The 144,179-nt window shown below is 37.2% G+C and overlaps 3 protein-coding genes across 9 annotated transcripts; 1 reads left to right on the plus strand and 2 right to left on the minus strand.

Moving 5' to 3' along the window:
- Positions 1–20,837: 20,837 nt before the first annotated feature.
- LOC113112977 (pituitary homeobox 3-like) lies at positions 20,838–33,213 on the minus strand. The gene is made up of 4 exons (XM_026279001.1): positions 32,978–33,213; positions 26,944–27,070; positions 24,370–24,575; positions 20,838–22,190 (listed from the first exon to the last, which is right to left on the minus strand). Exons 2-4 carry the CDS (start codon positions 27,050–27,052, stop codon positions 21,624–21,626), a joined length of 882 nt encoding a protein of 293 aa, XP_026134786.1. The 5' UTR covers positions 27,053–27,070; positions 32,978–33,213; the 3' UTR covers positions 20,838–21,623.
- Positions 33,214–34,547: 1,334 nt separating this feature from the next.
- LOC113112978 (Golgi-specific brefeldin A-resistance guanine nucleotide exchange factor 1-like) lies at positions 34,548–110,976 on the plus strand. Of its 6 annotated transcripts, none has more exons than XM_026279006.1 (41): positions 34,548–34,735; positions 36,760–36,862; positions 37,278–37,344; positions 73,467–73,598; positions 79,282–79,400; positions 81,373–81,481; positions 82,371–82,431; positions 85,317–85,371; positions 86,693–86,728; positions 88,069–88,213; positions 89,060–89,277; positions 89,354–89,522; positions 89,611–89,822; positions 89,911–90,009; positions 90,093–90,287; positions 90,723–90,915; positions 91,034–91,174; positions 91,271–91,359; positions 91,460–91,662; positions 92,715–92,838; positions 93,558–93,683; positions 96,531–96,613; positions 97,560–97,796; positions 97,927–98,020; positions 98,114–98,290; positions 98,405–98,469; positions 99,325–99,442; positions 99,575–99,646; positions 99,773–99,867; positions 99,982–100,135; positions 100,313–100,538; positions 100,662–100,810; positions 100,957–101,206; positions 104,585–104,787; positions 106,394–106,544; positions 106,663–106,793; positions 106,894–106,995; positions 107,076–107,189; positions 107,819–107,996; positions 108,808–108,972; positions 109,824–110,976. In XM_026279006.1, the coding sequence occupies exons 2-41, from the start codon at positions 36,767–36,769 to the stop codon at positions 110,057–110,059; spliced, it is 5,589 nt and encodes a 1,862-aa protein (XP_026134791.1). In that variant the 5' UTR covers positions 34,548–34,735; positions 36,760–36,766; the 3' UTR covers positions 110,060–110,976. The 6 variants fall into 6 exon arrangements, with proteins under 6 accessions (XP_026134791.1, XP_026134788.1, XP_026134789.1 ...); XM_026279003.1 differs by lacking the exon at positions 34,548–34,735 and adding an exon at positions 36,254–36,640 and having other exon boundaries at positions 91,274–91,359; XM_026279004.1 differs by lacking the exon at positions 34,548–34,735 and adding an exon at positions 36,261–36,640 and having other exon boundaries at positions 104,585–104,775.
- A 3,809-nt stretch (positions 110,977–114,785) lies between these two features.
- LOC113112979 (core histone macro-H2A.2-like) lies at positions 114,786–121,909 on the minus strand. 2 transcript variants are annotated; one of them, XM_026279008.1, is made up of 10 exons: positions 121,720–121,909; positions 119,888–119,922; positions 119,596–119,777; positions 119,382–119,488; positions 118,342–118,530; positions 118,155–118,262; positions 116,428–116,527; positions 116,201–116,290; positions 115,643–115,817; positions 114,786–115,494 (listed from the first exon to the last, which is right to left on the minus strand). In XM_026279008.1, exons 3-10 carry the CDS (start codon positions 119,765–119,767, stop codon positions 115,329–115,331), a joined length of 1,107 nt encoding a protein of 368 aa, XP_026134793.1. In that variant the 5' UTR covers positions 119,768–119,777; positions 119,888–119,922; positions 121,720–121,909; the 3' UTR covers positions 114,786–115,328. The 2 variants fall into 2 exon arrangements, with proteins under 2 accessions (XP_026134793.1, XP_026134794.1); XM_026279009.1 differs by lacking the exon at positions 121,720–121,909 and adding an exon at positions 121,462–121,584.
- Between the last annotated feature and the right edge of the window lie 22,270 nt (positions 121,910–144,179).

Below are 144,179 nucleotides of genomic sequence, written 5' to 3' on the forward strand. Positions count from 1 at the left end.
GTATCTTATCTGATTCCATTTTAATATAACCTTGAATTTAGGTCTCTAATTATTATTATCCTGAGATTTGATTATTCTATTTATTTTCTCCTATTATTGTACTCGTTCATTCGGGTTCTCATGTCGCTCAAAGATATCGCTTTGGCCTTACCGTATCTTAAGGTCACATTCTCATCTCAACATGTGGGGGCATGTTAGAACAAGCTGTTTTAGGGGTTTGTGGTTTATAAAGAATATCTCTGGATTTTACTTCTTTATGCACCAAGAGTTTGTAACACTCCAAAGAGAAAGGAAAATGTGTAATTGCATTATATGATCCCTTAAATACTAAATACATCCAACTATCACACTGTAAACTACAAAGCACAGTAAACTATTTCTATAAAAAATGATTGCATTACTGATTACTTTGCATAGAATGCATTGTTTAACAATACTTTGCACAGTCATCCAGCTGTATTTATAACCACAGTTCTTACACTTGTATATATAATCCTACATTGCATTCCTATTTATTTTCTTTACTGTACATACTATGCTTAATACTGTATATCAACTCCACTGTACATTCTGCACATCCCCAGTGAAAAATAATACTTAAATGCATGTAAGATTAAGCATAGCTTCACTTACTCTGCACTTATAAAACACTATATTCTTGCACTTCTGGTGAGATGCTAACTGCATTTCATTAGCTCTGTACTTGTACTCTTCATAATGACTATAAAGTTGAAGCTAATCTAATCTAATCAAGAACTGATTGGATTGTGAAAGGCGAGTGTTAAACTGTATAATGATGACAAGTTTTTGGATGGGAAGGGTTGAAAAAATTTGAGTGATTTGAGCATCTTCAAGCAGTAGAGCTGCTGTTTCTGTATGAAACTGATACAGTTACTGCATTTCTATGACGCAGCATGTTTTTGCTGAATCTGCAACTCCTGTTGGATGAGCACTGATGGGCTGCATGCACCATTCCATCCCACAACAGAACATTTGTTGAGCTACTTTGAGACCAGTAGTGCATTGCACTATAGATAACAGTCCTTTACCTGTTATGGTGGTAATCCAAAAGTCTGTGTATGTGTTTTTAGTTGAGAATCATATGTGACCCTGTGCCACAAAACCAATCTGAAGCTGAATAAATACGATTTCCACTGATTATAGAATTGGACAATATTTGGCCGAGATACAACTATTTGAAAATGTAAATACTGAGAAAATCCCCTATAAAATTGTAAAGGGGGGAGTGGGGGGGTTACAATGGTGTTTCGTGTATTAAGAGTTGTTCAAGGTGTTAAAGAGATGGATTCTCATGCTAAACATGGCCAAAGTTATAAAAAATAATTTAGCAAAATGACAAAGAATTACTGTGCCGAAAATCGTACTTCCGGGTTGGTACAATTTCCGGCTGTTTTTTTTTTTTTTTCGATCGTGGATCTAATGACGTAGACCAGAACGGAACATAGAGCAGAACTCCTTATATGAGCATTTCTGTCGGAAAAGCACAACCCGCACACACATTGGCCAGAGGAGAGCGAGACCGCACACATCAACACGCTTCAACATCGTAGGCAGCGATAAGGGCGTTTTTGGATGTGAGGGAAAGTTTACCGTGTTCAGCTTCCCCAAGAACCCAGAGTTACATGAACAGTGGATGCAGTTTTTTTTTCCAGGGCAGTAACGGAGTGTAAGTACCTTTGTCATTTGAGTGACGAATGTTTTATAAATAAGGCCCAAGTCGACGCTGGATTTGCTCATCGTTTTCTATTAAAACAAGAAGCCGTCCCTGTGATAAAAGACCCCATTCATTTAAGTACAATGGCATCAGATTTCTGTATTTTGTTGGAAATCAGCACATAAGTGTATTTATGTTAATGGAAACAATACGAAACATCAGTATTATTGTTCCGCTCATGGCACGCATCCAGGATCTCTGCTTTTTCCGGAAAGATTCGGAAAGCATTTTTTGGTATGGAAGCCCAGGTTTCTTTATTAGCTCCTCTGCATTTTTCAATCTGCATTTTTCGATCTCTTGTTTCTCATCTTTCTCTTGACAATACAGTCTGGTGAGTTTGCTGGCCAGTCAATAGATAAAAGTCTTATGAATATTTATTTTCTTGCAAGAAAAGTTCAACGGTCATACAGTCATCCAGGAGTGCGACAAAGAGGAAAACACCTTGACCCACATATTCATACCTGAATCAAATCAGTATGCATATCATAATGCGTACTCAAGAAATGTGTCCATGTAATAGGGCTGTGCAAAAAGTCTAATGCGATTTTCATGCGCATCTCGTCAGTAAAGACGCTCCTGTGATTAGCAGTATATCTCCAGCACGTGTGTTCAGGTCAGGGTTGGCAGGTTTTCAAAACAAATCCTGCCAAGTTGCTTCTCAAAACTAGTCCAAAACAGTATTGGGGTCACTTCAACCCGCGGACATGAAAAACACCCGCAGACTTGGCAACAATGGTTCAGGTGGAGCAGCATTTACTACACCGAGCCATAGTCCAACGACAAGCTCCCCAAAATCGCTTTCAATATTGACAAAGAATCCCTGCGATTTTGAAATCGACTTTGTGTGGATTTTCAATGAAGTACGGCTATGTGTAGTAAAGGCCAACCAGTGTTGCCAAGTCTGCAGTTATTTTTCATGTCCACGGGTCGAAGCGACAGTACCAATAATGTGATGTGTAGCCCCTAAAATGCGAATTTTACAAAAGCAACCATGCCAAAAACCCTGGGGTGCCATTTTTATCAGGGAACCTCCTGGAAACGCGATTGGGATAGTTTTGGACTAGTTTTGAGAAGCACCTGGGCAGGATTTGTTTTGAAAACTTGGCAACCCTGATCTGAACGCACGTGCTGGAGATGTACCTCTAATCACAAGAGCGCTTTACTGACGAGATGCGCATTGAAAATCGCAATCGATTTTTTGCACAGTCCTACCATGTAAGATATCCAACTCCCCTAGATGTGTTTCTAAACATTTAATACAAATCAATTTCTAAGAATCTAGGTATAAAAAAAAAAAAAATTCTCGTCTCACACTTGTCTTGCACATACACACACACATTGAATGATGTTATCTCTCAGCTCATCAATAACTCAAGCCTATTGAAGCAAACTGAAGCACTCAGAGAGTCTAAAGAACATTTTTTAGTATGGTGAATCACATAATATTAATATTCATATTTTAGATAAAAATAACATCATTCCTCCACATACGTGTCAGTTCACTCATCTAATTAAGTCCTCATGTGACTTCAGCATGGTAATATAATAATTCTTCACCTAAATTCCATCATAAATATGCATGGGTAGAAAAAAAAAGTTATTAATCACTGACAGAAATGCCCTTATGACCCTTACTGTCCTGTGACTGCACTGACAGAGTTTAAAGATTAAGAAAAAAAAATATGTATGAATCAATCCACTGTCAACTCTTTATCCATGAACTTCGAGGACATGGTTGGCATGCTTGGAATACTTGGTTTGTTTTGTAAATTAGAGCCAGAGAGAGGGCAACTTTTAAATCACAAACAATTTAATCTTGGTAATGAGTTTTCTTTGGGTAATTCCAAATGAACATTAGAATATAGTGATGTTTTTGTGTAAGACAAAATATGAGCACAATAAGGCCATTCATTAAATTCTCCCAGACATACCATGGGAAATGTTGAATTTTTTTAAATGGCTTGCAGTGTGCCAAAGGACTGAAGATGATTACAAAGGAAAACATTAGTGTAGAAAAAGCATGAGAAATGTAAGGCTAACGATTGATACAGTGTTGTTAATTAACTGATCATAATTCATTTTAGAACTAATTGAATTGCTGAGGGAAGGCAGATGCATGATCGCCTGGGGAAACCCAGGATGCTCTAGGTTATGCAATGTTTTATTCACTGTAACATTAACCACAAGAGGAGCCCATGTTTTCTGGAGAGAGGTCAGAATCATATCTAACTTCTTTAAGTCATGTGATCTAGCTTATTTTACTTTTTCACAGGGGTTTTATATTAAAAAAGGTATATAAAAATGTATATTTGCACAGAAGAATTTTCTTAACAACTATTGTAGATAAACAGCGGAGTCTGCCACATTATGGTTGAGAATGACCTGCATTTGAACATTGACTTCCTTTACTTTCACTCTACAATTCAAAGACTTGCTTTGCTTTAAAGGAATAGTTCACCCAAAAATGAAGATTTGCTAAACATTTGCTCACTCTAAGGCCATCCCAGAGTTTGTTTTTTATTAGAACAGATATAAGAATGTATCATTACATCACTTCACCAATGGATCCTCTGCAGTGAACGATGCCGTCAGAATGAGAGTGTCACGGTGCAGGGTGCCTTCTCAGTTCCCCTGCGGTCTGTGTTGTCCTGTCTGCTCTGTAGCTTGTGGTCTGGGCAATCAGCGCTGATTGTGGCAGGGGTGCGCAGATCACAAGCTGATTCTTTCCTACCTGTCGCTCGTTCCCCCACTCCCTTATATGTCTCTGCCTTTCTGTTTGTCGTCGTGAGTAGATTGTTTTGTCTTTGCCTGTGTTTTGTGTGTGTCCAAGCTCCACTCTCACCTTCTGTCTTCCTGTCAAAGGATCCACAGTTCGGAGATCTGGCAGCGCGAGTGGTCCGCAGTGTGCCGGCCAGCTCGGAGACCTCTGTGTGCGCCAGAGCATTTCGTTATAGTTTTTTGTTACTTTGTGTTTTGTGGCGAGAATAAAACTTCTCCTTTGCCCTACTCTGCATCTGAGTCCTCTGTCTAGATCGCACCCTGACAGGGAGTCCAAAGAAGTGATAAAAACATCACAATAATCTATAAGTAATTTACATGAAACCAGTAAATCAATTAATGTCTTGTGAAATGAAAGGCTGCATGTTGAAATCCATCCATCTGTTCTGACAATCTCATCTACTCTACATCTACATCTGAGGGTGAGTTCATTTTCAGGCAATTTTCATTGTTGGGTGAACTATTCCTTTAAAATAAAAACAAAGCCAGAGGAAACACTTTGGACTATTTGACTCTGCTTACTCATTCAAACATAAGATTTATTTGATGAGCAGCGACGAATGCTTTTATATCTGTCTCCCTTTACAGTGAAATAATTCAACTGTCTGTCTGCTTATGTCATTAATTTATTTTTGACTGAGCAGAGACGAGACATTATGCTATTCCCTGATATTTTTAATGTTTTTTGAACTCATAACTGCGGTAATCCCACCACACCAATATGCACAAAAAAGAGCTCTCTTGCATCTTATTTTTTTTCATTTCATGCATTTTTAATCTTAGATTTTTCATATCACATCAGTGCAATTTTGTATATCAAGTTATGAACTAACAAAAAATTGGGGAATTTGAGTGGATACTTATTAGGAATTAAACATGCTGTTGCCTCTCTTTAATAAATAAGTCTTATATTCAACAATGATTCTTCATACAGTATAGCTTAGTGCGGATATACTGATTATTGCTCTATAAATTGCATGTCGTAACTCTCATATATATATATATATATATATATATATATATATATATATATATATGCACACACACACACACACACACACACACATATATATATATATATATATATATATATATATATATATATATATATATAATTGCATGGCAGAGATAATCCTTAACAATAAAGACAAATGATGACAAGCATGAACAAACATCATTAACAAGCATGAACAATGCTTGCTGACATTCACATAGGAGGAGAGCTAACCTAAAACAACCTCTGAACTGTGTCACACGGTGCCTGTGTGAACCAGACTCAACTCAAACTGTGGCTTGTGAGCTTCTCAAAGCTGGAATTTATGGCAGTTTTGCCATTTAAAGACCACTTGGCCAACAAGCAAAGATGTGTAACCTGATATAAAGAAGACAATACCTTAATTTCAGGACAGTGTATCAAGGGATTTCCAGCTCTGGAAGCTTTCTTTCTGATTAACTGTGTTCAAAATGTTGTGCATATCACAGTGCAGTGTACTTGTCTTGATCTTTTCAGTCTGATGATTGAACTGCAAATTAATATTCTTTATTTTAATTAACTGCCAAAATATATTTTACACTAAATTGAATTTAAAATGCAAAAACAGCCCATTTTAGCTCCAAAATGTTAACAATGTAATGTTTCATGATTTAAACTGATTACATTTCCATTTTGGTGCTGTTATAAGATTAGAAAATGCACACTGCAACTTTACAAAAATGATTAGACAGGTTTAATGGGTTCTTTAAAATGATTTAGGCTAATTTTCATTTCAGGGGCATTTACTTTTCATTTGGGGAGGGGGGGGGGGTAAGTATTTTTATTTCGATAATTCTGAAAAACAATATCTATCTATTCAGTGACTAAGCATCTTGTTTTATTGACCAGGCTAGATGGATTAGATTTTTATTGTATCATTGCCCTCTAGTGGAGAAACACAAGCAGCTCCTCAAACATCACCTGGTCAATGCAGAAAGATAAACTACCAACAGAGTAGCATGGATTTATTTCTTTAAACAAATTGTTCATTTTGACATAATTATTTTATTTAGTTTTAGTCATAGTCTTTGGACTAAAATGTAATCTAGAGTCATCTGAATTGTTTTATTTTAGATCTACAGTAGATTTAGTTAACTAAAATCTACTGGATTTCGTCACAGTGTAATGCATACTATACTGAATATTCCTGGAGATAACATCTATATCAGTAGACTACTTGTCAGTTCAAAAGTGTACATCTGAAGACCCAACCACCCAAGAGATTACTTCTGACTGGATCTCTTCTCAAATAGCTACTGGCTAAAAATATACCCAAGCGACTTAAGACTGGTTTTGTGGTCCAGGGTCACATTATGTTGTTTTGCATTGAATGCTTTTTTAATGCATGCTAAACAGTCAGGTTCATGTAACAGATGTAGAAGAGAAATCTTTATTTGCCAATTTCATTTCTGCTTCTTGTAATAGAGAAAATTGCTGAAAGAATGAACAACCAAAGCCTATGCCAATGTTTTCGTGACTTTTCTCATCAGACATGCACAAAGAGGCAGTTAAATGATTTGCTGACTGTCAAAAAGGATTCATTTCACAAAACTTTAACATCAAGCCTAGTTTTAAAATCAATGCTGAGGAGATGTACTGCACAACAGGCCTCATACCTGCATGTGATTTTATAACATGGGATTGTAAAGACCGTTTTGGGTCCTTTAGTGATTTTACTGAAAGCACAACCAGCCAAAACAATTAAAACAGTATCTTAACTCAAGCTAGGGTCAGAGGCTGGTGACCCAGCTGGATGATGGATATTGATGCACAAGCTGAGACAAAATCATCGCCCTCTGGTTAGAGGAGGGCATCCACAACAGCAGGGATATTCCATTGGTAATCGATTACTAGATGTTAGTTGCATTAATTAAACACTGACAGACTATAATCTGCTATATTTAAAATTAATTATTGTTTGCATAAAAGTGGATCAAAAGTAATGTTTTTTTGTAAACCACAGCATTAATTGTTTTTTTGAATCAAGATACAGACTCTGGACTTCTCTCTGGAGGAGCGTCTGTGTCTGGCTCTGGACAGTGAGTTGCTGGTCAGTGGGAATGGCATCCATCAGGCCTGTTTGACCAAATGTATGAGCATAAGATACTTATTCAAAGACATTAAAAACTATATATAAATTATTATTACAGATAATATTTTTTGTGTATGTACCTGTATGTGTGTGTACAACATTTTAGATACTCATTTTGTTGCATAATGAGAATAAGGATTTTGCATTTCAGTAAAAAGAATTATGGGAATAAAATAAGCTTGAGTTGTGCTGAAAACTATTTCCTAATGCACAAATGTTAAAAATAATTTCTCTCTCCCACTCTTTTGATATTTTTGGGATACAATGCCTCTTCACCTGAAGTAGCAATTATTAAGTAGCAATATTATGTTAGGTCTTGGCACTTTAAATACACTACTGTTTAAAAGTTTGGGTTATCATATGTTGTTCTAGAACTTGGATATACCTTTCAGCATTGATTGAACTGAGAGCCGATAACAACTTGGGAGTCCGGATGACATGGCGTCCCAGTTTTCCAAAAAGAACTTCAAATTTTGATTCGTCTGACCACAGAACAGTTTTCCACTTTGCCTCAGTTCATTTTAAATGAGCCTTGGCCCAGAGAAAACACCTGCACTTCTGGATCATGTTTAGATATGGCTTCTTTTCTGACCTATAGAGTTTTAGCCGGCAACGGCGAATGGCACGGTGGATTGTGTTCACCAACAATGTTTTCTGGAAGTATTCCTGAGCCCATGTTGTGATTTCCATTACAGTATTATTCCTGTATGTGATGCAGTGCCGTCTAAGGGCTGAAGATCACAGGCATCCAGTATGGTTTTCTAGCCTTGACCCTTACACACAGCGATTGTTCCAGATTCTCTGAATCTTTGGATGATATTATGCACTGTAGATGATGATAACTTCAAACTCTTTGCAATTTTTCTCTGAGAAACTCCTTTCTGATATTGCTCCACTATTTTTCGTCACAGCATTGGGGGAATTGGTGATCCTCTGCCCTTCTTCACTTCTGAGAGACACTGGTTGTTCCTTCTACATTTAACTTTTCCGGCCTCTTATTGCTACCTGTCCCAACTTTTTTGGAATGTGTAGCTCTCATGAAATCCAAAATGAGCCAATATTTGGCATGACATTTCAAAATGTCTCACATTCAACATTTGATATGTTATCTATGTTCTATTGTGAATAAAATATAAGTTTATGAGATTTGTAAATTATCCCATTCCTTTTTTACTCACAATTTGTACAGTGTCCCAACTTTTTTGTAATCACATTTGTATATATATACTGAACAAAATTATAAATGCAACACTTTTGTTTTTGCCCCCATTTTTCATGAGCTGAACTCAAAGATCGAAGACTTTTCTATGTACACAAAAGGCCTATTTCTCTCAAATATTGTTCACAAATCTGTGTTAGTGAGCACTTCTCCTTTGCCAAGATAATACATCCACCTCACAGGTGTGGCATATGAAGATGCTGATTAGACAGCAGGATTAAGTCAAGGTCAGGAGGGAGTTCAGCTTCAGACTGCTGGTCCTGGCCTGGAGACTCCACAGTCTCCTCCATGATAGCAGCAGACTGAAGAAGCTGTGTGACAGTTGTGTTAGGCTTTATGGGTGAGACGGGTTTCATAAAAGAGACACCACCCATTTACACGGCCGAGGGGATGGACGGCCAAAGTAATGCCAAAAAATCCCAAAGTAGCACAATATCAAAACTTAAAGGGACAATAAGTAACTTTTTAGGTATTTTATTATCTAAAATAAATATTTTAATTCATAAATATGCCCTCAATGGTGTACAAATACCTATGCCAATGTTTAAACTAATCCTCGTAAATGAAGAATTTATTATCTTTATATACATGGGACGGGTAGGTCGACGGAGGCTTCCATGTAGTTCCGCCATCTTGCAAAAAAAGTACTAAGCCAACGCGTTTCCACAACGCGTTTTCGGTCAGAGCCAGAAACGCAGGTGCAGATCAGTGAGAGGCGCTTGAAACTGCACCGGCAAGTTTAAAAGTCTGGATTGCATTCTTATTATGGACCATACATATGCCGCGCCACAGGAGAAGAAAACATCGTCGCCAAAACAGTCAAAAATAGAACGTAAAAGGAAACGTGACCGTAGATTACAGAAAACAAGAGTTAATGTCGGGGAAGCTTTTTCTAGGTGGAAAGAGCTAATGCTGGATAAAGATTTCAAAAGAGACGCTGAAGTGGCCTGTTTTCTTCTCGACAGGTAAGTCAGTGTTACAATCTATATTACAATATTTTTTTTATATCTACAATGCACATTATTCAGAAAATATAACGAATAAAGAAGACATAACTACTAATTACAATATTTCATGTTTTCCACAGTCAGTAATTCATACTGTAACATTCGTTTGTTTATGGTCATGTTGCAGTTTGTTTGAAATAACACACCTGTTCACCTGAAGGAAAACTCCACGAAGTGCTATTAGAATACATCCCGTCAAAGCTTTTTGGTACATATCGCCTACCGTAGATGCAACGCGCATTTGAAAAAGCGAGGCGCTGGAGAGCAAAATTAGTTTGAATGCAAAATACAATTTCACCACTAGATGGGAGTAATTCCTACTTAGTGTCCCTTTAAAATAGTACATTTCCATACCTAATATACATATTTACAGTCACTGTTTAGCGTATTTATCATAAACACCTTTAAAAATTAGACTCTGCCAACAAATAATCAGATATAATGAATGAGTGTCAATGTGTTTTCGTTTTATTCGTGGTAAAACCATAGTTAATTTTCACAAGGGAGTAATCAAGTACACGCTGCCATCTAGTGGTGGAAAGTTTCACATACAAACAAACATTCATCATTCACGTTTATCCATCTGAACATTTCAGATTTGGTGGCAACAAACCTTGGCAGTACAGGGTTAATTACACTTAGTAGGTCCCCAATATGAAATAACAACCTTATTCAGTCAGTAATGATACTAACTGAAGTTGTACAAACCTTAACGTTGAAAAATAAAAAAGAAGAAAAATAATGAAAAAATCATAATTGCCATGTTGTTGCAAACCAGTGTGGCTGTCTGTCGACATAAAATAAGATCATTTAGGTACTATCCAGTTGTGTAAATCAATCGCAACATATTGTGACTTAAAGCACCCAGTGTTAGCATCATCCAAGTAATCATCTTCCAAGAGCTTAGATCATTTTGAACAAATGAATACATAAATCAATATATGCATACATACATACATACATACATAAATACATACTCAATATTTAAGCAAATGTACTGTAAAATCATGGCAGTCATCAGTTCTCCTGTGCACCATCCACTCCAGTCCACTGGGTGGCAAAGTTCACACAGGTGGATGTTCATTAAATTATATTATTGTGAGTTAGAAAACAAGTCATAGTGATTTGAAATGACAGGAGGGTGAGTCAAAGATGATGGAATATTTATTTTTAAATAAACTCACCTCACACATAAAACAAAATGAACTATGGTTGGTTGCTTTCTGTCTAATTTGGCAGTTATTGACCAAAAAAGCCACAAAGTGTTCCAGACCTAATGGCCCAAGTCAAGCGTCTGGCTCTGGGAAACTACTTTAATCAATGACAACAAAAACAGACAGTGTTGGCATTTGGGGGAAGTCTTTGAATGTCAATGAATGGCCCGGACTCCTGTGAAAAGCTGCTTTCCAGTCAGCCTGACAGAGCCTGAGTGGATTATTAAGACTAAATGAGAACTATTTAAACCAATTACAAAGGGTTTTTTATTCACCTATCTCTAATATGACTACTTTATTTCTCATGTATGAAAGCCTTTTTCAACCACATAAAAAAATAATAATAATAATCCTGCTGTGGTAAATAATAATTATGACAAAGTCAACACAGTGAGAAACTAATTAATAATTATGAAAACTCAATTATGACAAAATGCTGAAATTATTATGGTAAAATTATCAAATAGAAAGTTTAATTATTATGATTAAAATTACAAGTACCACTGTCATAAGTATTAGGTAAAAAGTCTAAATTATAAAAATAAAAACAATTACGATATAAAAAGTCAACATTATGAGATACTAAGTCACAATTGAATGCATAATTGAATTATTAAAAATCAGAATAATGATATGAAATGTCAAAAAAAACAGTTAACTGAAAAAACGAAATTATGACAAAGGTCGAAATTGTGAGACACACAGTGAGATACTAATTCACAAAAGAGAGTTTAAAAAATGAAATTATGAAACACAATTTTGGCAGTCAGCAAACTGATACTAATTATTATTTTTCATTGTGATATACTGAGTCATGAGATCAAGTCAAAAGTGTGGTAAAAATTATGGGATGAAAGCAGAAATTATAAATGATAAAATGTTGAAATGTTTATTTTTTATTTCATAATTATGAAATTTTATGAAAAATGAAAGCATGATTTGTTTTCTTATGTGTGTGTTCAAAGGAGAGGGTGGTGATTTACCATGCTTTACAGTGTGGGAACAGCAGAGTTTATAGGTGTGATCTAGATAAAGCAATCACACCCAAAGGCGTTTACGAGGAGTGTCAAATGGGAGATATCATTCCCTGTGGACGTGGAGTCAATGAAGTCATGCTCTGTGTCTTCTCCACAGTTTGATTGGGACGCCTCCCAAACCCAGGATAGCAGTAGAATTAACAGGGACAGCTGCAGATACGGTCCCTCTGTCAGCGGCCACAGCAGAAACCGTCCACTAGGCCTGGGCCCAAATCAACTTCTAAAACCATAGAAACTGTTCACAGCCATATCAGTGTCTTGTGCTACAACAGGTGGCCCCTGTATTCCCCAATTCAACCCCCCCCCACCTTTGTCTCAAGTGTGCTGCCTTCCACTCACATGAGACCTGCGGACACTTGAGCTTTTTATTGAAGAACTCACGAAGTTCCTCTGCTTGGTTTGCATTTTTCGGGCTAAGATAAAATCCCACTTACAGACCCTAACTTGTCTGTGTCAGAGCAGCAGTATCACATAAACCTTTAAAGCTTTGGAAGCTGTCTCTGCAGTGCTTATGGGCTCTTAGATGGATGTCTCGGGTACCTGGAAAAGGAGAGGAGTAAAAATACCAGGGTGATGGAGATAAACCGAATGAAGGGGTGAATGGAAAAGAGGAAGAAGGATCAGAGAATGGGTCAGAGGGATTTGTCTTGTTTTCTCACACCATGAGTTGACCAGCATGCGTCTAAAGAGTTCCAGCTATGTAGCTTTGGCTCCTTCAGTCTTTCTCATCGACTGGATCAAACAGAACAGATTCAGCTGTGGCCTCCGATCCCATCCCGCTGGAATTGCACAAATGTTGCCACTCGAGCCGCGGTGTCACTCCCACCCCCATCCGCTAACCCACTCCAGCTGATTTCAAAAGAAACCTGCCGTCTGTTTGAAATGGTGTTAAACAGTGGTTCTGCGCCACAGGACTCTCTGATGCCCTGCTGTCTTGCTAAAAATAACTCCGCCAGTTGCATGCACATATGCATGACCGTGCATGATGCTTCGTTTTTATTGCATAGTGTGATTTATAATGGTAAGGTAAGTGTACAGGGCACGCCATACTATTCAGTGGTCTTTAAAAGTACAGGAGATTGTTAATGCTATTATAAAATGTCACAGTGTTGTTAGGAATGTTATAGATCCTGTTCTTCTCACTGTTAAATAATATTTCACAAATGATTTTTGTAATTAATATTTTCCTCAGTTTAGGTTGAATTCTTCTGTATAAGCTAGTCTTTAAAATATAATACATCTATTATACATCCCAAAACTCATTCATTTCCTATATCTTTGGCAAGACAATAATCAAGCTAAGTGTTATAATATATTAAAATAATTTTGAAAGATAGAAATTTTTAATTCAGCAAGAACGCATTAAATTGATCAATAGTGATAGTAAAGACTTTTATCTTGTAACATTACAAAATATTTATATTTCCAATATTTAAAAAACAAATTACATTGATAATAAGAAATGTTCTGAAGGATCATGTGAGACTGAAGCTCTGACATTACATGAATTAATTACACTTTACAATAATAGTTATTTTACATTGTATTAATATTTCACAGTATTGCTGTTTTTATTTCATGTTTGATCAAATCAATGCAGCCTCAGTGAGCATAAGAGACTTTAAATATATTTTAGAATTACTATGAAGCATTCATGCAAACTCATTTGAGCTACAATATTCTTTTTAAAAGTTTCTCATGATGCACTTCATGAAGTTGGCTGAGAGAATGAACAGAGCTGAAATATAAACAAATTTGATTAATTTGATTTGTTTACCACATATGTACATATGTACTCTTGTCTTATTTATAGTTTGATACTTTTATTAATATTTTACATTATTTATTATTTACTAAATGCTTTTATTAATGTTTTAAACGTGAAAAAAAAATATATGAGTGGGTTTAGGAATAGAATAGAATAGAATAGAATAGAATAGAATAGAATAGAATAGAATTGAATAGAATAGAACGTGGCTTTATTTAATGAGCTTTAAGCTGTCTGTGAAGCCACTGGATGTTAGCTGTGACCTTGTGTGATGTGCTGTTTACTGTCGGTGTGAATTTTCTCTCTGATGACAGATGTTTTGATGTGAATGGTGTCTGTTGTGGAAGGCTGTTTACTCTTAATAAATACTTCACAAGACTATATTATTATCTAAAAACAGCCGAAACATTATATGAGATATGATTGAATCAATCAGCTTGCAGCTATACATTCTGCTTGGGTGATTGTGAGGATGTCTTGATTCAGGTTGTTTTATATATTGAGATCCTGTGAGTTTGGAGCGTGCTCATGTTTTTGGCTCTCTGATTGTTGAGTCTCCACCCACTGTTTTCCAGTCCACACATTCTGTGTGTGGTATACGTCTTTAGCTGTCAACATGAGCTAGATGCCAGACGAGTGCATTTAAATTAAAGGATTTGAAGACATTTCACCCTGTCCAGCACCAACTCTCAGTTCTCTCCATAGATTAGAAAGACACTACTGCATTGTTTGTGTTACTTTTATTTTTGAGTGGCCTATTTCGTCTATTCTTCCTATTCTATCAATGACATATATTGCAAAATAATTGTAATTACATAGTTAGAAGTAGTCGGTAGTATGAAACACTGGGCTGTGACATGCTTTACTCTTTATGGAGGTCTGGAGGAATGACAATCTCCATATACTGAGCTTCATAAGTTCTGTTTTCTGACATTTAGACCTCATTACCGATAGATGGCAGCAGAGTGCATTACGCTTATATGCTCTCTTTCTGTCTCTGGACTTCTTGTTTTATTTTTATTATTATTTTAAATAAGCAACAGAAATCCCTATAATTAATAACAAATTATGGTTAATTACTCATAGTTTATAGAAAATTGTAATTCTTCCACATGGGACTCATTAGACGCCAGCAGGCTTAGATCATATAGGCCAAGTGGATGAAAATGGATAGCTTAGTTATGTCTTTGTTATTGTAAGAATGTTATAATGAAGGTGTACACGCAAATAAAACTAATTATTAGCAAACTGACAATATTAAACAAAAGTAAAACAATTGAGGCGTAGGCAGTAATTTCTGCTAGATGAGATGCCGAAACGGCTCCAGTAATTGGTTCTCAAGCCCAACATAATCCTATTCGAAAATACCCTCAAGGTATTTTTTGCTTTTGTGAGATGCCTGTGCAAGTACTGATCTATGATGAGGTGTCTGGTGCATTGTGGACCAAATGGGTGAGGCCAACAGCTCTGACAGGACTGCGGTGGTTTGCCAGATGGAGCCACAATAGGTTTTGATGCTGGCATATTTTAATGGTTAGGGAGGCGTGTCAATAGCGCCGTCACCCATCATTATTTTATACTATGCAACTCACTTACAATATTGCTTGAGAACAAAAAATGGATAATTAAAGAAAGAAAGAAAAAGATGTGCAAGATGAAGCAGGCCCTTGTGAAAAAGAAGTACTCTTTAGCATACCTTTAACCCTTTAACTGCCACCCGTCCCGTATACAGGACACCTACATTTACAATTATAAACAATTGAATCTATATTACAATTGAATCTAATCTAATCTTGACAAACTATATATCGTTGGAAAGGTCTAAGGCTCCCAAATATATATTTTACCAATGTTCTCTGTTAAAAAATTATGTAGGAAAAGTAATAGATTAATTCATGACAAGAGTGCACCCTCAAAAATCTACATTTTAACAGGAGTTCTGACCTTTGTTTTTTTTTTTTAAAAGACTTCTTCATTGCCTTTTTCTTTCTCACATTTTAGAAATCATCAGAAATTATATATCAACTGAAAACTTAAAATCAAAAAATTCATCTGCTGAATGTACTGACAGGCATTTAGGGTAAACTAAAATATACTTTCTATATTGAAGCTTGTGAGTCAAGTTAATATATTTGTAATTTCATATTTTTAATGATATAGTAGCAATGTAGTACATTTAAAATGCATTAACAATAATGTAATATTGATAAACTCAGTTCATTTACAATTATAATCTGTGCATGCACACAAGTGTTCTTTAAGGTATAGCAAAATATTATTAAAAGGATGATTTTAAATGTACTTTAAGTAAAGGTTTTAATTTGACACTATTACAAAGTGAAGGTTTTAAGTGTACTTAAAGGGGTAGTTCACTCAAAAACGAAAATTCTGTATTAGTTACTCTTCCTCAAGTTGTTCCAAACCTTTCTTTCAGTTGTTAAATGCAAAGGTACATATTTTAAGGAACGTTGGTAACCAAAAAGTTATCTGCTGTAGCTACTGACTTCTATAGGGTGGGGGAAAATTTTTTTTTGGTGAACTATCCCCTTAAGTGTGCTAAGAAACATAGTCACAAAAGTATACATGCAAGATAAATAGCCTAAATACATTTAAGTGGCCTTATATTTCACTAAGATTATATTACCTGCAAGTGAAGTTTTTTTAAATGTTCTTTTACAGTTTGTTGTACACTAAAGGTGCACATTCAGTACAATTAAGCACACTTCTTTTTCATTCCACAGGGAAGAGTGCAAGATAGCCGGCAGCTTCTTCAGGATTTACCTGTGGAATTTTAATCCTGCTAATGTATTACAGTCAGGGGTTTGGACTGAAGCACAGACACTCTTCAGGGCAGAAAGGCTTTCTGACGTAGAGGGGGAGTGATTGGAAGAGTAATTCAGACCGTCATGATGATGGTATAATCCACAAAGGTGTTTGTGCGATCCACACAAGATGAAACGTTGAACCAAGACATCTTTTAGTTCTTTTGTTGCATGCTTGAGTTTTGAAAAATGTTTGGTGTTTTTTTGTTGTTGTTGTTGTTATTGTTTTGTCGTCATGGAAACTTCAGTAATGATCCCTATTCAGATGAGACAGGAGGGAGAGTGAAACTGCTGGTAATTGGGAGGGAACAGCTCTGAGCTCGTATCCTCCCAGGGGTGTGAGACGTTGTGTGGTCTGTGAATTTACACCTGCCTCAGGCAGCGCTGCTTGGGGCTGCTCAAACCATTTCTATTGTATCCATTTTCTAAGCTCTGTCTGATAGGCCACAAAGAGCAATTGTGGCTAATCATGTAATGGCAGATTAGCACCTGCTAAAACAGTCGTTTTTTTGGAATAAAATGTTTTGGAACCGCTTTAGATGAAAATAATTTAGGCTGTAGGCAAACTCAGGCTCCAGGTGTGATTTATAAGGTCTGCTGTACACAGTTTGAGCCTCAGCATCCATTTACAATACATTATCCTGTGCTAATTGTGTCATTTGCATATTTGAGAGAATAGTGTAAGGGTTCAATTGAATTCTGTCATCATTTACACACCCGATAATGAAAAAAATATACTTTAAAACAATGTGTGTTAGTGCAAACTGAAGGGAAATGTTTCAGGACACTTTACTGCATGTCAGTTGGAATGAAATGAATTTAAATTTACAAGAAATGCAATTAGTGGAACTTAAGAATGCATTTTTACCTACTTAAGTAGGACTTAAGGACATCTTTATATTTATAATTTCATAATTCCCACTGTCTTTGAACTATGGTTAGATATATATTTCAGAATGCACTGATAAGCATTTATGCATTTAAATATACTTATTTCTGGTTAAACTTTTATATTATGTTTTTTATAAAATATATCTGTAATGATGAAATTTACTATTTAAAATATACTTACTTCAAATGTGCCATATAGATAGATAGATAGATAGATAGATAGATAGATAGATAGATAGATAGATAGATAGATAGATAGATAGATAGATAGATAGATAGATAGATAGATAGATAGATAGATAGAGGTCACAAAAAATTAGCTTACTTCTTTAAAAGCCTTTTATTTCATTAATATTATATTATTGCAAGTACTCTTAAGATTTGAAGTACACTGGTGCTCATTCAGTACAATTAAACACACTTACTTTAAAGGTATGCATTTAAATGTAAATACATAATCATTTCAGTTCCATATGATATTATTTTTCATTTTACTTCACAAAAGAAAGGTGATTAGTATATTCCAGATCATTTTAGAAAGACCCCATTGAGTAGAACTAGTGTTTTTCTCATTTTAAAGTCAAATTTTATTTATGAACTTTCGCAATAACAGGCATATTTCAAGCGTTCATTAAATACGTAATTTGACAAGAAACAAGTATTATTGAGCCAAGAGAGGCTCCATCTGTCTTTGATCAATTTGTCTTTTTAATAAGTCTAGAGAGTGAGCCAGGCAGACTTTAATTTCTTTAATCCTCACTGGGAACATAGTATAAAAAGAGATTTCATCTGTCTGTTTTTATTTTCAATACTAATTATTATAACAAAGGCAACCTGTTCAGGCTTCAATTACATTTATCCAATTTTCACTTAGTGCCCATGACTCATGAATTCACTATACCATGGACTGAAAATAAAGATCAAAACCTAATTAAATCAGTGACCTCCAATGATATATGCAATTATCCAATTGGGGAGCTGTTATAAAATGGCATACTATTCTGATTGTCTTATGTAAGTGTTAATAATAAGATTTCATTAATTCAAAAGTAGTCAGCTTTAGTATTACATGTTTTGTAATATTCTGTTCCTTATGTTGCCTAGTTCTTTAATTGATACTCAGATTATTTATTGATTTATATTTGTATTTTTTATTGGATGTAAATGAACATGTTTGTAAATCTCAACGCTGTTTTCATAAGCTACTTCTGAGTAAACTGTAATGTCAGAAAATGTTTCAAATTAATTCAAACCAAAATGAAATTCAAATGGAAGCATCAAACTGTATGATGCATACTAATTTCATTTTGTGATTTATATCTGTCAGTAAGTCTTAAGAGACTCACAGATTATCACAACAGCTTTGAGTAACCAAATGTTTTTTCTTTGTCTTTGAAAGCTTTACATTCACTTCAAGGTAACTGAGGCGTCCCGGCTCTTTTGCATGGTGTCGTGCTTTAACACTCTTTGATTCATTGTTTGGGTGCATGCTTGTTTTTAAATCCGTCTGTACCAAGAGGTTTTCCTGCTGGTGCTATAAAAATGTCTTACTTGATTTCTATTAAGCCAAATGTTCATACACTTTATTCACGCTGGTCTAAAATCCCAAATTCCATAAGTAAAACTAGTTCTTAATATAACGCTACCTGTGTTTGAAGGTGCCTTGGATTCTTAGGTTTTAGGATTTTTGCAGGTCGTGTATATTGTAAATGTGTTTTCTATTCGGTTCATATGTGAGGTAAACATAAGGGAGCAGTTGATGTTTACCCTGGAGTGGGATATTGATTTGTAGTGCTCCGTGGATCATGAGTGCACAGACTCCACTGCTTTAACAGTGTGACGATTTATTTTTAAAGGATGCCTCTCCCAAATCCTGTTTGAAATGCTGATCCGTCATGCCAGAAAGCTGTAATCATATGTCATTGTCACAGTGCAATTTAATTTCATTGCATGATGTCCTTTTGAAAACTAAACATCATATTTTCATCTGTACAAGCTGGGTTTACTTGCACTGTGTATTATACATGAAAAAAAAAAACTATCTGTCAAAGAAAAAACTCTTTCTGTATTTCTTATACTGCTTGCTAAATCAAGTGAATATTTTATTTTATGAAAGTGAATGTATTTATTTAAGTCACTCTAAAAAAAGAACATGTTTTATTGTAAAACTTTTTTTTAGATATGCAATTTATTAGTTTTCTCATAGAAATGCTCTTTCATTTTGTGCAATATCTACTTTTTCCCCAGGTTTCATATGCTGCAGGTGAAGGAAAATATGACAGAAAAAGAGAATATATTAATTGTTGATGTAATTATTAGTAGTAGTACTACTACTAGTAGTAGTAGTATTAGTATGTATTATTTACATTTATAGTAATCTATTTAGATATAAAAAAACGTAGTAACAATAGTGATAATAATAAATATGTTGTTCTCAAAGTGCTTGTCTGTGCGTGTGTTTGCATGTGCGTGTGTGTGTGCGTGTGCGTGTGTTTTAAAACATACACACACAAATTTATATTTTCCTTTAGGAAGGAGAATGCATTTTTTTGTTGTTATGTATTTTCACTCCAAATATTGTTAATATAATATTGTAAGAACAAGATAATATATATGGAACAAGTATTTAAATGGACAACAGATTTCACTTATTTTATATATATATATATATATATATATATATATATATATATATATATATATATATATATATATATATATATATATATATATATATATATATATATATATAATTATTTGTATTCAAGAGGCACAAACTTTTTTATTGCTGTTGATTAATTTGGTCATGATAGAAATTATATCACATTTTCTTGAATGCTGAATAACAGCATTTGTCTGTTGTCTCGGCTGAGGTGCAGTGGGAACTATAAGGCTACTATAGCTGTAAACCTGAGCATGCTCCCACGTTGCGTCTCTCTGGGGGGATGCCTCTCTTATACACTTACATAATCTTGGCGGCATTCCCTCGGAAGTACGAGGCACCACACCAAGAATCCCCCCATTACAGGATAGTGAGCGCCACTTGATGTAGGTCAAACAGATCAGTGACAGGCCAATGAGAACATCTATATCTCTCTGCCTCCCGCACCGTCACTTCTGTTGTTTAATGTTGCTATGGATCAGAGGTTGCGTTGCTATGTCACAAGGACATTGTGTTTTTGACCAGACCAGTGTCGTGAGGGGTATTTTCTTTCAAAGCATGGGTTATTCATTAAAACAAATAATCATTTATTTTAGGTTTAATGAGACAAAGCGGGCAACACCAGAAAAAGCTTGTTTTATAACAACTGCACTCTTACATACATTATATTACAGTCAGAGACTCCCTTTTTTTAGAACACCACACAAATCTATTTACTCAATGGCTTTTTAGTAAAATCTTTTTTTTTTTTTTTTTACATTTTCAGAGCTTTTCTTCTTCTGTACTTATTTTCCTTTTCATCTGAAACTACTCACTGCTAGGTTTCGTCCTGTCATCTTACAACAACCTTTGACCCTTGACCTCTGACCTTAAGTGAATGGAATTCACAACAAAGATTAAAATTCCTCAAGGAGGTACATCCGCTTGTGAGGAACATGCTCCTCTCATCATTAAAATACTACATGTCCGAGATATTTTATATCACATACAATACAGAGTCCATTATGTACACCCTCTTTTCTGTACTGATGATGAAAACAGGTAGTCGTTAGGCTTGGCAAGGTCTTCCCCTGAGTGTAGTGGAAGTCTTTAGGTCCTCTTTTGTACTTCACTCTAATCATGCAGTGGACAAAAGCTTGATAATAAGCAGTTGGTCGGTTCAGCGACAAAGTCACGACATGTTATCGCATGAGTCCTGGTCCATTGTGAGGCTCCTTTCCTCATGGAGCTTATTCCTATTTTGTCCTTTCAGAAACCATAACAAGTTCATTGCAGGGTGATGATGCCTCGGAGTCAGATGTGGGGTTGGCTTGATAAGAGCTTGAAATTCGGGTTGGTATTTTTGGAGTGCTAGACGTTAGGACTTCATACTGGCCGGTCCACAGCATACTGGCAGGGGCTTAAGTTGGACACAGGGTTCTGCACGGCCGGGTAAGCAAAGTTGGCGTGCTGTTTGGCCTTGAGCCGGAGGCTGGCCAGACTGGAGTTACAGGTGTCTTTGTACATGTACGAACTAGCCGTGGTGGCATAAGGGCAGGCAGCTGCCGACACCGCCACAGAGTTGAGGGTGGGGCTGTTCAGGTTGTTCAGGTTTCCCAAGTTATTGAGGCCTGAGCCCGGCACCCCTGCCATCGCAGAGGGCACCATGGAGGAGGCCATGTTCATGGAAGGGATGGAGCTGGGCGAGGAGAACATTGGCTGGGAGGACAGTGGGCTTACATTCATGGAGTTGAAGAAAGGAAAGCTTTTGGCTGACAGCGGGCTGCTAGCAAAACTCTTAGTGGCCCAGTTGTTGTAGGAGTAGCCCGAGTACATGTCGTCGTACGGCTGCATGAGTCCGTTGAACTGGGCGCCGAAGCCATTCTTGCACAGCTCGGTTTGCTGGTTCCTTTCTCGCTTTCTCCATTTGGCGCGGCGGTTTTTAAACCACACCTGTTTGAAAGACGACGAGGAAAGAGATTAAAACAGGGCTTATGATGGAAGTACATTTACTACAGTCAGATCAACTGGAGATTTACATCAGTGCAATTCAGGGCAAAACCGTACATTTGAACACCATTTTATTTATCACTCTAACATGTGCTCTTAATATTAAATATAAGAGACAGAACTTTCATATTTTGATTTTTTTTTTAATCATGAGATTTGAACAAGTAAAGTTGCAGCAGGCATAACTGAAGTGCTTCATTTATTAAACTTATTTATTCACTTATTATGAGTTTGCCCAGTGAGAAATGTCATTAAAGTGCTTCTCTCACATTTAGTCAATTTACTATCTTAAGTTTAGGGGATACCGGGTGGAGTTTTAATGTGAAAATTGAAATGAATATATTTAATTTAGCTCTCTTTTAGAAATTATAAAGCTGTTTTCTTGTCGATCTTTCCTTCTGAAAGGGTTTGCAGACTGCACTTATTAAAGAAAAACAAGCTGGAAAGGAAAATAAGAAATTAAGAGCTTTTTTTAATTATTAGGTTTTAGCAGTATAAAAACCGTCCTTTTATATCCAGTATCTGAATGAATTCCTTTAAAAGTAACATTCATAATATGACAGCAGCAACAAAAAAATGCCTTCATCATAACTCTACAACTCATTACATTATTTTTAATGTTGGTAACATCTAAAGAAATACGATAAAGACATAATCGTGGGTATTATGACTCAAAGTTACTTCTGAAAAGGATCACTGTCTCCACATATTTCACAAATAATCTACACTTGTGATTCAGTTTTATGGGAATATATAATGACATCTTTATCCAGCATACTGTAAATGATACCAGTTTATATTAGGAGAGAGGGAATATACCCTCCATGTCCCACTGACATTTCGACAATGGTGTTTAAAGCCTTCCAAAATAACTCAATATCAAATATAGTTCAAAGGTCGATGTGCTCATTCTGCATATTTTGGCATATGGGAATTTCATGATATATGAAATGGCTTGAATGTAGACTCATTAAAATAAAGGTTCTTAACTGGCATCTGTGGTTCCATGAAGAACCTTTAACATCCATGGAAACTTTCAAATACATAAAGTTGTTTTGTTTTTTTAAGGGCAAAAGGGTTCTTTAGATTATTAAAATTTTCACACTAAAACAAAATAGTTAAGATCTTTTCAATGAAAGATTATACTGGGAAACCAAAATGGTTCTTCTATAGCATAACTCTGGATCTCACCGCCATCTTCAAATTTCAGATAACTTTCCAATCCAAGCTTTTGTTTTCCCAAAGAAAAATCACAAGGAAAATGGTTAAGCACATGGCACATGCTTTCTCTCAATATTGATGTAATAAATGTAAAATCCAGCATCAAATTGAGAAGAAGCCTGCACAGGCATGTGTGGTCCACTGTGCTGGCATCAGGTCAGGGCCATGATTTAGGGTTTGTGTGTTTTTTAGAAGCAAATACTCTATCAATTGCATAAATCAATATGACAGCAGAAGCATGCGGAATATGTGGCATAAGGCTAAACTGGGATTACTGAAATACATGCACGGTTCAGGAGGCCACTGATAGACATTAGGAAAGAGGTATCTCTACCTCTGTTGTTCTTTCAAAATAACAACCAAGACTGTGTGCAATGTGACCTTTTCTCTGGCCAACATGAATTCGATCCATTAGATGCACGCCATCTAAGGAGCTAATGACTGTATCGTCATCCATCAGAACGGGAGCCCACCTGCTCTCTTTGGGAGATTCACCCATCAAACTTCTGCTTTTTGTTGGAACAGAAGGTCACAAAACGTTTCAAGGTACAGTATTTCTAAGCAAACTATTGGTCATGTTACTTCACAAATCTCACCAATCCTACAGAAGCTTTCTGGAAACAGAAAACAAAGCCACAGCCAATACCAAAACTGATCTCTTGTGTTTAAGTGTTCCTGAAAATCCTGGAATAGCCCGGGCTGATAATTTATGTCCCGTGGTTCAAAAGAACGTCCTTTCATTTCATTACAGTATCCAAATGCAACATATTGATAGCATAGTTTACATCTTATCTTTTTAAATTATATTCGACTCAGTGGTTTTGGTTATAACGTCTGCAGATTTTGCTGAAACACAATGTGCCGTAGCTATGCAGTGGTTTAGTTTGGCAGGGAGACGCACCCGTACTCTTGCTTCTGTGAGGTTGGTCCACACAGCGATCTCCTCTCGCGTGCTCATGTCAGGATAGCGGTTTCTCTGAAAGGTGGCTTCAAGTTCCTGGAGCTGCTGGCTGGTAAAGTGTGTCCTTTGCCGGCGCTGTTTTTTCTTTAAAGAGCCATCCTCCGGGTTTGACTCATCTGTGTGGTTCTGATGGGACTTCTCCGTGTCTGTATGGGTCACAGGAAAATGCATTACTTGATAGATACACTCTTAAAAATATCTATGGTTTTACATCTACTTTGAACATCCATGAAACCTTTCATTGTACAAAAGGTTCTATAGTGGTAAAACTTTCTTTAGATTATAAAATGCTCTTCACACTGAAATGTTCTTTAGAGACGGGGACCCAAAAATATTTTTTCTATGACATTGTTGACCAAAAAAATGTAAACTTTTTTAAGTGTGTACAGATACAGTTACAAAAAGAAAAAAAAAAGCTTTGAAAAAAAATTGGCTTGAAAACAGAATAAGAAAAACTGCAGGGCCCAGTGTGATGAAAATCGTCCCACTGTGGTGTATAGCTCTGCAAATTCAATACCCCACAGAAAGCGCTAAATTAGCTGGCAACATAATCCTGGGATCAGCCATTAGTGACAGGGCAGGTTTGGGGCTGTTTGGCAAGAGCTTAACTCTCTAGGAGCAGTTCGAACTAATCAGCAAGCTTTCCAGGACTCCACGGGGCTTCTGGGAAAACCAACAAAACATCATGCTGCCATCTCTCAGTGGACAGAGACCCTTTAACTCTATTAATCAGAAGGTGCAATAATAATAATACAAATAGTAAAATATTCAAAGTCACAAGGTCATAACATTTCAAGTTAAATTGAATTAGAGTTTAATTAAATGAAAAGGAGAAACTGCTGAGAAATCAACAACATTGTGGGTTTGCATCAGTGGTCGGTCGTATAAACTAATGGGAGGAACACAGGACTTTCAACACTGCTGTATTTCTTCAGTCTCTTTGATGTATCAGGCCTACGTACAACGCTATGAATTAATTGATATATTGTTCCTCTGTAGTTCGTTTTATTTTTAATCTGAAAATATGGTAGCGAAATATTTTTGTACAGAAAGAGAGTAGATTTCGATCTCTAGACGCCGTTGACTGAAAATAAACGTGTTTACTATTCGTTCAAAATGTCGACCAAAATTAAATTTCGTATCATATTAAAACATAGACTAGCCCTAGTTATAGCATATTTATTTTATCTCTGGTGTTCAGAGTGACGGGAGATTCTTGATTGTGGACATATTTTAAAACAAACACGTTTAATTATAAAAAATTATGATGATGATACCATTTCATGCTATTAAAAGTAGTGTAAAGATACCCTATAATGAAGATTTAACATCTCTTTTACTACATATAGGTATATAGTTTTATAGGTAGGCTATATACTTTTTTAAAATATTCCTTAATATACCCGCAACGTAGTCTATATATCAATTAAGGGTGGATCTAATGTATGATCATAATTTAGCATCTTAATATAATAATTTTAACTGAGTTGATCTATAGTGGGAGAATTTTTTTATTTTTTTATTAGCGCACCCGCTCTTTGTGACAGGCTACGTTTCAAAAAATATATAATCGTCACAAAGCAACCAGTTCTATACTTATTTAGGTCAGGGACTCAGGGCAATATCAACTTATGATAGGCTGAATGCGATCAAACATAAAATGCGGTCCGACAAGACACATGCTGGTATTTTTCAGTGGCCTATTATAGACCTCCTTTACAATATAGCCTAAGGTCCAACGTTATTAAAAAAAGACACTAAAATCGCTTTGCATATTATTATAATGTATTTTAACAATCAACCTTATTTTTGCATCGACCTGCTCGGTGAAACGCTGTCAATTTGCAACGCGTTAGGTTATGCAGTTTACCATAGCTAAATAAGCAGTGATTTAAGTCGATAAATAGACTCTTTGTCTTAGTTTGTGTAGGATTACATAATCCTCTGTCTTGCAGTTTCTCGTGCGGATCTTCTTTAGATCATTGCTCTTTTCACAGGTGTTTAGGTTTACTCAGGCCTACTGAAGGAGTCATTTGGATACCAAATTTGAGGCACAGAAATGAATAATTTATGCACCGTCCCGTCGGCACGTGACTGGTAGTCGGGATCTTCTTCAAATCACGACTGTCATCACTGTGTACATAGAAAAGACTGTCCAACATCTGTAAAAACTAGGCCTGGATTCAAATCAGCCAAGATTATTCAAAACGATGCAACCAAAGTGGTGCTGTTATTACAAGCCCACTTGAACTTGAAAACGAATTAGAACTGGAGAAGAACACAATGTGCCATAAAATACCCAACAGGATGTGCTCACAATAGCATTCAGTCATGCAGTTGACTCGAATGACTGGATGTGCACTAGATACAAAACAAAAAAATATGAGGTTTTGCTATTTTACAAAATAGTAAATTCTGATATAGACACAGAAGCGGCTCTGTATAGACTCTCGAATACGTGAATGCGTTTTTGTGTGTTAAATTAATTAGACATAAACATGAACATGAACTGACCACTGTTGTCTTGGCCTTTGCATCCCGGCTCGTGCTGAGGAGTCCCGGAGTCAGACAGAGACAGCGCCGGGCTACGGGCCTCACTGTCCGCGAGGAGATTAAACTCCATCACCTCGACCGCCAGGCTCTGCGAACAACAAATAGCCATAGGCTGTTTACGTGAAAGATGATATGCATACACAAGCTCAGTCTAGAGATAAAGCGAAGAGCCTCATGAGACTGCACTGTTTGCTGAGGCGCAATGACGCAACTCAATAAAAGACAAACACTTTTGATCTAAACATTTATGTATTTAAAATATATATATATATATATATATATATATATATATATATATATATATATATATATATATATATATATATATATATATATATATATATATATATATATATCTGTAATCAGATTTCAGATTTAATTTTACCAGATATAGGCTACAGGCTATAATATTTCACGACTGGTCAATGTGGATTGGGAATATCAAAGAGGACGACACTCTAAACACAAAAAGTAGACTACTTGCTATTTTGCTAATGTTTGAGTCAATTGATAAGTGCATTACAGTGTTTCCACAACCTTGGATTTAATTTAAGATGAGAAAAAAATAATTGGAAACTCAGTTGAACCCATTTAATAGAATAGAGCAGGTTGAATGGATACAGCTAAACAAAGATGTTACAGGCTAAGGTTGTATACAAAAGTGATAAAAATATTTTCACATTCTGGATGTCCTTCTATTTGTCAATAGACTTTCGATAATTACTATCATTATTATTATATTATTATTATTATTATTATTATTATTATTATTATTATTATTATTATTATTATTATTATTAATGATTTAAATACTGGTAATTTAGATTTTCCTGCGCAAAAATGGTACAAGCGAGATATATTATGAAAACAGAGTTAAACCTAAAAACACGAACCTAAGACAAATGAAACCTTAATAAACCGACGACTAGAATAAATCAGAACAGCTAGAGAGAGGCAAAGATAAACCGATTAGGCAATACGAATTATTTGCATGTTTCATCAAATCAAATGAGATGTATTAGCCTAATTAAGGCGTTTGTGTTGCAAATCTCCAAAATGTCAGTCAGGTAGGGTTCATCCATTTACAACTGTCTGAAGACGTTTTGGACTTTAGACACCGAGCAATCAAGGGTCAGAATTACGCGAACCGAACAGCCTCGTAACAGAGCCTAAAACAACAGCTCGTTTATTTATGTTACACCCTAGAGATTTAGAAACACAATCACTCTCTCGCTGCGTCTTGTGATATGTGATGTGACTGGATGAAGAGCGAAAGCTGATCGGAGTTCAGAAAACGCCACTGAAGCTCGCGCGCCGAGGAGAGGGAACCGAACACGTGTGATTTCCACTTTTTATTCGCTTTCTTTTGAAGGATTGGTAAATTGTTAAAGGCGTAAATAATTGACTGGTATTTTATAAAATAGCCTTTAATTCACTTAAATTATTATTATTATTATTTTTTACAAAAATTATTTATCATTACACGCATGCACAAAATAGCCTACACTCTTAATACAATTTTCCAACTACTATAATCACCTGAAACGTAAGTCCATCTCATGGAGACATGCATTTTCTTATCCTGTCTATCAGTTAAAGGTTACACAAACATATTTACGATGCCTTTTAGTTTAGCCAGTTAATCAAAAAGCATCAAAAGCATCGTTATTTCAACAGGACTAGGCCCAAAACGATCGTAAATAAGCGAGCGCATTGGACAAGTGCATTTGCTTTGACAGAGATTAAAGGTCAATAAAAAAATTCAATTAGAATTTATTATAAACGAGAAAATAAAAGTAGCCTAGCCTATTGGTTAAAAATGATTTACAAACCACAAAGCGCGTGGGCCTTTCATTTGATGAGCACAATAATATTAGAATAATAAATGTTTAATCACTTCCAGATAAAATAACGTGTAATTTATTTGTTTGCGCTATGTAATGTTTAGCGACATTTCCGGATTGATTCTGCTAGATAGGCCTAGTTATGGGTTGTGTATAATGAGGAAAGTTTTGACCAGTTCTGCCCCTTTAGGCTTGACAGACATTATCGAAATCAGACATTACTCCATCTTTATGACTGCTTTCCACAACATTATTTGATCATACTGTATTCAACAGCAGTGTCTCAATACAAACACCTGGCCATATATCCACATCCTAATTTCATTAGTTAGTTGAATATTATTGAAAATAGTGAAAATATTAATTAAAATCTAAATTCATCATTATGAAAGCCTAAATAGAATTCCAGAGTCCTTCATTGCTTCTTTCTTTCTTTCTTAAAAAGTTTAAAGTGCCTGTAAAATCAATAAAAGATACTAATGGAGTCCTGCATCCATTAGAAGAAAGCAGATTTCAATAACAAACAAGTGCCATAGTGATCACAGAAGTGACAGGCCCATGTAGAGATGATCAGTGGTGATAAATAGACTGTTATATCACTGATTTAGAACACTTTCTACACTGTTTACTAGTCTTTTTCAGAGCACCCAAATCCCATTTTAACTTTTGTTACCAGATAATAAACATTGAAATTATATTGCATATGGTGAAAAATATGATGGAATATGTTTAGTAGGTATGTTGTCGAATAAAATATTTAAAAAAAAATGCATAAATAATTACAATCATTTAAATAGAAGAGAAAGTGTGTTCATCATACTTCAGACATGTTGAGTGATGTGCTGAAAACACTTAGGCCTGCTCAGTATAATGAATGATTAAAATAAAACATTTGGATAACAAATATGTGCTTTACCAAAGCAGGGTGTCCTGTTAAATTACAATTTGTTTCAGTATGCACAAGAGGGCATGCCATTTGACTTCACAGACTTTAAAGATTTATATGATGTCTGGTGTAATTAGGCCTAATAAATGCCATTAGTTAATATACACATGCAGTTTATATATACAACAGTTTATATACACGACAATCAATATCACAAAAATATGAATTTTTATACATTCTAAATCCTACAAGAGTAGTTGTAGCACAAGACCTTATTATCAATCAAAATGTCATTTTAAAGATGAAATGCAATCACTTTTCTTTTTAATCTAATAAACAATTGAGGTAACTTGCCTTTTAAGTACAGCTGGCCTGTGGGGAGGCTACCATGAGAATACAGAATTACAATCAGGACTGTGGCCTATATACTTCAACACGTACCCAAAGTGACTTTGATTAATGGTGATCTGTCAGGCAGGCTGCTCAGATACTGTGTCTTTTGGCCAGAGTTATAAGTGACCTAAGCTGGTTATTTCATCCTAAGCAAGTTGTGAATGCACCCCCCGCCCCTGCCAAGACTTGTGACATTATTACATTTCAAACTCTATCAAGGGTCCTCTAAGGATTGTGAGCCAACAAGGCCAGTGATCAAAGACTCAGTGCAAATGCCACAGATGCACTAATAGATTTCTTATATGTAAAACATGGAGAGACCAATAAGGAAAGTGACCAGGTTTTTCAGACCTTGGTTTATCTCTATGAATTATAACCAATTGCCCATGAATATCCAAAGGGTTTATTTTCAAATAGGTAAAAGGTTAAAATAATACTACTATACTTATAGCAATAACATTAATAATCATTTATGATTTATAATGTTATTGATCATTTTAAGCTGTTTTTATTTTTATTTTAATTGTTGATTTTTTTTCTTCTTCTAAATTTTCTGTGAAAGGAAGTTTGGCTCAAACTTAAAGTCTGTCCTCGGTGGCACACATCATGTGTTAATGCCATCTGGAGAAAGGAGATTTAAGCTGCTTTTGATATATTCTTATGGCTCAGGGAATGCATGTCGGTGAGGAAAAGTTTATGTACACGACATCGATCTCATTAAAATATATATAGCCAATATAAGAGAAGAGATAGCCTAATAGAGGTAAAATCCTCTCGTTTTTCAGAAGATTGCTGGATCCATCTGTTGGTTCGACCGAGGCAGACAGCATACATTTCCAAGGGCTGCTGCATTATCTCAGGAATTATTCATAAACGCGTTTAGAATTAATTCCTTGGATTAAGAGTTGATTAAGATGTGTGTCACTTTGCTGTCTGAGAATTTATTAAGGGCCCACTCGAGCCGGCGGCAGATGGAATTTCTACCCAGTGTTTGTAGATGTTAATTTCTCCCCTCCTAACACCCATTTGCATTTGCGTATGTCAAAGCGAGGCTTTTCCTGCACGCACAGCTCCGAATATTCGTGGACATGGAGATGCTCATCTATTAAGATCGGTCATGCTTATTCCATTACACAGTATACGCGCGAGCACTAGTCACGTTCGACTGAGATACAAAACAAACTAGATGTTTTGAAATGTGGAAACATCACACCAACAAATGCTAAATCTTGAGATATAACCTATTTATTTATTTTTTTTTTTTTTACATATTTTTGAATAATTTTAGATATGACCATATGACTGCAGGCTGAAGCATAAGCTACTGTGTTTATTAAAGGGAACATTAGAAGACTTGACCAAACACAAGAGCGTCACGCACTGTTCTCTGTTTTAAGCACACATAAATGAATGAAATGAATGAAAATGAATGAAAAAAAAGAAAAAAAAAAGAGATATTTTATTTTTATGGCTGACATTTGAGCATTTTATTTTAACGATAGCTATTTACCGTTTGTAATAAAAATAAATAGCTAGGCTAAATAAATATAAAAAAATAAATAATATGTTGACAAAAAATCATTCATCATACACAAAATAGCTACAATTTAAACACTGAAATAAAAAAACAGCTAGGACATGAAAAAAAAAAAACAAGAAAAAAGAAAAAAACAAGAATGGCCGCATGTAAATTTAAATAAACAGGTTCGTTTTCCGGAGTAGGCTATTTTATTTTATTTTTTAACAATTTTGACGAACAGAAATGCCACCAAACATTAGATGAATAGGCTACTGTATAGCCTAAATCGCTGCGTGCCATTTTTCCTTTATTCTAATTTTATTAAGCGAATTAAGCGAAAAAAAAAATTCGTTTACAAAATAACTGTTTTCAGTCTGGTTCTCTCTCTGGTGTCTCATGGCTTCGGAGCACCTGCCACCTATCCATTTAGACTATATATACCTATTGCATTAATATTTTCCCTTTTGCCGAAACAGTCAGTCCCGAAATACCGTGATGGTCTATGCAGCGATACAGAAAGAGAAATTCAGAGATATTTAGACATACGTTTTATTTTACTATTGTTGTTTTTGTAATCCAGTATGAGACAGTTGTGTTTATGTTAAAACGACGCGTAACAAAAGTTTAAACCGCCGACTATTCAACAAATTTAGCTGAAGACACAAACTGGCTAAAACTTAACTTTAACAAAATCAATGTAGCCTAAGCTTTTAGTTTAACATAGGCCTACAGCTAATTTTAAAAAAAACATTATTAAAGCCTTCACAAGGCAGCGTTTGACTTAATAGCGTTTAAATTTAGATACCCAGGTTAAAAAGATTAAAACATGGTTTAAGTCAAAATGATCCTGAAATAATGCAGACATAATTTGGAAACATCCTTTCTCCGATTTTCTTAATGTATCAGTGTTATCAAGTTGAACAATTGCTTCTGATCACCTAATCCATATAGGCCTATTTTAAACAGGCTACTCTAATAGGCTGAATAGATTAAATAGCCTATATATTTAATCCTAAATTTAATGCATTTAATAGCTGATTTTCATAACCTTAAGTTCAAGATAGCCTATTGCATTTTTTTAAGTTGAAGCAGGCTAACCTGTAACCCTATAGGCTACATGCAGCCGGTCATCATCAGCACATAAACTGATAAAGGTTACTCCGCAGTCAGGACACCGGTCAAAAGCGATCTTCACGAGCGATAGTCTGCGTGCGCCGCGATCAGACACATCTGGATTCAGGTGTAGCCTGTTGTTGTGAGACTGAGGAAGACAACATCCCCACAGCTTCTTCATTGCATGAGAGCACACATCATCAACACCACAGTGATTTCCATCATGCATAGGCTACTCACATGAATCCCGGTCTAGTGGAGGTAATCCTCGAAAAATGCACAACTTTTCGTACAGCGCGTGTTAGCTGTGAAACGATGCAGTAGTCATGTAGAAAGTTCCTTAGGATGATCCAACGAAAAGAGACAGTTTCTTTACCCTTTCTCTCTCTCTCTTACTGGTGCCTGTCATAAGTTTGAGAGTGATCCCCGTGCAGAGGGGGACTGACTTCATGCTAAACATCTCGTGCGACAGGTCCGAGGCAGAGAGGAATGCCCACCCCTTCTCTCTCTCTCTCTCTCTCTCTCTCTCTCTCTCTCTCTCTCTCTCTCTCTCTCTCTCGGTCTTTCTCACACATGCGCTGAAAAACATACAGTAAATCAATGTTTCGGTCAATCACATGAGATCTATTGCACTGCTTCTCCAAAAAACAAAAAACAACAACAACAACAACAACACTTATTTAAACCATGAACATTTATATATTTATCGTGGTACGTGGTATATGACTATTCCTCTCTGCTTAGCAAATTTTATGTTTTGTATGCTGAACACTTAAAGTAGGCTAAAGGTTCTTTATTTGCATCCATGAATATGGAAACTTTCAGAGTTCTTTATAATGGAAAAAGCTTCTTCAGTTTATCACAATGTTCTTTGCATAAGAAAAATATTTATTTTATTAAGATATATTCACTGAAATTTTGTTCTGTGCGGGCATCGCTGAGAAACCCCCTTTTTGCGACCTTTATTTAAGAGAGAATCGTTAATAGCAATATGCAGTATTTGTGCACTTTAAATAACCTATGCAAATAAATAGCCTAAATAAATACATAAATAGCCTAATAATTATAATAAACACCTAAGCCAAATGTAGGCTAGTTTGAAGCAATTGTGGAGTTTGAGAGGGTTTTACATTCTAGAATGAATCGACACATACTGTAATTGCCTCACGAGTTACTTTTCATTTTCATTTATCAAATGTAGCCAACTTAATTAAAATTATTAATTTAAAAAGAAGACAAAATGGGATGACTAACTTCTAAGACTAGTCTAAGTAGTTTATGCATGGCCACTGTTGTCTCTCTGATGCACAACACGACTGTATAGCCATATATTATGGATGGATGTCTTGCACCACTTGAAGGCAAACAATACTGTCCTTCAAATATCGTTTAAATTGGTTTGCAGTATTGACAGAAATGTCGTTACTTGTGTTTTGTTCATTTCTGTCAGACTCTTCTATGAACTGCAACATCATTCGGTAGATCTTTTGAAAACTGTCTTATTAATGAACCCGCATTAGTGGAGTTACTGTTCTTTGACAGACAGGAAAAACATGAGCGCGCGCGCGTTTGAATTCTGAACGCCTCAGTCTGTGAAATTCAACCAACCCTGTTTGGATGTGACGTCAACGAAGTCCCGCCCTACTTTGACCGCTAACAGGAGAATATAAATGTTACGTCATTTGTAAACATTCTAATTGGCTTTACAGTATGTAAAACTGACCATTAAAAAAAGTATGCCAATTATGTGCCATTGTTTAAAAATAACGGGAAGTAAGGTTTTAAAAACACGGGAAGTAAGATTTCAGACTTAAAAGATAATTGGCTGAAAACAGCTGTCAGTTGACAGGAAATATCATGGTAGTGTGCGCCTGCACCATTTCCACGTCAGTAAAGTTTGCCTGTGGAAGAGATTTCCTACCGGTGACAGAATATCTTTCTAGTGCTATTACAGAGAATCAGCAGGGCATGACAACACTACGCGGAACTGTCTAAAATGTAAGCCTTTATTCAACCAAGTTATCTGTACGAACGCTTCTGAACTAGTTAGACAAATGAGTGGAAATGAATCTGATCGCCATTTTGGATCCGCCGCCTTCGAGTCAACAGAAGTGTTTTCATGTTTTTTTTCTTCTGTTTTGACAGACGAAAACACACAGAGGAAGGAACGAGCTCTTATAATCACACATTTAACACGTTTATTTGAGCTGGTTAACAGCTGTAGTCAGTATGACAAACCGCTTGCTAGATTGTTGACAGTTTGGTTAACGTTAGCTGCTTCATCAGCTTGTTGTTTACTCACAAGTCGTTTAGTTTCCACATTCTCAGTCGCATCTCAAAGTTGAAGATACGTGGGAGACAGTTCACATTGTGATTTGCAGGTCGCTTTACATGTTATTTGATCTTTGACAAGCATTGCGAACAGTTTCGCTAAGCTTATTGGCCTACTGATCAGTTAAGCCATAATCAAAACACACTAACGTTAATCAACCTGCGTACATCATACATTGAGAAAGACTTTGTTGTTTGTGATGATAGGATGCTGCTGGAGATGAAGGATCTGTAGCAGGGTGTCTGAGTTTGTCATGAAGAAGTGATCTGTAGCATCATGATGCTGGTTGTTAGTACGTGGCCATCATCACTGCAATATCTGCTCGCAGTAGAGCAAACAGTGCTTCATTAGATGTTTATGCACAGATGTTTGACTATAGAGTGTACTTTTCAGCCAAACTAGCAGGGGATGCTGTATGTAGGCACTGAAATACACTTAAAGGGTCAGTTCACCCAAAAATGAAAATTATGTCATTAATGGCTCTAAATAATAATATTTTAGATTTAGTCCGAGAGCTTTCTGTCCCTCCATTGAAAATGAATGTACGGTATACTGTCCATGTCCATAAAGGTAATAAAAACATCATCAAATTACGCTGCTGACGTGTTGTCTTTGTTATTGGGCGCACCAGAAAACACATCAGCAGCGTCGTGAACGCACTCACAACAGACCCAGAAGAGAAGACATAAAATGCTGAATAAAGTCGTAATTTTTGTTTTTGTTATAACTGACCCTCTGATGTCACATGGACTACTTTGATGTTTTTCTTAACTTTCTGGACATGGACAGTATACCGTACACACAGCTTCAATGGAGGGACAGAAAGCTCTCGGACTAAATCTAAAATATCTGTTCTCTGAAGATGAATGAAGGTCTTACTGGTTTGGAATGACATGAGGGTGAGTTATTAATGACATCATTTTTATTTTTGGATGAACTAACCCTTTAACCCTGTAAAGCCTTCAAAGACCTATGGTTCTTTCTAAATGTACATTAGTTATTTAAGGTGAATGCTTTCATTTGGTAGTTCTGTAGCTTAACAGCATACATCAGGATCTAGCTTTCTTGAATGCTGATGTAAAATAGCCATTGTCATAGTGGATGCAGTATGTAAAGTTGTAGACCTTTGACAATCACAGAGAATGTATTGGTAGTTTATGACTTTTTGAAATGCAGGTTTGTTCACATATTATATTTAACACTGTGACTGTTATATCTAGTTGTCATTGTGGATCTCATAATACCATTGGATCGGGTTGGAGTTCCACTTTTCCAGAACATGAGCCAAATCTATGTCTGTATTCAAAAACAAATAGATTTTATGTGTCGAGTTTACTTTCTGAAGTTGCTATGTGTATACATACATTTTCTTGTCATACAGGGCCTCGCAGTTTTATGCATCATCTGTATTTCTAACATTATCCTTGCATCAACACGTCTTTAAAAAACAACTTGCCCCCACAAGGCACTATCTTGAATAATGAAGTCTGAGCTCCTGATTATCTGATGCTCTGCACAGAGATCATCTCCAGCTTTAAGCTCTTCTCTATAACCTGTGGTCTAACTGAGAGGTCTGACTAGGATCATTCTACATAATGTTCATGTGTATCTCTTGCTATCAGAAAATCTATATATGTTTGATGTTTAGTTTGTACTTGTGTGTAATTGCATATTTCTAATTAAATCTTAGATTCACTATGGTGGACAAGAATATATACATCGTTCAAGGGGAGATTTCCGTTGTTGTTGCTGCTATCAAGAGGAATTCTAGATGGAGTACCCATACTCCTTTGGTAAGTTTAGTTTTATTATTAATATATATTAGTTGTCTCAAATGTAGGTTCATGTTATGACTATACTCCATGACTATACTGGCCACTTTATGACCGTATGTTTCTCATAGTTCTTTAATATTTAAATTGGGAATGCATTGATATTAATATGATTCTAACTAAAATTGATAAGCCGATAAATGTTTTCATGTTATGGCTTATATTTAAACTCTATACCATTTTGTATAAAATAAGTAAAAATAAAACATAAAAAATGTCATTTTTTAAATGCTACAAGTGAATTTAGGCATCACAACATTGTAAAAAAATCACTTTAAGTGATTGTTAGATGATGGCAAAGGTAATCTATGATCTAATTCTACATAAATCATTACATGCCATTGAATGATAAAATGATTTTCTCGTTCTTTAACAGGATGAAGAACAGGACCCCCTTCTCAACAGCTTCAGCCAGTTGAAAGAGACCCTCAATAACATAAAAGGTTAGACATGATCAAATTCAGGATTGTGGTAGATGAATTACTAAGTTATTGAACAAGGTGTTTGGACAGTTTTCTGTCATTTTGTAGTCCATTTATATAGCCACAAAATATCTAATAGTAGCTATTGGAAATATCCTTTTACCCATCAGTCTAGATAATACAGATTTGGTTGATAAAATCAACACATTTAGGTTTTGTTTTCATTTTGCGCAAGCACTATTTATTATTTTTCTTTATTCGGGACTACAATGAAGCAGATCGGGGGGATCAAACTAAACCGACAAAAGTGTTTCTTTCCTGCTACAGAACGAAAGCATATTTAATCAGGTGTATGCTAAATTTCCTCTGAGGAAAGGGATGGCCTTTTCAAATCGGTCAATATTATCTTTCTCAGTGTATTACTTCTGGGCTCTTATGGTACCTCATGATGTTTGGGGTCCCTTTGAAACTATGTCTGTTTGTTCATCTAGTCATACAAATGCCTCTTAATGAACAGCTGCGGTAAATGTTATGTTGTGTTTTTATGCAATTGTTCCTTTGCTCAGAAATAAATGAAAATTGTTTCTAGCTGTGTTGCTTTTTAATGTAAAGGGGTTTTATTATAATTTTCTAACTGATCTTGAATGAAAATCCGGTAGGAGGCAGAGATAATGCGCAAACGACAGTCTCATTGACTGGCGCTCAATTATCATCGCTGTTTTGATTTCAACAAATAAAGATTTAACGATGCTGTCGAGCCAATGCAGATTACCAGATTGTTGCATTCTTTTCTGTTCAAAATAACGATGGACAGTGGTTTATGAATGTTGATGCTTAGCCTAAATAATTTGATTAGGAGAATCCCCTCCACCATGTATGTATGCCCATATGTATTCAGAGTTATTGAGCAACCGACTTTCATAATAAACTACGTAAACACGTTATAAAATAATTGCCGGCATTAATCAATTAATGCGTTAATGCGATAATAACGTGTATAATAAATAATGTGTCCGTAGAGTGTTGAATGAGTGTGATGGCTGATTAAAACAATCCCTCTTTTGGGTAAGAGGGGCACAAACAATCTCGACTAACATGACTTCCCTTTGGTAGCTGAACGTCTTGCTAAGCATGCCAGCCTGATTCATCATAGTGAGTTTCATTGTGTATTAATGGAGGGGTGTGAGCTGATGAGATGTGCAGCAGCTCTCTACTCTGTCTGCATGTCGTCATGCCTCTGTAATGGAAGCCCTGGACAGGGAGTCCTCTCTCCGGAGAATAGTGCTGCTCACAGATGGACAGGAGCGGCTGTGTTTGGACACAGGGAGAAATCTGCCAAACTCCCCCTCTGACCCGCAGCAAAGGCCTTGTTAGTTCTGTTGAGAAAGTGTTGACTTTCATTCACCTACTTCATATTCTTGCATAGATGATGATTGTTTTCCAAGCCACTATAATTTCAAAGTTTGAGGTCAGTAAGATTTCTTTCTTCTTACAGAGGCTGCATTTTCTTTGTATAAAAAAAACAGGAACATTTTCAAATATTAATACAATTTAAATAATTTTACCCCATTTTAATTGATCTTAAATTGTAATTTATTCCTGTGATGCACTGTTGAATTTTTAGGATCATCACTCAGTTTTCATTGTCACATGATCCTTCAGAAATCATACTAAGATGATAATTTCCTGCTCAAGAAACTTTTATTATTATTATTTTTAATGTTGAAAACAGTTTGTGAATAGGAAGTTCAACAGCATGTATTTGAAATTAATATCTTTTGTAACGTCATAAATATATTTACAGTAACTTTTGGTAAGTTTGCTGAATACAAGTTATATTTTTTTGCAATAAAAAAAAAAAAAAAAAAAAAAAAAAATATATATATATATATATATATATATATATATATATATATATATATAAAATTTTGCCTCCAAACTTTTGAATGATAGTGTAGGATGCAAAATAATGACTAAATTTATTTCTGAAAGTATCAAATACATTTATTTGATTTACAGACTTTACAGGACATGACAACAAGGACTGACCGGTGGCCCGGGGCCAGCGTTAAAGACGCTTGGGACAGTTGTCAGATTTGTCACATGCCTGATTGGGCCACTGCTGCCTCGTCATAAAAAAGTTTATCATTTCTGTTTTTAAGCTTTGCTAATTAAAAGAACAAACAATTCTAAAAGCATTCTTGCAAGATGCAAAAAAGAAACTCCATTCAGTACTTGCCTGCTGTGTTTTGTAAAAGCAGCGCACACACCGACATCTGTGTCTCTGATGCTCGAGCTCCCAGTTTTGAGATTTATTCGGCATCTTTCTTGCGTTTGAACGGACAAATACATACAAAAATACAATTAAAAATTCCCATCTTGGTGAGTAACTTTGTAGCTTTAACAATGATTAATTTAGATACATTTTTTCAAAATGTAATTTGTGTGGAAATATTAAGTTATTATATTTATTATGTAAACGGCCATTAACAGGCGGGCGACTGTAGTAGGCTGAGCAGCTCTGTTCATGATGTGTGAAATCTAGGAATATTGAATTTTATATGGATGTGTTTCTGAGGGGAACTGAAGTTTACATGGTGTTTTCTTTTCATCTTGGCTCGGTATAATGCATTTAAAGTAGTGCTAATATGCACAGCGCTGCTTTGTTTACATCAGTAACCAGTAAATGCTGCTGTTCAGTAAGTGCCCCCTGCTGGCAGAGAGTGAATCTGCATCTCATTAAGCCCGTCTGCTGTTTTAGTTTCATGTCGATAATTTCACAAAGCTAAAGTCAGACCATTCTGTTTTTGCTTCAGATTTTGAAATTATACAGTCTTATTTAAATTAAACATTGCACATGCTACCAATGTGTATACATTTTTATTATTTATCGATTCATGATTAAAATGCAGTGGTTAGGTTACCACTGATTTCAAATGGCTATGAAAATCAAGGTGCAACACAGTGAAGAATATGTACATTTTATTTTAAATGTGATTTTTCAGCTTCTGTAGCTAAACACATATAAAACATAAAAAAACTAAAGCGTAATTTCATATGTATCTTTGTTCTGAATGTTCAGTTGTACTATTGCTTGTAATTTTTTCTCATTTACTGACTGTTCTCTTGTCTTTAATAATGATTGAACTTTATATTTGTCAGGTTAGTAGTTTTTGCTGTTGTAGCAAAATTTAAATCGAGAATTGTAAAATTGAATTTGTTTTAATTAGAATACAAGATAACATGCATCAAATTTTCCAGTGGCCAGTGAATATTTTGTCAGGGTAAGTAATAATTTGAACCTGACCGAGCCAGTAGAAAAAAATCCTTAGCGTTGAGCCCTGCTTTACCATACTGATTGCCTTGTTTTACTACTTGCTTCTTAATAATGGATCTAAAAATGTAAGAGCTTAGTAAGTAAAACACAAATACTGCTTAATGCCTTTTCAAGAATGATGAAATAAGTTGAATTGGGTTCATATCGTATTGCCAGTGTTTTGGCTCACGGTACTGTGTATTAAATGTATATGTGTATTTCTTAAATGGTGTTGAGTGGACTTTTGTAGCCCAGCTGTCTTCTTTATGAAAGCCTGGTAATTCCATTGACGTTGTGGCCATTTTATCTTAACTAACAACAAAAGATTCCGCTGAAGGAAATGTGGATTAGCTCCAAAGGTTTACTAGCCACTTTCACTGGGTTGATAAAGGTTTCATTCTCCTTCCACTGCACCATTCATTTGATTGGCAGGCACATGTGCCGTATGGCAGCAAAGTGCAGCTGGAAGTATATCATCTGCAGTTTAGATTGGGTAAATATAGCAGGGAGGCTTGTCAACCCAAGAGATAGATTGTTCTGGGAAAGGAAGTGTTCTCTCCCATTCCACAAAAGAAGTGTTCTTTTCTCAAATAAGAACATTTTTGTATTTATGAAACAAAGAGTTTCCTGAATGTAGTACGTCAGAAACATGTTGGCACTCATGCTACCTCACCTACATGTGCACTAAACCTGATTCAAGCAGCGAGTGGGCTTTTGCTAAAATGTGCTAAAAATGAATTCCCCCCCACATATTTGGATGCAGATTTCCATATTGTAAAGTTTTTCCCCTAACAAATTGGAATTGCATGTTGGCAAAATTCTTTACTTATTGGTTGAAGTAGCAGATAATATGAAATTTCAACAGGATCATAGGTTACATTTTGAGATATATATATTTTATTATTATTTTTTTTCTATTTGTCTCTTGTCTTGGAATCTCAATAGAAATGCAAACGATTAATTGATTATCGGTTAATTGTCGATACAAGATAGATCGATTAAGGCGATGGTCGGTTAACTGATTTAATGGGCTGCGTGCGGCTCGTGTGTAAAACACGTCTGAGCGGCTGTGAGTGACGGTGACTATATATGATTGCATCATCATTAATTCAGTAATTAAGCTTTTAATTAGGGCTGCACGATTATGACAAAAATCATAATTGTCGATTATTCCCTTGAAATTGTAATTGCGATTATATATTACGATTAGCACAATTTAGATTGAATAATTTTTTTAATAGCTTTATGCCATTGTTTGAAGCCACTGCATGCCATATTGTTATATCAAAATAAACCAGCGGAAAACACTCTTCCTTCCACTCTTTTTTTAAGCCTCAAATATCATATTATATATATATATATATATATATATATATATATATATATATATATATATATATATATATATATATATATATATATATAATTATTATTATTATTATTTTATTTTTATTTTTTTCTGAGAAACCAAACCAAAGTAAATATATGCATGGTATTATGTTATATTAAAACAAAGAAATTCAAACAATTGGGAAAAAAACCCTTAAGATAATCTGTAGAGAGAACAACAACATATCTTATGCACACAGAATGATGTAAGTGAACTTTTTTTTTGTGTAATTGTGCCTTTAAACGATTACATAATTGTGTCATCTGTAATTGTAATTGCGATTACAAATTCGATTAATTGTGCAGCCCTACTTTTAATACTCATTAAGTGTACTAATTAAGCTTTTAATGTGATTTAAACTTTAAAAGTACATTAAAATGGCAACAACACAAGTTATTCAACATTAAAAGCAAGAGAAATGTAGTAACTAAGTCATTTCATCAGATAACTGCGCTCTGCAGGGCTGCGGAACACAGGACAGATAGACTATTCATTCCTACGACTTATTAATTTTTTGGCAATTGTCCATGTTTCATAAATTTTGTTCCCTAAATAACGCATGATTTATCTGAAATAAGGGAACAAATTAATAAATGAAACAAATTATTAATTCATGAAATCTTTCCTTTCCCTTCCCATGTTTACCACACACAGTAAGGGATGCGATTTAAACGTGAAAGATAATTAAATAAACCTGCGAAATTAGAGTGTTAGACTGTGAAGATTTAGGAAAAGAAACGGGCAAAACAAGAACAAAGCCACATAAATGAAGGCTATATCTTGAACGGCATCCAGAGGCATGGTCACGATCTAACATTTTCCTAATCCTGCGAAAAATTTTTTTTTTGTTTTTTTTAGCTTTTCCGATCATGCCGGAGCCTGGAGCACACGTATATTCTAGCGATTTCAAACTTACATTGCAGTCTGTTCATTATCAAAATAAAATACGTTCAACTAAACATTTAAAAGGTTACACTGGTCAGTTTAAATAGACCAGTATACCGGTCCTCTCTGCTGTTCCAAGGACGTTTTTGCTTATATGAAGAGGATAATCTTTTCTGTCTATGTGCGAATGTGTAAGTAGTTTACATTATAAATAATAGTTTAACATTCAAATACATTGCGAATGCCAGAAAACAGTCAACAAAGTAAACTGATCTCAAACATATCGCACGCTCTCTTCATTTTATCAAATGATCATAATCACATCTATTCATTTTATTAATCCTGCTACTAGCATTTTATTTAGACTAAAACCCCATTAATTCAAGTGAGAAAGCGTTTTGTGTGTGTATGTAGCTTTTGCACATTTTGTCATGCCAGTGACTGCTGCCTGCAATAGATGCATTTTGCAGCATTATGGGTAACGATTAATCAATGAATTGATTGTTAATTTAAACGACAATCGATTATGGAATTAATCGATAATTTACATCCCTAAATCTCAAGCATGAAGGTGGTGAGAGCAGTGATCTGTTTTATCAGTTTTTATTTGCACAAGACTCATGGAGTGAGCTATGCAGACCAAGGCTGAATCTGCAGACTTCTGCATTTTCTGCCTTAATTTTTGGTGAAAGTTATACAGATTGATTTTAGAGGGACAGGTTGCTTAAAAAAAATAAAAGTTAATTGTATGACCTGTATGACTTTCCACTATCCGGTGGAAAATAAGGTTTTTAAAAATTATCTCAGGTTTATGGCCAATGTTGAAAAAGTCGTACAGAAAATATTTTGTCTGACAGCATTTGCAAATAAGCCTAAATGTTTATATTTTTAATTTAATGTTTATATGTTGTAATAGAAAATAATACAAATTATGGTAGCTGCCGCCTCTTTTTTTATTTTTTTTAAGATTCTCTCCATTTTTGAAATCCACAAACACATTGGTGTTGGAGATATGAGCTTTAGATCTTAGATCTAGCTTGTTGAACAACTGCTCGATGTGATCCATTGGTTTTGTAAGGGAGATATTCTAGCTAAGAAACATGGTCTGTTTAACATCAAATTGAGAACTAGGATTCAGTCTGGAGTCAAGTAATTCTCTGGGGATATTTTTGATATTGGCTGTACATTGAATATCTACCATTGAGGCAAAAAGGGAGCGGTGGGTGTGTGGAGGAAACGTCCCATTGAATGAAGATGTCTCACATGCTCATGGTATTCACTTTTTATACACTAGTCAGCCCAAGCCTTAGTCCTTTAAATCTTTGAATCCTCCTCCAGCCCTCCCCCTCCCTTCATGTCAAAGGTCAGGTTTTTGACAAGTCTGCAGAGGAAGCCGACAGACTAAATCCTCTCATTTTTATTCCTACATCATACAAATACAGGTTTAAAGATGCCACCCGGTAGATCCAATACCAGAGCTTTGTTTGATTGACAACTCTCTCACTTACCCTGTATTCCTCTCGTTTGGCTTTCAGGTGCTAAGGAAATTCCTCCTGTAATAGGTCAGACCACACCGTCCGATGATTGGATGGTGACTGGGTTTTGTAGCAAACATCTCCGTGATACTTTGATCGCTGGTTCTTTTCAAGCGCTTTTCATAATCTCTTCATCTCCTGAACAAAGGGCTGTGAAGGAATCCTTTGAATGTGTCTTAAGAAATCTGACTTGCCATTGACAGGTCTTGAGTACAGTTTTTGCAAATTCTTGTCTCCCATTTGTATGTATATTTGAAACTATACTTGACATCTACCTACATATTTGAAGTCATTTCTGCTTGAGGGACCCTCCAGAATTAGTTTGACCAACAGGTGGTAATACGTCTTAATTTTTAGATTCAAAGGAGTCCAGCCTACCGTCCAGTAACCATCTTTAAAAGATAAATAGATGACTAACTTTTTAAGAACGTTTAAATGCAACCAACCATTGGTGTCTTCGGTTTCAGTCTTAGCACATGTACGTAAAGTGAACTATATCTCAAGGTCAAGTGTGATCTGTCTCTGGATCACAGCTGCGCCTGTGTGCTGGAGTCTTTCTCCCAGGGCACGTGGGAATATGCTGCTCCATTGAGGCCCTATGGACTCTTCTGCCATTTGATATGTGGATGTATATCATAGCTAGATGATCTTTAAGAATGTGCATAGAAAAAGAGTGGAGTCATAAGTCAGAGCAGACAGACACAAATGCAAATATGTTTACTTACCATGGCACATGGGGCAAATAAATTCTCCTTCCCCTTCAAGTGAAAGGAGTGGAAAGAAAACATGAGGGTCTGCTACTCATGTCCTTGGTAATGTCATCTGAGATTGCAAACAAAAAGAAAGCAGAGTGTTCTCAATATCAGTGTGATTTAATGCTTCTACAGGGAAGTCACTTAGGTTTGAAGTTACAACCTCACTGAATTCAGCATCAGGGATGGTTCACAATGGTAGGCTAGCTGACTAGTCATACCAACAGTAATAGGTCACTAGAGCAGAATTGATATTTGCCTCATGCTGACATTGCACTATTTTGCGATGCATATCCAAATTATTATCATTAACCTCTAATGCTAAGGTTTAAAGGCAGGGTTATTGTCTTGGTGTCAATGTCATAGAGATGAGATGAACTAACCTAGTGAATAGCGAGAGGTCCACTGGAAGGGATTTACAACTGCTTTCCCCTGAGGAGAGAGCTTCCTGCCATTAAGCCCAAACACACATCCTGGGTTTCTATCACAAAACAATTCTCAACTGGCCTTGTATCCTCTTCACCACATTGATGCCAGAGGAAACATGCTTCTGTGGAAGAGGAAAGGCGATTTGCAAATAATCATAAGAATATAAAGTGTGAGACTTACTCCTGGAGGTGCAGCTGGGTACTGATCATCTTTAAATGGTATTTTTTTTTTTTTTTTTTAGCAAAACCTGTCTTGAATTGTTCATCATTCAAAAAGCGGTCAGGAGTAAAATGATTTGCGCAGACACTAATGATTTTAGGTGCATTCGCTGGCGCATTACCATCAAAAATAAAAAATAAATCACTGCGTCCTCAGTGGCTCTGATGTCGGGAGAAAATGAAGACTCTCATGGTCTACTTTTACATCCCACTACAAATCCCCTGCATTACATAAGAGATGTCACTACAGCTGTTTGGAGCGCGGAGAAAATATCAACCTGGCTGAGGGCGGAGATATGCTAATAAGGAACAGTCGATCAGTTGCCTTGAGCAGGGCCTGAGTAATATGATGTCGTTCTGCTCAGAAAATCTGAGGTTTTTGGACATTTAAAAAAAAAATATTGAATGGATTTTTATCATTGTAGGGTGGTTGTGTCTACACATTGCTAAGACATTTAAGTTCAAACACCATGTAAAAGTACATTTTTAATCCAATGTTCCCTTTAAGACAGACACTTCTCGTGCTCAGAATAATAATAATTGATTATGCGGCTATTTTCAATTAGTTTTATTTATCAATGACATTTATTTTCACAACTAATTGATTTTGTTACATACTAATATAGTTAATAGTTTTACCAAAATAAAGCAGTGTCATCTGTTTGCCGAAAAACAAAACAAAAACACATTTGGATGTTTTAGGCACTTTATTTATGGTTGGGAATGGGTATAAATAGTTTTCATAACAACTTAGATTTAGAACATTTAAAATGTACGCTCATAAATGCAAAAATCTACATCAGATTAGCTTTGCACATGATTTTCTAAAAAAAAAATCATGAAGGTGGCCCAGTGTGAGATGGGAGAGTAATGTACTACTGTTGGTGTAACCTGTTTGAAAACAGACATTCATTTTGCAGCTTTGTTTGGTGACCCTACATCTGATTGTTATCAAAATCACTTAATTCTCAGCTAAAGTCCCAAAACAAAAACTACAGCGATATTCTTTGAATGTAACCTTACTGTTTTTTTATTGCATGCTTCTTGTTGTAAATGTAGATTCCATAGCAAAGGCTTTAGTGTAGCTGCAGCATGAAGTGCATTACTTGAAGTCGCGCAGATGCTTTTTACGAAGGTGTGTTGAAGTGTTACTTTAGCTCTGTAAATCCACAGTACATGCTTCATATGTAAGTCATCTGTCCCTGTGGTAAGTTTAACACCCACAGCTTTGTACTGGTGTCACTCAGGGTGACCACATGCTCATCATTGCCTCTGTCCCGCTGTTATAAAACAGTCCATAAGTCATGATGATGGATGCTTATCTTTTCTTTGCCAATCAGCAACCCAGTTCTGGTTAGTAGCTGTAAATCTGGCCAGTTAACAGTGCTCTAAACAGGGACTGACAGTGGGGGCTTAGGCCCAGTGTTGGGTGGGGATGCAACTGTTGTCCTGTTTCAGAGCCTCGCAACAATGTGCTGAGTGCACGGAGGGGCCTAGTGCACAACTATTAATCATAGTCTGTGCTATGAAATGCTCACGGCATGGGGGATACATGTGTATGGAGGAGGTGGCGTTGGTGCAGTGGTTATGTTGACAGGAACAGAGGACAAGACGGAGCACAGCAAGACCTAAACGACTAACCTCGCTAACCCAGTGCTTTAAAGAGGAAACGTTAAAAGGTGTGTGAGCTGCAAGGTTAAAACCATTATAGGGGCCAGAGAAGTGAAATTATATACTGCTCTGTTTGAGAAAGTTTTCTTACAGTGTGTTAGATGTTCAAATCTAGTATTGGGAGGTAGGGTTGAAACGATTAGTCGACTTTATCGACAATGTAATATTTTTGTTATATTAAATGTATGTATTTTGTAATGTTGTTGTCGAGTAGTCATTTTATTCAATTTGACCTAATTTAGAGCCTGCAATAATTCGGTTTGACCAGTGTGGTGCTGTGACGCAAGTCTGTAATTCAGCCCTCCTCGATGCAATTCAAGAGAAGAAAAGATACAGCGCTAGCTCAGCTTTCAGACTTGCGAACAGCTGACCGACGCCTGCTTTGAATTGTTAATTCAAACGACGTAAAAACGCAGACGAAAGCGAAGAAAAACGAAAAACATCACCGATGTTTAGATTGGGCTCTTTAAATTTACGCGCTGTAGTAGTACGTCCGAATTCCATTCATACTACCCACATTCATACTATATAGAACGTACTTTTCTAACAGTCGAGTAGTACGTTCAAATTCAAATGTAGTACCCAGTACGCAGTAATCGATTTCGGACGCAGCTTTGGTTATTATCGCCCATAACTTCAAAAGTGATCACCTTATCAATAACAAATATACAATGCCATTCCGTACTTTGGGGTCAGTAAGTTTTTTTTTTATGTTAAGGTATAGTTAATTTTTTATTAAATTGCTAATAAGATAATATTTCACAACGTTTTAGCTTTTTAAAAATGTAAAAAATATAAAAAAAAATTACCAACCCCGAAATTTTGAATGGTACTTTATTTGAAGCACACTTACCTGTTGTAATTGATAAGAAAATCAGCAATGACACTTGTCACATAATCAAATTATCATAATGGGCTTTTTTTTTATTTGCAGAGTCACTGTTCACCCTGGAGGACTGTAGTGATTTTTACTTTTTTTTAATGTATTTTTTTAACAACAAAAACATTTTTTTCCCCATTTGTCTAACTTCCTGCTTCAGTGATAAATCCTGCATCTCCTAAAGGTACTGTAGTAGCTCAACACGGCACCGAAGAAAAATAGATTTGTACTCGAGACTCTCAAAATAGTCAAGCTCCTTCTGTAGAGAGTGCAAATTGACTCCAGTTACACTGGCAGCTTTTGTTGTGAGGTCTGCAGTAATCCTTCATCAGCGCAGCAGCCGATGATTAGCAAACAAGACTGCTTAATTACTTTCTGCCTTCTGAATTAATATTACTCTCATGTAAACAGACGCTCTGCTGATATGAAACCACTGTTTGTGTGCAGCTTGAAATGTCCTTCAAACTGGCTCTGAGACAACCTATTATGCTTAGAGAAAATGATGCTGCTTATACGACAATTAAGATTTTTGTCATTTTTGCCGCAATCATGTACACATTTTATTTTTGTAGACTTTATTATTTTCACTGGGGATTCTCATTAGGCTCACTTCTGTGATGCAGAGGGTTATTACAGGTTGCAGTTCAGTCTGTTGTACCTTTCTAATGTGAGATGTCAGTCGTAATTGTCAGAATTATTGAGTGTTTTGTGTGGCTGTGTTGGATTGCTCTTTAATGTTCTGTTAAGTATATTCTTATGCGGTGGTAACTAGTCCAGACTTTTGCTAGATACCTGCTCGCTTTGTTACGGCAAAAGGAGAGGCCACTGGCCCATAATGACTCCAAACTGAGAGCCGAGGACATTCATAAACTGATGGGTGTTAAGGTGGGTTTTGGGGTGTTTCATCACCTCTGCCTTCGTCCCGCAGCCGTTTGTGTGGCGACATGTTGACAGGACATTTGGCATTTCTTAGACTGACAAAATGACTGTGTATCTGCAGTTTCTGCAAGTGCCATGTGCTGGTTTTCTATGTTCAAATCACACTGTTGCTATGTTTAACCTACAGGAGGCTGGAATAAATTTAGCAAAGTCCGAGTGGCTCCGTTGTCTTTTTGATGGGTTGTTTTTATGAGCTGTACTGTTGGTGTCTCCTGCCAGCGAGGTTTCACATCTGATCAATCATACTGAAGAAAGCCAATTTGTATTCCTGTTATAATAGATGTGTTCCAGACATGCTCTTGAGTCCCAGTAAACCAGTAAGGTGCCAAGTTAAGTCTAACAGAATTAAACCATTTGTTTGTAGTTGTCTTTTTTTTTTTTTTGTATGTGAAATCTAAATTTAGATGGCTGCACCAAACAATTAAAGATGTTATAATTCATTTAGAAATCATTGTTGGTCTCTGGCCTAGCAGTTAATTGTTCCTGCTTCTATTTGAGCCGCTTTTCAGTGAGCTTTCTCATATGAAAGCCTGAGACTAAAGATGCAAGCTACATGCACGAGGCATAACTTTAGTTATTGGTCACACTAAATCTGGCTTACATCATGTAGCCCTGGCTAAATTAAAATCAAAACCTCTCTGATTCTGATAGTTGTGAAAAGTTGTAGTCTGATTTCTTACATCAGGTCAGCGTAAAGCTAACCAACATGGACCGTAATGCTAAAAGAGGAAATGTGTGTGTGATTTAACCAGTGTCTGATTTCATTGAGGAGTGTAATGTTAGAGCAAGAGTAGAGGTTGCTCCGATTTTATTGACAATGGAGAGCCATATGATGTTGAGAGGCTTCTCTTTTTGCAAAGCTGTCAGGCTGGAGAAATCAAAACACACCGTAGACCAGCAGTAGACTAAGCCCTGGTAGAGAGGGAATAGTCTGGGATGGGGGGTTTGCAGAAATAAGGGCCAATATTAGTATTTCAGAGGCAGCGCCTTGCTTGTGTGGCGTTCAGATCTTAAGCCTAGGGCGTCCCTGTGTGAATCCCAGACTGCCTTTATGGACTGAGCTAATAAACCTCTCCACACACACACACACACACGGAACACAGCTGCTTGTTATTTCATGCCCCATAAGGACCCTGTGACCACGAACATTCTAATACACATTTCTGATTAAATGGGCATCGGTTTGTGTGCATTCAAGTCCAACTGTCTTTTTTCACTCCTTGCTCTACACGCACACACAGAATCAGTCACACAGATTGACAGGCTTATTGGCGAATAAAATTCAACCCACCCTCGATAGTCAATGCTATGACAAACACTCCTTCACTGTCACCCATATAGCAAGCACACAAAAGCATTGGTTTTATGGGGAAGTGAGGTTTCTGAGTCGCTGTTGTCTTCTGCACTTTATCTAGGCCTTGTGTTCTTTCTAGAAGTCCTATATTATGTTGCATTGTTTGTTTTATTTAATACACTGTTGAGTGAATTTGTTTAATTCTACCTCCTTTATTGAACAAATTATTATAAAAAAATGTTTTAAGAATTTGTCATTGTATCATGAAGTCAAAGCTGTATTTGGATAAAGATTAAAGTAGAGGCAGAGGATACAGAGAAATCGTATGTTATTGTAATCATGTGTAACTGATCAAACACTCTTTACCAACTTAAAAACTGCAGCTAAATGTGGCTGTCACTTCTCTTTTGAGTCTGCAATCTCATTTTGTAAAAGCACTGTATAGTGTGGTTATTTACACAAGTAACAACCACATTCTTCACTCAAATTCAGACTTGAAAAATCACATTTACCCCTTTTCCACCCGGCAGTTTGAGTGCTTGTTCAGAGCCAGAGCCTAGTTTCAAATCGGTTCTGTTTTTTTGACACCCAAGGCACCAACTCTGAACCAGAAAAAAGTGGTTCGTAAGCAGCACCCAAACATTGCTGGTCAGGAGACTGGGGGTGGGGTACCCTGACCAACAAGACGAACAGACACATTTGACCACCATTTTTAAAATGGCAGCTAAGCTAGCAGATGTATTCAGCTGCATAAGACTTGGCTCTGTGGTGGCTTTCTAGGGCCGGTTCTTAGAAGACTCGCCATTGAATCAACTCTGAACCGACAATGGGACTGGCTCTAAACTAGCACCCGGTGCTGGTGGAAAAGGGCTAATTAAGAACAGAACCAGTGTTACAAAGTCCTTGATTTTCATGTGGAATTGGGCTACTTTTCATATGGAGATAGAACCGTATGAAAAGTTATGACAAATACAGTGACCAACATTTTTTGTTTTTACATGGAGGGAAGATGGGGAAAAAAAGGGCATAAAGTCTTTTCTGAAGATAGTCAGAACCTTCATTCATATATTCATTTGCATAACTCCCTTTGTACTCTGTTTTAACCTCCCTGAGTTCAGCCATGTTTTCACACAAAACGGAACTATACTGCTGTGCGCATGCGAGACTGTTACTTAAAACTTTGCTTTATTCTGGACAGTAATTATTTATCCTGAGTGGGTAAAAATCACAGTAATTGTATACGGTTTTAATGATAACTAAAATAAGTAACAGTAATACCAATTTAGTTTTGCGCTTGATTGAGCTGATTTGTTATGCAGACCTGGCAAACCTTTGCAGAACTGTACTGAATATACAGTTATTCCAGCTACATCTTCTCTGACATGCATGTCTCACTGTTCAGAAAATTGTCTGGCCATCTTCTAGTTGCTTTTACCAGCCAATGTTAACCTGTATATTAGTCTAAAGCACTGGTTTTTAACCAGGGGACAGGGGTCCTCTTGGAGGCCTCCACAATTTTCCAAGGATGCCTTAATATGACTTCAAATGATTTATATTTAGACAAAACAACCATTAAAATAGCCCCCCCCCAAAAAAATATTTTTTATAATGAATTATATACAGATTTTGTAGTTATCTCAAAATGTAAAATATTTTTACTGTGTGTGTGTGTGTGTGTGTGTATATCTATCTATCTATCTATCTATCTATCTATCTATCTATCTATCTATCTATCTATCTATCTATCTATCTATCTATCTATCTATCTATCTATCTATCTATCTATCTATCTATCTATCTATCTATCTATCTATCTATCTATCTATCTATCTATCTATCTATCTATCTATCTATCTATCTATCTATCTATCTATCTATCTATCTATCTATCTATCTATCTATCTATCTATCTATCTATCTATCTATCTATCTATCTATCTATCTATCTATCTATCTATCTATCTATCTATCTATCTATATATATATATATATATATATATATATATATATATATATATATATATAATATTTTGTTAATGCAAAACTGAAAATGAAAAACTAGAGAAGCCATGGCACTTTAAAATGTTGACAATAGGTGTCAAAAAGTTTGAGGACTGGAAAGCAGCAGCTTAAGAAGTATAAACAAGGCGGTTTACTAAAAATTGCTGGATCTTAATGTCTCCGGTTGCTAATGTGTCTGTCGTCAAAAATAGCTAACACCCAAATGGGAGATACCCTTGGCAATGTGTCTTATTTACAACCACGAGACACCAAACCATAGCTGTGGTTATCAACATGACAACTATCATGGGTTCGAGATTGAGTCCTGTGTTTTGTTCACAAAGTATTTAGGGTATGTGGGGTTGGTGAAGGCACAGTAAGAGTGAGGTCTATGGAAAGATATTTAAAACATATTTAGTATTTTTCTGTGTTTTTATTTTTGTTGCCAAATTATAAGTTGCGAATAGACGAATGGTTGGTTTGGAATCAAAATTTGTAATGTTGTGATTCTTCTTTGCACTTATTGGTTTGGTTCAAAGCTGAGAAGGTGTCATAGAAGCATTTAAAAAAAATACTTACAGAGAAAATAAATGGGAAAAATAATTCCGCTCCGATTGCAAAAATGCAGTTGAGCTTATTTACATAAATACTACACGTCTGTAGCTTAGATGCTGAAGTTTTTTTCAGGCTCTGGGTCTCCAATGTCAAGTTGTGGCCGTCACTCATTCCTTGGACCATCATCTTACTCTCTTTGACTAATGAAAATGACGAGTACTTTTATAAAATGTATGACAGATGTATGGAATAATTCAGTGTCCGTGTTTGATCAGCCCAGCACTTCATTAATCATTCTTCATGAAAGTTGTCCAGTGACACCCATCGCTGTCAATTACTCTTCACTGAAATGCTGTGACAAAGCTCAACCGTACGATTAAAGGCCCTATGCCCGCTGGCGGCAAAGAACAGAACGCTGGAAAGCCAATAACATTCAAGTGCCCTGGCATTAAAAAACTGCTCCTATTTTAGGCCAGCAGCTGAGTTTAGAGCAGAGTTCGTCATAAAGGTGACATGGGTCAGAACTTTATTGTCGCCGTCAGGGGAGAAACTGACGCTCTCAGATGATTAAACAACTGTCATCCATTCGTTTGAGGGGGGTGGCTGTGTAAATATTCAATTGAAAGAGGTGACACGTGGGGCAATTCTTTTAAACTTGTTGACGAGCCCTTCTTAAATAGAATCAGATCAATGCCCCCCGATTACAAATTTTGACAAAAGCCATCATGCTGACAGGGACAGGAGACTGTGGCTCGGGCACTGCCCCCACAGCTGACCGGTGGACATGCTAACAACCCGGGACAACCAGGAGGTGATGACTGCCCTGAAAGCAAAATAGACCTGCTGGTACTCTGGTGTGCCAATATCCCTCCCCATGTGCTCATGCTTTTTTTTACTGCCTTGCATGGTGCTATCCAGGCTTTGCTACTCATAGACAAAGACTTAACAGCTTCTGAAGATCTGGGGATAATGCTGTAAATAAAGCTGAGTGACGTAACTAAATATAGTAATACAGGGTGAGAATATCAAGATTTTTATGTGTATATGAATATGTGATATTATTATTAGAACTAAGTAATAATTTACCAAAATAAAAGCTCTCTGGTTTAATGTTTAAAAGCAAAAAAAAAAAAAAATTATAATTTCTCATGTTATCATATATAATTTATTACATTTTTGAATCAATGTTTTTTAGCTTTTAAATTACACTATCACATGATACTCATCTAAAATATATTACATAATACCATTTAATTACAGTCATTGATGCCTGGCAGATTCAGAATGCTAAATTCATGAATAAAAACTGTTCAAATCTAGTTAGATAGTAACAGGTTCCACACTTTTCATTAAATGAACACAAGCATTGATATTTATAGTCATTTATACAGTATGCTCAAATATATAATAAGCTGTAAGAAATGGCAATATTTATCTACATACTATTTTCACCAAAACATCTGTAATATTACAAATGGCTGTGATCCTAGAAAGAAAATGTTGAACTGAGCTTGAATTAAAACTTTAAAAGGAATAGTTTGAACTGATTAACACTGAACTAGCTTTTTTGTAGCTGTTTTTATGAATTCATTTTAAATGTGTGCGAAATTAAAATTATTGAGCTTAAACTTAACTCAACTGGAAGAGCATGTCTGAAGTCATGGGTGCGATCCCAGCACATTTATAAAGGTCAAATGGGCTCCTTGAAGTAGTTTAGGAGACCACATCTACCAAATGCACACATGGAAATGTTTGATAGTAGCACCAGTCTGTCTTGGTAAAAAAAAAACGCCCCCCACCCCCGTTGAGCTGCTCCGGTATGTACAGGTCAGTCTTTAGCCATCCCAGTTATGCACATAAGCCCGTGTTGGTTTTAAAACTGTAGAAAATTCCCGCTAAACTGGCAGTGGTCAAGAGTGATGAAATGTTGACCCTGAATATATGACTTGGGAACATGCGTTTTTTTTTTTTCTCTCTCTCTCTCTTTAAAGAGGGCTGAGGGAGGGCACAGTGGGCTGAACTTGTGAACCAGTCGGCTGGCTTGTTACTGTTTAGTCAAGTTTAAGTTGGGCTAATCCTGGGCTCAGTGCACAGATTCCAAACTCAAAAGCACAGATATATGGGTCTGCTCTCAATATAGTAAGCCAATAAATAACACTCTTCTTTTTGCAGTGTTGAGTGTAAAAGAACAAAACGTAAAAAACAACATTTACTCAATCGTTAAGCTTCTATCATCTTGTGAATTTTTCAGTGACATTTTTGAAACTTTTGGTTTTAAGCTCATAATTGGCATTTAATGTTTACAACTGTGTATGTCAAATATTTAAAGTTTGCGGCACATTATCTTTAAAATACATCCGAAAGTTTTACTCCTGTTACTGGACTACAACATACCCTAGATATTGTTTGACAGAGATTAATAACGTATGTAGCTATTGTGAATGTTGATGCATTAATTAATGTTAACTAATGAGATCTTATTGTAAAGTGATACCTATTGTTCGTTATAGTTCTTTTGCAATTTGTTTAACTTTATATAGTTTTCTGTATTTTACTGTATACCATGATAAAAGCATGAGTAATTAATCGCTACATGAAAATCTGATACCGGCATATCCCTACTCACCGGTTTGTAATTGTGGTGACATTTCCAGGCCCTAAAACGTGACGCTGAATGAAACCAACTGTGATTGGTTGTTTGACCATGTTGGTGCTCTTGGGCGGGCCTTGGCCAATGAAAGGTGCCATGGATTCCAGACCTTCAGCCGTCAGTCTGAAGGTCTGGCTATTCGAGACTAGAATTAATATTAACGAAAGTTTGTCTTACTTCAATGAAGAATCACAAGGAACCGATCAACCACATAGTATTCATCAGACCTCTGTTTCTTCTGTGATTAGCCATCTTGTTGCTAACATTCTTTCGATCATTTTCTTTTAAGGTGACAAAGTGGATAGCCAATTGTTTTTCTGTTTATCAGAGGTGACATGACCAATGGCGCAAGTGGACGAGGAGGCCCACTGTTGCCATAGCTAAATATACACCCCTGACAGCTTCATAATAGGTTCCAGGAAGTTCAGCTGAAAATAAAAACAAAGCAACATTTCTAGCTGATTGGTTTTGAAAGGCCGTTTTTCCATGCTGAATGGGAAAAGTGTGGACTTCAGCATTCCATGGCAGTGATGCCAGTCGGATTGGATAGGCGCAGCCTTGCGTGTGCAGAACGAACGGGCCGAGATGGAGACGCAACAGACTGCGATTTATGGGAAAGAGTTTCTGTCACAAAGTAAAAAAAAAAAAAAAAAAACCTTATATAATTATTCACGGTCCTCCTTTACATTTTTCATATTCATACAAAGAACAAAAAAATATATTCTACATGAAGTCATTGAATTGTTGTGAGCTTAATAAATCCACATAAATGTCATAATTTTATTTCGTGACTGGATAAAAAAAAACTGAGCTAGTTGACAAGTGTGAAAGGGAATGAGGGTCTCAATTATACACTTATAAACTAAGCCTAGCAAAGCTCGTAATGTAAGCAACATTGTGTCAAGTTTAGTCTGAAACCTTCTGAGCATTGTTAGCATGTGGATTCTTATAGCGTTCAAGAGTATGTTCTGATTGCAAACTTTTTCCAGTGTAATTTGCTTTTCTTTCTCTGTTTTTTCTTATTTGATTTTATAAATAATTTTTGTTTTTACTCAAGAGATCTCATGGCCAGACTCTCCATGGAAAATGCAAAAAATTTTCAGATATTAAATCGTTTGGTCCAATCCTGGAAAAGTCATGGACATTTATAAAATCTTAAATCATTACTATTATAAATACACAGGTAGTGGATTGGCCATAGTGATGTCCAGTTTATTAGTGAATAGTTTTTACCAAAACCTGAGTAATTAATTTTTGAATTATTCTGATCAAGAATCACCAACAAATAAATAAATAAAATCATTATCCAGTATACACAAATGACTGGAAAGATCATGAAAAAAATTACTGTTTAAAAAGTTTGGGTACCTGGGAATTTTTAGATAGTTTTTTCCCAATATGTGTCGGTCAGCAAATAATAAAAAGCTTTGTATGTTTAGCGAACCTTTTGATTTTGCAAAGCTGATTGCCAGAGTTGGCTTGCGACTAGGAGGGCTTGACTGATTGCTTGCGTAGTGTGCGGACGTCTCTTCTTGCTCTCCATTTGTTCAAAATGTTCTCATGTGAAAACGGAGCTTGAATGTTTACAAACACCTATCTTGCTGTTGCTATCTAGGAAGAATTTTGTCATGAATTCATAAAGATAATGCACTCCCTGGCCAGGGGCCCATGTGCTCAGCTGTCCCACATTACCACACAGTATGGTGGAAGAGCCATTAACGCTGCACGGTTTAAAATTACCGCACTGCTGGCAAACGGCTGCAGTATTCTAGTCCACCACCACTTCTGTAAATTGTGTTTGTATTTCTTTTTTGCTTCTCCGGTTTGGGGTAAATTATGTGCTGAGAGATCTTTTATGACAAACAGCAAGCCCCAGGGAAGTGCACTTTAGACATCACTAGAAAAGGTTGAGATGGGATGGGAATTTGGCTCGAGTAGTTTTGCTTTTGCTCTTCAAACTCTCAGCCCATGAATGGACACTAAGAGGCAGTTGAGGCCGCGCACGAGTCTTCAAGTCCTTCCGTAATTTTTCTTCCCTGGAACGGCTCTTCCAGCTTTGTGTGTGTGTCTTGGTGTGTGCTGTTTTGTTTTGAGAGCTACGGTAGTTGATCAGGTCATAACTGATGCCAGTCCCGGCCCGTGGAAAGCACGGTCTCTCCCCCCTCTTTCCATGCCGGACTGCTTACAGTACTGCAGACATCCTGACCCACAGTGGAGTAATTTATGACAGTTGTCGTCGCCTTGGTCTGCTAAGCTGTGCAGGGCATTGCCCGCCACTCTCAGCATAGCATTTCAATATCCCACTGGGAGTACACCCGATAGGCTTTAATGTTTGCCCACTGTGGAGACCCTGTGGTATCACTGCACAGAAATGTGGTCCCCGAGCCGTGTTGTTCAAAGTGACCAGCTGTTACCATGGAGGGAGATACTGGCACTAACAGAGGTTCAGTTCCTTTGGTCTTAGTGGATGATTACACTCTGATTGTTCTCGACAAATTTGCTTTTGTTTTTCAAGTATTACTGTTTCAGTGCTGTGTAGGCAGTACCATTTTTTTTAAATGACAGACATTACGTTTTGTTAACATTTAGTTTTTGTTCGTTTTTTTGTTTGTTAATTTTTTCTAAACAACTTTTTTTTTTAATCCGCAGTATAGAGATATAGAAAATATTGTTTCAAATGCCATTTCTTTAACAGTGTTTGTTTGCTAACTTTTGTTTTATCTTTATTTATTTATTTTTGTATTTGATGTTTTTATTTGTATTTGTTTATTTTTGTATGTTTTTGTTTTAGGTTTGGTTTGAAAATGGACTCTCAAATGTTTGTGAATCAGATATGCTGCTTTTGATGTTTGTTGTAGTGAGCAACCGGCAAAGTCAACCACAAGGATGTGTTATCTGTTTAATACATTATTTAATAGCTTTCCATCTTATTCAGTTCTGTCTTGAAGCTTAAAAGCAGCATATCACAGTTCACAATTATTTTAGCTCTTATAATAAAAAAATGTAAGTGTTCTGGTTCCTCCAAATTTTCACAGAATTACAAATATTTGTTTGTTGTTCATGACACACAGTTCATGGACAGTAGAGTATTGTGCAGCTGTCATAAATAGAAAAAATGCAACTTAAGTATTCTGACACACACAACTTATCAACACTGGCCCCTAATAAACTGTCCCTGTCTTGGGAGTCAAGGTGTCATGCTTCACAGGACTGATCAGTTCAGACCCTCCAGAGCTCTTCGTTAATGCAGCTCTGTCGTGTTTGGGCTGTTCCTCACTAGGGCCTCTGCCCTCTCACTCACTCTCACTCTCTCTCTCTCTCTCTCTCTCTCTCTCTCTCTCTCTCTCTCTCTCTCTCTCACTCACACACACACACACACACACACACACAGAGCAAACTGAAACAGCTCAGATTAAGATTAATCCTCCTTAATGCACAGGCTCATAATATAGTCATTAGGTGACTTGAGCCTAATCCAGCCCATCGAACCACCATGCTTTATAAAACACACACAGGATTTGCTGTCAATACTTGGAGGCTGGAAACACAGCATCACGTATAAATACAGGCCTCTCTGACACTTAATACTGATTAAGGCTGTGCTGAATGGTAAATGTAAATGAAGAGCTCGAGTTAGGCTGGGGTGTGAATGGACAGTATCCTTTGCTGGAAACTAGGCGCCCATGTGACATTAGGTGCTGATAATAGGGATGTCAAATTTCGATTATTTCCATGATCGATCGTCGTTTAAATTAACGATCAATTAATCGATAAATCGTTAACCATAATACTGCAAAATGTCTATTGCAGGCACGCAGTCAGCGGTATGACAGGATGTGCAAAAGCCACACACACACACAAAACGCTTTCTCACTTGAATTAAAGAGGTTTTAGTCTGAATAAAATGCTAGTAGCAGGATTATAAAATGAATAGATGCGATTATGATCATTTGATAAAATGAAGAGAGCGCGCCATACTTTTGAGGTCATTTTACTTTGTTGACAGTTGACAGAACGCTGAACGCGCCTCTTTAAATGGTTTTGTGGTGCTCGTTGTTGTATTTTAAAGCACAATTGCAATGTTTTCAACTGTCATTATTGTATAAAATTATCCGAAATGTGGAGCGCGTGTGACTGCGCTGCACATTAAGTGAACTACATCGGCGCTGCTGCACCAAAACACAGTTGCTCACATTAATTTGATCCTGCTGGATTCTGTCCTAGAAAATGTCAGATTTTTAAAAATCCGGCATACAGTGCATTAGATCGTGACAGTGCATGCGTGCAGACGAGGATGAGCGAGCGCGGCTTTGGCTAGATTTATTTGGAGGTTATTGCTCATGTCTCATTCGGCACAAATCGAAATGTTTCCATATTCGCAATGTATTTGAATGTTAAACTATTATTTATAATGTAAACTAGGCTTGTACTTAACACGCATTCGCATATAGACGGAAAAGATGATCCTCTTCATTTGAGCAAAAACGTCCTTGGCATAACAGCAGAGTGGACCGGTATACTACGGTCTATTTAAACTGAATGCTCCAGGAATGTGTCGGTCACAGCGCCTATTAATCGCTGTTTTGAATCCAGCAATTATTTATTTAGAAATGATAAGATCTGATTATGACAAGTGTGGTATAAAAGCTTTGTTTATTAGAGGAATAATAGGTTAACTGGAAAATGTTAGATCGCGACCATGCTTTTGGACCCTATAGTCTTCATTTACACGGCTTTGTTCTGGTTTGCCGGTTGGTCACGAATTTCCACAAATTCAGTATATTTAGGCATTGTTTCTTTTCCTAAATCTTCATAGTCTAACCCTCTAATTTCCCAGGTTTATTTTATTATCTTTCGCTTTTAATAACTGTTTTCGCATCTCTTACTGTGGTAAACATGGGAAGGGAAATTAAAGATTTCATGAATTAAGAATTCGTTCGATTTATTAAATTGTTCCCTTATTTCACTTAAATCATGGGTTATTTAGGGAACAAAATTAATGAGACATGGACAATTGCCACATTAATAATTCGTAGGAATGAATTAACAAGTTGTAGGAATGAATAGACTACCTGTCCTGTCACTGTGTCCCGCAGCCCTGCAAAGCGCACGATATAAAACAGTTATATGATGAAATGATTAGTAACTACATTTCTATTGCATTTAATGTTGAAGAACTTTTATGTTGTTTCTATTTTAATGTACTTTAAAGTTTAAATCACATTAAAAGCTTAATTTGTACATTGTGAATGAATGATGATGCTTTTATATATCGTCACCGTCACTCACAGCCGCTCGCACGTGTTGAGTGCGCATGAGCCGCACGCAGCCCAACATTGAATCAGTTAACCGACCATCGATAGCCTTAATCGATTGCATCTCTTATCGACAATTAATCGATCATTGATTAATCGTTGACATCCCTAGCTGATAAGCACAGCATTTTATGCTGATAAGAATAATTCAGTCAAAAAAATCAAGGTTTGGTCATTATTTGCTTACGCTCATGTAGTTCAAACTGTAATTTTTCAGTGGAGAATTTTTGAAGATCCTTAATGCAGCTCTTTTCCATTCTGCAACATTTTATAATTACTGAAATTGACTAAAGACACCAAAAGGAGGATAAAAGTGCTCTATACTATTGGCCTTTTTTTCTATTGAGTCAGATTGGGTTCACAACTTGTACTTGAAGTGTTCCCAGCAGTTCTTGGTTTGCTGTTTCACTGTAAGGTCAAATTTTCCTGTTCACACTACTTTATGGTACCATTATGATCACTATGAACTTTTGCTCTATGTGAAAGACCTTTTGTGAAGATTTTTCAAATCAAAATCACATTTTGCTCTGCATGTTAAAAGAAGTCAAAGAAAAGTTTGAAACAACGAAATAAGAAAATAGTCAAGCACCTTTGAATCCCTTGCGCTCTGGCTTATGATATCAAATCGGGCTGCAGTAGCAGCAACACAGCTGGCTTCTCTTAAAGTGAGGAGGCCGAGAGAGAGCTCAGCACCTTTGAGATGAATCAGCTGTACTCCTCTGCAGTGAAGAGCTCTGCTGGAGATCGGCCAGTGTCACGCTCCAGTAGATAACTCCACTCCACCATCTGAAGAAGAAAGTCAAAACAATATCTATCTCTTCAGCGTTGTTGCAGTTTTTGTTCATAATGTATTTAAACACTTGTATTGATGTTGGAGTTAGTTTAGTTGGTGTGAATTGCTATTAAGAACTGTTAATATGACTATGCTGTACTATATTTTGGATAATATACTATATGCTGAGGCACTCGATTTGACAATGCTCGGGCAAATGGCAGGAGTTGACAGGTTTGTTTTTATTTATAGAGTTAAACCTACTGTGAGAACTTAAAAAAACATCTGAACTACACTACTGTTCAAAGATTTTGGGTTAGTAAGAATTAATGTCTATTTTTCCTGAGAGAAATTAATTAGAAATTAAAATGTTACAAAAGATTTCAGTTTCAAATAAATCAGAAGTTTACAATCATTAAAAATCAATTCAAGAAAAAAATAATGTTTCCACAAAGAAAAATTAAGCAACACAATTAAATTGTACAAATATTTTAAATTTTTATTCTATTTATGGTAAAATAATGCAGCTTTGTGAGCATGCTAACAAAGACATTTTTTAAAGCCCCCAAACTTTTAAAAGGGGGTCTTTGTAAGTAGGCCTGTCATGATAGTCGATAAATCAATTAATTGCACGATAAAAAAAATTAGCTTGATAATTTTTTCGGCCCCGATAATTTCTTTTTAAAATTTTTATTAAAAAAAATTTAACATGTCATGATGTGGGGTTAGTCTTCAGCGCAGTGGACAGCCCGTGATAGAAAACACCCTCTCCGATGGCACAGATGTTCCGGGAATAAAGAGATAACGTCTCGCTAACATGACCAGTTTTGGGAAGCGCCTTTCATTTGCTAGTGGATGTCTGCGTCGCAATCGATACAGCATTGTACTTGCACTACTGCTTTATTTTAATACCACGTAGCATATTTTGCAAGTTACCCTTTCTCTCTAAATGGGCCTACTTTTAGCTCGCTTTATTTGGCTTGCTCAGCTAAATATGTCTGTAGGCATGTAGTTGAGTGTGCAAGTGCCCAGCGAGTTCACACACACGTATGCACGCGCGCCGTTTTCTCCTTCTTTCCAAAGCGCTCGGGCAGCTGCGCTCCTGAGGCGTCTGTCGTTGCTAAGCATCCATCAGCTGTGATCTCTGTTACAACAAGGAAACTTTAGTAATGGATTTCCACCACCGAAAAACCCTTGCTGTAACTCTGCTACAAGATTTATTTTCGAAGCAAAGTAAAAAAAAAAATTTGCAGTGTTTGGTGCACCCCATTTTTCAAAAACAACAGGGAATTTCTCCCCGAAGGAAGCTGATTGAGTTGGTTCTTTTCACATGGCCTGCTCCGCTTGCATCATTCTGAAAATCTGAGATGTTTTTAACTAGATGTGGTGCAGACGCGCCTGGGAAAAAAACGAGCGCGTCGCACCGCGTCTCTTCCATTATGAGCGCGCATACCGCATATGAAATAACGAACTTGAGCACAAAAAAAAGAGGTGATATGTGAACGGCCCCTTCATTGGTCAGAATTTTTACTTTTGGTTAACGGCTAAACGGTCCATATGAGCATCCCTAACTGGCATATACATACATACATATTCGATATATAAAAATTTATTACATTTATGGGGATACAAAGTGAAATACATGTTTGTATTTCTTGCTCTGAGACTGCCATAAAAGTTTATTGATCTTTGAAAAGGTGTACCTGCGTTATTATGCCATTATCATTATATTAGTTGAAACTGGTCTTAGAACAACAATATTATCGTTTATCGCGATAATTCCTTGGACAATTTATCGTCCTGCAAAATTTGTTATTGTGACAGCCCTATTTGTAAGGTGTCATTGTTGAATGCTATTTTTTTTCTTTTAGTATATAAAAGCACACGTATCACCCTTTCTTTGTTCTTCCTCTTGTCTCCTGACTCAAATGCGGTCTTATTGTAGGCAGGGCTTATTTTAGTATGCGCCACAGTGTCTTGCTAACACAGTAGCCTAGGCCCGTTGTCTAAATCTACAGTGTGTGGTTGCAGGATATGCTCTCACTCCCCATGGGAATGCCATTAGTGTGGAACTGAAGGAACACAGCAGGTGAAACAAATAAGGCCCAGATTTTTTTTCCCCCTTTCTCCCTCTCGTCACCTCGCATTTTTACTTTTCTCGCTTCCTTGTTCTTTTTCTTTCCTCTTTCAGTCCCCTCACTCTCCTTCATTCATTCCATGCAGTTGTGGATGATAGTAGTCATCAGAAGTGGTGTGAAACGAGCTACGACCCAGAGCATGTTTGGTGATTTATCGTACCGAGCTGACCGCTCTCTCAGGCTTAACCCCTCGCTGTACGCAAGTCAAATCCCCCGCGGATGCCCGTTCCTTCACTCAAGACACACAAGAGGGTATCTGCAAGGGTACACATTTAAAGGAGCCAACGGAAACAGCGGGTCTCATATTGGCTTTTTGTTTTTCCTCTAAATAGAGGCGCTAATTTGGGGCCGCCTCGGCTGAAGGACACACTGGGGGATATATGAGCACTCCATTTCTAAATAAAAAGGATAAGGATTGAATTTAATTAGAGAACCAAGCATGAGTGGATTGAAATTATTATTGGACAAAGAATGTTTTGTTTGTAAATGATGTTAACAGAGATCATAGAGCCTTTTCTGTAGTCTGATAATGCTCTAGACTGTAACTAAAATGATGTTTCCAAATATTATCTCTAATACACTGAATTGCATCAGAAGAAAAGAATCTAGATACATCAGGCAAGTGTTGTTGTAAAATTCGCAGCAGCTTTGCATGATTAGTGATGTACCACATTATGATGGCCACATCATTCTGCCACTGTGACCTGCAGTAAATCAACTCTGAACGCTACTGGGATGCTTCCTGAAGACTTCTGGAGCCCAGGAAGTAACCTTCAGCAACACATTCCTCAGGAAGCGCTTGGTGGAGACACACACACACACAGACACATGACGGATGTGGAATCAGTATGCTTGCCATCTCTCAAATGTTTTAATTCAGCATGATAAAACATCCGTTATTTATAAGGTGATTGAGCGTAAAGTATTTTGGAGCACAAGTCCATCCATCATGAGTAGACGGCAAACTGTGAAACACATTACTGTACGCTCCGGCCTGCTCTTCACTGCCCGGCTCTGCTCCGCTCCGCGGTCAGCCGGAATAATGTGGCTTCTGTTCAAAGTATGCAGCATAAAAAATACATTTTATTTGCAGGATAACAGGTGCAGGCTAGGCAGGGAATGTGTTCTAATGAAGTCATGGTTTGTGAATGCATCATGTTTGGACTGGGGCCCTCTTGTTTTTTCCCTAATATGTTTTTAATAAATATTAATTGGTACAAAACAAGTTTTAAGAAATAGTACACCAATGAATAGATTATAAGCTAAGCTGTTATAAAAGTTTTGTAAACATTATCACACAATATAATAAAGTATGTAATAATGGCATGTAAATATTTATCTATAGCTTCTGAAGCTTTTATCGATAGCTGTAGTTTTGTCTTGATGTCATTATTAAAAAACAACATTCTTCAATTCAAGTACAGCTCCATTTAGTTCTTTATCTTTCCCTTCTTCCCTCTTTTTGTCTTTTTTTCCCTCTTCAAAGTAGAGTTCATTCTCACACTAGCAGCATTTCACCTCTGTCAAAACTAAGAGTGTTTGAATCTGCTCAGAATGACTTCAGGGTGATATGAACAAAGCCCCCTAGGTCAAAGGTCACCCTCAGCCCTGTTGTTTATTGGTTTGCTTTTGTCACTCAAAATCTCTTCTGCACTTTTTTTTTTTAATATCGGCCTCAAGGTGCAGCAAACACAGCCCCGCTGCCCCTCGAGTGCAGGAGAGAGTGATGAGGTGGAGGAGAGAGCAGTAAAGACTGGGATTAGGGCTGAGGGCTAGCTAAACAGGCCAGTTATTTATCTTTGTGCAGTGAAGGTAGTGCTGTGCTGTCACTTTCTCATTCTTCACATAAAAAACACGCTCTTCCTCATGCTCTTTGCTTCTGGTCAGTAGTAGTTTAATGTAAGACCACTCCAGACCCCTGTCTTATTAGCTTACCTAATGTAAAGAGCTTTGACCTTGAAGAATAGTCCTCTTGATGCAGTGAAACAATTAATGTTATTTATAATGGTGTACCTTCTTTCTTTCACACTTCTTTTTATTTTTTTTTTTTCTGTGCATTTTTACTTTTGGCTTGTAAACTACTGTTCAGAGATTTGGGATTGGTGAGTCTATAGTGTCAAAAGATTTTTCCGAAATAATTTTTAATATTTTTTCAAGATATTATAGTTAATATTATGAACTTGTCCTTCAACCCTAAAATACAGTATACTTGATTCTTGATACAGGAAAAACATCTGTTAAAAATTAGAATCTCTAATTAGTTTTTGCTGATTAATATTTTTGTGGAAGTTTTTTTTTCTGGATTCTTTGAATAGAAATTTCAAAAGAAATGCAATTATTTGTAACTAAAATCTTTCTGTAACATTATAAATGTCTTGAGTGCCACTTTTGATGTTTTGTTGTTTTTTTTTTTTTTACTAACCCCACATTTTTGAAGGATAGTGTTCAAATTGAGTTTTAAGAGCTCTTGTTAGTTTTTACTTTTCAAAGCTTTTTGGGGAGGTTAAATGGTACATAACATACAGTTTTACCTAATCATGTTAATCTTGAGTACCTATAGAGTAGTACTGCATCCTTTATATATCCAAAAAGTCTTTAGTTTTATCATATTTATAAAAGAAAAATTCTCGAACAAATCCTGTGCAGCGCTGCCGACAATTTTAAAGCGCGTTGATGTGCGCGGTCTCCCTCTCCTCTGGTCAATATGTGTGCGGGCGAGCTTTTCCGACAGAAATGCTCATATGAGGACTTCCGTTCTCGTCTACGTCATTAGATCCACGATAGAAAATAAAAAGCTGAAACTTGTACATACCCGGCCAGACGTAAGATTTTCAGCACAGAAATTCTCAGTCATTCTTTAAATTATATTTTAAAACTTTGGCCATGTATAGCACGAGAATCCATCTCTTTAACACTGTGAACAACTCTGAATACGCGAAACACCATTGTACCCCCCTTTAAGTTTATGTATTTTAAAGCTGTTTTGTGGCAAAATCAGATGTACATCGACACCCTGTGCAATATAAATTTCATCCCATCATGCTAAAATACAGCTTTGATATCGCACAGTAAGAGTAAAAAATACATCTTCAATGAGTTCCTTTGGAAGCTCTCTGAAAAGTTTTAATGGTCCCACTTTATATTAGGTGGCCTAAACTACTATGTACTTACATAAAAAAATAAGTACAATGTACTTATTGTGTTCATATTGTATTGTAAAACACTTTTGCTGCTATTGAGGTGGGATAGGGGTAAGGTTAGGGAGAGGGTTGGAGGTATGGGTAAGTTTAAGGGTGGGTTAAGGTGTAAAGTATGGGTCAACAGTGTAATTATAAATGTAATTACAGAAATTAAATACAGATGTAATTACATGTTGTTGTTTTTTTAAATACAAATACAATGTAAAAACATGTATGTACACAATAAGTACATTGTACTAAATTATTAATTAAAATGTAAGTACATAGTAGTTAAGGCCACTTAATATAAAGTGGGTCCATTTTAATTTCTCTGGGGCTGTCGAATTGCCTGTTTAGGTTGTGGCGCGCATTGCTCAACGCATTTATAAAACACCAATGTGGGTTGTACCGAACGACCATATGGAGTTCCATAACATTGTTACTACCTAATTGCCCTCTTCGACAAGTGCCAATTTTCTTCAAGAGGCAGGAGAGAAAAGAGCAGACGGGCGAGAGGTGCGTTGACCTGCGTCAAACTCCTCCCTGCAGATGCATCAGGCTGTGGTTGGGGCCTGAGATGAGAAGTCTCCCTGGGTTTGCTTAGCCGTGTTGGCCTTGTTAGTTCGTCCCATCTCCCACAGCATTAGAGCAGGCTGCTAGAAAGACCCGGCTCTAATACCACTAGCAGATCAATAACCATCAGTGTTTGGTTTTGGGCTGCTGGCTTGGTCACTGCTCACCCCCCATATGCAACCCTTGTGGGATGAGGGTCGTTTTGTTTGGAGGTCATTTTCACTGTGAGGTTGTGAACTGTGTCTCAATTGAGTCTCAATTGGTGCTTGGTGCAGTTTCTTTCTCCGTACCCTTGTACTCCTCAGTAACAGTTGAAAGAGTTTGATCAATCTTATACTCTTGTAAATTAAAAAGCATAGCTGTTTTCAGACTGACAGAAGAAGACATGATCAGCAGATGAGACATGGCCCGTATGACTGGCTATAAATATGCGACATAGCAGTTTGTCAAATTAAGTTATTCATTCTTTTGTAATTAAATTAAGCAAACATAAAGGCCCAGCAAGTCTAGTACTAAGAGTCAGCCACCGTTTGTATACTGCTGCTGTAGCCTGATCATATGCTGCTCTGAATAGCTGTGTCCTTCACAAACACACACTAGTCTATAAAGACTGCTGGAAAATTGCCTCCCCGTCTGTGTGCTGTAACATGGCTCTTAAGGAATTCTAACTTGTCAGTGGTGCTTTAGTTAAATTTACTACATTGGGGAAATCTCGAAATGGTTTAGGAAACTGGTTGATTTGAATCTCTTCTGCTTCTTTTATTCCTTTCAGTGCAGAATAATATTCTCTAAATAATCACATACTAATGCTTCATATTGTATAGAAGTGGGAGGTATGACCAAAATGTTAATGTTATTACATTATGAGCCACTTTATTTCATGGTACAAATGTCACAATATAGTTATTCTTGCTTTAAATTCCTTTTTATATATATATATATATATATATATATATATAACCCGGTAGTAACTATTTTAGAATAATTCTTGAAGCTTGATTTGATGAAATAATAAAACTAACATGTAATAAAAATAATATTCTAATTGAATTCTAAACCATTATTAAGGTGACGTTCAAAGCCTTGCTTTAGCTGCTTCTCAGGATGTATTTGAATCAGTGTAACAGTTTTAGGGGCCGCTCACATATAGCGACTAAAAATGCATGGAAAACGCTAGGCGTGCCTCTTTCTCCTTTCCAAAGCGCTCGGGCAGTGCTCAGCAGTGATCGGGCAGTGCTCGGGAAAGCATGAAGCTGATTGGTTAGTTCTTGTTACATGACCCGCGACCGCGGCGCTTCCATTATGAGCGCGTATACCACACGGCTACATTGGAAATAATGAACTTGAGCACGCAAAAGACGCGATATGTGAACGGCCCCTTAATGTTCTTTCTCAGTCCTGTTCTCGACATTGCTCTGCTGTTTATCACTCAGACCCTCAACCGCTTAAACTGTGCTCTGTTTTCAGTTGGAATGCACCGAAATGGAAATTCAGGATGCAGTTGGCCGAAAACTGCTTTATCAAATTTGTATTTTATTTTATTCATATTAAAAACTTTACTCAAGAATTTTAATACTGTGTATAATACAGCATATATTTTTGGCTCCTATTTTTGACTGCTTTTCTGTCTCAACCAAAAATCGAAAATGTTTTTTTTTTTTTTTTTGCCAATCATTTTCGCTGGCTGAAATTTTGGTGGATCCCTAGTTTTAAGCCTTTTCTGCACCAGTGCCAATTGATGTACATGTGTAATGTGTGGCGGTGGCATGTTTTCCTCTAGATGCTCCCAGGGGCCCAAGGGTCCGGGGCTATTTGCAGGGGTACCAGACTCACACTGATGCACAGACTGGCTGTTAAACCAGACTCCGTCCACTCATCAGAGTTTAGACCTACAGCCAGCACAACAGAACGGGCAGTATCGCAATTTCCATTGCGATGGGGAAAAACTTGACGATTTGCAAAAACTCGAAATGCAATGAAAAAGGGGTATTTGTGCATAATTAAGCATTCAATATCATGAAAATAGGATATATATATATATATATAAAATTTAGTCTCTATTTTTGCTTACAGCTCCTTTGCTAGTTAGGTACAGACACAATTGAATCTTAAGGGAGATTGTTAGGAGCCGTGCCGTGCCATTGCTCAATTCTCTGAGCTTGTTCTCCAAGGACACGCACATATTTGGAGACTCCAAACCCTTAGCTGGAGCAAACGTGGATGGGTGACCGACTTTAATCCCTTTTTGATTTTTGCCAATGTCACACAGAGGTCACCCTGGTTACTGTGTGATTGTCTCACTATCATGGTCCACCACCTCGATTTCTTTATTTCCCTGTGTGGCCCCGGAGATTGCGCTGAAGTACCAAGTCATATTTAGCCTTTATTTAAGAAGATTGCGGCACATGGTGGGAGGGCCGCCGATGGCCGGCCAGATCAATACAACACAATTGAGTTCTCCAATCTGAGAGACTAGGTGGCACTTACGGGGTGATCGCCTCTGATGAAGACTTTATTAGCCTCTATTGACAGATTAATTTGAAATCCCTCTCCCTTCATCGCCCCCACTTCACTCCAGACTCGCTCTTCCACTGTAAAGTAATATAGTCTAAGCCCACCTTTAAAAGTTTCAGGGGTTGATGAAACGCATTAACAGCGGAGTTATTATGTCCTGTGTTTTCGAAGCTTCGCAAACGTTTCTTCGACTTGATTTCAAAGTAACCTTTGTTATTCTTCTGCCATCCACGATTTCTTTGGCTGTTCGTGAACTCTGGTTAAGTGGTAAGCACTTGAGACCCTTGTTATCAGATACTGCAGGACTGTCAAAGAGTTTTCACTGTAGGAATGGAGCATTACTGAGCTTTTCCCCCTTGAGAATTCAAAGAAAACATCAAGTTCCACAAAGAAAGTGTGTGAGAGAAGATTTGCTTTTGGGAGTGACTCTTGAAGCAACCTGGCCTCGGATAAGACAAAGTGTGGAAATTTTCAAATGATTTTATATTTTATCTCCAAACAAGCCACAGGCGTATTAGATATCACAAGCTAATACTCGGCGGTCATATGTGCGCCCTGTAAAATTGGCTGAGGCTGGAGTCGCGCTTTGAAGTCTTGCGTTGTTTTTTTGCGTCAAAGTAGCTGTTCGGGGGAACCCTAATCCGCCCAGTATTGCTATGGCAAGCTGCGCCTCAGCTCGGCACTCGCAGCAGGTTTTCGTGACTCCACTAATTTTCCCATTGTTATTTTACCTGGTTTGTGTTTTGTAACCCTCGCCCTTTTGCGCCAGCGTTCTCAGAGGGGCTGTTCCTCGCGCCTGGGTGGATTGGCCCGGGGTGCTTTCCCATCCACAAATAAAGGGCTCTAGCGGAGATAATGAAGTATGTTGCATCCTCGGCTGCAGCTGTGTTTTGTTGGCTCTGTTAGATTAAGGCTTTATTTGTGGTGGACTCGGCTTATTTCTTATAAAACTCATCAATAAACTAAATTTGTATCATGGAACTGCCTGTTATTTTCTTAGCCTCTGCTGTTATATATCTAGCAGAATATATTTAATTTTTCGACCTTAAAGCGTTAGTTCAGCCAAAAATGAAAATTATTATATTATTACATCAAACCCGTGAGACCTCTGTGTATCTTCGGAACACAGTTTAAGATATTTTAGATTTAGTCCAAGAGCTCTCAGTCCCTCCATTGAAGCTGTGTGTACGGTATACTGTCCATGTCCAGAATGGTAAGAAAAACATCAAAGAAGTCCAAGTGACATCAGAGGGTCAGTTCGAATATTTTGAAGCATCGAAAATACATTTTGGTCCAAAAATAACAAAAACTACGACTTTATTCAGTATTGTCTTCGCTTCACATTCACAACAGACCGGAAGAGAAGACAATACCGAATAAAGTCATAGTTTTTGTTATTTTTGGACCAAAATATATTTTCGATGCTTTCGAGGTGTCACGGGTTTGGAACGACATGAGGGCGAGTCATTAATGACATAATTTTCATTTTTGGATGAACTAAACCTTTAATAAAAGCATTTCTTATGCTCTTATTACGAGTAGAGTTGCACAATAAATTTGGTATTATGTGTATTATTGGATTCAATATGGTGTTAATGTTTTAATAGGTTTATTGGCTGTACTGTAAAAAAATTGATATGTTTTATTTGTATTTTGAGAATTTGTTTTAATAAATGTTGGTTCATTCTCACTGTAGTCAATAATTCATTGCATAAAACACTTTGTGATCAGTGCAAACAAAGTTTATACTTTTTTATTTATTTATTTTTTTTTTTTATGTGGACCTGTTTTTTAGCCTGCAAAGCCTGGCAGTAGAAATAATAATTAGAAAAATCAACGTTCTTTTTAAATATGCAACAGTTTATTTGGAGCTTTAGACAAAGTCTAATTTGTGTATGTGTTTTGAGTTTTTAGTCTTTGATAAACCATGCTTTTATGGCTAGAAAAAAAAAAGTTTTCAGTTTTGCTCAGAAGCCTAATCAGAGCAAATCTCTGTAATTTGCTACAGTTGCTGTTATTTATATAGTCAAAACAAAAGTTATTTTTGATAGATCATATAATTTCTGATAAAATAATCATTGACATCCTTATAACAGTGTAGCAGATTACTTGCATTATATGTGTATAAGAATCAGTTTTCACTCTTTATTTCCCATTTATTTGTCTTAGTAAGATATTTAAATGCTATGTTTATGATCAGATCGCTGTAGTTTTTATTGTGGAGGGCAAAACATATAATGCAATGCAACACAGTGTTTATTGTGAAACATATAAATAAACATTTCCGTAAAAGCCTGATGATCATATTTGCTACACACACATGTAGCACATGTTGTGCATCAAATAGGATACATTAGGCTTTATAGGGTTAATATAATTGTGATTGTATTTTCTTTTACCTTTACCTTCATCTGGAAAGTAAGAATTTGAGACTTCCACAATATAAGATATATTTTTGTTTGAAAAACTGGTTATTTTGTGATCCTAATTTTTATTTTTATTTTTTGCATTTTATTTGCACATACCATTCTTGGTTTATTTCTGCTGACCGAGCCCCAGAACATGACTGTGATGACAGAGTCTCACTTTACTTCAATAGAATTATAGCATTACTAAAAATACATGTATCAATAGCGGGAAGGACCAGAAAAGTACTACTCTTACTCTCTTTCTAAAAAGTGTTATCGTTGCATCCCTAATGATGAGAGAGAGGCTTTAATTTTCCCAGCAGCTGTTGCTTCAGCGAGCCCTCAGCAGAGTCCTCCCACCCCGGCCAGTTCAGCCATTTTCATTAGTGCTAAATCCTACATCCTACACAGCTGCACAGTTGTAATAAGATACCCAGATCTACCAAGGTGAACAAGAAACGGCCCTTGCTTTACCCGTTCCCTGGCTCTATCTTTCTGTCCTTTTGCATCTTTTGCATATGTATGCGCACAGGTTTGTGATTTCAGTCGTGGCACACCTCTCATAAATAATTGTTCATGTATACGGTATGTCACAAAAGGATTCTTAGCAATCGAATAATTAGTCCTAGCTGAGAGTAGTAACGGACTAGTATCTCATTCGTCATGTGTTTATGTCAGTAGGTTGAATTGCCCTCCTCTGACCTAAAGACTTCTCTCTTGTCATTCCAGATCTTTCTGATGTGGAACCCAACGTGTTTCTTAGACCTTTTCTGGAGGTGGTCCGCTCCGAGGACACAACTGGACCAATCACAGGCATTGCTCTCACATCGGTCAACAAGTTTTTGTCATATGGCCTGATAGGTAGGTTTTTATTATGCCTATGAAATGATGGCTGTTGTTTATTCATGCAGAATATATATGTATACACACATTAACTCATTAATGATAAACTCTTCAGTGAGTATCTCATTGGTCATTGTTAACAACACATTTTCACATTACTGAGTGCACTTCTCAGTGGTGTAGTCCAGATGTAACTCGGCCAGAGTCACTGTTCCTGATGTGTGGACTGTGTGTTTTCCCTGACGCGGGAGAGCTTGTTTTGCAGCAGTTGTAATCAGCACAGACTGTCCTCTTCCTTGTTAGGAAAGCATGGCCAAACACCACCAAAGTGTGAAACCAGCACCCCGTTCAAGATACAAGCCGTCTCTAATTTCTTAAAAATACTATGAATGCAGTTGTCAAGCAGCTGTATGGTTCGCATAACTGAAAGATGGTTTTACAAATGTTAAAGGTGCCCAAACCCATAACGTATTCTAGCACGGTTCCGGAATCAGTGGAGTTCTGGGATGTACTTTCTTTTACCTTTTTCCTTCATCTGGGAAGTAAGAATTTGAGGCATCCACGAACCAAAGAAGAGTTAAGATTCTGCACTATTAGTTTTTTTGGTCACTAGTCAAATTAGTAAATTTGTGACACTCATAGGAAGGACAAAAGTAAATAAATTAGACCATAAAATAGCTGCACTTGCAGTTTTACCGGAAGTTAATCATATAGATTCCAATGGAATGCAATAGACGCAGACACACTGATGAAATAAATGAATCCCAGACATATGGGACTATTGTATTTTTTTAAAAGCCATTAAGTGTGCTTATTAAAAAAAAAAAAAAAAAAAAAAAAAAACTTTTTTTTTTTTAAGTAACAGAGAATGTAGTCTTTTTTTCAACCCTCTTTCTCACACATTTATTTTTCTTCTCTCTCTCTTACACACGCGCAGAGCTGTGCTAATCCAAGGTGAGCACTCCTGATGAGCGTGACATATTAATGCACTCGGATGAGTGTGTGATTAAAAAAAATTAAGTATGTTAAGAGGCTGTGTGCTGACTGATGGGTTCTGCTCATTCAGACTGCACTAATCTGCCATGAAGAGTGGCATTATTATTACTCTCAATTAGCATTCTGTAGACATACAGTACAGCCACACGCTATAGTTCTTGTAACCGCTCTAATTGATTCACAACTTGTTGTGATACAGGGCTGTTAACTTGAGGTGTTGGTTAAAGACTAATTGATCACCAACTCTTCAGATGTTTCAGATAGGGTTTTATTGTATGGTTTGTAAATGTTGTAAATCATTAATATCTAAATATACCTGGACCAAAGTAGGTGCATATGTGATCGACTATGATAGGAAATGCATGACAGACACTTGTTTATACATGGAAAAAATGTGTGTTCTCAATTCAATATATTATCATACATTATTTTTAGTTTTGTAGTAATTAATACAATATAGTTTTAATGTGCTTTGGAGAACACTTGTAATACAACAAAACTGTAATAATAAGAATAGTAACCCTTTTCTCATATTACATTGAAATGTTATTATTTTGCTTTATATGCCTTTTACCTGTCTCCTCAACTTTAAAAATTCAGTAATTGTTTGCTCAAATGTGAATTTGCAAGAAAAAATTAAAAAAATCAAAATAAATAAAAAATCTAGTTTTCATGTCCAAACCCTTAAACATTTGGTTTCTCTGAACATACCAGGATGTCTTTTGTAAGATGCATGCATAGTCTTGACAGAAAAAGTGAGTTGCTATTCCCATAAGGTTACTGAAGAGTGACTGTTCAACTCACTGCTGTGACGGAACAGAGACAGAACACTGCCATCTATTGGCCAGACACATGAATGCAGTGATCTTTAGTACATTTTTTGTTGGTCCCTATAGAGAATTCAGTTATTCACCTGTCCTATGTTGTAACTTTGGATGCCACATGATCAAACTGAGCACTTCTTTTGAATTGGCACAGAAGCGAAAGAGTATTTTAGATTTTAGATTCACCAAGAGTCCCAACATCTGATTTGTATCAGTCAAACGCACCTGGCCTGTCCTGTTGTTGATCCCTCTTAACGGTGTACAGTGAGATCTGAGACCTTACGGCATACTGGGGGGTCTCTCTGTCACCATACACACACACACACACACACACACACACGCTGTGAATTTGTTTGGTGAGGGCTAATTCCCCTCAATCTCAGGCCTGAGTTCGCTGGGCTCGGGGGGACGGCCGTATTGACAGATATCCAGATCCCAGATCCTCTTCTTTTTCCCAGGCTGGTACTCAAACCAAAGGCTCACTTACACAGCCACTTATCCCTCTAATAACTACAACAGCCACACACACACACACACACACACACACACACAAAGATATATGTGGAGTGTTTGGTAAAGTGCTTTTGAGATCCTACCTTGTTTTGAGTTCGAAAGTTGGGACATGTTTTTAAAAAAAGTTCAGAAAATTGTGACACGATACAACCTGAAACAGGTTTCACGCTGATCAAATCTGGATATATGCAATTTTTTTTGCCAGATTGGCACCCATGCACGCCTGGTTTAGGGGTTAACACAGGCTCCTTTTCGGCGATGAGCAGTTCTTTCACTTAAAGGACACTCTGGTTTCTGAATGTACTTTTACTTAACCTTTTAGTACACAACAGCTGTTTGAACCTCTTCGATACTCTCATACACATGAACAAAGACCCTCCAGCCCCACCCAGACTTCAGTTATTTCAACAATGACTCTCCCGCTTGGCTGTGTAGACCGTGCCAAGTGAGGATTAGTATTTTAGATGACTTCTGACGATGTGCTGAATAGACCGTGGCTCTTGTTTCTGTGGAGATGGGCCGTTTGGAAGGGGGTCCCGTGTTTATTGTGAGCCCGCCTCTTCAGTGCTGTTCATGTCCTCATAGATTTTCACTCAAAATTCTGTTGTTCAGTCGCTATGCCAAATCGGCAAACTATTTAACTCTATAAACAGTAATTTGTTTAGAAAAAAAAGAAGAAAATCCTGTTGTTTTAAACCAATTAAATGCTTTGATTTTACAAAACATTTGTTTTGTCGTATACCACATACCTAGTAATCAAATAAGCTATAAGGTACCGTACTGTAGGCCATGTGATGTTGTAAGTAAAAAATGGAGTAAAAACACTAGTTTGGTGAAGCTTTATTACAAATGATAAGTCATCTATTTGAATATATATATATATATATATATCTAATATATTCCTGAGATCAAAGCTTTATTACTCCAGTCTTCAGTGTCACATGATCCTTCAGAAATCATTCTAATATACTGATTTGATGTAACCTTAATTTTGATAGCAGTTGTGCTGCTTCATATTTTTGTGGAAACAATGAAACGTTATTTCAGGATTCTTTGATGAATAGAATAGTGGAAAAGAACAACATGCATTACAGAACAACACTAGAGCTAGTAAAGCTCTAATTTGAAGCCTTTCTCCAGACTTTAAAAGACTAGTTCACTTTAGGACTGCACAGCGACTCTTCAGTTCTGCTGCACATGTGCAAAGCGCACACACACGCGCGTTTCAGATGGCGCGTGAACTCAAAAGAGTTGCTTCGTCTTTTGCATCTCCTCCTCATGTTTGAACGGACACATACACACAGAATTATGTTACTAGTACCCGTCTCAACATTTTAAATGAATGGAAACAGCTGAGAAAGAAATCGGATGTGTATCATTATACTGAATCCGTGCAGTCGGATTTAAAGGGACAGCAGCCTATAAATACAAGCTGCTGAATATGTCACAAAGGTTAATCAAACAAAAAAAATGGCTATAACAAAGATTAATCTAAATTTAATACAGTTATCTTACACTTAATTATTAACTTTCTGTGCCAGAATACTGCTGTTTATTTGATCTATTCTTGTAAATTGTGTACCTCTTTTTTTTTCTTTTTTTTTTTTTTTTTTTACTGATTGTTCACTTGCCTTAAATCATGTTTGAACTTAAATGCTGAAGGTTGAACTTTTAAGTACTTAGTGTATGGAAAGCAAAGTTACAATATAAAATTAGTGTCATTTAATATTTTTGTATGTTCACAATGTTAAAATGACGTTTTCCAATTTGTGACATTACTTTTTATGTACTGCTGGTCACTTTCAGAATTTGTAGTGTTTCGTTCTTTTCCAAGAAAGAGTGTGAAACAAATTGTTTATAGAATTTACATTTTTAAATGTGTAAAAATTATAATTGAAATGGATTTTACACACTTTCGTATCGCAATTTTTTTAAACAAGATATCACATAACGCATTTTTCTTCAAAATCGCACAGCCCTAGTTCACTTCCAGAATAAAAATTTCCTGATAATTTACTCACCCCCATGTTATCCAAGATGAAGAAATTAAGGTTTTTGACGATAACATTCCATGATTTTCCTCATATAATGGACTTCAATGTGGACCAACATGCTGAAGATCTAGTTTCATTTCAGCTTCAGATGGCTCTACACAATCCCATCTAGCAAAACAATCATAATTTTCTTAAAAAAAGAAAGAAAAGTATATACTTTTTTTTTACCACAAAAGCTTGATTAACACCAGCCAGACCTCGTGCTTTGCGTAATAGTGTTGGAAAGATCACTCATGGCGTATACGGAAGTACCGACCCAGTGTTTACAAAGCATCCGTGCAAAGAAATTTAACTGCCCTTTACAAGAAAAAGGTAAAACAACGATGTCGGATGATTTTGAAGTTGGAGGAGAAAATGTGAGTTTTTCACCCTACCTTTTTGAACCGGAGTACACAGATGAAGAACTAACAATGCGTGCCCTTTCCAACGTGATTACATAATGTGTGAATTTGTGGACCCACATAGCAAAGCTAGTGTAAGACGTGCATTTGTGGTTAAAAAGTATATAGATTACACTAGATAAGACCCCTATTGCTCAGATGGGATCGTGAATAGCCCTCTGAAGCTGCACTAAAAACTGAAACTTAGATCTTTAGCCTGTTGGTCCCCATAGAAGTCCATTATATGGGGAAAAATCCTGAAATGTTTTCCTCAAAAACCTTAATTTCTTTGCAACTGAAGACAGAAAGACATGAACACCTTGGATGACATAGGGGTGAGTAAATTTTCATTCCGGAAGTGAACTAATCCTTTAATACCTATGGGGGGGGTTTCACTCAAGAGTTCAGAGTAAAGGCTGTCCTCTCTCTCTCTCTCTCTCTCTCTCTCTCTGTATTATTTGGCTGCTAATAAGTGGAATGCACTCACGTGTCAAGGCTTTACCTGCAGTCACAGCCCCAGCCTCGTCCCCAGGCAGCCTGTGCTTATTAGTTAATGAAATGCTCTTTAAAGGCGATGGGAAAGAAAAAGCAGCCTGGCTCCAGCTTGCTATCTGGCCCTGCTCGGGTTTCAAAACATCATTGCCTAGACAGCCTTTTTACCAGGCCGTCCACAAAAGCGCACACATCTGGTGATTAGATGTCAGATGGCTGTTCGGCGCTCTTCACCTGGAGCGTGGTCAGTTGATGGTGATGTGGGGGTTGAACCGGTGACCAGGTTAATTGTGTAAGATTAATCATGTAACCACGGTCATGCCATTATGACCCACGTACAGCTTATCTGGCTGAGAATCAGGAGGATTAATGAGAGAGTGAGGGGGAATATATTAGGATATTTTTAGTTTGTTTTAAATTTCACCGTCCCTGTCCTCCACAGATGCCAATCATGAAGGGGCAGCAGAGGGCATCGAGAATATGGCTGACGCAGTCACACATGCGCGATTCGTGGGCACCGACCCCGCTAGTGATGAGGTGGTGCTGATGAAAATCCTCCAGGTAACACACAGCAAATAAATATATATAAATAAACAGTTACACTACAATTCAGTTATGTCAAAATATTGTAAATGTCATTGCATTTTTTTTTTTTTTTTTTTTACATTTTATCCAAAGCGACTTATAAATGACAATGGAAGCAATTAAAATCAACCAAAGAGCAATAATATGCTAGTGCTGTAACAAGTCTCTGCTTAATGCAGTACACATAGCAAGGTTTTTATTTATTTTATTAATATAATAAAAATAGAACCGATGCAAAAGAAAATGAATGGAGTAAGCTAGTGTTAGAGGCCTTTTTTATTGTATAATAAATAAAAAGGAAAGCAAATGGAATACAAAAAAGATTAGAGAAGCTAGTGTTAGTTAAGAAAACAAACAGTTAGTAAATAGAGTGCAAGTCTAAAAGGGGCATGTTTTTTATTTTGTTATAAAGAATTGAATTAGGATAGAGAGTGCTAGAGTTAGAGGGTCAAATAAAGATGGAAGAGATGTGATGTTTTGGTGTTTTCTTTTTGGCTCATAAAAATTAATCTTGCTGCCATGTTCTGGATTAATTGTAAAGGTTTGATAGAACATGCTGGAAGACCTGCAGAAATAGCATTGCAGTAGTCCAGCCTGGACAGAACAAGAGCTTGAACAAGAAGTTTTGCAGCATGTTCTGAAATATCTATTTGATGTTGAATAAAGCAAATCTGCAGGATCAGACCGTTTTAGCAGTGTGGATTGAGAAAGTCAGCTGATCATCAATCATAACTATTTAAGGTTTCTGGCAGTTTTTGAAGGAGTTATGGTTGATGTGCCTAACTGGATGGTAAAATTATGATGAAACGATGTATTTGCTGGAACCACAAGCAGTTCTGTCTTGGCAGGGTTGAGTTGAAGGTGATATGGCCTGGCCTGGAAGACAAGAGGCAGACGGTGTCTAAACACGATTTAAGAGTGGAGCAGAAAGTATCAGTAGCACTGTTAGCATCAAGATATGATAACTGTTTAGGGGAAGGAAGCCAAGATGAAACCAATAGTAGATTGCCGGGAGGGTTAGAGTGAGCGTAGGTTACATGTGAAGGGGTAAGTGATGTGTCAGGAACCATGCTGAGGTTAAGAGTGAGGAGGAAGTGATCCGGGGTGTGCAGTGGAGTAACCAGTACCATGAGCAGTGTCATGAGTAAATAAGGTTAGTGCTGCTCCGATCACGATCGGCCGATCGTTATGCGCATCTCGTCAGTAAAGCCGGTTCTCTAATCAGTGGTTAATTCCATCAGGTGCGTGATTTCACATAGAGCAGCTGTTACTACACAGAGGCGTTGTTAACTGAGAAGATGCGCCAAAAAACGCTGAAAATGAAGTGGATTTGCGCATCTTCTCAGTTAACAACGGCTCGGCCGATCGTGATCGGAGCACCCCTAAATAAGGTCCAGTTGGTTGCCTGAGTTGAGAGTAGCAGGAGTTGACACTCGGTTAAGGTCAAAAAAAGGCAAACAGAGTGTGGAAGCCTGCAGCCTGAGGTTTATCTAGGTGGATGTTGAAGTCTCCACTCATATCTAAGTGAGGACCGTCCTCAGGGAAGGTCGAGAGCAGCACATCGAATTCATCCAAGAAGTTACTTTGTGGTCCTGGGTGTCGATAAACAACTACAAAATGGATTTTAAAAGGGTGGATTTTAATAATTTATTAAAATAAAATAAAAAGAACTGCTTTTATTTGAAATATAAATAGTTTGCAACATTGTAAATCTCTTTTCACTATTAAACAGTTTAATGCATCCTTGCTGAATAAGTCTTAATAAAAAATAAGAAATAAAAATAATATTGACCCCAGACTTTTAAGCATTAGTATGTGTATATATATATATAATCAGAAAATCAACATGAAAAAACAGTATTCAATACTAGTCTGAAATGAATCCAGATAAGTGGCTTCAGTACAAGATTTTATTGCATCATTATTATTATTACTGATTTATTTCCAGGTTTTAAGGAGTTTGCTGCTGACTCCAGTTGGAGCCCATCTGACCAATGAGTCTGTCTGTGAGATCATGCAGTCCTGTTTCCGAATATGCTTTGAAATGAGATTAAGTGGTGAGTGAATATACGCGCGTGTGTGTGTATTTTTAGAATTTCTTTGTGCTTTTCACTTTTCTGCATCATCTCAGCTGGTAGAGCATGGCTCTTGCACTGCCAAGATCATGTGTTTGATTTCCATGGGAAAATATATACAGTACAGACCAAAAGTTTGGACACAACTTCTCATTCGAAGAGTTTTCTTTATTTTCATGACTATGAAAATTGTAGATTCACACTGAAGGCATCAAAACTATGAATTAACACATGTGGAATTATATACATAACCAAAAAGTATGAAAACATGTCATATTCTAGGTTCTTCAAAGTAGCCACCTTTAGCTTTGATTACTGCTTTGCACACTCTTGGCTTTCTCTTGATGAGCTTCAAGAGGTAGTCACCTGAAATGGTCTTCCAACAGTCTTGAAGGAGTTCCCCGAGAGATGCTTAGCACTTGTTGAACCTTTTGCCTTCTGTCTGTGGTCCAGCTCACCCCTAAACCATCTGGATTGGGTTCAGGTCCGGTGACTGTGGAGGCCAGGTCATCTGGTGCTGCACCCCATCACTCTCCTTCTTGGTCAAATAGCCCTTGATGCCTTCAGTGTGACTCTACAAGTTTCATAGTCATGAAAATAAAGAAAACTCTTTGAATGAGAAGGTGTGTCCAAACTTTTGGTCTGTACTGTACTTCAAGCACACGCTTTGTATAAAATCTAAATGCTGTTGAGCATCCTTGAACTTTTCAGTATGTGAATCTGCCTCCTGTGCTCTCAGGACCGTGATAAAGCCCTGCTCTAATCCTGACCAAACAGAGTCTAGTGTCTGAGCCCCTGAGGTGCTGCTCTTGTCCTCTGGACTAACATTTCCCTTTTCTTTCTCTGTGGTTTTGCTCTTTTCTCATCACAGAGCTGCTGAGAAAGTCAGCTGAGCACACGCTGGTGGACATGGTGCAGCTGCTCTTCTCCAGGTAACTAGAGAGAGAATGGAAGGGGGGATGTAGAGATGGGGATTAGGAACCGAGACCTGTTCTTGCTGTTCACATAATCAAACCGAACCTGAGACCAAAACAGAAACTTTGGTCGGTCTCCATAAAGGGCTCCGATTCCACTCTCAGGCCTCTCTCAATTACCTCCGGAGGTTTCTGACTTCCCCCTCACACACATACAAGGACAGGTGAAAGCGTCAGTCTCTGACAATACGAAGTATGGCTAATTATCAGGCCCACACAGAATCTGCTGCGGTGACCTCTCTCTGGACGGCAGTGTATGAGGAAAACATAACATTTACACATTAACCATCTAGGCCTTCTTTAGAACCTTAAATTATTCATTATATCATTTGTCTGTGATAGAATATTCAGAATATCAAATTCCAAGGTGATATTCAAACATTGCATTTTCTAAAATGTAGTTCTGACTCTAACATGCAGTTCTATGATTGTGGTGTAATTGTGAGCCCAAGCCCTTAGTCTCCTCTTGCAGGTCATAGTGCACTGCTGCTCTAATGCAATAACATGATTACGGGGTGGTATTTATCAGAGGTGCGTATCCACTCGCATTAGACTTCCAGTCACATCCCGCACAGACGAGAGGATGAGACCTCGGAGCACATCTCGCTCTACCCATCTGCATGTAGATTAGGAGAACACACACATATGTGTGCGCAACAAAGACATAATGACAAAATGTGGTCTCTTATAAAAGGCTAATTTAAAAAGGATCAGATCATATTTTTGGCATTAAAGAGAAGCATCTGACTAATATCAGTTTTGACCTGTTTTTCAAGCCATGTAAACATCCTCGGTTTCTTTTTATGATTTCATTCACTGTAAAAGTCCTTCAGATGGGGAGCATTCATTAAGATTTTTTTAATTAAAGCTGATGACACCTTTTAATCTCAGAAATGCACGTACACAAACACACTCACAGCCAGATTTTGCCGGTCCTATTGTGTGTGTTCTTACTGCCCAGACCCTCTTGTCCACATCGCCTTCACAATGAGAGTGTGAAAGGCCTTAATAATGAGTGTGTGTATTTCTGTGTGCCTAAGGGGTAATAAGCAGTGAATGTAGTGTGTGTGTGTGGTCGGGATAGCCAGAGTCATGAACAGCGGATCTTATTGAGTGCTCAGAACGAGGCTTATGCAGCCTGCTGAAAGCATTAGGGATGTTAATCTGTTGGACTCACAGATCATCCTATAATCAAGCCAGCAAGACAACAGTCCATTAACGCGGAGCAGAGTTAACATCAGGATCCATCTCTCCCAGCCTGCCTGCGCTGACATCTCACTGAAGGGAAAAGCTGCAGTGTCCACACAACACACACACATGCAGACAATGCCTTCGAGGCTGATAACATTATCCATCTAATTCAGCTAATGAACCAGGGTAGGGGGTCAAAAGTCTCGCCCTGGGAACAGAAATGCTGACTCTTCAGATATATGGTCTCTCCTCCGTTTTGGTTTTAGAGAGGATTCCCTAAAGGAGTTAATTAATCTGCAGTTTGAGGAACTAGACGTTTTGTTTTATACCAAAGCAAAGAAGCCCTTTTCTGAAATATGACACATCACACATATATGTCAGTTTTATAATTACATGGATAAAGACCTATTTGTACTGTGTGAAAGGTATTAATCATCATTATAGAGATGTCATTCCAAAATTAAATAATAGGCTTTTATATTGCACTTAATTTTTTACTTTGCTTTAAACTGAAAACATTTTCTCTATGCTATAAGAGTAGTGTGAGATGCATGTCTTAATTTATTTATTATATTTACATTGATATTTTCAGATTTTTAGTTTAGTTAGTTTCAATGCAGCTTCATAGTAATAAAACATGGGAAAACAACAGTTAGTGTTGCAAAATTGATCAATTATGAAGCAATTTGATTTTCAGACACCAATAGTGTCAATATTAAGCTCAATTTAGTGTATTCAGTTTAGTGCACAGTTTTGAATCTGTTATGAAACACGTGTGTCTGGAGTTTGAAAATCCCTGAGTTGTACATTAAGCCCCTTTCACACTGCACATCTGACCCGGCATATTGCTGAAACATTGCCGGGTCACCTTCTGTGTGAAAGCAAACACGTCCCAGGATTGATTCCAGCATTGAACCCGGGTCGGGGACCTAGTAACATTGCCGGGTTCAACCCGGGACGAGCGCTGTGTGAACAAAAGCCAGATCTAATGCCGTGTCGAAGTGATGACACGCGTTATCGTGGAACTCTTTTACCGGCTGTTTTGAAGGAAGATCTACGTCCGCGACGAAAAAATATGTGCAAACTGTAATGAAGCAGAGATCAGTTTGTTCCTCACTTTCCACACTGACGCCGAGATCGTTCGCTTGCTTTAGTGAAAGTATAATGTGACTCGTACATTACACATCACTCCCTGATGTCACGTGTCGTTACGGGATCTTTACGGGTTGTGTGTGAAAGCATGCACATATCCCGGGTAATCATTGGCAATGTGAAAGTGCAAAATCTAGCGACCTGGAAACAATTACCGGAACACTTTACCCCTGTATTTGCGGGAATGGCAGTGTGAAAGGGGCTTACATTAGAGAATCATTTTAATATAATTTTTTTAGAAAGTCATTGACCTTTCAAGCCGAACTGTTATTTTAACAGAGCTTGTCACGCCAAATGGAAATGTGAAATAATAACTCTGTCTTTGGTCAGACAAACACTGTTTCATCCCAACTCCCAATGTCCTGTCACGCCCGGCTGGGCCACTTACACTGATCATGGTTCTGTTTTTGTGCTAGTAGTTGTTCAAAAATTTGAACAACACTCATAGAAAGTGTTGCCATTAATGCATCCGGTAACTCTTTGTAATATTTGTTTTGCAGATTGCCACAGTTCAAAGAGGAGGCCAAGAGTTATGTGGGCACTAACATGAAGAAGGTAAATATAAAATCCTCCCTAGATCTTCATTCTCCCTCCAGACCCTTTACACCCGTTTACCATCTGCCTTCTTCATTTCTCATTTATTTCATGATCTTTGCTAGGTAGAGGTCTCCATACCCATAAGTGAGGTCAGTTGCTGTTGCATAATTATTATACCTGTGTGTGTGGTTAGGAGATGGAAAATAGTGTCTAGTGAGAGCTAACTTTGATTTGCAGCCAGTTGGTTCTGTATTTAGAAAGACGTTTGCTCCTTTTCATCTCAATTATTTAGGGATCAAAGACTCTCTTTTCATACCTGGTTGTTGATGTCGAGTTCATCATTTGTCCATTTGCCTGTTCCAACTCGCAGATCCCAAGCTGTATTCTGGACACACAGGATTTTATTCATGCAGATCAGCCTAGAAACACCAATCAGACGGGCTTAGAGAGGCTATAGCACATTTACATGCATTAAAACAGCAGTTTTTATTGGGTTTCAGCTAGTGCATTTAAGTACACCGGGACGCATGGCTTTATATTTGAACGCATGGTGGCAAGCATTTGTCATAGCACCAAAAATGAATTCTCATCATCTTTTTTTAAAGAGATATTGAAGGTTTAGTACAATTGAAACTATTTTGACAACAACTGTAGCATGCAATTTCATCATGTTCAATAATCAAAATAACACAAAATATCAATATGGAAATATTAGTGTTTGCAAATCATACTTAATGAGTATAAAGTTAATTTAGAGTTGCGTCTCATTCTAAAGAAGGAATATTTGATGAACAGTCATGGGTAAACAGTGTAACATATGTGTGTAGGTTAGGTCCAGCTTTATACTTTATGCAAATACATTGATTCGAGGGGAAACCACATCGCTTTTATTTTCATTTTGCTTCATAGTTTCATTTGAATGCTACTTTTTATATTTAAATATATATTTTCATTCGAATGGGCCTTATTTTTTATTCTTTAAAGACCAGAAAATTCCATTTGACTGCCATTTTGCATGCTTTGTGTGTTCCTGTTCTGTTTATTGCACCCATTATCTTTATCCTTGGTTATTCTCCCCAATTAACACATGATTGTTTGCATCGTATGCTGAGGTGCTATTCTCTCCCCGTTGCCTCGGGTTAATGTCGTTGAATGGGTGTGTTATTGAGTTCCTGATAGTGAATGTGAGTGCATGGATGTCGTCCAGGTATGCGTGTAGATTTCTTCCATGTACATCCTAAGCATGAAGGTATACAGTATGTGTTCCCATGTCATGCGTCTCCCTCTGAGCTTGGGACATGTCCATCACTAATCCCAGGCCTGCCCCTTCTCTCCTGAGGCTTACAATATCTTATGGAAAAACAAACGAGTGCAGGTAAGGAAGAAAAGATCGTCACCGATCAGACTCGCTTGTACAACCCCCATTTCTTTAACATATGCCAGTGTTTTGACAGTATAACAGGTCCAGATTGAAGTGCTTTGTTCTATTTTTGGTTTCATGTTGATGTTAGAATTCACTGAATACAGTTTTTTTTTCTTTTTTTCTTTTGGAAAACTAGTGAGACAAGCTGAGACAAGCATTAGATGGTTATTTTGTGATGCTGTTTCAGTTATGTATTTTAATGAATACATTTAAAGAGATTCTTCTGCTAATCCATATAATTTTTTTTCGATACTACGCACAGTTTCCTGCACCATTACAGAGTGCAGTAATCTGGTTGTGGAAGTAATAATCCCATTCTTTTTCTCCGTAGGGGAGATGTTTTTTTACTAAGTTTATCCTTCATGGTTCATGATGATGATGATGATTATTTTGGTCAAAAAAGCTAATCATTCTCATCTGAATTCTCATTAGAATTATTGTAACTTCACATAAGCATAAATCAAGAGAATAAATTGAACTTTCTGTAGTTTGCTGATTTATTATATTCATATACTGTACATTGACACTCTCTGCATTATGAGGACTGTATGATCTTCAGGAGGGGTTTCTAAAAAGCAGTTCAATTCCTTTTGTTAATTACAATAGTTCCAAATTGTTAACTTTTTTCCTGTTAAAAACAACACACGTTATGTTGTGGCACAAATGTTGTGTAAAGTGCATTCGTTCAGCACCCAGTGTGGAGAGAGCATGTGTGCATGGGTGCCAGCTTGGAAAGATTCAGCAAAACCCTGGGCAGAAAATCTATCCATTTAAGAGAAAAGCTCTGATTTGGGCATTTAAACTCCTGACATCTGGCAACCACAAGAATGAAAGCTTGTGGAGGCTTGTTACGTATTCAGGAGAAGGGGAAAAAACAAGTTATATATAGATGTCATAGATGCTTCTTTAAAAATAATAGAAACGTAAATGTGATTAAGTAACTGGTTCCAGAATAATTAAATATGTTTTTGCTTCTTATAACTACACAGATAATAACATTCTGTAAATCACATTAGTTTTGCTGACTTCAGATGTTTATATACTGAGAAAAGTCAACAAAATCATCTCAGCATACGTATAGACCCTAAGTTTTTTTTTGTTTTTTTTTACAAAATGACGAGACAATATGTGTGTCTGTGTGTGTGTATGCATCTTTTTGAGTGGAGGCGTTCTTTTTTTATGGCAATTTGAGGTGTCATGAGATTTTGTTTTAGTCTTGCTCTCCTGCGTCGTTCTTTGTGCAGTGAACTGCAGCATTTGGCTTGAATTAACAGTCTGTGTTTGTTTTGAAGCTAAAGATGAGAGCCGGGGGAATGAGTGAGTCGTCCAAGTGGAAGAAACAGAAGCGTTCTCCCCGCCCCCCTCGTCACATGGTACACAGTCCCTCAGGACAGATGGATCCCGGCCAGTCCAGTACCCTCACCAACAACCTTTCAGGTATACAACATAAGTCAATTAGATTCAATTTGTGTTTTTAATCTTAGTTCATCTCATTTATTAAACTCAAAAGTTCTGTTATTTAATGGAACTGAGCTAACACGAACTAACAATGAACAGCTGTATTTTTATTAAATAACATTAAAGAAGATTAAAAAAAAAAATACAGTAACAAATGTCTTGATAATTGTTAATGTTAGTTAATGCAATACTACTGTTAACAAATGGGACTTTATTGTAAAGTGTTACCAAGATCTTTTGTAACATTTGATGTCTTAACTTGCACTTTTGGCCAATTTAATGCATTCGTGCTTAATAAAAAGATTAATTCCTTAAAAAAAAAAAAAAAAACTCTTGATGATCCTAAACTTTTGTATTAGTGTACAGTATTTTTCGGACTATAAGTCGCACCTAAGTATAAGTCGCATCAGTCAAAAAATACGTAATGATGAGGAAAAAAACATATATAAGTCGATCTGGACTATAAGTCACATGCATTTAGAACCAAGATCCAAGAGAAAACATTACCGTCTACAGCCGCGAGAGGGCGCTCTATGTCTTCAGTGTAGACTACAGGAGCACTGAGCAGCATAGAGCGCCCTCTGGGGGCTGGAGACGGTAATATTTGTATTGGTTTCGAACTTAAAATATCTCTGTTAGTACGTTCTTATTTGCAAGGCTTGAAACAAGAAAGAATTGTGAATTCCTTCACTAAAATGTATTTTGTGTAAAGTGTATTTTGCCATCATAATCGTCCTATGAGCAATCAGTATATCATCCTGTTTTGATGTTAAGAAGAAAAGCATGTCCTGGCACCCTGTCCTCATCCCAGTGTGTCCGTTTCAGGTGGAGTTCCTTTCATAGAGCAGCACAGTGGAGGTTCTTCTTCTCTTCCTGGTTCTGACAGTGCATCTTCCTCCATCTCCAGCCCCACCGCTGACAGTGGCTTAGACACCGGCTCTAAAACCACCTCAAAGGAAGATCTCACAGACCTGGAGCAGAGCAGCTCAACGGCCACCACTCCTGTGTCACCCTCCGCACAGCCCGGCAGACTGGAGTCACAGGTATCCCTCAGACCGTCAATAAACTCTCCAAGTGCACGTGTTCAGAGCTTGATGGGATTGTGTTCTGTGTCATCAGTCTGAGGGCAGGGAGGTGGAGCGTGCCCAGTCTGCTTCAGTGGAGTCCATTCCTGAAGTCCTGGGAGACCGAGACTTGCTGGCTGACCAGTCGGATTCGCCATCGGTCCACGACATGGACTATGTGAACCCCAGGGGAGTGCGCTTTACACAGTCCACCCAGAAAGAGGGTAAGAGAAATAGAGTGTCCAGAATTTCCGTCAGAAGATGGGATGTCAAAACGACTTCACACCAGTTCGTACCATTGTGTTACTTCAGGTGCTGCTCTAATCCCATACGGTCTCCCGTGCCTAAGAGAGCTCTTCCGGTTCCTCATCTCTCTCACCAACCCACATGACCGCCATAACTCCGATGTGATGATTCACATGGGCCTCCAGCTGTTGAACGTGGCCCTAGAAGCGGCACACATCGCTCCCTATCAGTCATTGCTCTGTCTTGTCAAAGACGAGCTCTGTAGGCACCTCACACAGGTGAAACTTCCTTCTTCTCTAATCAAACTTATGTGTTTCTCAGATGTTTTCAGCCGTAATAAATATTCTCTGTGTGTATCTTTTGTAGTTGTTAGGTGTGGAACGAATGAACCTGTATGCTGCCTCCATACGCGTGTGCTTTCTTCTCTTTGAAAGCATGCGAGAACATCTCAAGTTTCAGCTTGAGGTACGTGACTGAATGATGATCTTTCTGTGGTGAGATATAAGCCCTCTCAGATTTAGGAAGCCATTCTTCGTATGTCTCCATAGATGTACCTGAAGAAGCTAATGGACATCATTACCTCAGAGAACCCTAAAATGGCCTATGAGATGAAGGAGATGGCTCTGGAGGCCATCGTACAGCTCTGGAGAATCCCCAGCTTTGTCACAGAGCTCTACATAAATTATGACTGTGACTTTTACTGCTCCAACCTGTTTGAGGACCTCACCAAACTGCTCTCTAAGGTGAGCCACTCCAGTTGCAGATGTCCAGCTAGCAGGGACTAATGCGACAGAAATGGATCTGCAAAGCTAAATTAATTTACCCTTTAATAAATATTTTATATACTTTATAATGGACTGAAAATGCATTAACTGTGGAAATACGCTTGGTTCAGTAAAATCTGTGTTAATATAATAGAAACTACAATTTTATGTAAAAAAAATTCTGGCTTTTCAGATACTCATATGTAAACTGCATCATTCGGCTGATGATTATCAGCACATTTTTACAAGCATTAGTCCACACGCTTCAGCAAAAAACACTACACTGTCATTTTTTTATTTGTCTTTATTGCCTTTATTATTTTTACAGGACAGGTTTTACCTCAAATAGAAATTCCTGAAGGGTTCTGACATTATTATGCAGTGATGTTGATTAATTGTGTGTTTGTTCTGCAGAATGCCTTTCCAGTGTCCGGGCAGCTCTACACAACCCATCTCCTGTCACTCGAAGCCCTGCTGACAGTGATCGACAGCACAGAGGCTCATTGTCAGGCCAAAGTGCTCAACAGCGCTGCACAGCAGGACCAATCAGAATCCACGACAGTAGGAGGAGACGGTTCGGTCATTACAATCACTGATTCAACAACAGGTGGGCAGGATCAAGAGTCCCAGGATGGCAGACAGAATGAAGAAAACTAATTAAACTACAGTTAAGGATCTTGTTTCTCATAATAATGACCTCGTCGTCTTTCGTTCACTACATACAGAGGCCGGCAAATATGCACCCAGTTGTAATGGACAGAACGCTGTGGTGTCAGAGACCAGGACTGCATGTCCTCCCACCAGCGGTCATCTGATGGCAGAGAAGATGAGATTCGGTAGACAGGATCAGGAGGAGGCAGACACAGGTACTTTGACTGTTAAATGCACAAAGACAAAATACCTACTGATTTGCAATAAACCTTCGGGGATTTAGAATATTCAAATGCTGCTTTGTCTTCCAGCAGAGAAGAAGAGCTTGAAGAAGCCTCACCGTTTCACCAGCTGTCTTCCAGACTCTCAGGAACTTTTAGAGATCAAGAGCAAGAAGAAGGTGAGCCGTTCATGTGCAGTTATTTGCTTTTCACATTCATGATTATTAAGACCTTTTAAATTTGTATTGAAATGAAAATTTTCCCCCTTTATATTCAAAGCTTCTTATCACGGGCACAGAGCAGTTCAATCAGAAGCCCAAGAAGGGCATTCAGATCCTGCAGGAGAAAGGCCTGCTCAGCAGCCCCATGGACAATAATGAAGTGGCCCAGTGGCTGAGAGAAAACCCCCGGCTGGACAAGAAGATGATCGGAGAGTTTATCAGTGACCGCAGGAACACTGACCTGCTCGACAGTTTTGTCAAGTAAACCTCCTTTTTATTGCATTTTTTTTTTGGTACGAGCGTCAGAGCATTAGTTGGGAGATGTTTTGGTTAAATCTTATGAAAATAGTGAAGAAATGTTAAGGTCATATTTCACACCTGAAGAAAAAAAAAAAGAATATTCTGTTTGAAAGCAGTGCAACCCATTTTAGGATTACTTTTAAGAAAAAAAGTATTTTGCTCCCATTTCTGGAGCAAAATACAAAAAATATAATGTGGAATAAAATGTGGAATAAGTACTCTATTACAGTATTGAGAATAACCACTGAAAATATCTCATGGATGATTTATTTAAAGTTATAGTTCACCAAAAAACTCACCCTCAAAAAACAAAAACACAGATATCTTCAAAATACAAATCAAATCAATCAATCAATCAACCTTTATTTATACAGCCCTTTACAACACTCAAAGTGAACCAAAGTGCTTTCCAGGAAATCTAAAATAAAAATAAAAACAATAAAAACAATAATGCCACAAAGGAAACACAAAATGCCACAACAACTGCTATAAATTAATGATCTCATAATTGCACTAAATTGTGCAAATGAAGGTATTAGTAATGAAACTTTAGAAATGTCTGTATCTCCACTGAAAGTCCATGCAACCACATTTTCAAGCTTCAAAAAGTTCATAAAGACAACTTAAACTTGAACCATATGAGTCAAGCAGTTCAATCCAGGTCTTCTGATCAGATCTTTTAATGTGATGAACAGATTTAATTTAGACTTATGGTAACATTGTAAGTGTATATATCTCTGTGTAAATACAAATGTTTTAAAAACACTTTATGGTCCTAAAAAATAGAATAACAACTAGTTATTACAGGGTTAAGGTGAGTCAGTAGGAGCATTAACTAAAGTAGTTGAAATGGTTGTGGTGTTAACATTCGTCAACATCAACTTGTTTGAGTCTAATACCTGAAAATTGGATGTTATTCTCACTTATGATTACTATCTGGCTCAAAGTGACTGTCAATATGGAGTTTGAGGTAATTATACCTTACGTTAAGGCCATCTCTTTCTCTTCCTCAGCACATTCACCTTCCAGGGCCTGCGCATAGACGAGGCGCTGCGCTTGTATCTGGAGGCATTCCGTCTTCCTGGCGAAGCGCCTGTCATTCATCGGCTCTTGGAAACCTTCACCGACAACTGGCAAGTAAGTCAGCTGCCACACACACACACACACACAGGCACGGACTGGCAAGGACTGACATGAATATATATACACTGGAGCGGGAACACACACATATACTCTTTAAATAGACTGTAGGTTCGCTGCAGTCAGACATGAGCATTCTTACAGTTCTTCCATTACCACACTCCAAGGCAATCCTGGCCACCAACTGGCCCCATCATCAGATAATTAGGGACCGTGGATCAGCGGTTCGCGCAGGATCAAGGACAGGGTCATTAGTCACACAGGTAATCGGGGAAGAGGAAAATGTTGCACTGGGAAGTGAGAGACATCCATCTGGCCTGCAGAAAGCAGCGCAGGCGATCCGAGGACATTTCGAACATGCTCACTTACTGCATTTTAAAGCCGGCTCTCTGTGTGCGACCTGGAAAGTATTTGTGGAAATGTCTTTTCTTAGGCGCCATTCTCAGTCGCTACGAATGAGCTCATGTGATTATGCCACACAGACATGGGGGTTGTGTCCTCCCTGAGGCAGCAATGTAGCGAAACTGGAATGGATTCGGTGTCTGACATTTACACTAGTAGGAGATCCCGTAGGAATTACTGTGCCGTTTTATATTTTTCTAGTGCTGAATGATCTTCAAACTGCTCTTGTAAAGTTGAGTGTACATATTAGGTGATTTAATGATGCTATTCTTGTGCTCTCGGTCAATTGTATGGCTTTGTTCTTTTGTGTGCAGCAAGTGAACGGTAATCCCTTCCAGTCAAACGACGCTGGCTTCGCCCTGGCTTATGCAGTCATCATGCTCAACACCGATCAGCACAACCATAACGTTCGAAAGCAGAACATCCCCATGACGTTGGAGGTAAGCCACACATGTTCCTGTAAATGACGGGAACACCCAAAAGTCATTCACATGTTCAGGGCCACAAATGCAATCCCTCTCTGAGAGATTAGATTCAGCTCTATGACTTAACAGTAGAAGAAAAGTGTTTGACTTATCTGTGGCCTCAATTTAATGCAGTTATGAGATCATGTGAAAAAAGATGTCAGCCACAGCAGTCACACATTTACAAATGTATTATTAACAACTTCACTTGCATCATAGGTTTACAATTTTTGCCTTGGTTGTCGTATATTACACTTAGCCATGTTTTTCTGTCATGCTGTATCAAAACTGAAGTCCTCAGATTCTCAATTGTATAACAGATACAATGTTAAGAGTAGGGATTTCACTTTTGTGAAAAAATTATTTTTGATTTTTAAGACATAAGTGTTCATTGAATCGATTGTAAAATCGATTTTCCATGTCAAAAAAAAAACGACATTTTCATTTTCAACGCCAAATAACGCACGAACGTAAAGCGAGCACTGGAAACGCACAAGTCGGCAATACTTCTTATTTATTGGCATGACGTTTCTTGCAGAATAAACAGCAACAGGAGTGCAACATTCTCGAAAAAAAATATATGCAGAGTGGACTGCTGCCATAACATAAATGATAAACATAAATGAAAAACATTACTGCAGGCTTCAACACGGCTGCATTTATGATTTAGGCAATTAAAAAATCTCCACATTTATTTACCTAATCATTTCAAACAACTGTTCTTTAAATGGACTTACTTGAAGTTGGGAACAGGCCATGTGTGTTTTTTATTGAACGTAACCTACACTTAGGCTAGGCGGCACTAGGCTGGCATAATGAAATGCGCAAAAAGGCTAGACCCATTACAAACTATTGGACAGGTAAACAAGTAGATCAAAATTTTTGGGGTCCAGAGCAGAGCGTTTTTTATTCACTATATGTCCAGCTATTGAGAAGATGCGCTTCAACCACACTGATGTCCCAGGGACAACTACTTCATTGCCAGCTGTGCAAGGTGGGGATATTTCGTACTGCCAATCTTCCACCACAAAAGCGGGTCACTGTCAGCTAGCAATGGTGGCTCCTTTTCATAATTCATCATGCCGTTGTCCTCCATTTTCTTTGCAAAACACTAGATGCAGCGATTGAAACCGTGAAACTACAGGCGTGTTAATTTGCTGGGTATTTTCTGTCTAGCTTTCGCAACGCCTACTGCAATTTCGGAATTCTTCTTTTTCTTTTTCTGTTTGTTTGTGAGTTTTGTTACATCTATATATTTTTTAATTCTTTTAAAATTAATAGTGTACATATTTGGTTAAAATCGAATTTTTTGGGTTGCTCCGATCGGTTGTGCAATCGATTTTCGAACGAAACGTGACAGTCCTAGTTAAGAGATACAATACAAAACTATTGGTACATCTGACAGACCCAATAAAAAGTCAGATTTTATTATAATTACCTAAATGTGAAAATATCTATATACACCTCTGTTTAAATGTTTGGGGATCAGAAAAGGCAGTAAAGAATTATGAAAACAATGTTATAAAAGATTCCTATTTTAAATGCTATTCTTTTGAACTTTCTATTCATCAAAGGATTTTGAAAAAAAATTGGATCACAGTTTCCACAATAATATCAAGAAGCACAACCGTTTTCAAATATGGATAATGTTAAATTTTCTTGAGCAGCAAATCATATTACAATTATTTCTGAAAGATCATGTGACACTGATATCGATATATACGATATGTCAAAATCCATATCGTGTTTAAAAAAATCTCGATATATTTTAAATATCGTCCACCCCTAATGTGTAGTTTAGGAATGATATTACATTAGTATAAGATAAAAATTCAAAGTCAAGTTAACTTTATTTATATAGCGCTTTTAACCCTACAGCTTGTGACAAAGCATCTGAACAGCATTAAATAGGAAAATAGTGTGTCAATAAAGCATAAAAGCAGTTCAGTGATGTCATCATCCAGCTCAGATCAGTTTAAATAGTATCTGTGCAATCAAGTCAACAGTAACGACTATCAACTATATATTCCTGTGATTAAGTAATCAGTATAGAATTACTATAATGATAATAATCAAAATGAAAAAAAATATGGAAATATGCTTGAATTTTGCCTTCATGGTTCGAAAAATAGGCTGAAACCACAGACAATAAAATGAATAATTTCTCAGATTCGTGGCTGATGGCATCTTTTCATTGGTGCCCACGGACACCTCGAGTTTTCCATGCATTAGCACCAGCTCCATTTAAACAGATGATCACACAGATCTTCCTGCTAAAAGCACTGGTGTTGTAAAGGAATACAAGGAGCAGTGGGAATGGTAACCAGCAGGTATTCGGTCTGAGCACAGAGGGGATGTGAAAGGCGAGCAGCAGGAGACGAGGCTGGACTGGGCTTTTGGCAGACGGTGTGTCCAGCTGTCTTGTCTCTGTGTCAGCTAGCGTGTGTGTGTGTCTGCTCCAGCTCTCCAGTCCTGGAAAGTCCCTGTGTTTACTCCTGTGTTTATTTCTCTTTCTGTTGATCCCTCTCTCGTGGGGGAGCTCCGGTTTCCCTTGCTTTACCTGCCATTAAGAAAGTATGCAGTAAAACAGTGGCCTAACGCCATCACTCAGCAGCGGACGTCAGTGTGTTTATTTGAGCTGAGGTTGGCCTTAGACCAGCCTGCTTAACACTAACACCTATTAAGTGTCACCAGCAGTAATAAACCCAGACCAATTATTGGATTTGAAAGGTGATAGTCGGAGGATGTCGCTGTAATTGGATGGAATGAAGGCATTTTAATCAGTTTCCTCCTCCTGTTTGTTGTTTTGTTTTATTTTCCCAGCAATTCAAGAAGAATCTCAAAGGTGTGAATGGAGGAAATGACTTTGATCAAGACATGCTGGAAGACATCTACAATGCAATCAAGTTAGTTATTTCCTTTAGTGCTCATTTATAGTTTTCATTTTCTCTTACTCGCTGGACACTTGTTAAATATATATGTATATAATGTAAATTGATAGTATGAATGCACTCTAAGTCGCTTAGGATAAAAGCGTCTGCTAAATGCATTAATTTAATATATTATTATTATTATTATTATTATTGTTTTTACAGAATTGAATTTGTTTTGTAATAATCTTGGACAGATCAAATTTGATTGGGTTAAAAATGATAAACCTTAGTTATGCCATTGTCAGCATGAGTTTGGGTTAATTTATAGCTATATAATTTCTAACTATTGTTACAAACTAATATTACTTTATTAACTGCTAATTTGCCTTTAAGACATTATACACTACCTTTTAAAAGATTTTTTGAAAGAGTTATCTTTCGCTCACCATGGCTGCATATATTTGATAAAGTACAATAAAATCAGTAATATTGTGAAATATTACAATTTAAAATAACTGATTTAGATTATAATATATTGTAAAATTTTCCTGTTGGAAAGCAGAATTTCATCAGCCATTACTCCATTCTTCATTCTTCAGTCTTCAGAAATCATTCAGATGTAAGAAGGAATGAACTGTAGATCAGCAATGTTAAAAACTGTTGTTTTGTACAAACCATGTTTTTTTTAGGATTCTTTTATAAAGAGAAAGTTCAAAAGAACAGCATTTATAAAAATAAAAAAAAAGAATTTGTAACAATGTAAAATCTTTACTTTCATGTTTGATCAATTTACTGCATCCTATTTCAAGTGCATATAAGTACAAATCTAAACATCTAAAAAGCCATTTTTGTTGAGCTCTGATGTTTATTATAAACCTCATGTCTCTGGTCTTTAATTGTGTGTGTGTGTGTGTGTGTGTGTGTGTGTATAATGATGTAAACAATGGCTCATATGAGATGAATGAATGTGGTCCTGCAGGAACGAGGAGATTGTGATGCCTGATGAGCAGACGGGGCTGGTGAAGGAGAACTATGTGTGGAGTGTTCTGCTGCACAGAGGAGCCTCGTCTGAAGGGATGTTCCTGCATGTACCTGACAGCAGTTACGACCGCGACCTCTTCACCATGACCTGGGGACCCACCATTGCTGCCCTCTCCTACGTTTTTGACAAGAGCCTAGATGACAATATCATTCAGAAAGCCATTGCTGGGTTCAGGTAAAACCTGTAGATTGGTAGACCGGTTTTGCATAGAGCCTTTAAATCCGTTAGTGTGCTTAATGATTGCCAGAGGTTTGTTTCTGCAAAAAATTGAAAATTTATCATGACTCCTTTTGCTTTCTTTCAGGAAATGTGCCATGATCTCTGCACATTATGGCTTCAGTGATGTCTTTGATAACTTAATCATTTCACTCTGCAAGTTTACTACTCTCAGCTCTGAGGTAAGACCTGGAGCATCCTGACCAGATACATTCAGTTCCCTGCAGCAGCTGTAGGTCATGAGGGTCAGATCTGACTGGGATTTGTGTCTTTAGTCTGTAGAGAACCTGCCCACTGTGTTTGGCAGTAACAGGAAGGCTCAGATTGCTGCCAAGACCGTGTTCAGCCTGGCCCATCGGCATGGTGACATTTTACGAGAGGGATGGAAGAACATCATGGACTCCATGTTGCAGCTTTTCAGGGCTGAGCTCTTACCAAAGTCCATGGTTGAGGTGAGATGGGAGTGCCAACATATCACTTGAAATCTTTTAACAAACACTTGCATACTTAGGAGAATAGTGCCACCTATTGTCACTTTTGACAAAGTATGACCTTCTTGTTGAAAGGTTGAGGACTTTTTGGACCCAAATGAGAAGATTTCCTTACAACGTGAAGAGACACCATCAAACAGGTATATTGAAGATTATATTTGAAAGTACTTCAGCTTATATATATATATATATACACAAATATACATATACATATACATATATATATATATATATATATATATATATATATATATATATATATATATATATATATATATATATATGTATGTATGTATATATGTATATATGTGTATATATATATATATATATATATATATATATATATATATATGTGTGTGTGTATGTCTATATATATATATATATATATATATATATATATATATATATATATATATATATATATATATATATATAGTTAGATAGATAGATAGATAGATGTAGATGTAGATGTAAGAATCACATACTTTTCCTGCAGGAGTTCATTCTGTTTCCTCCAATACTTGTAGATGCATTTTGTCCATAGAAATGTATTATTCAGTGCTGTAATTTGATGCGACCAGCTACAGATGTACATGCACTGTTGGCATACCCGACTAATCGATAATGAGAATCGTTATAGATTATTTTCATTATCGATGATAAACGATTTTGATTAGTTGTCGCAGCTCTATACGGGGGTGTGTGTGTATAGTGTATATATAAATACATATACACTGTATATATATATATATGCACTATGTCTCTAAAGAACTGTTTGATCTGCCTAATCAGGACATCTGAATATTAATTGAAATCTAAAGAGGCCCAAATCTGGACCAGTTGTGGAAACGTTTTTAAACCACAGTCATTTGTCATTTTCAGCTCAATTAGATTTTTTTATGTAAATCTAAACCAGCTCTTTTTGAGGTGCCTGAAGGTCCTGGACAAATTAGTTAAGTTAATCTTTTCTTTTCTACAATTGTACTTCTTGTCAGGGGTGAGTCAGCTGTATTGAGTTTTGTGAGCTGGTTAACACTGAGTGAACAGTCCGGGCACCGAGGCCCCTCCACTGAGAACCAGGAGGCCAAACAAGCTGCCCTGCTCTGCATAAAGGTGCAGCACACACATTCACTCACAAAAGACATTGCTTTAAAAACTCAGTCTGAATCATTACTCCATTTCCAAAAATATGCTGGCCTACCTGAATAACAGAATTTTCTCTCATTTCTTCTTTCTTCCCGTCAGCACTGTGACCCAGAAAAGCTGATTACTGAAAGCAAGTTTCTTCAACTGGAGTCTTTACAGGAGCTCATGAAGGTGTGCGGTCTATGTAATAAGATTGGGTGTATACAACAACGAAACTTTTTTCTTTTTTTTCTTTTTTTTGGCGTGTTCCAGTATTACCGAAAGGTTTGTTTGTTATGTAATCTTTAATGTTTCCAGGCTCTAATCTCAGTGACCCCGGATGAGGAAACGTATGATGAAGAAGATTCAGCTTTTTGTCTTGAGATGCTGCTGCGAATTATTCTTGAAAACAGGTACTGCACTCATTAACACGCTGCATTGCGTCATTGAGAATTACTAGTCGATGTAGTCAGACTAAGATACGGCAGCTTGTAGGTTTCTATACAGAGATGTCTGTGTGTTTGCAGGGACAGAGTATCATGTGTTTGGCAAACGGTACGGGATCATCTGTACCAGTTGTGCGTCCATGCCAGTGAGAGCTGCTTCCTGGTGGAGAGAGCAGTGGTGGGATTGCTCAGACTCGCCATACGCTTATTGCGCAGAGAGGACATAGGCTCACAGGTACGCACAGTTGACACATACAGTGCAAACTCTCACTTTGTGTCATTAAGTTGGCTGTGTTACAGTGCTGATGAATGCATGTTAACGACTAGTGTTGTGGAGGATTTAACTGTGAGAAGACGAGCAGGAAGTGAACCAAACAGACCGCTAAGCAGTTTCCTTCCTCTCCCTGCACAGGTTCTCCTCTCTCTTCGCTTGTTGTTGATGATGAAACCTTACGTCCTTATCAGAGTCAGTCGAGAGGTGGCCTATGGCTTGCATGAGCTGCTTAAAACCAATGCTGCCAACATCCACTGCACTGACGACTGGTACACGCTCTTTACACTTTTGGAGTGCATCGGGGCTGGGGTCAAACCTCCGGCTGCTCTACAGGTCACCGACATCAACCCAGACATCGACGCAGGTGATTCAGTCATTTCTACACATTTCCAACCATCTTATCGGTTAATGCACCTCAAGACGCAGTCGAGTGTGGCCTAAAGTCCTTTTCCAGATGGGCTTATCTTGTGTTATCCCATTGTTCCAGGTGCTCAGTCAGATAGCGAACTGAGTTTATATCATGAGAGCGAAGTTCGTCTTGATCGGGGATATACGTCCGACTCTGAGGTTTACACTGAGCACAGCAGATCCAGAATGCCTCGTTCAGCTACTGATGTGGATGTAGGCTGGCTAGTGGTAAGTGTTTGCATAATACCCCAGACAGGAAGTCTGTTTGAGACAGATCCGCCCTCACTAAGGGCAGTGTGTCTCCTATCATTATAATGAATGTTGATTTGGATAGACATGTCCCCAATATGATTTTTTTTTTCTGTTTTTGGCAGGTGGGTAAAGAGGATTTGGATGGATCTAAGGCAGCAGTGACCCCAGCTTCAAAACCTTTGAGCCATCCTCTCGTTAACCAGTACAGTTTAACTCTTGGGCAGGACATGGGTTTGCATGACACCAAATCCCTGATCAAGTGCGTGGACTCGCTTTCCTTCATCGTACGCGATGCCGCCCATGTCACTCCAGAAAACTTTGAACTTTGTGTTAAAGCCATACGAGTGTTTGTGGAGGCGAGCCTTAATGGAGGTATGTATCTCTTATACAACAAAGTGCTTAGTGTCAGAAATTACTGTATTTTCCGGACTATAAGTCGCACTTTTTTTCATAGTTTGGCTGGTCCTGCAGCTTATAGTCAGGTGCGACTTGTTTATCAAAATTAATTTGACATGAACCGAGAGAAATGAACCAACAGAAAACATTACCATCTACAGCCTCCTGTAGTCTACCACTGAGCAGCATAGAGCGCCCTCTCACGGCTGGAGACGGTAATGTTTTCTCTTGGTGCTTGGTTATTAGGGCTGTGAATCTTTGGCAAGGCAGCGATTCGATTCGATTACGATTCATAGGTTTTCGATTCGATGCAAGAATGATTTTTGCTAATTTAGAACGATTCAATTAGTTTCTATTATAATGATTCAATTGTGCATTCTTTAAGTGCATTCACAGGATTATTTAAATGCTTCTACTAAATTCTTTAAATGCTTAGTCAGGGGGGCAAATTACAGTAGCATTTACGGTTAGAAAAAAAAAAAAAACTTTTGTCCATTTGTTAAATGCTAGTTTAATGATGTGACATGGCATTCGTAAAAATGTATGTAAGCCTAGTTTTTAAAAAAGAGCTTAAAGAGTATTATGTATAAGCAAACATTTTGTCACACCAGGGGCGTACCCATAATTTCAGAAGTGACAGAAATGTCAAATACAATCATTTTATTTATGTAGCCTCTATAATACTAATAATAGTAATAATAATAATTATAATTATTTTTTATTTTTTTTTACAAGGAATTATCTTCTTTTTTAATTACTTTTAATTAGCTGTAATAAATCAAATACACTGCTGACAATAATCAATCATTTGTAATCAATATTTTTTTCCTAATGGCAATTTTATGATTGTTTTATATACTAGGCTACATTTAATTAGCAATTATTTACATTTTCTGCACAGAATAAGATAGAAAATATACTTTATAGTTTCTGTACTGTAATAAATGTCAATTAGCACTGCATCATTCATAAATTGTTTGTGTTTTTTTATTTTTTTTCATCAGTTCATTCTGCTTTTATTCAGTTTAGCTGCAGATATAGCCTGGCACGTCTAGGAGAGCGAGATCGCTTCTCTTTCAGTGTGAAAACGTCTTCATCTCTATTTAACTTTCCCTCTCCATCAGCGAATGATTCTGAGAGAAAACGCGCCAGATGTCTGTTTGCTAATGAAATAAACGCTACTTTCATCTGATTATCAGCTAAATCTCGCACTCTTATTTCAAGGTCGTTGTTAATGCTGTGGTTAATTTTTAAAGTTTCCTTCGTATATTCGGTTAATCCGCATTGCTTAAACACATTTATCATTAAATGGATCTGTGCATATGATTTAGACACTTACATTTCTGCTCCGTCCATGCAATAAATACAGCTGTCGACGGCTCCGGTAACTCCGTCGGTAAGATGCAGAGAGCCATTGACAAACTACAGAAAAATAAAACTACTTCATGTTAGAATTACTGGCCACGAGTCCTATAGATCACACGTCAGCTGCGTCAGAGACGAACGAAGCGTGAGCGCAAACCTGTGACAGTCTCAGGTGGTAAACAGTGAAGCGCGTGAAGGACAGATAAGAGGCACGATTCACGAACACTCTTCAAGGTCTCCATTAATTTGTGCGTGTAGTAATTTAATGTGTATACATTTTGAAAGAACTGAATCGCTATAGAAATCGCGATTCATTCAATTCTTAGCATTTTGAATCAATTACTGTCCAAGATTGGCGATTTACGATTCAAAAATCATGTTTCAAGATCGATGCATATGAATCGACAGGGTTTGTAATCGATGCATCGAGAAAACGAGTGAATCGTTACACCCCTATTGGTTATAAATGAATGCGACTTATGGTCCAGTGCGACTTCTTATATATGTTTTTTTTCCTCGTCATGACGTATTTTTGGACTGATGCGACTTATACTCAGGTGCCACCTATAGTCGAAAAATACGGTAACTGGGACTTTGGGTGTAAAATGCCACTGAAATGAATAAGTCACAAAAGTTCAAGATACAAGATCAAAAATCCACCTGTATTAGTTTTTGTTAAATTCATAGCACGTTATAGTTAAGCAATGTCACACAAGAGTATTGTTTTCACAAAATATCAGCACAATTGCAATTCTTTATTTGAACAAATCGATGTACTGAATGATTCAATGACCCATTCATAAAGACAGACACTTGCTTCATTTGTGAATTGATCAGGCTTTTTAAACTAATTGATTGAAATAATGATTCAAAGACTCCCTTATTAAGCCAGTAACTCATTTCCACTTTATGGTGGTTTTAGTTTCATATTAAAAAATACCATCTCATAGCATTATTAATGCAACTTTAACTGCAGTCCAATGATGGCTTTTGTCAATACTGCCCGATAGTGTCCTATTTTTCTAATTCAGTTGTTAAAATAAGAGAATTTGACTACAGATGGTATATATTAATACAGCTAGAAATAAAATGTCCTTCTGAAGGTAAAAATGCCCCCTGCTTATGCATGTTATGTAAAATGGCTATTACTAATATTACTAATATCTGATGAATATGAATTATCATCTCCACATTACCACATGACACACAGCCATTGCTCCCGTTTGAATGCTGCCACATTAACTAAATATTCAGTGTTGCCAGAGTACAAGTCACATTTCATTTTAGGATGGGTTTCATTCCAAACAAATCTTTTGGAGGGCGTTTATTCAAACTTCATCTTGGAAGTTCGACTCCTTGGGGGATTAGAGTGTCTGCCTCTCTTCTGTGTCTTTGTAATTGGATGTGTCAGTGCCTGTAAGCTCTTTAGTGCTGTATCTGGAGCTGTGCTCCACTGGTGAGTCATTTAACTCGGGGGCAATTCATCTGTCTTGTGTGCCCTCTCTATTTATCCTTCACTCTTGTCTTTCAGTTGCTCTATCTAGGGTGGTCGGCGATCTACAGTAGGCTTAGTCAGGACTCTGTCAGCACTTTGTAGCTGTGCTCTGCCAATCGGCATGGCCTTTTCATGAGCTAGAGGCCTCTGTTTACATGGGAAGATACCTGCTGTCATCAGGGGCTTATATACTCACATTGAGGGCGGCAGATCAAAGTTTTGAGTTTTGAACATCTAATGGACGCAGTTCATGATAATGATATGGTGGATATCTGCTCTGTTCTCCTTTCACTGAAAACAGAGCACAATATTTTTGATTGCAATCCCAAAATTGACCAAGATTTTTCAGATAATCAACAAGTTAAAGGTTGAGAAGTTGGGCTGTCACATTGAGAAAAGCTTGACAGTCGTGAGAATGGGGCGGTGAGCACTTGAAAACTTAATTTGAGTTCCCTTGTTAGTCACTCTGTTGATTGTTTCCACGCCCTCCGCAGGCTACCGCGCCCACGAGAAGAGAAAGAGCCACAAATACGACTCCAAATCCAGCCGGCTCCGAAAGAAGCCGCGAGAGAAGGAAGGCACATCACGGAGAACCAAAGCGTCCAGTCAGCGGCCCACCCGTTCCCATAGCGACGATGAGGAAGACGAGGGCGTGCCGGCCAGTTACCACACGGTGTCTTTTCAGGTTAGTCTGGACGTAAGTATAACAGCCCTTTCCCTAATTCCTAAATCTGTCCATCATCATGCTTGCCGATCTCCTCTGGGGGATGGCTTTCTCATTTCACATTTAAAAAAACTCTACACTACAGCTGTATTCATGCTGTGCTTTGAGATTTGTTTAGTTAATACAAAAATGTAAGTTTTCAACACTAATAACAGTACAATTTCACATTTCTTTACTAAGTTTTGATACCACAGCAAAAACTACAACGCTGTCAAGCAGAGCTTTATTTAAAAATGTTAATTATTAAAAATGTATAGTTAATTAATGATTAAAGGTATTTCACAATCAAGTCCACATTAATTGAAAGTAAATAGTAATATGTAGAAATAAATTAGTAGTTTTTAGGTCTTCAACAGCAGCATGAAGTATTCAAGTAAAGATTTAGAAACTGACATAAAAGTATTGACTGCATGATTATTGGATATTAATTATTAGATATTAATACAAATTTATCTGAATCTCACTGAGAAGCTCCCAGTGCATTAAGATTTTCTAGAAAATGTTTTGCCTCTAGGACTGTGTCTTTAGGACACACACACACACACACACACACACACACACACACACATATATATATATATATATATATATATATATATATATATATATATATATAGGAGAGAGAGAGAGAGAGAGAGAGAGAGAATGTTTTGCTTAAAGAAAATCAAGCCTATTTTTGTGAGAATATTTTCTTTTCTTTTTTTTCTTGACTACTTTTCACTTCTCCATCTAATTCTTAGTTGATTACTTTAAGATTAGATTTAGAACATTGATTTTTTTGTATTATTATTGAAGTAATGCAGAAAACAAATAAATATTTATAAATAATGGCACAGCTGATTTGTATCAATGGCTATCTAACTGAGAGTCAGCAAAGACTAGTCGATTAGCTGCTGGTCCTATAGTTTGCGCAACAGGATAAGAAATCTTTGAAGTCAACATTTACACTTCGTTTCCAGAGTTAACGTGACAAATGCATAACACAAAAGCGCTCTACAAGACACGTGTGATTATATAATCTGAATGCCTGAAATTGAATGGGAGAATGCATGTATTAAACAGCTTATTGTACAGGTAAATTAATTGACGTTCTAATCTAATGTGCTGCTGCACTGTAACACACACACACACACACACACACACACACACACACAGGCTACAGACAGAAGCTCGTTCATCACGCGCAGATCACATGGACACATTCAGTAGCATTCTGTTCTGTGATTTCTCAATAATATAGCTTAGAAGCTGAAAAGTTCTAGCATATATTTCTTATTTACTAAAACCCACTGCTTAACTTTTAGTAGAGAGACACTGCCAGGTAGAATTAATTCACATGCAATCGGCCTCTCGCTAATGCATTCATATAAATGCAATCTTTACTGTGATCATTTATCTGTATCTGATCTAGAACGAGCATGAGCGGTAATCTGTGAAAAACATCTGTCATGTCTCAGTAGTGGTTGTATTGCAATTTATATTGTCTCCATTAATTAGATGAAATTGAGTCTGTTAGAAAAGCAAAGTGTATGTGTGTGTGTGTTTAGTGATTATTAAAACAGCCTGTTTGTCCATATAGTTGTTAGACCTGATGCACACACTGCACACTCGAGCAGCCGGCATCTACAGCTCTTGGGCAGAGGAACAGCACCATCTAGAGGATGCTGGCAGAAAAATCCAGGCGGATTCTCAAACACTGTGGTCCAGCTGCTGGTGTCCCCTCCTTCAAGGTCAGACAAGCCAAAAAGCATATGCTTACAATATTGAGGTTTTGTTGTATTATCTGATGTCTTTTTGAATGTATGATGCTGAGCGATGCTTTGTAATGTATGTGTTTCGGCCTTGTAGGGATGGCATGGTTGTGCTGTGATGCACGGAGGCAAGTCCGGATGCAAGCTCTCACCTACCTACAGAGGGCACTTCTTGTACACGATCTACAAACTCTGGATGCAGTGGAGTGGGAGTCCTGCTTCAACAAGGTGAACTAGGCTATTTAGTTAAACATGAATATTTAGTTTTGGGAAAAGGTTCTTCTGTACATAGAACTGAGAAATGGTGGTAATGTCCGTCTGTCTTCAGGTCCTGTTTCCTTTGCTGACCAAACTCCTAGACAACATCAGTCCAGCTGATGTGGGAGGCATGGAGGAGACCAGGATGAGGGCCTGTACACTGCTTTCTAAGGTCTGGTATAGGACTCATTTATCCTAATAACTTAAATCTGAATTCATTTCATTTATTGACATTTTTTTTGTCCTCCTCAGGTGTTTCTGCAGCATCTCTCTCCACTGCTTTCTCTGCCCACATTTGCCGCCCTCTGGCTCACCATTTTAGACTTCATGGACAAGTACATGCACGCTGGCTCCAGCGATCTTCTGGTAAGATGCTCTCAGATGAGTATGAGAATCACCTGTATTGACCTCAACATGATCTCATCATTTTACCCTCATGTTGTTCCTGAAGTATAATATTAACAACAATTAAAATTGCAATGTGTTCCTCAGACAAAGGTATCGTATCGACTGCAGAAGACTTGGAAAATAGTGTAGAAGTCACAGGGACTCATTTTATGATGAGCTAAGGGAGTGAGATATATCTAAGGATAAAATTGTTGTATCTGTTTTATTGTTTTTGAGTGTCATCTGTTTGTACATTAGATCTGTGCTTTAGGTCTTAAAGTGACAGCAGCCCAATATACTTGTTATCTGTCATTTAATATTAATCAAGCAACAAAAGACAAAAAACAAAACAAAAAAACCCTTCACTGCTCTTGAATGGAGAGCTTTTGTATCTAATTGGTGGATAATTCAGTGAAGGCTGCAGTGTAGTGTATAGATTTTTTTTTTTTGCTTGAATACTTGGTGATATTTTGCCATAACCCACTCCTAGAAATGATGTTCAAAGATTTACAGCAAAAACCCCCCCCAAAAAAAACAAGATATTAAATTCTGAGCACTGTTGAATTTTGAATTTCTTTAAATTGAGCGTGTTTGTCTTTGGTGCACAGCTGGAGGCCATCCCTGAGTCTCTGAAGAACATGCTGCTGGTGATGGACACAGCAGGGATCTTTCACAGCGCTGACTCCCGTACAGGCTACTCAGACTTGTGGGAAATCACCTGGGAGAGAATTGACTGTTTCCTGCCCCGTCTGAAGGAAGAGCTCTTCAAACAGGCTGTCATTCCAGGTACTGAGCTCCCGATAGCTGCGTTTCCACTTTCAGGCCAGAAGCGAGCGTTCTAGTGCATGCAAGTCACTTCTGGGGCTTGATCGGGCCTAGTCAGGGCTTCCTCAGCGCCAACAGCCCGGGATTTTCAGCCCTCTGAAAGGATGACAGAGGGAAGACGGCACTCAAACATCCTCGCATTACATACATAGTGGAAAATTACAATTAATGCTCATTCTTTCTAAAGAAATTTGACGTAAACATATAAGGGTTTGTCAGTATTGTTCTGTTGTGTTATGCGCGTATGCCTTTGGACTTAAAAGCCCTAATAGAGTTGCTTTGTGCATTCCTGTCATCACAGATATTACTGAAGATGCTGTGACTGTTCTCTTTTTATGTGAAATAATGATAAATATTTGTTGGATTTAGCTTCACATATGTGCACTCCTGACACAAATTAATAAATAAATTTTTTTTAATCGTAAATCATTGGTATATAAAGTATTGATGCTGGAGTGTTTATGTAAAGACCAACTGCCCGCTTCTGAAAAGTTTGTTTTTTGCGACATAGTTTTCCTACATTTTCCCTTCACTGGTGAAATGCTGAGGTTGTGTGACATTCTCTTCAGGGAGGCGTGTTAAAGGCAGGTTTTACAGTAGTGCTGGTCTGACAGTGGAAACACAGCTTGATTTTGGCCTTGGCCGCCTTGCTGGTTGTTCGCCCTGGCTCGCACTGGCCTGACAGTGAAAAGCAGCTAATCACAACCATGTACAACATACAGTAGATATGGATTTGGTTAGCTGATATCTTCTGTTTTTTGTTTTTGTACAGAACCTGTATGTAATGTTCCTGTGGAGCCTGTCCCGCCGCCTGCTGCTGTTACTCCCGCCTCTCCCCCTGTGCCAGCCCCCTCACCAGTGCCAGCTGCCCCCGCAGAGCCAAACATCCACAGCAGACCTGCATCTCCTCAGGATATCCCCACACCTAGTGCCAACGGTGATCATAAGCATTATTTAGACACATGGGTATGGTGTTGAATTGGAATGGGTGGTATAGTGTTTACTATGGTAATAGTTCACATTACTGGTTAAAGGTTTTGGGGTTGATAAGATTTCTGTAATGCTTGCCGAGGCTGCATTTATTTGATCAAAAATACAGTAATATTGTGTAATATTATTAAAATTTAAATAAATGTTTTAATTTTGAACATATTAAGAAATGTAATTTATTCCTGTGACGCAAAGCTGAAATTACTCCAGTCTTCAGTTTTATACATTTCAGAAATCATTCTGAACTCAAATCTTAATTATTATAAATTATTATTTGTGCTCAATGGTCAATAATGGTTCTTGTTATTATGGGTGTTATTTATATCAATTATTTATATACATATTTTTTTAATGATAAATATTACGTTTTTTTTTTACAGCTTATTTTATTTATTCAGCTTTCAGATGATGTATAAATCTCAATTTTGATGAATGTCATACATTATCGAATGTGTATATATATTCATACACAGATTCATACATGTATAGTGTGTGAATGAGAGAGTAGAAATGTGTGTATGTGAAAGAAGAATGCAAGTGTGTGAGAGTGCCAGAATTAATCATGGCTTGTACAGCCCCTCGTGTGTGTGTGTGTGTGTGTGTGAAATATTTGGCATTTTTCTATGATTTTTCTTATTAATTAAAAACTCAAAAGAACAGCTTTTATTTGAAAATAAATATTTTGTAATCTTAAAAACGTTTATAAATGTTTTAACTTTATAAACAATATTGTCTATCATCTTTTGATTATTTTGAGTTATTGTCAAAATGGTCAACTCTTCTATTTCTTCTGTGCAGGAACAGACAGATCATCTCCAGTTCCTCCCTCAAAACCACCGATGCCCACTCCAGCGAAGACGAGTCCTCCTGAGTCCCCGCCGCGTCCTCTGGGCCAGTCTCCACTCATCCTGCAGCCGCTCGCCTCTCCTCTGCAAGTGGGCATCTCCCCGATGTCCCTGCCAATCATTCTGAACCCGGCTCTCATAGAGGCTACCTCACCAGTGCCCCTGCTGCCCCGCCCCTCCAACGACTGACCCACCCCTCAAACATAAGCCCAAAAAAGTGCCGCCACGTCTGAGGGAGAAACAGTGGAAGCAGCATCTGATGTGACTGTTCTCCTGCGCGTGTGCACTCGCTGTAGCCCACACTATTAAATTATGTAACAGCAGGACCTGGAATAAGAGTGCATGGAGGACATCGACATGCATGGTTGCCTATTTATTCAAAACAGGAAGGTGCCACGCTGGAGGACAGTTCATTATTGACAGGACTAGATTTATTTGGGTCTGTTAGGTTAACGGCTCCCGTCAGAGCAGATTTTAATACATCAATACTCAGTTGTTACTCTTGAGATTTACTCAGGCAGTGATCACTTTAATTATGTAGTTTCGTCGTAAATTGCTCCATAGAAAAAGAAAAAGATGTAGCCTCGTAAAATGTTTTCCATTCATGGTTCATTTGAACATTGAAAGCATAGTTCACCCAAAAAACTGAATTCTATTATTATTTACTCGCCCATTGATTTTCTATTGTATGGACCAGGGTTTTTCTTTAAATATCTTTGATGAAAGAATGTCATACAGGTATGGAACAACATGAGGGTGAGTAAATGATGACCGAATGTTCATTTTTGGGTAAACTCTACATTTGTTCTTTTGGTTAAAAACAATAAAATCTGGCTTATAATGACGCCACATAATTCATTATCCTGCATCTCCACGACATTCCAGACACCTCACTGATGTTCTCAACTAAACAAACCAGCTGTGTGTCAGCATTTGTTTTATTTTGATGGCTATTTTTATCCGCGAGTTGTCTTAAAGAGAGCTGGTTTTGTTTCTCACGTTTATGTTGTTTTGCTGAGGCACATCTGCTCTTTGAAGCTTACCCTTTCAAGAAATTCTCCTGGACAATAGATCATTTCTTCCAAATAAATGTTTCATCAGTTGTATCCCTTTATTGTCTTGATCTCGGCTCTGGAAGTCCACGGATCACTTCTATGAACCACTCGGTATGAATTAATGAATGCTTCGTGAGAAGTCGAATCTTAAAAATCCACTAATAAAAATATAATAACTCTAACCTGCACCTCCGCTTCCATCAGCCAAGAGCTCAAGCGATCGCATAGCGATCAGCGTATATGACCCTGAGACTCATGCTATGTTTGGATCAGTACAGAGACTGTAGGTTCTTTAAGGAATGATACTGTAATTTATTGTAAATCGTCCATGCCGTGACTGCAGATCAGTGATCACACCTTCACAAACCTAAGAGGTGGCCGAAGACAGAAATAGGTTTGATAGAGATATATATATATATGAGTAAAAGTTCATGTACTTTTTACAATGTAATAAATATATGGTAAAATATAAAGTGTCATTGTTTTTCTCTTTGCATGTCATTTATGTTTTAATACATTTCCACCTTTGCTTATAACTGATGTCGGGCCTTTCTGGAGTGAAACTATTAAAACTTCCTCCTAGCCTTATCTTAAGTCTTGCAGGATAAAACATACAATGTTTTGTAAAGGAAAATATTTAATTGGATGAGTGAAACAATACAAAAATGGTTAATAAAACATTGCAACAACCTTCTGAACTTTTGGTATTTATAATCTCTGCAGAGGAGTTGACCCTCTTGGGTGTAGCATACTGTAGAAAAGAGGAAACATTGAGACAAAATTACAGTGTAAATAGTTTTGACATTAAACAAACTAGTTTTACACAATATAAATAATTAGTCTTAACTGGTTTTGTGCATGATGTATATTGTGCATAATGATATACTCTTTGCTAGATTTTACTAAACATAACTATTGAAAAGGCCCACTGTTGCACAGGGAAAGATACACATCATACCTCATAACACACGCTGACGTTTTGTGGGGAATTAATCACTAGAGATACTGCTAGAGAAACCACTTACCCCGATACACCAGTAAAGGACGATGTCTTGATTTCTGTAAAATTGCATGGAAAGAAAAATGAAACTGGGGAGAAAGAATGCCTTAAATTATAAAATCTACATAGAGTTGAATAATATTGACTATTTTGAGGATGTTTTATAAAACTCTCCTGGCTGACCTTCTCTCTTCACCTGAGAACAGAGTAAGCACCTTAAAGGGCTGTTTTTGAAATGTCCATACGAAGACTAGCTTCGTTTCAGCCTGATTTGTTCGAAATGACACCATATCAGTTCGTTGTTCGATTTCGTTTGAAGTCTACAAAGTCTTAACTGCTGGTCATTGACATATGAAAGGTCTACAAGCCACCAGTTCTCACGACCAGCAGTTTCAGCTTTATATATGTCCATGGAATTTCCTGGATTCCTGTATATGTCCGTGCACACCGGAGTATGTGGGTGTTTCTGGAAGTGTGCTGTTCTGTGTAACTTGGCTTGGGTAATTTCCACATACAGGTGCTGGTCATATAATTAGAATATCATCAAAACGTTGATTTTATTTCACGGATTCCATTCAAAAAGTGAAACTTGTATATTCATTCATTACACACAGACTGATATATTTCAAAATTTCTTTTAATTTTGATGTTTATAACTCACAACTAAGGAAAATCCCAAATTCTCGATTCTCATTCTAATTTTCGATTCTCAGAAAATTAGAACATTGTGAAAAGGTTCAATATTGAAGACACCTGGTGCCACCCTTTAATCAGCTAATTAACTCAAAACACCTGCAAAGCCTTTAAATGGTCTCTCAGTCTAGTTCTGTTGGCTACACACTCATGGGGAAGACTGCTGTCTTGACAGTTGTCCAAAAGAGGACCATTGACACCTGCACAAGGAGGGCAAGACACAAAAGGTCATTGCAAAAGAGGCTGGCTGTTCACAGAGCTATGTGTCCAAGCACATTAATAGAGAGGTGAAGGGAAGTAAAAGATGTGGTAGAAAAAAAGTGTACAAGCAATAGGAATAACCACACCCTGGAGAGGATTGTGAAACAAAACCCATTCAAAAATGTGGGGGAGATTCACAAAGAGTGGACTGCAACTGGAGTCAATCCACTATTGAAAAACAGACAGCATCAGAAGCGTCTCACTTCAAAAAGGACTGGACTGCTGCTGAGTGGTCCAAATTATGTTCTCTGATGAAAGTAAATTTTGCATTTCCTTTGGATATCAGGGTCCCAGAGTCTGGAGGAAGAGAGGAGAGGCACACAATCCACGTTGCTTGAGGTCCAGTGTAAAGTTTCCACAGTCAGTGATGGTTTGGGCTGCCATGTCATCTGCTGGCATTGGTCCACTGTGTTTTCTGAGGTCCAAGGTTAACACAGCCGTATACCAGGAAGTTTTAGAGCACTTCATGCTTCCTGCTGCTGACCAACTTTATGGAGATGCAGATTTCATTTTCCAACAGGACTTGGCCCCTGCACACAGTGCCAAAGCTACCAGTACCTGGTTTAAGACCATGGTATCCCTGTTCTTAATTGTCCAGCAAACTTGTCTTACTTTAAACCTATTGAAAATCTGTGGGGTATTGTAAAGAGGAAGATGTGATATGCCAGACCCAAGAGTGCAGAAGAGCTGAAGGCCACTATCAGAGCAACCTGGGCTCTCATAACACCTGAGCAGTGTCACAGACTGATCGACTCCAAGCCACGCTCCATTGCTGCAGTAATTCAGGCAAAAGGAGCCCCAACTAAGTACTGAGTGCTGTACATGCTCATACTTTTCATTTTCATACTTTTTAGTTGGCCAAGATTTCTGAAAATCCTTTCTTTGTATTGGTCTTAAGTTATATTCTAATTTTTTGAGATACTGAATTTGGGATTTTCCTTAGTTGTCAATTATAATCATCAAAATTAAAAGAAATAAACATTTGAAATATATCAGTCTGTGTGTAATGAATGAATATAATATAGAAGTTTCACTTTTTGAATGGATTTAGTGAAATCAACTTTTTGATGATATCCTAATTATATGACCAACACCTGTATATCTGACAAACCTGAAAATACCCAGTAGTTTACTATGGCCAGATATCACCAGATTTGACCCTTTTCATGCAGTATTTTATTTTTTGCAAAGGTCACTGTAAGGGCTCCGTAATTCTAGCCCTTAAGAATTTTTTTTTTTCATCTTTAAACTGGAAATCAATGGTAACCAAAACTCTTTAGTTACTTGCAAAGTCCTACAGGTTTAGAACGACCTGAGAGTGGGTAAATAATGACAATTTCCATTTTTGTGCACTCTTTAATCTACTATGGTGGCTGATTTATACCTCCAAGCTCCTCAAAGGACAAAAAGCTAACGTAATCAATGTCATGTGCCTTGTTAAATCCCATGTTTGTTTTTTTTCATTGATGGAATCACTCCTGATGCATCTAAACTTTCAAAAAAAAAAAAAAAAAAAATCAGAAAAAAGATTTCTTCAATTTCATTTCAGTCTGTGCCTACATGGAGTACTTTATGATTTTGATGGTATAATAAACATTCCTTTCAGTTTTCTGGAAAGAAATGTTTGGATGTTAATCATTTGGAAAAACAAATTATGATTTCAATTTTTGGACATTTAAAGGGATTCTGTCATTTCCTCACCATGTCATTCCAAACCTGTATGACTAACTTTCTCCTGTGGAATGTAGTGTATTTTTGTCCATATACTGGAAGCAAATGGAAACGGAAACGGTTTGGTTGCCAACATTCTTCAAGATATCTTTCATGTTCTGCAGAAGAAAGTCTGTCATACAGGACTGGAACGACAAGAGGCTGAGTAAATTAACTGTGAAAAAAAAAAAAAACATTTGTGGTGTAAAACATTTTTTTTTTTATTTCAAAGAAGAACAAGAAACACGTTTTTTATTTTTTTTTAACCAAAAAAACGGTCAGAAACCACACATATCTAGGCAAAAAAACAACGGTCAAAAGTTCAACTCTGAACATGGAATGTAAAAACAAGATCAGTCTAAGGATAAAAATGGCAAACAATGAAGATTAAGTTGATCTAGTCTAAATGAATGTCTTTTCTTTAAAGGAGAACAGTGAAACATAAATGTGTACAGTACATCACTCACAAAAATCTTTGTTTAAACACCTTCAAATAATCTGTTGTCAAAAACATATACCTACAACATCTTTCACCAAGCTGCACTACACTCCACTTATTACGCTCCTACTAGCCTGGATGCAATCTCCGCTAAAGCTCACGTTCAACTCATTTCACCTTCCCACGACGGCCAGGCCGACAAAACCAGTCGAAGCTAAACTAAAACAGAGCTGCATCGAGGCGGTACACTTTCAAAAAAAAAAAAAAAAAAAAAAATCAAACCAAACCCACGACTCGACATCACTTGGCGTCCATCTTTGCCATCTCCTGCAGGTATATCCCAATGCTCTCGCTGTCAAACAGAACAAAGTAAATGTTCTTCAGAGAGGAGGTGGTTGCTGAGACAAAATGGTTTGAAATGGCCTTCAGTATTAGCTGGGCTGCTGTCTGCTTTGGGAAACCATTTCTGGGGGAACAAAAACCAAAGAGGTGAGATGTTTCCTGAGAGCTATTTCTTGCCACAAAGACTTAGCCATGCAATAAATAAGCTACAAATCTAGTTGACTTTTGATCTGAAAGCCAAAGGACATTGTGTGAATGATTGTGATGCTCACCGTCCGGCGGGTAGCGAGGGGAAGGCCACCGACTTGAGCTTCTTCTCCTCGGCAGCAGACAAACAGTTCTTGACTGTTTTCTCCAGCTGATCTTCACACTTCTCTGAACCCCACTGAGGAACGTGACAATGGATGATGAAACGTGCTGCCATCCCATTGGCTTGACTCACAGCCACTGCAGAGCAGAAACAAAAACATCTTTCTTCAGCATCACTTAAGTTCCCAGACTTTTTCATCAGAGAATCAAAGGGCTGAGGAAAACGAGTCAATGTTTCGGGCTGATTTTCCATCAAATGTCATGTAACAATCTTTGAAGAACACTTTTTAGTGTACAAATATCTGCAGAACACAAGCTGTAAAAGTCTTCATTCACTACTGAAGATTTTGCACTTTTCCGGGCATGTAAATGATCCTAAAAATCCCTGGTATCACTAGGTTTCCATGACTTTTTTCTCTATTAAAATATTTAACAAGGTCATTTCCAGCCCCTTTGAACACTGCTAGAGCACACACACTAATTGAAGTCTGCTTGAGTCAAGTAATGTGTGTGATTTTAACCTGATGAAACCTCCAGAGGACCCTGGCTTTTTCTCAGCTCCTTGACGGTGTCTAGGAAATCTTTTCCTCCTGCTTTCTCCAGAGCGTTACCTGTGTCACAGCACAGAAATCACATTAGCTTTCACCAGATATTTCAAAAAGAGGCTGAAATTTGCTACACAAATCTATCATTTTACCATCGAGCACATGGAACTGACATTAACTTAATAGTAGCTAATAGCACTGACCGATTCCCTCTTTCAGATCGATCTCTGCGTTTGTGGGATTGATGATTCCCTCCACTTTGATCGTGCCGATTTTGCCGATTTCACTCTCTGTAAGAGACAGCTGATAAAACAAACCACAGTTAATTAATTACATTGTCAAGTCATAAATCACCAGTGTATTAGAAATGCTACTATAAATATCAGTAGTAATTCATATATATATATGTATATATATATATTAGGGGTGTAACGGTACGTGTATTCGTACCGGACCGTTTCGGTACAGGGCTTTCGGTACGGTGCACGTGTGTACCGAATGACCGAATGCAATATTTTGTATGCGTGAAAAATAGGTACATTTTTGTGTTTCCAAACGAACATATTAAGTGGCGGAAGTCTCCGCATTCAGCGCAAATCCCGCCCTGCAGCTGATTCTAAGGCCGGTGACACACTGGCTGCGTGGCGTGAGCGTGGCGTTTCTGCTGCTAATATCGCGTTTTCTGTGTCTTTACACACCAGAATCGTGTCTGACACGGTGCTGGCACGCTGCTGCTGCTGGTGGTTACAGAGGGAGGCCGCCGAGGCGCCAACAGACCAGGATCTTGTCTTCACGACAACAATATCTATACTTCATGTTGAGCATAAATATAAAGCCTTCTGATAAAGGACACCGTCAACAGTATTGACAATTGCGATATGCCAGTGTGTCACCGGCCTAAGGTTTTCAAAAGGCATCACGCAAGTGTGAACATCACTACAACTAGGAAAAAAACTATTGTAATTCAAACGCAGCTCCTGTCTGCATTTAAACAGACCTTTGCTCTTAATTCCGATCGGTCCAACGCAATAACGAAATCTGAGCAGGTCTAAAAACTGAAACTGTGAATGCTGCACTTTACACTTTGGAAAAGTTATATATATATTTTTTAATATGAGCACGCCTAAAAGCTGGGATTGGTAATGCTGCACTGAATCATAGTTATTTATTTTCATTTTTTTTCATTATATTTTATTGTATGATATTGGTTTGAGCCTGAGAGTATTTTATTTAGTGGAGAACTTTGCAGCAGTATTTTATTATTCTTTTTCTTTATTTTATATATTTTTTACTTAAAAGTACTTTAAAAAAGTATAAACAAATTGTTAAAAAAAGATTATAGTAATAAACAACCTGCAGTTTAATGTTTGCATTTCTTTCCCTTACTGTACCGAAAATGAACCGAACAGTGACTTTAAAACCGAGGTACGTACCAAACCATGATTTTTGCGTACTGTTACACCCCTAGTATATATATATATGTATATATATATATAAGAAAGTTGAAAAGAATAACATTTACTTAAAATAGAAACAATGTATTTATAGCCACTTTTGGTCTTTTGAATTTATCCTTGAGGAATACAGGTATTAATTTATAAATACATAAAAAAATCGATCAATATCACCCCAAACTTTTGAATCGTTTATTAAGCAGTTTTGCATAAAAAATTTGAACTGCTTCCTTTTAGGGTTTGCCAGATTTTTTTTTATTCAAATGAATTTTCATATTTATTTTCTAATGATTTTTAACCAGTACTATGTAGAATACATATTATATTATCACATATATCAGCTTGAGATTGCTCAGCGACCACCCAGCGTTCAAAGGTATACAGACTTGTTAATGTGCTCTGTAAGTGTTAAAATAAATAAATAAAAGAAGTACGAATTCTCAGTAATGTGTGATTACGAGCACAGCTATTTCCACCTTTTGTCCAAGGAACAAGCTTTTCGCAGACAGAATGGTAAAGCCCTCTCCTGGTCCGTCTTCAGTCGTTGTGTTGGCATCTGCCTCTTTGTCGTTCTCTGTGCTTTTCTGCATAAAAGAAAGGTCTTTTAGTATTCTCACAGACAAACACGGTACCGGAGCAATATATGTATGACTCTGCACGCACTTTGGGTTTGCGGCCTGGTTTTCCTTTGATCTTTTTGCTGGGTTTCTTGATGGGTTTCCGGTTCACCCTCTTCTCGGGAACGGACACCTGAGTCTCCGCCTTTGCCTTGGCTCCTCTCTTCTTGGAGAGCAGCTCGGGATGGATGCGAGGCAGAACGCCACCATTTGATATGGTCACCCCTCTGAGCAACTATCCAATAACATAGAAACACACACTCATCATTGGTATTGCTACAAGGACTACAAATGTGGATGCTAAAACATTTTGCAGAGCTACACTACTAAACAAAAAACTGGAATATTTAATATTTTTTAGTGTTATGAAAAAAAAAGCCTCTTGTGCTTTCCAAAGCTGCATTAAAAAAATACTCAAATAATTTAATATTATGGGAATATTCTTGAAATGTATTAAGTTTGGGGTGATATTGATTGATTTTTAATTAGAAATTAATACCTGTATTCCTCAAGGATAAATTCAAAAGAACAAAAGTGGCTATAAATACATTGTTTCTATTTTAAGTTAATATTTTTATTTTCAACTTTCTCTGTCCAACAAGTAATCCTGAAAAAACATATCACGAAAATAGCAAAAACTTTAACATTAATAATATTAAGAAATGCTTTTTGAGCTGCGAATCAGAATATTAACATGATTTCTGAAGGACGCTGGAGTAAAGGTGCTGAAAATTCAGCTTCATCTTCATAGGAATAAATGACATTTTACAGTCATTAAACAGAAAACAGTTCGTTTAAAAAATAATATTTCACAATACTACTGTATTTTCCATCAAATAAATGCAGCTTTGGTGAGCATAAGAGACTTTTTTCAAAAACTTCAGAAACCTTTATTACTCTAAACCTTTGACCAGTCATGGATATAAGAAGTTTGTGTAGCCTAACCAGTATAAAAGTGGGCTACTTAAGCGAAGGTGCCATAGTAGCCTACAGAAAAAGTGTACTGCAAGTTGTTTTTGGACACGAAGAGTGTGCTAAACATTAACCCTAAGCGACCTCAGTCTATTTGAACTTGTAACTCTTTACCTGGTTGAGCTCTTCGTCATTGGCCACAGCCAGCTTGATGTGTCGTGGAGTGATTCTCCCCTTCTTGTTGTCTCTTGCTGCGTTTCCAGCCAACTCCAAGATCTCAGCTACAAAACATCAGTGCAACAGAGACTCTCAGAAACGACTGCATGATGACAATATTTTTTATCTTTTTTTTTTGGTATAACATTAATCAGAGATTCTGGATTGTCACCTGCTAAGTACTCGATGACAGCTGCCATGTAGACGGGGGCGCCCATGCCAATGCGGTACTTATGGGTTCCTGTGCGTAAGTAACGCATCATCCTCCCGACTGGAAAAATGACTCCTGCCCGGGAAGAACGGGACAGCTTGGTGATCTTTTTCTTTCCTCCTCTGGCTGACATCCTGCCTTTTCTGTTGACAAAAATATAATATTTCTGTCATCATCGTCATCTTTCGATCAAGGTAACAATCAGCAAGACGTAATGAAAGCATCAGTGGTGTGAGTGACGGAGCAGACCCACCTCCTCTTGACTCACAGTGCCACTGGATGGGAAACCTACAGATGGATCAAGATCAAATGTTTCATTCATTAACATCTCTGAACGTGACTGAACTCAGCCGATGATGATCACACACACGCTTTTACCCATGAAAATGACTAAATTAGTACAAGAACAATTCTAATACATAGGCACGTAAAAAAAAGGGGGTTTCTCACTTCAGATGACACACATATGCACCAAATGTTCAAATTTGGTTAACTCGGATCTGCACATTTGCAAAATGAGATTGACTTATGACCAAAAAACTAAAATCTAAATGCCACATATTGATAAGCGCCATCTTGTTAATAAAAATGGGTATAGCACACATACGTCTGCAAGATCACTTCATCTGGGAAGCATCTGCTGTGTACAAACATCTCATGGACGTCTTTTAAATCATAAACATCTTAAAGACATTTATTAAACATCTGTTTGACAGGAAACATCCTATAGATGTATTGCAAACATTGATAGCATGTGTACATCATAGAGATGTACATTTAGCGTAAGCTTGCAACCAATCACATAGCCTTTCAAAGCAGACTCTGTGCTATGTACTATGCTTTGAATGAAAAGTATACTGTGCCTTGCTGTACTTATTATTATATGGTAAGCATAAAATCTTTAATGGTTAAAAGCGCGAAAGGTAAAAACAGCAAGAGAGACACAGAGAGACTTACATAAACTGAAGACAGCTAACTAGTCCATAAAAAAACTACTTTAATTTCTTAGTAGTACATTTTTACAAATTAATACCGTTGCTGTGTTCGTCTTATTGTCCAATCATTTATTTGGTAAATAACCACGTCATTAGGATCATGTACAAATTAAAAGTGAATGTTGAGAGATTATTTTATTTTATTTTTTGCATGAAATGTAACCTAGACATATTTTTCCATGTTTCATGAGATCTACCCATATACAAATTGCTTATAAGCGCTGCATGCCATAAGGTATTTGTTTATGTTGTCAATTCACACCGTGTTTATTTATTTTGCAGACTAAAAGAAGGCATGGAAATCACTAGCCCAACACAAATATGACCCAGGGTCTGCGAAAGGCATTCCGACTGTGAAGCAGCGCGTCGCGTCGCGTCTCTCTCTCTCTCTCTTCCTCTCTCTCTGTCTATGTCTCTCTCTCTCTCTCTCTCTCACAGCCTGCAGCGACCTCGCACTGCCTTCACAAATTAAAGGCGCAGCGTTTGCTTTAAGACAAACAGCAGACATGCATAAACACAGAGCGCGATTACTCCACGCAATAAAAAGTTTCGCCTCTAATATAAGTGACAAAAGACCCGGCTCATGCCAGCCACGGCACGTTAACACCGTTACACTGAGTCGGGATGCGGTACGTGATCGCGAGGCCGTCGCCGAATCTGCGATTCAAAGCGTACGCTCAAAGGCCTCGCCTTAACTTCACCGCTTCTCCGTCAAATGCACGGAAAACAGAGACATGCTTGTTTTCCAAACACATTAGGTCGTGCACAAATACATATTCTTGGTTTTTAACCCCGCTCCTCCCACATCAGCTAACCCCCATTTTGTTTTTACCTCGTTGTATTTACATACAGTAAAAGACCCGTTGTACAACGCAAGCGAGTGATGCATTTCGACGCGACGCGGCACAACTGGCCCGTTGTTGTAATAAACAACGCATCTGCAAGCGAGCCGCGTTCAGCTTTTTTTTTTTTTTTTTTTTTTTAAATAATGCGAACCCTGTCGTTTCGTCGCGTACAGTGCGCTCGAGTCGTATTCGCATGCATCGCACCGCGCGCTTTTATCAACTCAATATCTCGTGCCAATATTTACCTGTGTGTTCTCTACAAATGCTGCATGTACGAAATATATCTGTCCTCTGACAGGCGCAAATAAGGAGCAGTTCGTGGTCTTATTACTATTCCCTGTCCTTGTGTGCTGAGCCTCTGCTGTTCCTTAAAAAAAATACAGAGAGAGACGCGAAGAACTACAGCAGCCAGTACCCCCTTGCTGTCGATGGAGGCAGGCTTTAGGCTGCTGCTGCTTCTCATTTAAAAAACATTACATCCAAGAAATGAATTACATTAGAGTGCATCCAATGCAATTCATGCTAAATCATCTATAAGCGAATAAGGCATATTATATGTATTCAGAGGCGATTCTAGGATTTTCATTTTAGGGGAGCTTAGCCACCAATGAGGGTATAATAATAAATCAAACAATAAATAAAACAAAATGTTTGACTAATAGGGTAGGGTAGTATGCTAACCTTATTGCAAAACTTTTTACTTATTTTAGTCATGAATAAGCAAAATACAAGTCTTCCTGATCACACACACACACACGTTTGTTTTTGTGAAATAGACGTAATGGTTTTTATACTGTAAACACTGTATATTCTATTGGCCTACACCAACCCTACACCTAACCCTAACCCTCACAGAAAACTGTGCATTTTTACTTACTCAAAATAAAAAAAATAAAAATCTAATTCTGTATGGTTTATAAGTGTTTTGAAAAATTGGGATATGGGTTATATTCTCATAAGTCACCCTCTCCTTGTAATACCTGTGTCATACCCATGTCATTATACAGAGTTGTGTCCTGATATGTCACAAAAACAAGAGCACACACACACACACACACACACACACACTTTCTCACTTGAATTGATGGGGTTTTAGTCTGAATAAAATGCTAGTAGCAGGATTTTGAAATGAATAGATGTGATTATGATCATTTGATAAAATGAGAAGAGCACGCCATACGTTTGAGGTCATTTACTTTGTTGACTTTCCTACCACGCACAGATACTACTGAACACGCCGCTTTAAATGGTTTTGTGGTGCTTGTTGTTGTATTTTAAGACTGACATTATGACATTTAAAATAAAATGATCCCAAACGTAACTGTGGCGCGCGTGTGACTGCGCTGGGCATTACGTGAACTTCTTTCATCGGCGCTGCTGCAAAACACACTGTTGCTCACATTAAAGGGTTAGTTCATCGAAAAATCTAAATTATGTCACTTATGACTCACCTTCATGTCGTTTCCAAACCCGTGAGACCTCCGTTTATCTTCGGAACACAGTTTAAGATATTTTAGATTTAGTCCGAGAGCTCTCAGTCCCTCCGTTGAAGCTGTGTGTACGGTATACTGTCCATGTCCAGAAAGGTAAGAAAAACATCATCAAAGTAGTCCATGTGACATCAGAGGGTCAGTTAGAATTTTTTGAAACATCGAAAATACATTTTGGTCCAAAAATAGCAAAAACTATGACTTTATCCAGCATTGTCTGACATGGACAGTGGACCTGGCGAAAATATAAATGAGCCTTGAGGCGATCACCCAGATGGGATTTATCTGGGCTAGATGGGTGTCAACTGGGCATGGGCTCAGAGTGGGGACTTTGATGGGCTGAATGTGGGCCCCAGCTTGGATACAGTTATGGGCCCCAGTTAGACTGCCCATTATTGTTTATTTGTGGGTCCAGATGGGCCACATTTGGGCTATATTAGGATATACTTATAGGTACATTCATTAAAAAAAAAAAAAAAAGTTATATATATTTTTTTGTGCAGATTATTTTTATGCAGTTATGGGCAGCTACATAACAATTAAATTGATTAAATTGTATTTATTTCATGTTTTATATCATTTAGGGTTATATCATAATGTAACAATACAAGATTATTTATTTTATGAATAATCCTTTTTTATTTTATTTATAAGTATCTCAAAGGGTTTTTAATGAACGTTATTACAGTAATAAGCATTGTTGCATGAGTAATAAATTTATCCACACCTAACATGTAGTAAAGTATCAACAAATTGGGATAAACTAAAATAATTTCTGATTTTTTAATGTCCTTCCTCCACAACAGACAGCACAGAGAGTGTAATAAGTTGCATTTTAGGTATTAGTCATTTTTAGTGGTTAACAAACATCTCCCCGTGCGATGGCATGGCACCATGACAGATTTATTGTGAAGATGAAAGCCCACAAGAGTGTGGTAAGTTTACTTTAACTTTATACCTTTTATTCTGACGATGTTTGCTAGATATAAAGCTACATTATTTTTATAAAAATATAATGTGAGCAAACTCAAGTTGTGCTAACTGGCCTTTTCCTCCCACTGTGGGGCTGTCAGACCAGAGCGGAGACTTGTTGTATAGTCCTTTTACTTGCTCACTTTCCCAGTAAACTAGTATTTTCCTCCCACAGTGGCACCAGCAGATCAATAGGGAGACTCGTGAAGACCTAAAAATCAACGGTTACGTTAAATGGGTAGAGTAGGTGAACTTTAAACCACTTGAAGTCGTCTCGTTTGTTTTATCAGTTAAGTCATGGTAACTAGCATTTCCCTCCCGCAGTGGTGCTGACTGACCATCGCGAGGCAGACGGGAAGAGTCATCGCCATAAAGAAGACCATTTTATATGTTTTGAGATTATATGTGTTCTCTGAATATTGTTGTATAGTCTTACTAATTAAGTACATTAACTCTTCAGACTTTTATTTTTTATATTTACACCATTTATTTTCAACTGGCAAAATGTGTTCTCTATGATTTTACACAAATACCCATGTGGGCCCCTCTAATGAACACCCACATGGGCCCCACTTGGAGCCCACTATGGACACATCATGGGCCCCTATGGGTTAACACACACGGGGCCCAAGTTGAGCCGATGGACAAAAATGTACGGGTCCCATTTGGGTTGCCCATGCAGCCAGGGCCCAACTGACAGCCCACCAAAAACCCACGTGGGGCCCACATGGAAATTTTGGCTGGGCAGTAATTTGTGTACAGTTTATGGAGATAAAAATGGCCTAGCGACGCCCATGATGTGGATATAATGCATTATCAAGTCATCATTTCCCATCTATAGACGGTTAACAGCAGCATGGAAAAGTCAGTCGTCACAGACAGGTGCAGGTGACTCTGGGAGATTGATACTTACTCTAAAAATCTCTCTTCACCTTGTCTCTACGCGAGGGCGCGTTGATCTTCATTCATTTTCACCTGAATAGACACTCTGCTGGCGCCTAATGAACTTGATCTGATGTGCACAGAGAAAAATTAACCTCACGCTGGCACGACATTAAGCACACAGTGCACACGAACGCCTTACCTTGAGTGGTGCACTTAAAAATCAGATTCCTTCACTGTGAGTTAGGATTGCTATACACCTGGTCGGATTTATAGACAAATATCTGGGAAATGTAAAATCTGATGTGCGCTGAAATGCTCGAATAATGACCTCAGTAGCGCTTGGTGTCTGTAAAGTCTGTGCTAGAAGAATTCAGATGCACGGGTGGATTGTTGTGGTCCTGAAGGGGGCGGCATTGTATTATGTTGGGTTATGTTTCCACAGCGCAAATCAGACAAGGACATGTAGATATTGTAAGCATATGTATTTGCATAAAATGTTTTAATTACTAGCTGAATTTAATTGAGCTAATTCAAGTTACACATAGCAGGACTGAGAAAAACATCTTTAACCAGACATGAAATGGTTTTATGTTTCCACTCAAAATATCTGCTCAAAATATCTTCTAGATGCCATGAACACTCAAATCTGACCTCATGCGAGAAACCCCATTAATTTCATTACATCACATGAAATAACAAAAATGCAAAGTATTGAAAAAATTGTTTCTGAACAAATACATATTATAATAATTCCTGAAGTCACCTGTGTGAAATATTTAGATGGTAAGTGAGAGTAAAATAAAATAAAAAGTCTAGTTGTTATTTGTAAAGGCCAGCCAAGACAATTGTAGAACCAAATTAACCAAATTAAGTGGATAAACAACAAACACACACACACACACACACACACGCACACGCACACACACACACACACACACACACACACACACACACACACACACACACACACACACACACACACACACAATAAAAATAATATAGAAGATGCTTAGTCTGTAATACCCATTGTGTGACAGATTCCTTATGCTATCACAGAGGGTCTTTGGAAATGATTTCCCCAGCCCTGCAAGCTCTTCTGGGGCAACTTTCAGGGATAAAGTGAGCCTTGCCTTCAGAATGGGCCCAGGAGGATGCTGGGAAGAGTGACACACATACTCTTAGTCAGAAGAGCCAGACTGAATTATCTAAACACCTGGTTCCAGTCTAACTGAAGAACTGGTGATGACTGGACCTGGTCTACAGAGGCCCTCGGCTCCAGCATCTCTATGATATCGAGCTCAAATAGAAGTATGACATACGCTTACCAAAAAAAAACCAGTCTGTCTCAAGTTTGGTGATGTTTAGACATGGTGATTCCGCTTTAAGTGTGAGCTGAATGTAAATACAGACAGTGTGCTTATTTGGTGAAACTTGAACTCTCACAATATACATCTTACAGAGCATAACATCACGTAAGTCCCAAACTGTGTTACATGCAGAATGAAGCTGTTTTTGTATGAATTCCATCTCTGTTTTCTTATTGCCATTTGGTATTTTGGTATTTTTGGTACCAAATATGTATGTGTGTATATATATATATATATATATATATATATATATATATATATATATATATATATATATATATATATATATATACACATACATACATACATACATATATATATAATTATTGTTATTATTATTATTCTCTATGAGTGTGCTGAGCAAGTTATTTTTTATGGGAACCTGTCAATAGATGTATCCTTATTGCACTGCGCATTATGTATTTGCTCTTTAGGAATGATATAATAAATTAACATTTAATTAATATAATGGATGTTTATTATGTTGTAATTAATGTTTGGTCTTGTATCTTGCAAGCCTCTATTAGTTTTTAGATTTACTGTATGGTGAACATTTTACGATAAATATGGAATTTAGAATAAAAACAATGCATTTTAACGCTTGCTTTGGAGAAACTGACATATATAATTAGAGGAAACAGATGTATTTTAGATACATAAGATGTGTATCCCTCTTAATACAATTTGTTAACTAAATATTTAACAATAAAAGATACTGTATTGATAAATGTAATTGTATCTGTCATTTGAACTTTTAAGTCTTATTTTTACTTTTGATAGTAAAATAAATTTCAACAAAAAACTGAAAATAAAAAAGAGATTAGACAGAATGCCCACGTCATTTCCTGATTATATAAGAATTGTGTAAATGATACGTATATTTACAAATAACCAGTTTAATTCAAAATCACCATTTCTATAAAGACAGTTGGTGCATTCCTATATTAATAGAAATTTGGGTCACTTACATAGCCTACTAACCTAAAATGTCCTAGAGATATTTTCTTCAGAAAATGTAAAAACTGACTAAAGTTGATGTAAGGTCACATGGTCTTTTTATAATGTTATCAAGACTTTTGATATTAAGTTGTTTGCAGGATCAAGCTTTCCTGATAGTGGCATGATTAAAAACCCATCAGCAAAATAACCCCCATCCCGCAGCTCCGGCATGGCTACCTTTGGCTGGTATTTTTAAGCCTCAGACAAGCAGGCGATGGTGTGTCTCCCTCTCCCAGAACAGATACCACAAAAAGAGCCACCCTTGGGGATGCTGTGAATAGCCCCTCTTCTGTGTGTCCCGTCCCTCTAAGGTCCAGTGTCATTGGAAAGAGTCCCAACGCAGAAAGATCTGTACAGAGAGAGAAAGATAGAGAGGTTAACAGAGGAAGAGTTTCAGATTACACTCAAAGGGGACTGTCGTGTCAAAATAGGCCTTCAGAGTGGCGACAAACCATGGGCCACCGACCTTACCCCTTTGCCAAGTCGAACATTCCTGCCGGATATTTTTAGAGGTGGCATTTAAAGCTGGCAGAGCATCAACTCCCAGGCAATCTGCAATGTTTCCTGTTCCTGTAAAAGAGGGAGGTCTGTGACACAAATGCCCACCCAGACAGAGCGGTCTAAAAATAGACGTCAACCATGTTTTACTTAAATTTTAGATTCTGTTGATGTATAAATTACAGTTTTGCTTACAAACCAGCACACATTGTGTTGTGCTGAAACAGAGCATTGTTGACATTGCTGTTCAATATTAAAAGAGATGAATTGTGGTCCTGGTCCAACATTAACTAGGGTGAAATACACACACATGGAGATCTGTGAAAAGGCTGTGCGGCTGCTTTGATCACTGTTTATGAGGTAAGAGCCAAAATGACCAAAACATCATCTGTCCAACTTTACTAGTTAAGCCAAACATAAACAAATGGTTTCATTTGAAACAGGTTAGCCCAGGTAACCAGGATCCCATTTTGAAAGTTGAAATATCAGTAAATATTCATCAGTCGAGAGGAGATTTTATTTGCTGATGAAGCTATATTTGTAACTATATTTGTCACATCACTTCTTAACATTACATACTGTATGAATTTGTTGGTGTTTATAAATGAGTATAGAATATTGGGTAAAACTTTAGTTTAGGGACCAATCTACACCATACCTAAACTTAACAGCTTTATTAACTATTAATAAGCAGTTAATTAGGAGTTTATTGATGCAAAAGTTGTAGTTAGTAGTTATCTAATATAGTGAGAATTGGTCCCCGAACGTTATTGTTTTTTGGCCTATAAAGATCACAGGAAAAGGAACTGTTGCAAGCAGTAGCAAATCACTAAGCCATGTCTCTGATATTCCACTGGCTCTTTATGCTCTTCTCAGAATCAGAATCAGAACATTATTATCAAAAAGTTTTGCACATTCAAGGAATTTGTTCTGGTGACAGAAGCTTCCAGTACACAGAGACAACAACAACAACAACAACAAATATAGACTACATTTATATGCAAATTTGTGGTATATAGATGGAATAGAATAAAATTTACAAGGAATGGAATAATTATTAACAATGGAATAATTCTTAATCTATATATACTACCGTTCAAAAGTTTGGGGTCAGTAAGGTTCTTTATTGCAGCATGTTTTGATCAGAAGTGCAGTATGTAGTTAAAATAGCTGTTGTCTAAATGAATATATTTTAATGAATTTTGGGCATCATTACTCCAGTTTTCAGTATCACATGATCCTTCAGAAATCATTCTTATATGCTGATTTAATGCTCAAGAAACATTTATTGTTATTATTATCAGTGTTGATAATTGACTAATTTTGTGTATACATTTTCGGATTATGTGATGAATGGAAAGTTCAAAAGAACAGCTTTAATTTGGAATAGAATCTTATGTAACATGTCACAAACACTTTTGAGCAATAGTGTACGCCAGGATTCCATTTAGTCCAATTATTTTCCCTTGTAGAGAACTGGATTAGATTCATATCCATTTCATATCACTTATCTCACACTTAATGATTGCTCTGCATTAAAAGCACACCCTTGACTCTGGCCACAGGCACACATAGATCACTGGAAATGTGTGAAATGAACAAGACAGCTTCCCTGTTAACACGGGCAGCAGCAGTGGAACCAGCCCTAGTGTCATAGATGCTTGAATAAGTGCCTGTTTTTTTTTTTTTGGAGCTGGGATAGACAGGATGGATGGTGATGACAGTGTGTTTCCTAAAGATAGTGCTTTCTGTGACATGGGCTAATTAGGGACAAAAGGCCACACGTTACTGGAATTATTGGATCTGAGTTTATGATCCTCAGATAAAACTGAGTTTTATGGTCCTTTTCTTGATGTTATGAGTAAAAATGTATGCATTGATTGTTTTATTGTTTCCAAAGCGTGAAATCTACATTCAAGATTGTACTGATGTCTTTTCCATGGCCGAATATGGTTGAACAGTTTACACCTGTGACCTTACATTTTTCAACAGGATTTCAACAGGAATCCATGCATTCTGGAATTTCTTGTGAGGACAAAAGATTTCCCCATGCAGATTTCACAGTGGGTTCAGGATGGTCATGTGGATTCAATGTGTTCACAAACAAAAAGCTGCTTGGTTTTGCATTTTTAATCATATGGGAAAAAAATAAGTGATTTTTCTGCATAACGTCTTTTGGGGTTTACAGAAGAAAAATTTGTAAGGGTGAGTAAATGATGACAGAATTGACATTTTGGGAAGAAAGATACCTTTAATGTCTTAGTGGTTCGACACACAGAGGTGCAGACCCTTCTCCAGCCCTCACTTGATACCTGGAGGAGTGCGTCATGCAGCATATGTCAGACCTGGAGAAGGCTTTGGATCTGGCTAGCGTCCTCCTAGCTTTGCATCCATCTGGAAAACGAGTCTGGCCCATAAATCAGAGGATCCAGCGAGATATGCTATCACGGGCTGGCAACAGGACCCGCAACAGAAAGGGGGGTCTATCATGAAAAAAAAAAAAGTTATGACAGCAACATATAGAATTGCCCTCACAAATACAGATGTTTCTGGAGGAGCAGCAGCTCCTTTCCCAGCAACAGCATTCAGCATCTGCTCAATCGCTCAGTTCACCTTTTTTTGTGTACCCCTGCACAGCAAACGCTTACCCAAGATAAACACTGCTATGTTGTGTGAAATGAGAGCGAAGTGAAGTGGAACATTAGAATTTGAGCTTTGATTGTTTGAAATGAGTCTACACTATTAATAAAGACTTTTTTTGAAATGACTTGTATGCTCACCCAAGGATGCATTTATTTGATCAGAAATAAAGTAAAAACAGAAACATTGTGACATATTATTACAATTTAAAATATTGTTTCTTTTTTTATATATATTGTAAAATGAAAGTTATTCTTGTGATGGCGAAGCTGAATTCTCAGCATTATTAATGCAGTCTTCAGTGTCACATGATCCTTCAGGAATCATTCTAATGTCCTGATTTGCTGCTCAATTATTATCCGTTGCATGAAACCATGATACTTTTTAATTTTAGGATTCTCGGATGAATAGAATGTTTAAAAGAACAGCATTCATTTGAAATAAAAATTGTTTGTAATTATGTCATTACTTTCACTTTTGATAGATAAAATGCATCCTTGCTGAAAAAAGGGAATAAATTAAAAAAAAGAAAAAAAAGAAAGTCCTTTACAACAGAGATTCTCAACCAATTCTTAAAGTATTCTGTATTCAGGTCTGCTCTGATAGTGTACTGCAGAACAATTATTATTCTAATTTTTTTTCTTTCGTTTTTTATAGTTTTTTTTTTTTTTTTTACAAATACTTATTCTATATATATACTATATAACTATATAAACAAGCAGATTAACATCTACATCAGCTGTAGGAAGTGAGGAGAAAATCTTTCCCATGTGTTTTGATGTCGAAGTCAACACTAGAGGACTAATCACTCTAACGTATTTTGACACAAAAATGTATCTGTCACTCGATAGAAGTAAAATTAAACAGATTCAACATGAAAAGGTTGTGCAACATGCCTTCTTCCTATTCTTAGGCCTATTTAAATATTAATATATGTTGATATTTGACTGTTTTTATTTAATTTAGCTTCTGTTTTGAATCACTACTTGATGACTAGAGTCACTGTCGCAAAATTAACAGCACTGAAAGTACTTTTATGATACAGTTATTGTGTAAGATAATAATACCATGGCACTGATATAGGATATATAAAAAATGCACATACTATATGTACATGGTACTTCAAAGAATGTCATAGTATCAGTGTAGTGTCTGCTCTTATTACTCGTTTTAAATACTTTTTATACAGTATGCAAAAAGGTAGTGAAAGTCTTCTACACTAACTATGTCTTGACAACTCTGAAATGTCCTGTTTAGGCCCCTTGTTTATTGGCTTGTCACTTTGAAGGACAGTTACCGCAACAACATCACATAACAGTGTTGAATTTCAAAGACAGGGTGGCATGCAGGCTGCTCATGTGTGCATCTCTCTGAAGCCTGTGGCTAGTATTGAATACAAACAATACTGGATAAATATAGAGGCAGTACCATTAGGTATTACACGGAAAAGCAGAGCACCTCACCACCTTTCACATACAAAACCCTAAAACACACCACCAGAGAACAGTCTTAAAGAGCTGTAATTGAAATATATTTGTATACTATAGTTTTATTTTACTTAAGCTACTGTTCAAAAGTTAGTAAGAATTTTAGGGGGAAGATGCAGACTTATTTAGCAAAGATGCATTATATTTATCAGAAGTGACAGCAGAGTCATTTATAACGTGACGAATGCTGTTCTTTTTTATTTTTATCCTGAAAAAAGTATCATTGTACTCACTTTTTTTCTATCTAACCTTGTAAAATGTAAATCAATAAAGGTTAAAAATACATAAAAATACATTTATTTTTTAAATAGTTTTATTCAGCAAGGATGCATTCAATTGTTCAAAAGTGTCAGTAAAGACTTTCAAATTGCTGTTTATCTGAACTTTCTATTCATCAAAGAATCACAAAAAACAGGGTTTCCATAAAAATATCAGGCAGTACAACAGTTTTCATTAATAATTATAATGAGAAATTTCTGAGAAGCAAATCAGCATACTATAATGTGACACTGAAGACTGAAGTAAAGATGCTGAAAATCTGTTTTTGCATCACGGGAATTAAATCTATTTTAAAATTCAAATATTCAACTAGAAAAAAGGTTATTTTACATTGTAATAATATTAGACAATATCACTGACTTTACTGATAAGTAAATGCAGCCTTGGTATACATAAGAATAATAGTCATGATGGTATTTTGGCGCTCATTGTGGAGTTTGTGAGTCTAGAAATGCCCCTGACGGTCATCATTTGTGACCTCACATCTGAGCTGGACGATTGAGGCCTGAATACAGAAACAAAGGCTGTGACATGAACTCCATTCATTGTCTCCACTATATTTTAGACATGACTGAGCACAGCGTTTGTAGAGCAGGTTCAGTGACCTCTGAAGCTGGGATTTTAATGGGGTAGTGACCTGTTGGCAGCACAACCCGAGAAAAGTCCTTGACCCTGGAGAGTTTATATTAGCCCTAGGGCATGGACTGTTTGGGATCCACTGTGACTCTCAGGTATGTATCGCCTCATTGCCTTGAATGGTTTTGGAAACTTCCAAATATACCTGCTGTGTGTTTCATTCAACCAGAAGATGAAAATATGGATAAATTAATATTGAAACGACACACCTGTTTCTTAGTTGATCTAAGAAAAGGTTTTACAACTTCCATATTAAATCAGTTATCAATTCATCAAATCAAACACAATCCCTCAAAATGATGGCTGTTCACAAAAGTGAAGCTGGTAGCTACTCTGAAGCCCTGTCTGTTATGATTTAAGAATACAGCTGTGGAAGAGAGACACCTGTCCACTCCTCCGTCACCAGACACTACTGCAATCTGACACAGCATGCTAACCTGAGCAGGAATCTCACCCTGTGTGCCCCAGAGGTCAACACGGGCCCTGTCTTAATGACAGACCTCTTCAGCGTGGCCTTGTTCCTCCGGCCATGTGACACCCACTCACCTACTGACCTATGACCTTCCCCTTAAATATACAGTGGGGTCCAAAAAAAAAAAAAAAAAATGAAAACAACGCCACAATAGCTTATAAAATAAAAAATAACTAGAGAAGTCAATTTCTGTCTTTGATCATGTGATTCTTTATACAGACAGGCTGATTATTATTATTTTTTTACTTCCAAGCTACAGCTCATGGTGCTCTGTAGATCATCTCAAATTATGCTGGAGAACATCATGATTATGTTTTACACGCACACACACACACACGCACATACACACACACACACACACACACACACACACACACACACACACACACACACACACACACACACCTGTGAAGCTCATCCAGCTCAAGTGCTGCTGTTCATACCAAATACTAAGATTTTATTTTAGTTTATGTTCATCTTTCAATTCAGCTTCGAAGAATGCAAAGTTACAGTTTATTTTATAAAGATGTTGTTACAGTGTAATTACATAAATACATACTCAGTAATATTAATGGTAGCACTTTATTTTACAGTCCCGTTCCTTATGTACATACTATGTACTTATTATAGTAATTACAATAACTATGTGATAACTAGGTACTAACCTTGAACCTACCCCTAAACCTACCCCTACCCCATGTAGTTACCTTGTATTACCAGAACTTTCTTAGATAAGTATACTATAAGTACACTATAAGTACATGTAAGTACACGTACTGTAAAATAAAGCGCAACAATATTAATTAACTACATGTACATTTAAGGTCAAGGTTAGTGTTTGATTTAGGGTTATTTGCTTGTAATAATGCCTAATTTACTGTTGTTATTAACTACATATTATGTACACACAACATGTAACTACATTTACATTTATGCATTTAGCAGATGCTTTTATCCAAAAGAGGAACAAAACAATTTGTTAAAGGAGCCAAGAATACAATGCCATGTTTATTTTACAACTAAATTAAGTAATACAGGGTTACCAGATGCAAAACAGAAGCATTTTCACTGGTGGTCTCAGACTTTTGGACCCCACTGTTTTGTGAAATTATACATTGCTGTAATATAATGTTCTTTCATGCGCAGACAATGGAGCATGTCATGGATATCCACAGTATACAATATATGACCGACAAAGCTGCCAAAGAAAACAAACACAATCTCACGACTAACTGGTCTTGGACTATCTCAGCGCTGTATGGATGACAGGTCCTTGAGAAAGAGGGTGATTTGTGGCTGTTAAGGGGAGGGTTATGCTACAGTGACCCTGTAGGAGGCCTAAAGTAGCTCTGCAGCCTTCACTTGCATAAAGATGTAGAGGGTGAGATCCTTGGCCTCGCTGCATGGCTCAGGACATGTGACACCTCCAGGTGCTCACTGCGTACGCTGACCTGAAGTCAAGGATTTTTTTCTGTGTGCTCAAAATGCTATAGCAAAACTTAAACCAGTCTTTGATTTGATTTCAAGCTAACATGGCTTATTTTCAGAGCAGTTCTTTAATATATATTTTTTGAATGCAATATTGAGATACAAAGCATATTGCAATGTACATCCAAACTTAACTAATTATCAAAAAAGGATACTGCAATGGATTGTAAAAAATAAAAAAACTTCTAGAGCTTGGATCTAGCCATGGTTTATTGACTGGATTTTGAGATCGGGTCAATACAATTTGACAATGTAATTGATTCTTGCATTTGATCATGGATGTTTAAAGTGTACTAATTGATCCAGGATTATGACTTTGATTAAAAATTATGAGTTAAAAAAAAAAATTACATACATGGTTCACAATAAGATCTGGAACTTGCAGGATTTTAATTTCATGTTGACTTTAACTGAAATTAACAGGTCAATGGAAAAAGATGGTTTGACAACAGATACGCACTTTATTTCAAACATTCATATGAATTTTTATCTAATCCTGTTAACACTATTTTAAAAGCAATTCTTCAGTTTGTATATCATAGCTAACTGAAGTCATCAGAAGACTCTCAGATTTCCACAGGATTGCAATGCCCATCATGTGTGTTTGTTCACGAAATATTTTGGCTAATTTGATCATGCTTTCAAATAACTTTTAACATTTAAACATTTTTAACAAAAAACGTAATATTGTATGATAAACTTAAACAAAAACAAAAAACAAATATAGAAATTAGAAATGTTTTTTCAAAATGCGTGCAGAAAATTTGAAGGAAAAAAAATAAGCCTGCAGATTGCTTATGCATCAGCAGCAGGCATCTGAATGAGTCAGTCCATGGTTTATTAATGGTCCACCATCAAACTGCTGTTTTACCATAATATTTTTTAAAGAATTGCATTAATTTTAACAAAATAATGCTAATTTTAATTGCCACTGATGTGTTTAGAATAGGGAAAATGTGAGTGAGTGAGTGTATGAAAATGCATGAACATGTACGCAGACCTTTTCCCCTTCCCCAATGAAGCAAATGCATGACATTTACAAAGAAGAGGAAATGTACAGAGAGAGCAAAATACTGGATTAATAGTTTTGGGATTAAGTTCTGACCTGATCACCCAGCCCAAACATCTGGTTTGCATCAGGTTCATTTGATTCGTTTTGTGTGTTCCTCCTCAGGCAGATATAAGGATTCTGGAAATGGTGTTCCCACTAAAAACAGTATACTGGTGGGACAGATGTTAAAACGGTTTCAGAAGAGCCTGCGTATGACTAACTTAACCAGATGCAAAAAAAAAAAAAAAAAAAAAAAGAGGAAAAACTTTAAACGGCTTCAATCCAAAACAGCAATGGTGAAAAATCAGTAAAGTGCAAGAGAGCAAAAACATTTGACCTTTTAAATAAAGAAATCACATGTTCAACGTAACAAATTTGATTACGTTTAATTACAAAAGAAAATCTCAGATTTTCAATATGGTGTCAGACTTTTGGACCTACTCTGAGATTTACTACCATGTCTTCACTACCTCTGCTGGTCTCTGTGGTGGTTTACTATGAGGTACTATGTGGTTTAACCTCAAAAGCCATTATGTCCTCAGTAGATTTTGCTCATGTTCCCCATGAGTTTTCCCTCTCTTCATTCTCTCTCAAGAGATGCAGAGCGGCACTCGTCCGAGCCACCACAGTTATCTTCAGCACAGCTCAAAGCTCAAATCCCCACCACACTATAATTACAGTTTTGCTAGTCTTTCAAGAGACGTGCTCACTTGAAAGCTTTTCTGTTCTTTTTGAAATGACATACTGCCTGTCCTGCGACCCTCAGAACTAAGAGGGAGATGAAAGGACCCGGTCAAGAATGGGACTCTGTCAGAGAGGAGCTCTAACCACAGAAGACCAGTGATTTCACCCTGATCCTGACCAATGCATGTAGGAGAACTGAGTTATAGTTAGACTAACTTGGGTAACAAGCAGTAATATGCAAAATATGTAAGTACTAAAAAAGCAGCAGAGTTATGCGAGTATTTAATGGGCTGGCAGCGTCTTATAGGAAGGCACTATGTAAGACTATATCCGAGTGAATCAGCCAATGAGACGGTGAGCTTGCATGGCTCAAAAGTGTTGATTTGGAAATGAGAAGAACATTTCGCTCTGCCTTGCGCTTTGAAGCGTCTCATGTCTCTCATGTCACACACTGAAGACAAGTCCCTGAGGAAGGTGTGATTTACTGTAGAGATGAAAAGATGGGAAACGGATGTTCAGATCTCAATGACACGAACTTTGACCATAAGAAATATCTGCTTGCAGTAAATTGTGAAATGAGCTTGCTTCTAATTTGTTGAATTTATGAACATTTTACAACCTGTGTGTTGCTTTGCTTGCTGCATATTTTAAATGAACCTTATGGGTTTGAGTAACAACGTTATGTGCTCTATTAAGCAGAATTAGTCAAATGTAGCCATGTAAGACAAGTTCACTCACTCAAGTTCACTGTTCACTCACTTTCTCAACAAGTCATAATTAATGCGCTTTTCCTGTAATCTGACTAATTAAACCGGTTCCTAATTAAATCATGGTTTTGCTAGAATATGCTTCAAGATGACTTTATAGCACATAAAGCCAATTCTGCTTCATTTCTGCAAAACTGCATGATGATAAGTGCTTCGAAACTCTAAATGCAAAAAAAAAAAAAAAAAAAAAAAAACTTGGCTCGCAAAATCAAAACCTCATCCTGGATGTAAAAATATAGAAGCATTTATAGCACCTGTTAAGGGTCATATTAATCCAGATGATAATTCGTTTTCTGTGTTGTTTGTCATTCTGAAAGCAATGAAAGTTCATTGGGTGAATTCGGCTGACTCATTTGAAGCTGAGTAGCAGGGCAGCACAGGAAAATGTGTATCATAAGTAATGTTGCAGATGTGCAGGAGTGAATTGTAAGTAGGTAGGCCAAACAGACAAAGCCAGTTTATCACTAAATGAAAGGCAAATATGATAATATATCTTACTTTACTCTATCATCTTGAAATTCGCTAAGGATTTGTATGTTTTGTTCTTGTTTCTTTTATGACTTGTAAAACCATACGTTTCTGTATATGGAAGCATATGGGTAGCATTATTCGATTTGGGATGTAATATGCAAAATGACAATGCAATATGTAAAATGGCAATGCATTTCTGTATATACATTTCCATTTTCCAATACATTTGTGCAACGTTTGGTGCAAAATGAAAATTAAGATTAAATTACATAATTTTAATTTGCCATTTACTACACCAGTTTTAATATGTAAAATGAATATTAATTTTAACGCTTTATAAGTTGCAAAATTAAAATGAAAATGTATTACAGAAATGATTAGATATGTCTAACATGTTAAAGCAAAAACTGTGGCAAAATGATCATTTAAATGCTATTTTTCTTAATTGCATTAACACTCACAGTCAAGACACTTACGATTGCATTTTCATTCGGTGTCCCGCAATGAATGTAGCAAAACTCAATGTGCACATTGAAAATGCATTCCGAGCCGATCACGTGTCCCCGCCCTCGCGCCACGTCAATCATTGTGTGAACAAGGCGGGGCTTACAGAAGGTCAGAGACTCAAATCTCAAGAAGAGGATTCAATCAAGTGAGACAACATGGACAAGACAGTTGGTCCGTGTATGTTTTGATCATTTCGGTTTATGGCTTCAATATTTCATTCGCACTTGTGGGCGGAGCTGAAACGCTGCTTTCATCTGATTGGTCGAATCGGATCGGTTATCATCTGACAGCCTTCAGCTCGGTCTTTTTATTCTTTCAGGCAGAATAAGAGTCAGTGCGAGTGAAGCACTGAAATGTCTGAAACTACACTCACTGTTAATTAGCATAATATTTGAATCAGATGTAGCTGGGCACATAATTCGTGCTGCTGAGACCTGCAAATTATTTCTAGGTTGTAGTATTGTATGAATATTGTCCCACTGATAAATACAGTGCAAATACTTCTGTCCCTTTGGATAACAGTGAAGTGGAAATTAAAATCAATAATAGACTGAACAGTTCCATGTCTGTAACATTTAACACTCTAATCTTTTAAGTCATAAGGCACTGGGTATGTGTGTGTGTGTGTGTGACATTAATAAATAATTGTAAAAATGAATATAGTTACATTTCTAAATAAAAATAGTAAAATTAGCTCTATGCTGCTCAGTGCTCCTGTAGCCTACCCCAGAGCGCCCTCTCGCGGCTGTAGACGGTAATGTTTTCTCTTGGTCTTGAATAAATGTGACATATAGTCCAGTGCGACTTATATATGTTTTTTTCCTCGTCATGATGTATTTTTGGACTGATGCAACTTATACCGAAAAATACAGTTAACATTATTATTATTATTTATTATGAGAGTAATTGACACAGACTAGAACTTTAATGTTTCACCCAATTCAGCTCATATCTTTAGACTCATCCGACTCGTGTTGCTTGTATAACTGGCCAGACTTACCTTCCCAAAAAATCCTATTTAATTTTATTTCATAAATTTAACCATATTTATTTCCACTTCACTGTTATCCAAAGGGACAGAACTATTTGCACTGTTTTTATCAGTGGGACAATATTCATACAATACTACAACCTAGAAATAATTTGCAGGTCTCAGCAGCACGAATTATGTGCCCAGCTACATCTGATTCAAATATTATGCTAATTAACAGTGAGTGTAGTTTCAGACATTTCAGTGCTTCACTCGCACTGACTCTTATTCTGCCTGAAAGAATAAAAAGACCGAGCTGAAGGCTGTCAGATGATAACCGATCCGATTCGACCAATCAGATGAAAGCAGCGTTTCAGCTCCGCCCACAAGTGCGAATGAAATATTGAAGCCATAAACCGAAATGATCAAAACATACACGGACCAACTGTCTTGTCCATGTTGTCTCACTTGATTGAATCCTCTTCTTGAGATTTGAGTCTCTGACCTTCTGTAAGCCCCGCCTTGTTCACGCAGTGATTGACAGAGCGGGAGGGGGCGGAGATGTGATCGGCTCGAAATGCATTTTCAATGTGCACATTGAGTTTTGCTACATTCATTGCGGGACACCGAATGAAAATGCAATCGTAAGTGTCTTGACTGTGAGTGTTAATGCAATTAAGAAAAATAGCATTTAAATGATCATTTTGCAACAGTTTTTGCTTTAACATGTTAGACATATCTAATCATTTCTGTAATACATTTTCATTTTAATTTTGCAACTTATAAAGCGTTAAAATTAATATTAATTTTACATATTAAAACTGGTGTAGTAAATGGCAAATGAAAATTATGTAATTTCATTTTCATTTTCATTTTGCACCAAACGTTGCACAAATGTATTGGAAAATGGAAATGTACAGTATTGTTCAAAATAATAGCAGTACAATGTGACTAACCAGAATAATCAAGGTTTTTCGTATATTTTTTTATTGCTACGTGGCAAACAAGTTACCAGTAGGTTCAGTAGATTCTCAGAAAACAAATGAGACCCAGCATTCATGATGTGCACGCTCTTAAGGCTGTGCAATTGGGCAATAAGTTGAATTAGTTGAAAGGGGTGTGTTCAAAAAAATAGCAGTGTGGCATTCAATCACTGAGGTCATCAATTTTGTGAAGAAACAGGTGTGAATCAGGTGGCCCCTATTTAAGGATGAAGCCAACACTTGTTGAACATGCATTTGAAAGCTGAGGAAAATGGGTCGTTCAAGACATTGTTCAGAAGAACAGCGTACTTTGATTAAAAAGTTGATTAGAGAGGGGAAAACCTATAAAGAGGTGCAAAAAATGATAGGCTGTTCAGCTAAAATGATCTCCAATGCCTTGAAATGGAGAGCAAAACCAGAGAGACGTGGAAGAAAACGGAAGACAACCATCAAAATGGATAGAAGAATAACCAGAATGGCAAAGGCTCAGCCAATGATCACCTCCAGGATGATCAAAGACAGTCTGGAGTTACCTGTAAGTACTGTGACAGTTAGAAGACGTCTGTGTGAAGCTAATCTATTTTCAAGAATCCCCCGCAAAGTCCCTCTGTTAAAAAAAAGGCATGTGCAGAAGAGGTTACAATTTGCCAAAGAACACATCAACTGGCCTAAAGAGAAATGGAGGAACATTTTGTGGACTGATGAGAGTAAAATTGTTCTTTTTGGGTCCAAGGGCCACAGGCAGTTTGTGAGACGACCCCCAAACTCTGAATTCAAGCCACAGTACACAGTGAAGACCGTGAAGCATGGAGGTGCAAGCATCATGATATGGGCATGTTTCTCCTACTATGGTGTTGGGCCTATTTATCGCATACCAGGGATCATGGATCAGTTTGCATATGTTACAATACTTGAAGAGGTCATGTTGCCCTATGCTGAAGAGGACATGCCCTTGAAATGGTTGTTTCAACAAGACAATGACCCAAAACACACTAGTAAACGGGCAAAGTCTTGGTTCCAAACCAACAAAATTAATGTTATGGAGTGGCCAGCCCAATCTCCAGACCTTAATCCAATTGAGAACTTGTGGGGTGATATCAAAAATGCTGTTTCTGAAGCAAAACCATGAAATGTGAATGAATTGTGGAATGTTGTTAAAGAATCATGGAGTGGAATAACAGCTGAGAGGTGCCACAAGTTGGTTGACTCCATGCCACACAGATGTCAAGCAGTTTTAAAAAACTGTGGTCATACAACTAAATATTAGTTTAGTGATTCACAGGATTGCTAAATCCCAGAAAAAAAAAATGTTTGTACAAAATAGTTTGAGTTTGTACAGTCAAAGGTAGACACTGCTATTTTTTTGAACACACCCCTTTCAACTAATTGCCCAATTGCACAGCCTTAAGAGCGTGCATATCATGAATGCTGGGTCTTGTTTGTTTTCTGACAATCTACTGAACCTACTGGTAACTTGTTTGCCACGTAGCAATAAAAAATATACTAAAAACCTTGATTATTCTGGTTAGTCACATTGTACTGCTATTATTTTGAACAATACTGTATATACAGAAATGCATTGCCATTTTACATATTGCATTGTCATTTTGCATATTACATCCCAAATTGAATAATGCTACCCATATGCTTCCATATCTGTAGGCCTGGGCTATAGCACAATTCATTGAGCATTAATATAACTACACCATCTTCATTTACCAGTTTTTATTATTTTTTTGTTATATATATATATATATATATATATATATATATATATATATATATATATATATATATATATATATATATATATATATATATATATATATATATAGCTGAACTAGTCTGTGCCATAATATAGAAACACTTAAATCCACAAAAGCATGTGGTATTGATGACATTCTGAATATAATGATTAAACGCACAGACCAGAAATTCAAACTGGCAATTCTTAAACTATTTAATATCATCGTTAGTGCAGGTGCATTTCCCAGCACCTGGAACCAAGGCCTCATCACCCAAGTTCATAAACAAATTTGACCCTAATAACTATCGCGGAATATGTGTAAACTGCAATTTAGGTAAACTCTTCTGCAACATCCTAAACAGAAGACCCCTTCATTATCTTACTGACAGAAATGTCCTGAGTAAATGTCAAATCAGCTTCCAACCAAAATACAGCACATCAGACCATATATACACTCTACATACCCTAATTGACAAAGAAACCAAACAAAATAAAATAAAAATCTTTTCATGCTTTGTTGACTTTGTTGGCTTTTACTTCAGTTAATCCAATGCGCACATCATCAAATCCATGTACACTAATAACAAATTTGCAGTTAAAATTGGCAACGAACACATAGATTTCCTCCCCCAGAGTCGTGGCGTGAGACAGGGCTGTAGCTTATGCCCTACACTATTCAATATCTACATCAATGAACTAGCAAGAGCTCTAGAACAGTCCCCAGCACCCGTTCTTACCCTACTAGACACTGAAGTCAAATGTCTTCTGTTTGCGGATGATCTAGTGCTGCTGTCACACACAAAAGAGGGTCTACAGCAACATCTGGACCTCCTGCACACCTTCTGTCAGACATGGGCCTTGTCAGTTAAACTTAAAAAGACTTTAATTATGATATTCCAAAAAAGGGCCAGTTATACAAAAACCATCATCACAGTTATAAATAAAACAACATGCCCTTAGAACACACTAAAAATGACACATACCTGGGAACCACCGAACCCACAACTGCTTCCCGGGCGCCGCAGCACAAATGGCTGCCCACTGCTCTGGGTGTGTGTGTTCACAGTGTGTGTGTGTTCACTGCTGTGTGTGTGCTTTGGATGGGTTAAATTCACATCATGAATTCTGAGTATGGGTCACCATACTTGGCTGTATGGCACGTCACTTTCACTTTAAAGAAAAAAAAAAAAAAAGAAAATAAGAAAAGTTCTGACCATGTACAGACTCAGTGACCATAACCTCACTATAGAGACAGGCAGACACAGACAGACCTGGCTACCAAAATAGGACAGATTGTGTTCACACTGCACACAACATGAAGTGGACACAGAACTGCACTTTTTAACAACATGCCCTAATTATACACAAATTAGGGAAACATTCTACCCCCAATTCCCAAACCAGCACAAAGACTTCAGCCAGATACAACAGAAGGACAAACTGCCATACATTCTGAGAGAAACCTCAACAAGCTCTAATCTGGCTGCAAGGTACGTCAAGACCTACCATGATAAAAGGACCAGCAGTAGCACAGAACCGGAATAAAACACTGCACAACACACATAAACTGATGTGACAGAATCCAATCCTTCTCCTGTCTCTTTATTAGAATTGTTATTAGTACTTTTGTTTTACTGTATACCGATACATTATATAGACTCAATATGCTATATACTTCTGTTCTTATGTATATTTGTGTTAAATTTTTATTTAAATGTTTCTATGCTTTGGCAATGTAAAGATATGTTTTACCATGCCAATAAAGCTACTTGAATCTTTAATCTATATATTTGCAAACAACAAATTAATCATAAATATTTAATTTGTATTACAAAGCCGATTCCAAAAAAGTTGGGACACTGTACACATTTTGAGTAAAAAAGGAATGGGATGATTTACAAATCTCATAAACTTATTTTTTTATTCACAATAGAATAAAGATATTAACATATCAAATGTTGAAAGTAAGACATTTTGAAATGTCATGCCAAATATTGGCTCATTTTGGATTTCACGAGAGCTACACATTCCAAAAAAGTTGGGACAGGTAGCAGTAAAAACGTTGTGGAGTTGAAGACAGTTAAATAAAACAATAACATAATTATGATAATAATAATTTTATAGTAATATTTCTTATAACCTTACTAAGATATAAATCAAATAATATTTACATATTTCAGGCCGGAAAAGTTAAATGTACATAGAACGAACAGCTGGAGGACCAATTTTCAACTTGGCAGTGTTTCTCAGAAGTCAAGATGGGCAGAGGATCACCAATTCCCCCAATGCTGCGGCGAAAACTAGTGGAACAA

Source organism: Carassius auratus, chromosome 13 (assembly GCF_003368295.1).
Source record: "Carassius auratus strain Wakin chromosome 13, ASM336829v1, whole genome shotgun sequence".
Lineage (NCBI taxonomy): Eukaryota > Metazoa > Chordata > Actinopteri > Cypriniformes > Cyprinidae > Carassius > Carassius auratus.

Coding starts and splice junctions, on each gene's coding strand:
- LOC113112979 (XM_026279008.1), bottom strand. CDS start 119,767: ATGTCAGCCAGAGGAGGAAAGAAAAAGATCACCAAGCTGTCCCGTTCT. Junction 118,531..119,381: donor ATGACGAAGAGCTCAACCAG/GTAAAGAGTTAC, acceptor GTTATTGGATAG/TTGCTCAGAGGGGTGACCAT. Junction 115,495..115,642: donor CCCTCGCTACCCGCCGGACG/GTGAGCATCACA, acceptor TTGTTCCCCCAG/AAATGGTTTCCCAAAGCAGA.
- LOC113112978 (XM_026279002.1), top strand. CDS start 36,576: ATGCTCTGCACAGAGATCATCTCCAGCTTTAAGCTCTTCTCTATAACC. Junction 101,207..104,584: donor GGAGGCGAGCCTTAATGGAG/GTATGTATCTCT, acceptor CGCCCTCCGCAG/GCTACCGCGCCCACGAGAAG. Junction 108,973..109,823: donor CCCCACACCTAGTGCCAACG/GTGATCATAAGC, acceptor TCTTCTGTGCAG/GAACAGACAGATCATCTCCA.
- LOC113112977 (XM_026279001.1), bottom strand. CDS start 27,052: ATGGAGTTTAATCTCCTCGCGGACAGTGAGGCCCGTAGCCCGGCGCTG. Junction 24,576..26,943: donor CAAAGGCCAAGACAACAGTG/GTCAGTTCATGT, acceptor TGACCCATACAG/ACACGGAGAAGTCCCATCAG. Junction 22,191..24,369: donor TCACAGAAGCAAGAGTACGG/GTGCGTCTCCCT, acceptor TCTTTCAAACAG/GTGTGGTTTAAAAACCGCCG.